We start from the raw sequence: 144179 nt of genomic DNA on the forward strand, positions 1-144179 counted from the left end.
AGCTATATGTGGGACACTATCTACAGGGGAGACTATATGTGGGGCATAGTCTACAGGGGAGGCTATATGTGGGACACTAAGCGGGGCTATATGTGGGGCACAATCTATAGGGGAGGCTATATGTGGGGCAGTATCTACATGGGAGGCTATATGTGGGGCACAATCTATAGGGGAGGCTATATGTTGGGCACTATCTACAGGGGAGGCTATATGTTGGGCACTATCTACAGGGGAGGCTATATGTGAGAGACTAAGGGAGGGCTATATGTGGGACACTATATACAGGGGGAGCAATATGTGAGGCACAAACTACAGGGGAGGCTATATGTGGGGAACAGTCTACAGGGGAGGCTATATGTGGGACTCTTAGGGGGGCTATATGTGGGGTACTATATACAGGGGGAGCTATAGGTGGGCACAATCTACAGGGGAGGCTAGATGTGGGGCAATATCTACAGGGGAGGCTATATGTGGGACACTATCTGGGGCACTATCTACAGGGAGGGCTATATGTGGGACACTATCCACAGTGGGGGCTATATGTGGGGCACTATATAAATGGGCACTATATGTGGGGCACAATTTACAGGGGAGGCTAGATGTGGGTCACTATCTACAGGGGGGGCTATATGTGGGGCACCATCTACAGATGGGGCTAATTGTATGGCACTGTATACAGGAGGCACTACATCTGGGGCACTATATACAGTGGGTGCTATATGTAGGGAGCTATCTAGAGGGACGCTATTTGTGGGGCATTATCTACAGGGGGCTCCATGGGGGCACTACCTACGGGGAGTACTGTGTGCGTGTGGGACACAGTGTATGGTGCTATTATAATCAGGGACTCAGTGTATGATGCTATTGTAATCAGGGACACAGTGTATGGTACTATTATAATCAGGGACAGAGTGTATGGTGCTATTACAATAAGGCACACAGTGTATCGTAGCAGAAACTGAAGAATCTGATCCAGTGCTGTTTAGTTAAAAGGAAGTAATATTCCAACTTTATTTCAGACAGTAGTAAAATCCATTAGGAGTAAGCGTGGTTGCCTCAGCAGTAAGCCTACGCATTTCAGACAGGTCACCTGTCCTTAGTCATGGCACATTGTGACCTGTCTGAAACGCGTAGGCTTATTGCTGAGGCAACCACCCTTACTCCTAGTGGACTTTACTTCTGTCTGAAATAAATATCAACTACGCGAAAGAAAGAGTTTGTAGCCAGACGTATGTATAAAGAATAAATATTTTCTTAACATATATTAACAAACAATTAAAAACGGAATTACTGAAAGGAAAAGACCCTAGTAAAAAAGGTTGGGAACAGTTACTGATGTTTTTTAAATATAAGATGAGTAGTAGCAATGCTGTCAACTAATCTGATCTCATAAAAGCTTTCATTATAAGAATTCCCCTTTAAAGTATACACAAGTCAATTTGATAGAGAGACTACCAAGTCTATGTTTAGCCTTAAAGTAATCAGGAGAAGAATTCTTAATAAAGTGCTAATGCAGTTGGTTAGCAGAGACAGATGGCAGCAGCTTACCCATAGTGAAGATAGTGATGCTCAGTGTTCGCTCCAACACATTAACCCCAATGCGCGTTTCGCTGTTAAGTTGCTTCCTCAGGGGGAGATGTGTATATGCAAGTGCCATGTCTAGCTGCCCTTTTATAGTGTGATGTATCTATACATAGGTGGCTTGAGAAAGGCTCGTATTGAGCTGAAACGTTGCACCGTGGAATAAAAGGATCTTCACTTTGAAAATTCGGTAGTGCTGTCTCCATTTCTTTTTTTTCTTTTTTGTATACATAGGTGGCAATGATTATCGGCGCATGCACCGTGACACGACCGGAAGCGAGGCTGCCCCACTTCCGCCCCCTGGCGCTGGAGCGCACATCCGGATTCCCGACGCGTAGCGGGAGTTCCGGACATTCGCAGTGCACCGAAGAGGACGGAGCGGAGACAGCGTCACACCAGCAGTTGACACAGGCATGCGCACTCATCGCATAGAAGAACTTCAAATATGTTAGTAGGATCGTGTGTATTTAAATGTAGTTAAGTTATATATGTATGCCGACGTGATGCCCCACTAGCGTGATAACAAAAAAAGAGGAATTTACGTGTGTATGTAGATCTAGTGCTAAAGGTGCAAATATAGAAAGGGAGAGAAATATCTCAGTCTCCCTAAAAAGTATATATACTATGAATGATTAATGTGAAAAATAAAAAATTTGAAAGTATAGATATGAAAAGTTAATACAAAATCTATATAAAAAAAGGTGAAACACATAGAAAGCTAAGAAACGAAGAGAGGTGATAAGACAATAGCAACCGCTATTGATAAACCGAGTGATAATAGTGCAAATTATGATATATCTGACCAAAACAAAAACAGATATAAAAAAATAATATATATAGATTCAAAATATACATAAGTAATACGTAGTGTTACTGTACAGTAAAAGATAATATATAATACAGACGTAACCTAATAAGAATACACATAGATGTAAATACACATGTATACATATAGTTGTAGTAATTTCTGTCTGAAATAAAGTTGGAATATTACTTCCTTTTAGCTAAACAGCACTGGATCAGATTCTTCAGTTTCTGCTGTGTTTCTACCGTGTGCCGCCACGTGGATCTGTACGCAGTCCAAATCTGGACATACATATCGGTGAGCTGGAAGAATCCTCCTATATTTTCTTATACAGTGTATCGTACTATTATAATCAGGGACACATTGTATGGTTCTATTATAATCAGGGACACAGTGTAATGTGCTATTATAATCAGGGATACAGTGTATGGTGTTATTCTAATCAGGGACACAGTGTATGGTGCTATTATAATTAGTGACACAGTGTATTGTGCTATTATAATCAGGAACATGGTGTATCGTGCTATTATAATCAGGGACATAGTGTAGGGTTCTATTATAATCAGGGACACAGTGTCTGGTGCTATTATAATCAGGGACACAGCGTACGGTGCTATTATAATTAGTGACACATTGTATGGTGCTATTATAATCAGGGACACAGTGTATGGTGCTATTATAATCAGGGACACAATTTATGGTGCTATTATAATTAGAGGTGCAGTGTATGGAACTATTATATTTAGGGCACAGTGTGTGGCACCATGAGAATTTTATCTTTGTTTATATGTGCAGAAATGTTTGAGTAGTGAGTAGCTGAAGACATCTGAGCGGCAAACTTCAGAAATGGGCTGTGGCCGAGTGAAATCATCATAGGGATCTGGACCAGATAGAGAAGAAAAGAGAAAAAGAACAAGTAAACCCTGAGATTGTTACCAGTGAGTCACCTAATATAAATGTGCTGAGCTATGTTCTGGTGCTGTATTTATGTACTGAGCTTGGTTCTGGTGCTGAATATATATATGTACTGAGCTTTGTTCTGGTAATGTATATATGTAATGAGCTTTGTTCTGGTGCTGTATATATGTACTGAGCTTTGTTCTGGTGTTGTATTTATGTGCTGAGCTTTGTTCTGGTGCTGTATATATGTACTGAGAATGGTTCTGGTGCTGTATTTATGTACTGAGCTTTGTTCTGGTGCAGTTTTTTATGTATGGAGCTTGGTTCTAGTGCTGTATATATGTATTGAGCTTGATTCTGGAGCTGTATATTTCAGAGCTTGGTTCTGGAGCTGTAATTGTATAGAATATTTTTATAATAACAAAATTGCAGGGCAATTGGAATTGATTTCAATACATTGTATATTTAATGGGAACCTGTCAAGTAGTTTTATCCCCTTGAACTGCCACCATGCAGTAATACATGACCTGACAATATTCCCAAACATTCCCCTGTATGTTGTTTTCAGATGCAGAAAAATCTATAAAATCGACTTAAAAAAACATTGACATAAAAAAAACAGCATACACTATAAGCTAATTACTCATTAAAGGGTCAAGAGGTGGTGCCGCTATCCTGAAGAACCATAAAGTCCTGCCTCCAAACCCACCATTCCATGTTTGATTGACATCCCTCTAGCTGATATACATCACTACCAGTCTCCTCCAACTTTCTCGGATGCGCCACTGCCTTGTACTACTTGGGCACGCACCGTGCAGTGAGGTGCACTCTGCCTGGCTGCACCGTGCATTCCTGTACAAGGCAATGTCACATCCGCAAGAGTTGGAGGAGGCTGCTAGTGATGTACAACAGCCAGGGGGATGTCAATCAAAATCTGGGGGGCACCATTTAAATTTTTGCCTCAGATAGCAGAAAAGCTAGAATCGGCCCTGCGGACAGTGGTGAACACAAACACCCACATTACAATAACTGCTGCCTCCTGTGTTTAAAACCACATCTTTCTGAGATGTATTGCTGTGTACGCTGCAATGACGGGAAGGAGCACTGCAGAAATTAAGTATAGAACTTGTTGGCCGAGCCACAGTTAATCAGCTCTAGACTTGTTTTCTGCACTGATGCCAAGCTCATTAGCGCACATTTCTGGCGCCACAGAGGAAAATGAGAATCAGTACATGCCCAGTCTGCATGTACAAATAAAACCTAATGCTGGTTGGCTGAGCATCAGCCAATCAGTGATGGGCTTGCTCTTTCTACCCCCTGAGCACAGCTTCAGTCCGGCTGCCGAGGAGAAGGAGACTCCAGCCCCTGCAAGGTATGTTGCTGATGGCTGTAGCGCCAGCAGTTTTTTTTCTTGATCTGCTTCAGCTTCATGTAAGCTGCAAGCAGCCTTCTACAATGAGGGGGGTAGGGGGGGAAATAAGTTTAAAAGACATGGGTGATGCACACAGAATTGGTTTGTGGGCGGAGGGGGTCAAAATACTGCAGAAAGGAGGAGCTATATGGTTAACTGGTTGCCGACACAGTATGCTCGTCCTGAGCAGCGAGCACTTCGCGCATTAGGACGAGCATACTCGTCCTGTGTGACAGCCGTCCCTGCGCGCGTCTGTGCGCGCGATCGAGAGCGGGGCAACGGCTGTAATACACAGCCACGACCCCGCTCTGACAGCGGAGAGGAGAGAAACATCTTCTCTCCGCTGTTAACCCTTTGAACGCCGCGATGAAAGCTGATCGCGGCGTTCAAAGAGAGGGGACTGCATATTGATCGCGTCACAGAAAATAACTGTGACGCGATCAAAGCCCACAACTCGTATTGCCAGACAGCCCAGGGTCCAGTGAAGGACCCCAGGGCTGTCTGAACATATTTCCTGTTGTTAGGGCATACTGAGGTATGCCCTAACAACTGCCTGTGTACGATCAGTAACAGGCTAATGTACTGGCATATAGATCTATGCCAGTACATTGCAGTTACAAAATAAAAATCAAAATGATAAATCCCTTTATGGGATTAAAAAAAAAAGTTGAATGAATGTAAAAAAAAAATAATGGTAAATAAATAAATAAAAAGTAAATAAAATACTCAGAAACACAAATTTTTTATAATAAATCAACTTTTTAAAATATAAGTCCCAAAAGATTAAATAATATAGACATATTTGGTATCACCACGACCGTAACAACCTGTACAACAAATGTATAACATTATTTATGATGATCGGTGTATGGTGTAAAAAAAAAATATTAAAACTGCTGCGCAACTGCTTTTTTTCTGCATTTTAATCTAATTAAAAATTTATAGAAATGAAACGATAATGTATTTGTACCAAAAAATGGTACGTGCATAAAGTACAACTCGTCCCGCAAAAAACAAAGTCTCATACTACTACGTCGTACAAAAAATAAAAGCGTTATGAGCGTCGAGATGCAAAGAGGGAAATGTTAAAAAAATTGCTCTGTCCTCAAGGCCAAAATTGTCCGTGTCCTTAAGGGGTTAAAAGGGTGAGCATCAGGTTAGGGTTAATTTGAGCCACAGATAGAAGGAGCTTTGTAAAAGGGGCGTGGATTCTTGGGCACATGAACGGGCCTAAAGGTGGAGATGATTTTGGTACTCAGATATAGATGCCTATGTACTGCCAGCATCCTTCATACCAGTGCCCAAGAATCACCAGTCTACAAAAGAAAGCAGGTAAATATAGCAATATGAGTGAAGTGTTGGATTGATTTTTGCAATGTGACTGGTTGATGTAGTGTTAACAGTGTATGTCAATTATATGAGTGAAATATGCAATTTGTGTGAGTTTTGTGTCTTCTTCTAATGTGTTAGTGGAATTTATATGTGTGTTGTTTTCAATGTGAGTGTGAGTGGTATGTGTGGTAGACGTCTAGTGTGTAAGTGTTATGTGAGGTATGTGTTTAGCATTTGTGTGGTGTGTGCCGTATGTGTCTAGTGTAAGTAGTGTGTGCGGTATGTGTCTAGTGTGTGTGGTACATGTCTAGTGTGTGAGTGGTATGTGTCTGGTATGTGAGTTGTGTGTGCAACATCTATGCCAGCTGTGGGTAGTGCGTGTTCAACATGTGTCCTTGGTGTGGGTAGACAACGTGCGGCATATGTCTTAGGCGATAGTGGCGAGAGTGGTGGATATATCCTAGGTGTGAGTGGTGTGCGTGCGCATGTGTCCTAGGTGTGAGTGGTGCATGTGCCGCATATGTCATAGGTTTGAGTGGGGGATGTGTACTAGATATAAGTGGTGTGCGTGCACATGTGTCTTTAGGTGTGCGTGGTGTGCTTGGTGTGCGTGCGTAAGAGATCATAAGTGTGATTGGTGTGCGTGCGCATGAGTCATACAGATGTAGCTGTCTTTACCTTGACTTTTTTAACGCATTAAATAAACAATGGCTAGATCTCTTATCTTGACTTTTTCAATGACTTTCCAATGGCTTTTGTTGCGTGATATCACACTGCAGCAAGTTATCAGAATCAAGTTAAAGATGGCTACATCTGTTGGTGTGAGTGGTGTGCATGCGCATGTGTCCTAGGTGTGAGTGGTGTGCGTGCGCATGTGTCCTAGGTGTGAGTGGTGTGCATGCGCATGTGTCCTAGGTGTGAGTGGTTTTCGTGCGCATGTGTCCTAGGTGTGAGTGCCACGAATTCAGCATGTGTCCAGCTTGTGGGTTGCATCTGTGCGTCATATGTCCAGCATGTGAGTGTGTGTGTGTATATGGCTAAATATAACATTTAAATCATACTATTTTGTTACAGTATGGTGATATTTTAGCATTGTATAATGGTATAATTTGTAATCTTTATACGTCAGTATTAGGCCGTGATCACGCAATCAGGATCTGATTAAGTCCCTGATCCCACACCTAAATCCCTTTTAAATCCACTAACATTCTGCATCCATTACAAGTGAATGGGTAATGTTTTATACTCCATTCACATGCAGCGGAATAAGTCTGCTTGAATTTTTTTCCAAAAAATCCTCTAGAATAATGAGCATGTACATTATTCTCGTGGAAAAGCAGTGGATTTTTTTGAGTTTGAGCTATCAGGAACTATTCCTCTTTTCATTTACACCTGTTTTAATAACTCTGTCCATGTCTTGTAGAGCTGAAAGGTGGTCCCATGTACTCCAGCTCAACACTGGCGGCTGCGTATGGCCTGCGGTGGGCCTCTGTGCTTAAAAATTCCAGGGCTGATTTTAAGTCCCAGTCCGGCCCTGGCTTCTTGTTTCTCTAATGGACAAACTGTAATTCAGCCTAGCAATTGTGCAATGTCTTATCACACTCCTAATCATGCTCATTATTTTCATGACTTCCTATTACGCAAGTATTTCATTACTACCTATTATTGTTGAAGCCCTGAAACTTTTTTCTTAGCACATCCCCAACTGATTATCTGAGCTTATTACTAATATTGCAGTTCATTTTCCTTAGTAAAATTACTGTACGATGTCTAGTGCAAAGACAACACAAATGTTAGCTCCACTCATTTAGAAATCAATTAAAAAGGGTTCCCTATATATAATGTGGATATGCACAATACATATATATATATATATATGTATATATATATATATATATATATATATATATATATGTATATATATATATATATATATATATGTGTGTGTACACAGTCTAGCAGCACAGGTAATGAAGATGGGTGCACGTCACAGGGACTTGACCGTTGCCCCCAACTCAATATACAATATCAGAAAAAGACAGCACTCCCAGTTAAGGTGAAAAAAATTAAGAGCTTTTATTAGCCTTGGTGCGACTTTTTGGCTCCACACACTAGAGCCTTTCCCAAGCAATGTTCAAACAGTACAGGTAGTGGTATATATAAGGCAGTGACATCAGCAACATTGTTAAAAAAAAAAAGTAGTATAGAAATAGTATAATGGGAATAAGGTATGTTACAGCATACATGTGACTATATGAAAATAAATGAAAATTGGAGCAGCACTGTGGCAGCATAAACCAGTACGACAGGTACTAGCCTTCAAAAAGAGTGACCTTTCCTTATATGATGTATATCCAAATGTGAACAGAGAATCAGCACTCAAGATAAATGAGAATTTATTCACCAAACATCCACCACTGCACCATTTCCCCTCCTCAATGAAGGCTTGAAAATGTCTTCATTGAGGAGGTGAAACGTTGCAGTGGTGGATGTTTGGTGAATAAATTCCCTTTTATCTTGAGTGCTGCTTCTCTCTTCTTTTTTTGGATATACATGTGACTATATGATAATAACAGTATATGTATCAATATATTAAAAGAATAAAGTGTCTAAGCATTATGCATTACAAGACATACATAAAACTGTACATAATAAGTTCATAATTAAACATATGTGACACCTGTATTATAAGTTTATGTATGAAAACCTTTTAGGATCCAGCTGGTGTGTATGTGTGCTCAATGGCTGTGAGCAGCATCTTCCGGTTTTTGTGCGAATGCACGGACATGCACATCAGCACTATGGCCTTATTCAATCCTTGTACATGCGCAATAACAATGCAGGGACGCTGCTCACAGCCATTGAGCACACATAGACACCAGCTAGATCCTAAAAGGCTTTTATACTTACACTTACCCGCCTTTGAATCTTCCCCAGTTCTCATATGTCCTTTTTACAATGTGGAGCCCAAAACTGAATTCGATATTCTAGATGTGGCCTTACAAGGGCTTTATAGAATGGTAATGATACAGTTGCATCTCTGTTTTTTTCCCTGTTGTTTATACACCCTAAAATCCTATTTGCTTTTGCAGCTGCTGCCTGACATTGAGTGCTGCTGCTTATCTTATTTGTTACAAGAAAACCCAGGTCCTTCTCTTGTTCCATTATCCCCAGTTTTATTCCATTTAATGTATATGAACTAATGCTATTATTGCGTCCTATGTGCATTACTTTACATTTATAAACATTAAATTAAATCTGCCATGTTTTTGCCCATGCTGCCAGCTTATCTAGGTCTTTCTGTAATATTTTAAAGTTAAGCTAAGTTTTATCCTGCAAAGTTTTGTATCGTCAGCAAAAACTGATACCTTGCTATCAATATCATCCACAAGGTCATTAATAAAGAGATTAAAAAGAATTGGGCCTAACACTAATCCTTGTGGTACCCCGCTGCTGACTTCAATCTTGTAATGCATAATGCTTAGACATTTTATTATTTCACTATATTGATACATATGCCGCTATTACCATATAGTCACTTGTATGCTGCAACATACCTTATTCACGTTATACTATTTCTATGTTATTTTTTTAACAATGGTCTTGAATGCTTCTGCTCACTGCCTTATATATACAACCACCTGTACATCGCTGAGAAAGGCTTTAGTGTGTGGAGCGAAAACATCAGACCAGGGCTAATTTTTTTCACCTTAACTGGGAGTGCTGTCTTTTTCTGATAATATATATATATATATATATATATATATATACATTCAAACAGAGAAAGCAGCAGCACTCAATCTCAATGAGAGAAGGCTTACATATGTGAACGGGTGCCAGCAAGCAGTCCAGATCCTAGGACTGTATCAATATTCAGAAGAAATAAATCTTGCAGCACTCCAACAGGATGAATGCAAAAACTGTGATTTATTCAAGCCAAAATACAGAGGTGCAACGTTTCAGTCCAACATTAGGACTTTTTTCAAGCATTGAAAAAAGTCCTAATGTTGGACTGAAACGTCGCACCGCTGTATGTTGGCTTGAATAAATCACAGTTTTTTCATTCATCCTGTTGGAGTGCTGCAAGATTTATTTCTTCTGAATATATATATTGTGAGGGTTTAGCATCAGGAGAAGTTGGTACAGCGGTTTCTTAGTAGCCAGAGACAGGGACACCGTGCATTAAAGTTCATAACAGGGCTTTGCCTGTGTTTTATTCTTGTCAAAGAAACAGCATCTTGTACAACAAGGCAAAATACAAAATAAATCCTGCTCGTCTGAGCACTAACTAAACAAGATATTATCTAACTATACCAAGTGCCTTCCTACCAGGCACTGGACACAAAGTAACACAGGTCTTTACTCACATAGAATACAGGCTACTCCAGACTTAGTAGTCTCCGGTCTGAGTCAGGGGTGAGACTGAAACACACTGTGTCTGCACCTTTTTATACACAGGCTGCAGGTGCAGCTAATTGAGCAGCAGCCTTGTCCTACAAACAGAGATGGACTAGGGATTGGGGAACCCGCCCTGCTCTTCCCCAATACAACTCCAGGCACTTTTTCCGGCTTTTCCTTAAGCCGAGATTAGAAAGCTAGAGATTTTGATTGCAAAAAATACTCATTCCCTGGAGCCTAGGATACATATGACAGGATTCTAGGGGAAATGTACCTTCCCTCAATGACTTTAGCTGTCACTGTCTCACATACCCTCTTCCTCTGTTCGAGCCCGTGGGATCGGACACATTTAGCTACAAGGCAGTGTGTCCTAGACAAAGCGTCAGCATTGCCCTGCAGTTTTCCTGCTCTGTGTTCCACAGTATATTTGAAGTTCTGCAAAGTAAGAAACCACCGTGTAACTCTTGAATTTCTCTCTTTAGCTTGACACATCCTCGTAAGAGGAGAGTGGTCTGTAACCAACCTAAACCGACGACCCAATAAATAATATCTCAGGGACTCAAGTGCCCACTTAATGGCCAAGCACTCACGTTCAACTATGCTATAGATTTTCTCAGCCGGGGTAAGCTTTCTGCTCAAATAGGTCACAGGATGTTCCTCACCACCCACCTCTTGTGACAGAACTGCTCCGAGCCCCACATCAGAAGCATCAGTTTGGACAACAAACTCCTTTTTGAAGTCAGGAGTGACTAAGACTGGTTGGTTACACAGGGCCAGTTTCAACTCCTGAAAGGCGCTTTCAGCCTTCGTGTCCCACTTGACCATGCCAGACTTACTTCCCTTGGTAAGATCTGTCAGGGGCGCTGCTGTGCTGGCAAAGTTTGAAATGAACCTGCGGTAATAACCTACAATTCCTAGGAAAGCTCTGACCTGCTTTTTGGTTGAGGGCTGGGGCCAGTTTTGGATAGCCTCAACTTTGTTGACCTGTGACTTTATCACCCCTCTCCCAATTATGTACCCCAGATACCGTGCTTCCTCCAAGCCTAAGGAACATTTCTTTGGGTTTGCTGTTAACCCCGCGGCTCTGAGGGAGTTTAGTACTGCTTGTACTTTTGGTAAGTGGCTTTCCCAGTCATCACTAAAGATTATAATGTCGTCCAGATATGCCGAAGCATACCGACCATGGGGTTTGAGGACTATGTCCATTAACCTTTGAAATGTCGCTGGAGCCCCATGTAGCCCAAATGGTAAACAAATATATTGAAACGGACCATCCGGGGTGATGAACGCAGTTTTCTCTTTGGCGCCCTCCGAGAGGGGTACTTGCCAATAGCCTTTGGTTAAATCAAGTGTTGAAAAATACCTTGAATGGCCCAGTCTCTCTATTAACTCGTCAACTCTTGGCATTGGGTATGCGTCAAACTTTGACATCTCATTTAACTTGCGGAAGTCGTTACAGAAACGTAATGACCCATCTGGTTTCTGAATCAATACAATGGGACTTGACCACTCACTTTTTGACTCTTCAATAATCCCAAGGTCTAGCATTTTCTTGACCTCCTCAGATATGGCTTGTCTGCGAGCTTCAGGGACTCTGTAGGGTTTCAAGTGGACCCGAACCTGAGGCTCGGTCACAATGTCATGTTTTATTATACTAGTCTGTCCTGGCAGTTCTGAAAACACGTCTGTGTTTCTCTGCACAAACTCTTTTGTCTCTTGTTTCTGTGGCTTTGCGAGGGATTCTGACACATACACATCTGGGTTAAGACTATAGGGGGTACTTACTGCCACGAGGGTCTCTCTTTCTTTCCATGGCTTAATTAAGTTTACATGGTATAAATACACTGTCTTCCTTTTACCTGGTTGGTAAACTTTATAATTTACATCCCCCACCTTTTCAATTATCTCATATTGCCCTTGCCATCTAGCAAGAAATTTGCTTTCTACGGTTGGCACTAAGACCAACACTCGATCACCAGAGTTAAAATTTCTAACTTTAGCAGTTCGGTTATACACCCTGCTCTGAGCATCCTGAGCTTGCTCCAAGTGTCCCTTAACTATCGGCATGACCGCAGCGATTCGGTCTTGCATCAACGTTACATGCTCAATTACACTCTTATAAGGTGTGGACTCTTGCTCCCAGGTTTCCTTGGCTATGTCCAGGAGACCACGGGGTTGTCTGCCGTATACAAGTTCAAAAGGAGAAAACCCTGTGGATGATTGAGGAACTTCACGTACAGCGAACGTCAAATAGGGCAGAAGACAGTCCCAATCCTTCCCATCCTTACTAACCACCTTCCTCAACATGCCTTTTAATGTCTTATTGAATCTTTCGACAAGACCATCAGTTTGAGGGTGATATATAGAGGTAATTCACTGTATTAAACAATACATATAATTGTGCTCCCACAATATAGGAAAATTAGTAGATTCACTGAAGTGATATATGAGTAAAATATAACTTTATTTTATAACTCTCTAAAAACAGGGGTACACTCACCACTGTGAAAAAGCCCCACCGTGTGTATTAAAAACATATTAAACAATAACTACCAAGTCCTGATTCAGTTGTGAACCCTCTATGACTCAGTATATTATAACAGATATCAATCCGGAATCAGCATTTAAACATGGGCATAACAGTAGTTTTGACCCTAAAACACACTAGAGCCCGCGATAACCGCACCGGAACTCCTAATGCTAAGGTATACAACAATGCCACTGTTCCCTATGCTAAAATTCCTCATTACACCCGACCCTACGCGTTTCTATACTTATCATCAGGGGTCTGTAGCTTGGTCACTCTGGCCAAGATGCCAGCGATATTAGTTCAACAGCAGATATTCTGCTGTACACCACGGAAGCATGCTCGCATAGATGTCAGGGGCATGCCTCATTACGGGACTCTGAGTTACTATAAACACCTAACTCTTCCCCCTGTCCTCGGCAGCGCTCTCCGAACCAGCCAATCACACTCACCCCCCAGAATTCGTGACGCCTGTCCATGTGACTCCCGGCTGTCAGCTGACATACCCGGAACCAACATCGACCGCATCAAACCGAACGCGCAGGCGCAGTGGAGGCCGCAGATGCATCGCCCATGCTGCACAAGAACTAACCATGATTCAGGAAGGAGTATAACGATATTGAGAATTTGGATAAGTATTGCGGATCAGCTCAAGCCCGCAACTGGACTACCATTGATAAAGCACCTTCCCTGTAAATACATATTGTATAGATTAATGAACGATGTAATGTCTCCCACACTTCAAAGTTTTTTGAAACACCTGCTAAAAAGGACGTTGCCTGTTAGCCCAGATGACAGAATGCAATTTGCTGTATAAAAACCTGACACAACAGCCATATATATCTGGCTGCCTTGAAAGGATAACAGACGATGAAAATGCATGTTTAAATAAAACAGGCATAATTTGTCTGCTCGTTTAAACCTTCTGGTTGTACACACGCCAATCTATAAATCCACTGGGCTTCTTTACGCAGAATGAGGTTGTCCCAGTCCCCTCCCCGTTTAGGAGGCCTTATGAGTTCAATTGCCTGAAATTGTAAACATTCTGCTCGACCCTGATGTTTTGCATGTACGTGTTTGGATATAGGAGTGTCTCTCGAATGAACAATATCTCCAACATGCTCTCTGATCCGGCGCCGAAACTGCCGCACCGTTTTGCCCACATAATTCAGTGGACATGGACATGTTATCAAGTAGACCACCCCTGCTGTTTTACAATTGACAAAATCACGAATATCGTACTCCACCTTCGTGGCAACACTTTTGAATTTGTTTCCTCTCTGGATGAAATCACAAGCTTTGCAAGTGCCACATCTATGTGTACCCGGTATCTGTCTGTCCAGCCATGTTCCTTTTTGTGTAATGGGGTCAAAACAACTCTGCATGACCCTATCCCTAATGTTTTTACCTCTACGGAACGTGACTGAAGGCCATTGTGTGATCTGATCTACCAAGACTGCATCAGTACTAAGAATACGCCAGTACCTTTTCAAAATTTGCATAATTTCACATTGTTTGGAATCATAAGTGCCTATGAGTCTCGTGACTCTTTCTTCTTTTCGTTTTCTAGGGACAAGAAGACTCTGCCTATCTGCATCTCTCGCTCCCTCCTAGGCCTTTCTGATTACTCCCATGGGGAAGCCTCTATCCTTCAATCTATTTGTGAGCTCCTGCTCCTGTCTCTCAAAATCGTCCATCGAGCTACAGTTCCGGCGTACTCTCATGAACTGGCCTTTGGGGATACCATGTTTGAGGGGATAAGGGTACCCCTGTTTTTAGAGAGTTATAAAATAAAGTTATATTTTACTCATATATCACTTCAGTGAATCTGATATATAGAGGTACGCAGGTGTTTAATTTTCAGCAGTTTACATAATTCCTTGGTGATTTTGGACATAAAGGGAGTTCCCTGATCGGTAAGGATTTCCTTAGGTAAACCAGTACGGGAAAACATGTAAAACAACTCTCTTGCAATGGCTTTTGAAGAGGAATTTTGCAAAGGGACTGTCTTTTAGAGGATTTGACTAAAGGGCCGACCAAATCCATGCCAATTCTTTCAAAAGGGATCCCAATGATAAGCAAAGGCACCAGCGGACTCCTAAAATATGGCATAGGAGCCGTTATCTGACACTCCGGGCAGGACTCGCAATACCTCTGAACTTCCGTATATACCCCCGGCCAGAAGAATCGTTGTAAGATACGCTCTCTGGTCTTTTCGCAACCTAGATGTCCACCCAGAACGTGTTTATGAGCCAGGTCCAACACCGTTCTACGATACGGTTGGGGTATCACCAGCTGTTCAATAACCTCCCCACGTATGTTATCTATCCGATACAGCAAATCCTGGTTAACCGCCATGTGTGGAAACACTTTATCAGCCCCTGAATGTTTAGGCACTCCATTTAATACCTTAGTATTTTCCCTGGTTTTTACCAATGTGGGATCGCTAAGTTGAGCAGTCCCAAAATTGTTACGTGATACATTTAACTCTGGTATATCAGAAATTTCCTCCTGCTCATCTGTTTCACCAGCAAAAACAGCCAGAGGAAATTTATCAGGCTCAGTGGCCACCCCTACTGCTGGCACCTCAGCATCCTCGTTAAAGGGTTCTGGGCTAATCACAGTGCACACATTAATACCATCATTAACATTTACAGTGGAGGTTACATCTTTCTTCCTCCACAAGTCCCAGAACACTGGGAAGTCTCTCCCCAGGATCACACTGTGCATCAGGGACTTGACCACACCCACTTCATGGCAAGCGGTTCAACAGGAAGTCTCTAGAGTGACCAAAGCGGTGGGGTATTCTTTAGTGTCCCCATGAATGCACAGGACCCCTATACTATGTCCTCTGAATGTTCCAGGGTCTATCAGGCTGGCATGCACCAGGGTAACCAGACTCCCAGAATCCAGCAAGGCACTTACAGTACACCCTTCCACTTTTACGACACACATTTGTTGTTCAGTCTCGTAAACCGTCTCAGCAGAACAAACAGGACGTGCAAACAAGGATATTCGCCTTGCTGCATCACACTCCATTGGCTCAGTAGTCAGGGGACAATTGGCAGCAATATGCCCAGGTCCATAACACCGCCAGCACTGTATGCGGCCCCGGTCCCCAACTTGAGACCCTGGTCTGGCCTTCAGTGTCTCTCTGGGATTTCTTCCCTCCGTCTGCTCCCCTTCTGAGCCACCTCCCTTAAAGACATTTCTCACCCCTCTAATAAATGGAACAGTCTTACCGGGTGCTCCGCACGATTTGCTGTTCCTGGGGTTAGAACATCCAGGCGGTACTTCTTGGAGTAGATCCTGAGTAGCTCTGTACCTTTCAATCAGGTTCACCAGCTGGTCCGCATCTGTAGGATCACCTTGACCGACCCAACGCTAAACCTTCGGTGGTAAGGAGCGGATGTATTTGTCAAGCACCACTCTCTCCATGATCTGCGCAGGGGTTGATTCCTCTGGCTGTAGCCATTTCCTTGCAAGATGGACAAGATCATACATTTGTGATCGGGCAGGTCCACAAAAGTCCAGTTGTGCACCCGTCGAGCACGCACATTCCTATAAACACCCAGACGGGCAAGGATCTCACCCTTCAGCTTGGAGTAATCCTTGGCATCCTGCTCATTGAGATCAAAGTACACCTTTTGCGGCTCTCCGGTTAGGAAAGGTGCCACCACTGCTGCCCACTGATCTGAAGATAACTTCTCTCGTTCTGCCACTCGCTCAAACACCATGAGATAGACCTCAACGTCGTCGGTGGGTGTCATCTTCTGTAGACATGTCTGTACCGCTGCACGAGTGGTTTGGCGCAAACCATGAGGCCCCGCTGACCTCTCCACTGAGGCCTGAATTTGGTCTTGCAAGTGGCGATTAATTTGTTCTTTTAAGGCCAGTCTGTGGGCTTCACCCAGCAGAATATTGGTTTCAGCCTGTGCACGCATGGCTTCTATATGCACCATTCGCTGAGTCGCGCTGGCTTCTTGCAGAGCTGTGCTTATCTTCCCCTGGTTGATATTAGCCTGAATCAGCTGTTTAAGTATTTCATCCATTTTAACAGTCTCTTTTTCTAGCCCTGTTGCCGCCTTCACCCAAGACATATGCTTCCAAGCACTCTCGGGGGGGGGGGGGGAAATTGTGTTGTTGCCCCTAGCAGCGATTTTTCGCTTGGAGCAGCAAAAGTCCTTTAAATAGGTGTATGTCTCTTTAAGACCTTGCCCGCATTCTCCACCATATTTGAGAGTTTAGCATCAGGAGAAGTTGGTAGAGCGGTTTCTTAGTAGCCAGAGACAGGGACATCGTGCATTAAAGTTCATAACAGGGCTTTGCCTGTGTTTTATTCTTGTCAAAGAAACAGCCTCTTGTACAACAAGGCAAAATACAAAATAAATCCTGCTCGTCTGAGCACTAACTAAACAAGATATTATCTAACTATACCAAGTGCCTTCCTACCAGGCACTGGACACAAAGTAACACAGGTCTTTACTCACATAGAATACAGGCTACTCCAGACTTAGTAGTCTCCGGTCTGAGTCAGGGGTGAGACTGACACACACTGTGTCTGCACCTTTTTATACACAGGCTGCAGGTGCAGCTAATTGAGCAGCAGCCTTGTCCTACAAACAGAGATGGACTAGGGATTGGGGAACCCGCCCTGCTCTTCCCCAATACAACCCCAGGCACTTTTTCCGGCCTTTCCTTAAGCCGAGATTGGAAAGCTAGAGCTTTCGATTGCAAAAAATACTCATTCCCTGGAGCCTAGGATACATATGACAGGATTCTAGGGGAAATGTACCTTCCCTCAATGACTTTACCTGTCACTGTCTCACAATATATATATATATGTATGTATTTTCATATATATATATATATACACACACATACATACATACATACATACATACATACATACATACATACTTGTTGGTCATTATAGCAACCTTATATTTAAATTCCAACAAGAAATACTTAAAAAATATTTCCTCTGACAACATTTTTTAATGTGTTGGGTAAACAAAGACTATTGGGAAGCCTATGCTCAACATAATTGATGAATCAATTTGAGAAGTTTTAGTTTAGACAGATAAACCTTATCCAAGTGCAATTAAAATAATGTGTAAACCATGGAGCTCTCTCCAAAATACAATGCCACCATAATCCAGCTGAATGTTGTCTGTTTATGGTAATTTTAGATGAGGGGGCACATTTGTTCTACTTGTTCATATATTACATTGAAAATTTAAGCGCTTATTTCCCCTCTGAAAAATGCATAGGAAATCAATACTTTCATTAACTGTAAGTCTCAATTTATGGTCCATGTCCTACAATGTCCCAGCTATAAATTACACATGTGAAGCACCAAGAGAAAACTTAGCACTCAATTTTTAGACTACGCTTTGAATACAGACAGTACTAAGCAAGCTTTTCTATTCTGTTCTTATTATGATAAATGGGGATTCATAGCTTTAAATTGATTAATAATCATTGATGAATATTAACTATTCTAAAAAAAAAAATTCTTTAAAATTTTTTACTAGACTCTTTTATTTGGTATTAAAAAGGATTAACAGTTGATTACCATAATAATATTAATAGTAATTTGTGAAAATAATTTGAATAATTCCCCTTGACAACATTTGATGTATAGGTATGTCATGGTCAGCAAGGGGTTCTGCAATTTGATGTAGAGTTACGGCAAGCTAATGCGCCATTAGCGGTGGGTGTCAGTTATATACTAACAATGGTTTCCTGGTTTGTCATGTACGGATGCCTAATAGGCTGCCTGTCAGTGTAAAGCTGACAGTTAAAATATCCTACATAGATAGTGTAGTGTTTTATAACAGCGACTAGAGGTTCAGGCCCTCAAATCCCCTAGTTGGACAAAAAAAGTAAAAAAAACTAAATTTATGTAGAAAAATAAAAAAATTAAGTTATAAATATGTCATTTATTATTAGCAAAAACATTAAAAACTCAAATAAACTACACATAATTGGTTTTGCTATGACCTGAACTTCACTCCTTAATATTGAAATTGCTACACCAAAAAGGAAAAGTTTTGGAATTGTGTTCCTATGTGTTCCTTATCTTACCAGAGTGTAATGTAACTAATGTCTGCGGGTCACTAAATGAAAGTCAGGTTTCATTAATTTCTAGTCTATTCTGTGTAATGGGTGCTGGCCGGGAGGGGAGCTGCAATACTTGGATATACTTTGTGTTTGTACGGCAGAAATACGCTAGCCGTACAGACTACCCCCTAGATTCTTGTCTGCAAAGGTTTGCTTCTGTTGAGCAATGTTTGTTCATAGATTTGTTCTGAGAGGTTATGAGTCAACTCAAATTGCTGAAGAGATATTCATATACATCGTACATGTATGGGAAATGTGTATTCTCTTACACTGGCTTGGGAAGGTATGCACTCAGGGATTAGTGGGTGGGAGTCTGAGTTATGACAGTCTAATATGTCTCAGTATTGAGAAATGGAGGGGTTACAGTTAATGTCCTGGAATGTTCGGGGAATGGGCGCTCCTCAAAAGCGACACGTGATATTTGCTGCTTTGAGACGACATCGACCTCATTTGATCTGCCTACAAGAAACGCACATGACACCTGATACTGTGAGAAGCTTGAGTAAGTCTTGGTTACAGTGGGTGGGGCATGCTTCCCACACTTCTTATTCTAGGGGGGTGGCTATCTTGGTGAATTCTGAACTCCGATGGAAACTGCTACAGTCTAACATAGACTCTAATGGGAGATACATCTTTTTGCACGCGGTTATTGATGACTGTCCCTATGTAATATTGGGGGTATACAGTCCTCCGCCAGCCTCATTGGAGATAATTCAAGAGGCCATGAGATTTGCGTCCTCATATCCGGGTTCCCGTGTTGTCATGATGGGGGATTTTAGCATGCTTATGGACCCTGGTATAGACCGTTTTCAGGGAAATATGGGGTGAGGCTCTGGGGGCCCGTCTCGGCTAGGCCTACTTATGCTAGAAATGGGGTTGATTGATCTGTGGAGAGCGACTCACAAAGGTGTTAGAGAGTTTACGTGTCACACACCACAACATAATGCGCTTTCCAGAAGATTATATTTTTGGTTCTCCCACTGTCTTTCATTAAGTAAAATCTATTACACACTTGTCGAGGGGGATTTCGGATCATAGCCCAGTGTTGCTGACACTAAAGAAGACACAGACGGGCAGAAGGGGGGTGGGTAAGATTCATCCCTTTTGGCTTCAGCTCGTCCAGCAAAATGATCGAATACCTGATCAATTGTCAATTTTTATAGAGGCTCGTGCTCAAATGGGGGATCGCTCACTGGTGTGGGATACACTCAAGGCCTATTTGAGGGGGTGTCTCCGGTCTTCCATATCATATGTTAAACGTGCATCGGCCCTTCAGGAGGAGAACTTAGCATGTAGGTGTTCGCAGGCAGAAGGGGCATTTGTCCTGGATCCCTCACCTCTTAATAGGAATGCGTGGTTAGACCTAGGTAGACAGTACTTACAGGTCTTGAAGGATAAAGCCTCACGTAGTTTATTTTTTAGCAAGCAATCGCATTTTGAGTTAGGTAATCAATCTGGTAAGATTCTTGCCCATGTAGTGAGAAATTGCTTTAGATCTCCTCCTGTGCTGGGTATAGTTGGCCCGACGATAGAATGTGCACATCCCCGGGGACATTCTTGAGCAATTCACACAATTTTATGATCAACTGTATTCTTCTCGGGTTGATTATGCGCTGGATGAGTTGGAGACGTATTTGGGTGGATTTGCTTTCCCTACCTTGACATCTGAACAAGTGGCAATGTTGGGCTTTATGCAGACGACATGGCATTATTCATGGGTAATCCTAATGCCACTCTTCCTAGGGCCATTTCCGTTATCAATGAATTCGGGAGGTTCTCTGGTTTATTGATTAACTGGCAAAAGTCGTATTTGATGCCTCTAAGGCGGGACAACTGTGGGTGGGGCACTGAGTTTTGTGGCTTAAGAGTAAACCCTGACTTCAAATACATGGGAATTATTATTGCTAGGAACAGTTCTCGGTCATATGAGCTGAATGTAGCACCCCTATAGACTTACCTTAGGAATAAGCTGCAGGTGTGGAAAAGTCTGCCGTTGTAGGTAGCAGGCCGTATCAATATAGTAAAGATGATTGTCTTACTCAAATTTTTGTATGATTTGGAACACATGGATTTGATAGTGCCTAAACACTTTTTCAAAATAGTGAACTCACTCTTTGCGCCGTTTGTGTGTGTGTGTGTGGGGGGGGGGGGAGATCTAAACTTAAACTTTCTACTCTTCAGAGACCTAAGGATGAGGCAGAGGCTGCATTGCCGGATGTATTTTTATATTATTTGGCTGGTTAGCTCCGGTATCTGGTATCTTGGGTTTCCCCCTCCCCCTGACGACTAATGCTGAGTGTCATTTGGCTCGTGTCCTGGGTTTGAAAATCCTATGGCCGGTATTGGAGCCGCATGACTTTACACCGCATTCCAAATTATTATGCAAATGTTATTTTTCGCTAATTTTCCTAAATAGTCGATGCAAATGACAGTCAGTATAATCTTCAAGCCATCAACCGTAGTATAATGGAGTATAATGCAAATTTTATTGAACAAATCTCCTAATGATAACAGATTTTTTTTTAGAATTAAAAAACTAAAAATGCACTCTTCCAAATTATTATGCACAACAGAGATCAAAACATTTCAAAGGTTGTAAAGATTACTAAAATGGTAATTTGTTGAATTTGCAGCATCAGGAGATCATATTTACAGAAATCAAAAGCTCTTTCAATAAAAAAAAAAATTAACAGGCCAAGTTACATGTTAACATAGGACCCCTTCTTTGATATCACCTTCACAATTCTTGCATCCATTGAATTTGTGAGTATTTGGACAGTTTCTGCTTGAATATCTTTGCAGGATGTCAGAATAGCCTCCCAGAGCTTCTGTTTTGATGTGAACTGCCTCCCACACTCATAGATATTTTGCTTGAGGATGCTCCAAAGATTTTCAATAGGGTTGAGGTCAGGGGAACATGGGGGCCACACCATGAGTTTCTCTCCTTTTATGCCTATAGCAGCCAATGACACAGATGTATTCTTTGCAGCATGAGATGGTGCATTGTCATGCATGAAGATAATTTTGCTACGGAAGGCACGGTTCTTCTTTTTGTACCACGGAAGAAAGTGGTCAGTCATAAACTCTACGTACTTTGCAGAGGTCATTTTCACACCGTCAGGCGTACCAGATCTCTCCCCTTGATTCCAGCTCAAAACATGACTCCGCCACCTCCTTGCTGACGTTGCAGCCTTGTTGGGACATGGTGGCCATTCACCAACCATCCACTACTCCATCCACGTGGACCATCCAGGATTGCGCGGCACTCATCATTAAACAACACGGTTTGAAAATTAGTCTTCATGTATTTCTGAGCCCACTGCAACCGTTTCTGCTTGTGAGCATTGTTTAGGGGTGGCCGAATAATAGCTTTATGCACACTTGCAAACCTCTGGAGGATCCTACACCTTGAGGTTTGCGGGACTCCAGAGGCACCAGCGGCTTCAAATACCTGTTTGCTGCTTTGCAATGGCATTTTAGCAGCTGCTCTCCTAATCATATTAATTTGTCTGGCAGAAACCTTCCTCATTATTCCTTTATCTGAACGAACCCGTCTGTGCTCTGAATCAGCCACAAATCTTTTCACAGTACGATGATCACGCTTAAGTTTTCTTGAAATATCCAATGTTTTCATACCTTGTCCAAGGTATTGCACTATTTCACGCTTTTCGGCAGCAGAGAGATCCTTTTTCTTTCCCATATTGCTTGAAACCTGTGGCCTGCTTAATAATGTGGAACGTCCTTCTTTTAAGTAGTTTTCCTTTGATTGGGCACACCTGGCAAACTAATTATCACAGGTGTCTGAGATTGATTACAATGATCCAAATTCCCCTTATACACAATACCATCCATGATTTTCATTGAAAAACGAATAATTAAATGTTTATGACACTTAAATCCAATGTGCATAATAATGTGGAACACGGTGTAGACACTGTTCTCTGTTACCCTTGCATAGATTGGCCAGACGTGTCTGGCAACAAGCTAAAAATTTACTGGGACTTGAGGGGGTGGTGGCGGAGAGTCCGATGTGGGATAATCCGAGTTTTTCTTATCTTTTTGGCTTATTAGGGAGGAGTTATTGGACCTCTAGAGATGTACATACCCTATCACAAATGCTTACAGTGGATAACTCTGTCATGTCAGTGAGTGAGATTCGAGCGGCTTTCAATATACCACCGGGGGATGAGATTTACTGTATACAGCTTCACCATGCTCTGACGGCGCAATTTCCACCGAACTCCACCGTCTTTTTTTAGCTATGACTTGGTGGCACATTTGGGTACCCATTCCACGAGTGGATTCGTATCTCAGATTTACTCCTCTTTATTGGAAGCTAAACTGCGACTTGAACCCCTAGCGGTTGAGGATAGATGGCGGGAAATTATTCCACAACTCACCGATGAGGATTGGAGGGAGGCTCAGAGGTCCCACTTGCTGGTTTCGCCTGCTGCTTATAATAAATTGGTACAACTATTTATCATCCATCAATGTTATTTAACGCACATAAGATTACATCGTATGGGACGGATGACATCCTCACAATGCCATAGGTGTGGGGCTGATAGGGCTGATTTTCTACATTTGATGTGGGGATGTCGGTGGATTTTCAGTTTTTGGGAGGAGGTAGTCGTATTATTAACAGCAGTCATGGGGAGGGCGGTACCTCGCAGGCCGGAGGTGTGTTTGAAGGATTGCTCTCCGAGGAGCAGTGGTCGGTGCATGAGAGGATCTTTCTTAGGGAGTCACTCTTTATGGCAAGGAAGGCGATGGCTATATGTTGGATGGCGGATAGGAAACCGACAGTGGCACAGTGGCGTAAACTGATTAATGACATTCTTCCTTTTGAAAAAGTGGTGTAAAAAGCATTGGGGAAGGCTGTCTAAATTTGACCTGATTTGGGGTGGTTGGTGCTCGTCGAATCTCACTCACTGTACGGTCCAAGGTTTGACTGATGCTTTGACACATGCTTGGGGTGGGATTGGGTAAGGGAAGCTGGTGGATAGTGCATATCCATGTGGTCTTGTTTATGAGATGTTTGGTTCCTATCTGAGTGCTATTGGAATGCAGGCATCTATATATTTTATTCAACTGCACAATGAATAATATTATTTGGATTTATATTTTATTTTGTATGCGATTAACCCCTTAATGACCAGCCTATTTTGGACCTTAACCCCTTAAGGACGCAGCCTAGTTTTTGGCCTTAAGGCTCAGAGCCCATTTTTGAAATCTGACATATTTCACTTTATGTGGTAATAATGTCGGAATGCTTAAACCTACCCAAGCGATTATGAGAATGTTTTCTCGTGACACATTGGGCTTCATGTTAGTGGTAAAATTTGGTCGATATATTCAGTGTTTATTGGTGAAAAATTGCAAAATTTAGAGAAACGTTTGAAAAAATGGAATTTTTCAGAATTTAAATGCATCTGCTTGTAAAACAGACGGTTATACCACCCAAAATAGTTACTAGTTCACATTTCCCATATGTCTACTTTAGATTGGCATCGTTTTTTGAACATTATTTTATTTTTCTTGGACGTTACAAGGCTTAGAACATAAACAGCAATTTCTCATATTTTTAAGAAAATTTCAAAAGGATTTTTTTTTAAGGTACCTCTTGAGTTCTGAAGTGGCTTTGTGGGGCCTATGTATTAGAAACCCCGATAAAACACCCCATTTTAAAAACTAGACCCCTCAAAGTATTCAAAACAGCATTTAGAAAGTTTTTTAACCCTTCAGGCATTTCACAGGAATTAAAGCAAAGTGGAGGTGAAATTTGCAAACTTCATTTTTCTTACTGAATTTCAATTTTATTCATTTTTTTTCTGTAACACAGAAGGTTTTACCAGAGAAACACTACTAAATATGTATTGTCCAGATTCTGCAGTTTTTAGAAATGTCCCACATGTGGCCCTACTGCGCTTGTGGACTAAAACACAAGCCCTAGAAGCAAAGAAGCACCTAGTGCATTTTAAGTCCTCTTTTTTATTAGAATATATTTTAGGCAGCATGCCAGGTTTGAAGAGGTGTTGAGGTGCCAAAACAGTAGGAATCCCCCAATAGTGACCCCATTTTGGAAACTACACCCCTCAAGGAATTCATTTATGGTTGTTGTTACCATTTTGACCGCACAGTTTTTTCACAGCACGTATTTGAATTGGGCTGTGAAATGAAAAAAATTTAATTTTTTCCAATAAAATGTCATTTGTGATCAAAATTTCTTATTTTCACAGGGAAAAAAATACCCCATTTTGTTGCCCAATTTGTCCTTAGTGTGGCAATACCCAATTTGTGGTGATAAACTGCCGTTTGGGCCCATGGGAGGGCTCAGAAGGAAAGGAGCGCTATATGTTGGTTGGAGTCCAGATTTTGCTGGATTGGTTTTCGGGTGCCATGTCGCATTTGCAGAGCCCCAGAGGTATCAAAGCAACGGAAAGCCATCAGAAGTGACCCCATTTTGGAAACTATACCCCTCAAGGAATTCATTTATGGGTAATGTGACCTTTTAGACCCCATAGTTTCTTCACAGAACTTATTTGAATTGGGCTGGGAATTAAAAAAATATATATTTTTTCCTATAATATGTCATTTTAGCTCAAAAATTCTTATTTTCACAAGAAATAAAATACTCCATTTTGTTGCCCAATTTGTCCTGAGTGCGGCAATACCCCATTTGTGGTGATAAACTGCCGTTTGGGCCCATGGGAGGGCTCAGAAGGAAAGGAGCGCTGTGTGTTCTTTGGAGTCCAGATTTTGCTGGATTGGTTTTCGGGTGCCATGTCGCATTTTCAGAGCCCCAGAGGTATCAAAGCAATAGAAACCAACCACAAATGACCCCATTTTGGAAACTACACCCCTCAAGGAATTCATTTATTTGTGTTGTGACCATTTTGACCCCATAGTTTTTTCACAGAACTTATTTGAATTGGGCTGGGAATGAAAACAAAATTATTTTTTTCAAATAATATATCGTTTTGGCTGAAAATTTCTTATTTTCACAAGAAACAAAATACCCCATTCTGTTGCGCAATTTGTTGAGTGCCGCAATACCCCATTTGTTGTGATAAACTGCCGTTTGGGCCCATGGGAGGGCTCAGAAGGAAAGGACCACGATTTGGCCTACTGGGGATTTTCTAGTGCGAAGTCATGTATGCAGAAGCAGCTGAGGTACCAGTACAGTTGAAACCCGCAAGAAGTGACCCCGTTTTAATAACTACACCCTTAAGGCATTCATCTAGAGGTGTAGTGAGCATTTTGACCAGAGACCTACACCCCATAAACTGTAATGTGGGTTCTCCCGGGTATGGCAATACCCTACATGTGGCTGTTATCAGCTGCCTGGACACACAGCAGGGCTCAGAGGGGAAAGACGAGGGGGGATAAGCTGTGCGGAGTGCATCAGGGTAAGTAAAATTGGGGTAAATTATAAACCAAGGGATGTATGATAAATTTTAAAACTGACTTTCATACAGAGCTCTGGTTATTCGGGACACGTGTCACATTGATATATTGTGTCATCCCTTATAGCAGACTTTGCACCTCTTTTGACTTTTTCCCTTCTTGCCAGTTTGGGGAACTTCTCCTGGAAAGTGTTGGAACCTTGGTACGATGCGTGTGGCCCCGCTTCCAGAAGTACTGGGTGCCCCCCCTTCTTGGTCCCTAAAGATTAGTTTCTTGATAATCACCTCTTGAAATTCCAGGAAAGTTCACGTCTGGCCTGCACATCGACGTAGCACGTACGCATTGTACAATGCCATCTGTATGATGTGCCCGGCCAGCTTCTTATACCACACCGCATGGCGCTGTAGGGCTTCAGGATTTGATCTGACAAGTCCACACCTCCCATGTACCTATTGTAGTCCAGGATGCAGTCTGGTTTGGGGGTGGCCTTTCCTTCATATAGCCTAAACCTGTAGGTAGACCCGGATGCACTCTCGCAGCTTATACATCTTCACGCCATACCTTGCCCTCTTACCCGGCAGGTACTCGCGGAATTGAACCCTCCCTTTAAAATGTACCAGGGACTCATCAATAGAAATACACTTCTCGGGGGTGAATGCTTGGGAAAACCGTGCACTGGAACAGTCTCCGTTTATACAAATGGTCAAAACTGGGGTCATCTCGGGGTGGGCACGGCTCATTATCAGTATAATGTAAGAAGCGAAGTATTTCCTCATTTATTTATTTTTTTAGGTTCCAGTTCAGTTCTGAAGTTGCTTTGAGGGGCCCATATATTAGAAACCCCTATCAAATACACCATTTTAGAAACTAGACCCCTCAAAGTATTCACAACAGCATTTAGAAAGTTTATGAACCCTTTAGGTGTTTCACAGAAATTTAGAGCAAAGTAGAGGTGAAATTTACATATTTTTTTTTGTCTGAAAATCCTATTTATACCATTTTTTTTATAACACAAAAGGATTTATCAGAGAAACGCAACTTAATACGTATTGCCCAGATTCTGCAGTTTTGAGAAATATCCCACATGTGGCCCTAGTGCGGTAATGGACTGAAGCACCGGCCTCCGAAGCAAAGGAGCACCTAGTGGATTTTGAGGCCTCTTTTTTATTAGGCACCATGTCCGGTTTGAAGAGGTCTTGTGGTGCCAAAACATTGGGAACCCCCCAAAAGTGACCCCAATTTGGAAACTAAACCCCTTGAGGAATGCATTGTAGTTTTCTTGGGGTGCATGCGGCTTTTTGATCAGTTTTTATTCTATTTTTAGGTGGCGTGGTGACTAATAAACAGCAATTCTACTATTGTTTTTTTATTCTTTTTTTTTTACTGCATGCACCGTGCGCTATAAATGACATATTCACTTTATTCTGTGGGGCGATACGATTACGGCGATACCAGATGTTTATAGTTTTTTTTTATGTCTTATGGCGTTTGCACAATAAAATACGTTTTGTAAACAATCATTTACTTTTTGTGTTGCCTTATTCTAAGAGCCATAACGTTTTTATTTTTCAATCAATAAAGCCGTGCGAGGACTTATTTTTTGCGTAACGAACTGTAGTTTCGATCAGTACCATTTTTTGGTACATGCGACTTTTTGATCTCTTTTTATTCCATTTTTTGGGAGGTGAAGTGACCAAACAATTCTGATTGTGGTTCGGTTTATTATTATTTTCCATTACGGCGTTCACCGTGCGGGATAAATAACGAAATAATTTTGTAGTTCAGGCCGTTACGGACGCGCCGATACCAATTATGTACAGTTTATTTGTTTGTTTATATATTTTTATTAATAATAAATGACTGATAAGGGAAAAAGGGGGATTTTTACTTTTAATACTTTTAAAACTTTTATTTTCTTATTTTTACACAACTTCTTTTAACTTTTTTTTTACTGTATTACTTTGTCCCACTAGGGGACTTGAGGGCAGGAGGCCCTGATCGCAATTCTAATACACATGCGTAGTGCAGTGTATTAGAACTGTCAGCTACTCACTGACAGCAAGCATAGTGGGTCCTGACGTTGTCAGGACCCACTAGGCTTCCGTCTATGGCATAGCCGGACGCCATTGTTTGGTGTCCGGTTGCCATAGTCACCATCGCCGGCCGCTATCGCGTAGCAGGCCGGCGATGGCAGCTTAACCCCTAAAAAGCCGCGATCTCTATAGAACGCGGCTTTTAAGGGGTTAATCAGCGGGGACACAGCGATCGTTCCCCGCTGTAGGAGCTGTGACAGCTGCTGAACAAGACAGCAGCTGTCACAGCTCCTGTATGTGTCGGGAGGATGGCCGAAACGGCCGTTACTCCCGAGACGTACTATTCCGTCATGGAGCGCGAACGATACAGCTGCCATGACGTAATAGTACGTCCAGGAGCGGGAAGGGGTTAATGACCAGGCCATTTTTTACGTTTTTCCATCGTCGGATTCCAAGAGCTATAACGTTTTTATTTTTGCGTCGACATAGCTATATAAGGTCTTGTTTTTTGCGGGACAAGTTGTACTTTTCAATAGCACCATTTTGGGGGACATATTATTTATTGATTAACTTTTATTAACTTTTATTTGGGGGGAAATAGAAAAAAAACGCCACTCTTTTTCGTGTCTTAAATCTACGCCGTTTACCGTGTGATATAAATAACACAATAACTTTATTCAGTGGGTTGTTACGATTGCAACGATACCAAATTTGTACAGTTTTTGTATGTTTTACTACTTTTACACAGAAAAACGCTTTTTTTTCAAAATTATTTGTTTTTGTGTCTCCATATTTGAAGAGGCGTAACACTTTCATTTTTTCGCCGATGCGGTTGTATGAGGGCTTTTTTTTTGCGGGAAGACTTGTAGTTTTTATTGGTACCATTTTTGAGTAGATGCAACTTTTTGATCACTTTTTATAACATTTTTTTAAAGTCAGGATTCATAGAAAGCAGCAATTTTTCCATAGTTTTTTATTACATTTTTTACGGCGTTCACCGTGCGGGTTAAATAATGTTATAGATTTATAGTCGGGGTCGTTACGGAAGCGGCAATACCAAATATGTGTAACTTTTTTACTTTATTTTGGTTTTATAATAGTAAAGCATTGTGTAAGGAGAAAAGCTGGGTTTGTCATTTTTTTTTACATTTTTTTTTTCATTATCTTTATTAAACTTTTTTTTTACTTTTTTACTAGTCCCACTAGGGGACTATAATATGCGATTATCTGATCGCTATTGTAATACACTGCAGTACTTTTGTATTGCAGTGTTTTACTGCCTGTCCGTTTAAAACGGACAGGCATCTGCTAGGTCATGCCTCCGGTCATGATCTAGCAGGCAGTCGCTCCAGGCAGACCTGGGGGCCTTTATTAGGCCCCCGGCTGCCATTAGAGACACAGACACTCGGCGATCGTATCGCCGGGTGTCGGTGGCGGAGAGAGGGAGCTCCCTCCCTCTCTCCAAAACCACTCAGATGCGGTGCTCGCTATTGCGCACCGCATCTGAGGGGTTAAACGGGTGAGATCGATACTAATATCTCTAGCAGCTGAGAGCAGGGAGATTTGACAGCTCCCTGCTCTGTAAACTTATTCCGATGCCGCGACGTAAAAAGTCTATGGCATCGGAATAAGGCCCGTTAGTGACCGACGTAGAAACACGATGGGCCGGTCACTAACGGGTTAAGTGGTCTGCGAACCACTGAAAGGCCAAGTGTGTTCATGTATGCTCGAGAGTTCTCACTTCTTACTGTATTTGGACAGCTGGATGTATACTGTTCTCCTGATGTATATGAAAGTTTGACTCTGTCAGGTTATTTTCAATAAAACGAGTTTAAAAAAAAAGTATGAGCGCCACGCACAGAAAAACACGCACTTACACACCTTTGCATGCTATCAATGAGGTTATTAATGGTTGTCTAAGCAATGGTATGCCACGCTGAATGCACTTGAGCACGCAAATCAACAAGGTTGACTGCTTTCAGCCAATATTCCCTCTAAGTCTTGGCCGCTCCTGAGCGGAGCAGTTAGGGAGGAGGGCAAGTCTCCATCAATGGTGGGGGATCTGATGACCAAAAATAATACCCCCAGTAAACGCTAATATAGCATGCTAAATAAGAGAATAAGTGAACATATTTTAAATTAGTTTAAATTACTTTTTGAAATACTGTAATATCACAAGTATACCAGTAAAATAGACAGTTATTAACAGCAATTATAGGCATCAATGAAAGAATCCCTCTCTTGCACCACTGTCCCTATAGATAGCGCCACACAGCCCCCTGTAGATAACATCACACACAGCCCCTGTAGATAGCGCCAAACACACAGCCCCCACTTAGGATAGTACCACACACAAACCTCTGTAGATAGCGCCACACACAGCCCCCCTGGAGATAGCACCACACACAGCCCCCCTGGAGATAGCACCACACACAGCCCCCCTGTAGATAGCGCCACACAAACCCCTTGCAGATAGCGCCACACACAGACCCCCTGTAAATAGCACCAACACAGACCCCCTGTAGATAGCACCACACAGACCTTCCACTCTTCTAAACAGTGCCACACTGCCCCCCTTATATATAGTGCCTCAGAGCCCCCCTTGTATATAGTGCCACACACCCCTTGTATATAGTGCCACACAGCCCCCTCTTGTATATAGTGTGTTACAGCCCCCCTTATATATAGTGCCACACAGCCCCTTGTATATAGTGCCACACAGCCCCCCTTGTATTTAGTGCCACACAGCCCTCTCCTTGTATATAGTGCCATACAGCCCCCTTGTATATAGTGCCACAGAGCCCCTTGTTTAGAGTGCCATACCCCCTTGTATATAGTGACACACAGCCCCCACTTGTACATAGTGCCATACTGCCCCTCCCCATTAATAGTGCCACACAACCCCCCCTTGTTTATAGTGCCACACAGTCCCCCTTGTATATAGTGCCACACAGACCCGCCCTCTCTTTTATACAGTGTCACACAGTATATAGTGCTACACAGCAATCCCCCCCAGGTATTATGCCACATAGGTCCCCAAAAAAATATTGTACTTACCTTGCCCGTTCCCGCAACGGGCGGAGCACTGCACAGGCTTGCAGGCAGGACGCTTGTGCAAACCATGGTGATGTAGTGACATCATCACACTGGCCTGAGCAGGGTGTCTTCCCAAAGCCTTATAGGCTGCAGCCCTAACGTGGCCTGCAGCCTATAGTATTCATTTGTATCTGCGTCCTGAGTATGCCGATACAAGTGAATGTGGCTGTCACTAGCACCTGTGCCCCCTCCGGTGCTAGCAACGCCACCGGGCCACCAGTATGATGATCCACCACTACATCTGCCCGCCATCCGTGATAGTGAGCAGGCTTTAACGTTTAGTGAGAAATCCAAAAATATACCTGATGTAAACAATAATAACACCAAGTAGGCACAAAAAAATAAAATATGTAAATCTTTATTATCCCATACGGGAAAAGTTACCCACAAAAATCATACATTTAAAATACAAAGAACTAAAAACACCCCAGATGTGAATGTGCCCAAGTCCCACGGAATTGACTATATGTTATGACAGAATGATAGCATGAGACATATCAGAAAAATAGCCAGTATTCCCTATACTCAATATTCAACTAGGACGGCAGGATATGAATCTATATAAATGCAGAAAGTACATCACTAGTCATTTACCTGGAGTGGACATATTGGAGAGACACACACCGATCTAAGGACCACCTCGACGCGCGTTTCGCTTCCTTCGTCAGGAGGTGAGGTATGCCTGATATTTCCCCTCTTAAATACACCTCCAAATGAGGTGATGTGCAGCGGCGCATAGCAGGCCACGCCAATCCCCAAGCGTCAGACCATCCGCGTCACGGCCGGAAGTTCGTACCTGGAAACCAGGACTCGTTCTCAGACCCAGAGACAACTTCCGGTCCGACGCCTGAGAGATCACGTGACCCGCATGCGCACCCATCAAGTACCCAACAGGTGAAGTAGGAGGCATACTGTCATAAGGGGAAAGTGTCCTAAGTCATTCCGATCCCTGGAACTATACTAATGCTATCTATAATGCACATACACATGAAGACAGAACCGGAAAATTATGACGAAATCATAAATACATTTAACATTATTAAGTCAATCAAACAGTTATTAAATAAATAAATTATTTAGATAAATAAACATGGCTGACCACAATTACCTTAATTATATATTGATTCACAACAAATATATAAAGAAAATATATAAATATGAATATATATAAAAATCACTTATGATGTATCGCACACATAATAATAAATGTGATATAATGCAACATCCAAATCCAACATAAATTGTCATGTGTATTCAACCCAAAAAATACATAATAATTAAGAGGACCGAAAAACGGACCAGACCCTAATATAAATAAAATATAAAGTGCACAATGGTAAGTAATTGGATTCATAGATGCTGATCCCAAACGAAACCCGCAACAGTAATTGTTCACGGGTACCGATCAGGATGAGCAGCATGGATCCAAAAATAAAGTGAAATTAACATACACTACATTATATACACATAATTCAATAATATATAATATATTTAAAGAATTAATAATATAATGATCAACACATATACATACCTATACATATATATCCCCCACAGTGATAACCGTCAATATTACATATACATATATATCAAATTCAGCAAAAAAATGTAATATAAATAAACCCATAAATTTATACAGAGTAATTATCAAAAAATTAATAAATAAATAAATATCCAATCAGTGTAGATACACATAAAAAACAAATTTAGTGTCAAAATGTATTCTGTGACAAAGTTTATTATTAAATAGTATACAAATATATTCCACATCTCATACATACATATAAATATACAATTAATATGACCACTCATACTTATATAAAATCATACACATATATACTTCATGCAGATACAGCCATGTATTATAATCAAGTCTTCGCCTCTTCCAGCTTATATGATCATCAGTGCTAGTCCATATATAGCAGTTTCATTCTCAGTATCACTCTCGACAAGGATCCATTATATAGACACTAACAGCAAAATTAAAAACAGCATTAGTCTTACATATAGTAATTTACAAAAAGGATGCAAAACTTTGTGATTCGTTCAAACCCCTAGGGGACATGGTGTCCAATGTGACAATCCATTTCATTTCCTTTCTCATTAGATTCTTCCCAATATCCCCCCCGCGGTTCCCAGGATAGATCCGGTCAATGCCCTTAACCTTCAAAAGTCTCCAATTGCTATCATGAAAATCTTTGAAGTGCCTTGCAAGAGGCTTACTCCTATCACCAAAAAGAGCATCATCGGGACCATTGTGTCTATATTGAATACCTTTAATGTCCCTAATGTGTTCCATTATCCGTATTTTTAGGTCCCTTGAGGTCATTCCAATATATATCTTGTTACAAGGACAACGTGCGTGGTAGATGACGTTCCTAGTATTGCAATTGATAAAGTGTACAATTTTATACACTTTAGTGCAATCTGAGCCGGAAAATGAATCAGTTCTCTCCATATTTTGACAGGCTCCACATCTACCACATGACACGTTGCCCCATTTGGGCCCCCTTGATCCGAATAGATACTTGTTAGATGTGGAGGGAACATAATGACTCCTAACCAATATGTCACGAAGGTTAGGACTACGCCGCGGTGTCATAGCCGGACCAGGGGTAATGATTCTAGACAGACGCTTATCGGTTTTTAGAATCGACCAATGTCTATTAAAAATCCCTCGCATGATATTCCATTGCTTATTATACCCTGATATGAATCTTACCACATTATCCGCATCTTTTCTTCCCTTCACTTGAGATTTAAGTAGGTCGGTTCTAGTCTTTGTTTTGGCATACTCATATTCACGTTTCACGTCTGATTCTTGATAGCCTCTATTGAGAAATCTGTTCATCAGATCCTTGGATCGATGCTCAAACCCATCTTCAGTGGAGCAAATCCTCCTAGCCCGAAGAAATTGTCCCCTAGGGATAGCCCTAATGATGTGTTTGGGGTGGGAGGAGTCAGCCGTTAAGTAAGAATTCACAGAAGTGTTTTTTCTAAAAATATCGGTGTAGAGCTTACCGTCAGCTTCCACCTTTATCCTTAGGTCCAAAAAATCTATTTCAGTCTTACTGTACTTGCTCACGAGTTTGATTCCCATATCATTGATGTTCAGATGGTTTAGAAATAGGTTGAGCTCATCTTCAGTCCCCTGCCAAATGAACAAGACATCATCGATAAAACGTCTCCATGATACCACTTGCCACTCATTATCATTTGCTGTCAAGGACCTTTCCCAAAATCCCATAAACAAATTTGCATAGGATGGGGCACAAGTTGCCCCCATCGCAGTGCCACGATTTTGTACGTAGAATTTGTCCTTAAAAACAAAGAAATTGTGTCTCAGTACATAATCTAGCAGTTCTAAAATGAGCTCAACCATTTCATGTGCCAGATTACCTGACTGTAGAAAAAACCTGCAAGCACACAAACCATGATCATGATGTATTGATGTATACAAGGACTCAACATCACTCGTGACCAAGTACATATCTGATTCCAATCTCAGGCTCTCAAAGGATACAAGAATATCGGTTGAATCCCGTATATACGATGGAAGGGTTTCCACATGGGGTCTAAGATAAAAATCAATAAATCTACATGTCATCTCACAGATCCCACCGATACCCAAAATAATCGGTCTGCCAGGAGGGCATGTTACATTTTTAAGTACCTTAGGCAAAAGGTAAAGTGTAGGTACTTTAGGTTCTTTAACAGTTAAACTCTCAAGAACCTCCCGTGTAATAATGCCCCTGTCCACTGCTTTCCTCAGAATAGTATTGAGTTTCGAACTAAATAGAGTCATTGGGTTGTGATCTAAAACCCTATAAGTATCTCTATCATCAAGTTGTCGCCCGACCTCTTTTTCGTACATATCACATGGCCACACCACGACATTTCCACCCTTATCCGCTGATTTAAATATGACAACTTTCATCTGTTTCAATTCCCTGAGTGCCTCCCTCTCACAAGGTGCCAAATTGTCACCAAAATTATTGGAGATAGATCTCAAATCCTCAGTTACCAATCTAACAAAAATTTCAACCTGCGGACAAAGGGAAAAGGGTGGAAATGTCGTGGATTTCTTACGGGCACATGGGGGAAGTTTAGATGTACTGATCGATTCAACAGAACCTTCCTCCCTTAATTCCTCCAATGCTCTAAGAGTCTCCCTTTCAGTATCATCACATGGTGTAAATTCACCCGTATTGGAAAAATATAGTTTAAGCATAAGTTTACGGGCAAAAAGATGTAAATCTTTAACCGCTTCGAAAAGATCAAAGTTAGCAGACGGTGAAAAGGTCAAACCTCTACTTAAGACAGAGATCTGTGCATCTGAGAGGTGGATACTAGATAAATTAATTACCTTTAATGTTTCCGTACTTTCGTTTGGTTCTCTCTGGGACCTCCATAATTTTTCTTTTTGTAATAATTTCGGGTATGCATTCGAGATCGATCTATTTCCTCTTGATTTATTGTGAGTGCAGAGTGAAATAAAAATTAGGATCTATGTTGGCGCTGCTGCGTGGTGTAGACAGGATGAGTTCCAAGAGCCAGGTAAACGTAAATTGATTTATTGCTATGCAACGCGTTTCAACGCCGAACTGGCGTTTTCATCAGGCATGAGGAGCACAAAAGAAAGGACATGTATTTATACAGAAAACAAGTCATCTGTATAAATACATGTCCTTTCTTTTGTGCTCCTCATGCCTGATGAAAACGCCAGTTCGGCGTTGAAACGCGTTGCATAGCAATAAATCAATTTACGTTTACCTGGCTCTTGGACCTCATCCTGTCTACACCACGCAGCAGCGCCAACATAGATCCTAATTTTTATTTCACTCTGCACTCATCATAATCAAGCGGTTACCTCGGCAACCGGCATCGGATCTGGCAGCAGCTAATTCGTGGATTTCTCCATTCTACTCCTCTAACCTCACGGTGAGCATTTATTATTTCTATTTCTCACCTACACCTTCTTTGATCCACACCAAGTGGCGCCGTGGCTTCTTGCCCTTTCTCCTCTTGATTTATTGAGGTTACACGTTTGTCTAAAAAACGTTCCCCTACATTGCTTCTGGTAGATGAGACCGAAGATGATCGCGATGAGGATACAGGCCTCCCTAATCTTTGCCATTTATAGGCAGTATTAGACTGGTAGTCTGCAAGATCTCTTTTGAATTTTCTAGCTTTATCAGCTTGAACCTCACTCTCCCACTTTTTGAAATCGTTATCCAGTTCACTTTCAAATTCTTTAAGTGATTTCTCACTCAATTCTTTCTTTAATTTGTCGTTTAATTCCTCAATTTCCACTTCAGTGACCTCCAAGGTCTTCTTATCTAGACCAATAAGAAGTTCCAGGAAATTCTTAGAGCAATTCTTACATGACTCCTCCCACTTACTCCTAAAGGTTGTATTATCAACCGGAAAGGAGGGTAACAATTGGACCCTTAAACCACGGGGAATAATATCCCATTGTAAATAATTCTCAAGAGAGGCTTTGTTCCACCACACTCGAGTTCTTTTTTTCAAAAGATATTTCAAAGACACTTTAATCTCCTTTACATCAGTATTTGCATCCTCATAGGGTAACTCAGTACCATCAAAAACATTAGCTAGTTGTGTGACCCATGTTCGGTCGCGTAATTTATAATCCATATAAGAATTTTTATCTGCTACAAAATACAAAAAATACGAAATTATCAACAGAATATGTACTTAGAGCATATATCAAACCATCAGGTATGACAAAGATAATCAGAAATCCAAAAATATACCTGATGTAAACAATAATTACACCAAGTAGGCACAAAAAAATAAAATATGTAAATCTTTATTATCCCATACGGGAAAAGTTACCCACAAAAATCATACATTTAAAATACAAAGAACTAAAAACACCCCAGATGGGAATGTGCCTCAAGTCCCACGGAAATGACTATATGTTATGACAGAATGATAGCATGAGACATATCAGAAAAATAGCCAGTATTCCCTATACTCAATATTCAACTAGGACGGCAGGATATGAATCTATATAAATGCAGAAAGTACATCACTAGTCATTTACCTGGAGTGGACATATTGGAGAGACACACACCGATCTAAGGACCAACTCGACGCGCGTTTCGCTTCCTTCATCAGGAGGTGAAGTATGCCTGATATTTCCCCTCTTAAATACACCTCCAAATGAGGTGATGTGCAGCGGCGCATAGCAGGCCACGCCAATCCCCAAGCGTCAGACCATCCGCGTCACGGCCGGAAGTTCGTACCTGGAAACCAGGACTCGTTCTCAGACCCAGAGACAACTTCCGGTCCGACGCCTGAGAGATCACGTGACCCGCATGCGCACCCATCAAGTACCCAACAGGTGAAGTAGGAGGCATACTGTCATAAGGGGAAAGTGTCCTTAGATCGGTGTGTGTCTCTCCAATATGTCCACTCCAGGTAAATGACTAGTGATGTACTTTCTGCATTTATATAGATTCATATCCTGCCGTCCTAGTTGAATATTGAGTATAGGGAATACTGGCTATTTTTCTGATATGTCTCATGCTATCATTCTGTCATAACATATAGTCATTTCCGTGGGACTTGAGGCACATTCCCATCTGGGGTGTTTTTAGTTCTTTGTATTTTAAATGTATGATTTTTGTGGGTAACTTTTCCCGTATGGGATAATAAAGATTTACATATTTTATTTTTTTGTGCCTACTTGGTGTTATTATTGTTTACATCAGGTATATTTTTGGATTTCTGATTATCTTTGTCATACCTGATGGTTTGATATATGCTCTAAGTACATATTCTGTTGATAATTTAACGTTTAGTGAGCAGGGGGACTGTAAAAGGTGCGCAGCAGCACAGCCGCGCACCTTATAGAGAACACTGCTGACAGCTCCTTGTGCAATTGTCGACCAATGTCATCCCAGATGCACTAAATGGGAGACAAGAGATGCTGCAGGCCATGGTAGCACGTTTAGGCCTCACAGGCTGCTCTGAGTAGCATGAGCAACATGTGGCCTAGCGTTGTCCTGTTGAAAAACAGCTTCTGGGAGACTTTGGAGAAATTCAATGTAACGCCGAGCTGTTAGTGTACCTGAAATGAAAACTATAGGGGTCCGATTACTGTACATTAAGCCACCCCACACCATAATCCTGGGAGTAGGACTGGTGTGACGTACCCTTGTTAAGGCCTCTTCATGGCGTTGCTCATGTGGTCTCCAGACCAATCTCAAGCTATCATTGCATCCGATACAAAATCGGGACTCATCGCTGAAGAGGATAGACCTCCATTCCAGACTCCATTGCCGTCTTGCTCTGCAGAATGATAGTCTTTGGGAGCGGTGGCGTGTGATCAATGGAACACCTGTAGTAGGACATTTGGCTCGTAGTCCAATGTCGTGCAAACGCCTTTGTGATGGAATGTGTCTACACTGGTTTCCGCCCTAGGCTTGGGATGTGACATCCAATTTCACTTGCAGTACAGAATGGATCACTATGCGCCATTCTTCTAATCAGACGATCCATTTGTGCAGAGGTTCACCTCCACGCACCTCCTGCTGTCATTCCCGTCTGTTGCTGTTCTCCCAACCTCCGGGACACACAATGTTGAATAGTGCTGACATCTCGGCCTAGGAGCCTAGCGATCTGCTGGAATGATAAATCAAGGTCTGTCAGTTCAAGGATTCTGTCCCTCTCAGTTTGCGACAAGTGGTGCTAACTGGCTTGTCGACGAATAGGAAGCATCGCAAAATCCTCCCACACCACTTGATCTGCTTTTTCTTGTTTTGTGTGGCTAAAATACTTTGCTTTCAATCTGGCTTTCTGACCTTTCCACATGCCACAGTTTGAAGCTAGGTGCTTGAAAATGTTATAATTTGCAGATCTTAGCGCACCTGCTATTATCTCGGTTTACATAACCTCACAGCTTGCCCTTCTTGGTGTTGAAATTTAATGTTGAGAAGTGTATAAAAATATTACGTTATTTATTCAGGAGGCTGATAGCTGTATAAAAAAAAAAAAAACTTAAAAATAATGCCAGAAGTGCTGTATTTTGGTCACTTTCAGGAAATGGAATAAAAATTGATTAAACAGTTGCATGAATCGAGCCAAAATGGTTAAATGACGTAAATAAAAACCACCACTCGTCCCACAAAAAACAAGCCCTCGCACAGGTCACAAAAAAACAAGTTATGGCTTTCAGAATATAGCTACATAAAAACATGATTTTTTTCAAAAGTATTTTTTTTGCGTAAAAGTAGTAAAACATAAAATAAAACTATATAACTTTGGTATTTTCATAACCATTGCGACCCGCAGAATGAAGTTAACATGTTATTTATACCACAAGGTGAAAGCTGTATTAAAAAAAGAATATGCAGAAATTGCTGTTCTTTGATCACCTTGCCTCCCAAAAAAGGAAATAAAAAGTGATCAAAAAGTCACATGTACAACAAAATGGAACCTTATACAGCTACGTCTATGAAAAAAACAATAAAGTTTTAATGTGTATATAGTATATAGTGCTACACAGCAATCCCCCCCAGGTATTATGCCACATAGGTCCCCAAAAAAATATTGTACTTACCTTGCCCGTTCCCGCAACGGGCGGAGCACTGCACAGGCTTGCAGGCAGGACGCTTGTGCAAACCATGGTGATGCAGTGACATCATCACACTGGCCTGAGCAGGGTGTCTTCCCAAAGCCTTATAGGCTGCAGCCCTAACGTGGCCTGCAGCCTATAGTATTCATTTGTATCTGCGTCCTGAGTATGCCGATACAAGTGAATGTGGCTGTCACTAGCACCTGGGCCCCCTCCGGTGCTAGCAACGCCACCGGGCCACCAGTATGATGATCCACCACTACATCTGCCCGCCGTCCGTGATAGTGAGCAGGCTTTAACGTTTAGTGAGCAGGGGGACTGTAAAAGGTGCGCGGCAGCACAGCCGCACACCTTATAGAGAACACTGCTGACAGCTCCTTGTGCAATTGTCGACCAATGTCATCCCAGATGCACTAAATGGGAGACAAGAGATGCTGCAGGCCATGGTAGCACGTTTAGGCCTCACAGGCTGCTCTGAGTAGCATGAGCAACATGTGGCCTTGCGTTGTCCTGTTGAAAAACAGCTTCTGGGAGACTTTGGAGAAATTCAATGTAACGCCGAGCTGTTAGTGTACCTGAAATGAAAACAATAGGGGTCCGGTTACTGTACATTATGCCACCCCACACCATAATCCTCGGAGTAGGACTGGTGTGACGTACCCTTGTTAAGGCCTCTTCATGGCGTTGCTCATGTGGTCTCCAGACCAATCTCAAGCTATCATTGCATCCGATACAAAAGCGGGACTCATCGCTGAAGAGGATAGACCTCCATTACAGACTCCATTGCCGTCTTGCTCTGCAGAATGATAGTCTTTGGAAGCGGTGGCGTGTGATCAATGGAACACCTGTAGTAGGACATTTGGCTCGTAGTCCAATGTCGTGCAAACGCCTTTGTGATGGAATGTGTCTACACTGGTTTCCGCCCTAGGCTTGGGATGTGACATCCAATTTCACTTGCAGTACAGAATGGATCACTATGCGCCATTCTTCTAATCAGACGATCCATTTGTGCAGAGGTTCACCTCCACGCACCTCCTGCTGTCATTCCCGTCTGTTGCTGTTCTCCCAACCTCCGGGACACACAATGTTGACTAGTGTTGACATCTCGGCCTAGGAGCCTAGCGATCTGCTGGAATGATAAATCAAGGTCTGTCAGTTCAAGGATTCTGTCCCTCTCAGTTTGCGACAAGTGGTGCTAACTGGCTTGTCGACGAATAGGAAGCATCGCAAAATCCTCCCACACCACTTGATCTGCTTTTTCTTGTTTTGTGTGGCTAAAATACTTTGCTTTCAATCTGGCTTTCTGACCTTTCCACATGCCACAGTTTGAAGCTAGGTGCTTGAAAATGTTATAATTTGCAGATCTTAGCGCACCTGCTATTATCTCGGTTTACATAACCTCACAGCTTGCCCTTCTTGGTGAAATTTAATGTTGAGAAGTGTATAAAAATATTACGTTATTTATTCAGGAGGCTGATAGCGGTATAAAAAAAAAAACAACTTAAAAATAATGCCAGAAGTGCTGTATTTTGGTCACTTTCAGGAAATGGAATAAAAATTGAATAAACAGTTGCATGAATCGAGCCAAAATGGTTAAATGACGTAAATAAAAACCACCACTCGTCCCACAAAAAACAAGCCCTCGCACAGGTCACAAAAAAACAAGTTATGGCTTTCAGAATATAGCTACATAAAAACATGTTTTTTTTCAAAAGTATTTTTTTTGCGTAAAAGTAGTAAAACATAAAATAAAACTATATAACTTTGGTATTTTCATAACCATTGCGACCCGCAAAATGAAGTTAACATGTTATTTATACCACAAGGTGAAAGCTGTATTAAAAAAAAGAATATGCAGAAATTGCTGTTCTTTGATCACCTTGCCTCCCAAAAAAGGAAATAAAAAGTGATCAAAAAGTCACATGTACAACAAAATGGAACCTTATACAGCTACGTCTATGAAAAAAACAATAAAGTTTTAATGTGCAGGCCAGATGGGAACATTTATTTGTTTCAAGTGGTTGTTATCAAAGCCCTAATATTTGGGAACCAGGAACAGGAGGGCCCAAACAAATCTGCTGGAAGTAGCCACTCACCTCTGGAATAGTGGGAGTAGTAGATATTACTATCTAATGCAGCCCTCTGCCCTCTCCCTTCATGTAGCATTTGTGGCTTGTCTGCGTCCTGCAGGGAATGGGTGTTTACCTGCCGATTTAGTAAGTATGGCCTTTTTTGTGTTTTCTCGATTATTACTGTGGCGGCACAAAGGACGCTCGTTACTCTGAAGTGTCGGCTGTAACATTAAGCCGACACCCGCATCGTATGGAGCGGATTCTCTCTGTGAGCCTGTTCTATACTTCCCCTGCCCGACTTTGGTGTATGGATAAGTCAAATGTCGGGAAGGAGTTAAAGAGAGGTTTTAACAATTTTTATTTGATGTGTTAAAGGCTATGTACACCTTTTAAAAACTACTTTGTGAGACACAGCCGCTTTGTATCATGTATACAGAGCAGCTGTATCTAGAACTAAAATCTGTATCCGTCAGGTCAGCGGGACTGACGGGTATAGTGACAGCGGGTCCTGCGTGTCCCTGACACGCATGACTCAAATAAGTCGAGTCGCTTCTCCCCTTATGTAAATCTACCCTCCCAAAGCAGACACTGAAACAGAGTTGGATTTTAATGGCCACAGCAGCCGTTTATTATTTAAATAACAATAACTTTAAATACCATAATTTTTGAATCCCCAAAAAAGGGGATACATCATAACAACAAATAACCCACTGCGACCCTATCAGGGTCATAACATTATAAACCAACCAGAATGACAGGGGCAAGTCCTTGAAGCCACCGATACTTAATTTTGGCCATCTGCCCACAAATACCTTACCCCCAGCCGTAACCCGGCCCAGGAGCACCAAATTACCTTTTTGCAGATGACCACCATATATATATAAATATATATAACCCAGCTTTCAAAAGGGGTAACACCCTAAGAAGCCGACAAATTGGGGGTGCATCCCGTGATGCATTCCCCCCCACCACTTTTTACGACCTACTTCAAGGACTCCCCCCCGCAGCTGCAATGACAAAATTTTACCTCCCCCAAAGACAAATGTCAATAAGCAAATAAACTTTGACGAGAAGAACCACCATCCGCAGCAACCTTTTGCCGCGGTCAACCGATCCACATCAGGGCGGGCGGGCGGGAACATGTTCCTGCTTCTGTGTCCTGGCGAAGAGAGGGAGAGCACAAACAGGAAACAGGTACATCCCCTTCAATCCCCACCCCTTCTCACTCAAGCCCTCCTGCTGTCCCCCCCCCCTTTCCTCTCATAGGCCAGCCAACTCTGTGTCCCTCCCATCTATTTTAGTCATGGAGGCCTTCCCTTATTCCTTTTTTCTTCTTTCAGTACGGCCTCTTCTTGACTCAAATAAGTCGAGTCGCTTCTCCCCTTATGTAAATCTACCCTCCCAAAGCAGACACTGAAACAGAGTTGGATTTTAATGGCCACAGCAGCCGTTTATATATTAAATAACAATAACTTTAAATACCATAATTTTTGAATCCCCAAAAAAGGGGATACATCATAACAACAAATAACCCACTGCGACCCTATCAGGGTCATAACATTATAAACCAACCAGAATGACAGGGGCAAGTCCTTGAAGCCACCGATACTTAATTTTGGCCATCTGCCCACAAATACCTTACCCCCAGCCGTAACCCGGCCCAGGAGCACCAAATTACCTTTTTGCAGATTTATATATATTTATATATATAAATATATATAACCCAGCTTTCAAAAGGGGTAACACCCTAAGAAGCCGACAAATTGGGGGTGCATCCCGTGATGCATTCCCCCCCACCACTTTTTACGACCTACTTCAAGGACTCCCCCCCGCCAAAGCGAAACAGGCCTTGACCACCTCACGCCTGCGAGCTCCTCCACACTCCCACCGCTCGCTCAATTCCATCGGTCAAAGCCAGACTCCACATATCCATCCCCACCTCATTGAGGTGCACACCGTCCTCTCTCCAGTAGCTGCCTGTCCCAGCCTCCAGATCCCAGTGGCGCACCGCAACCCCACCATTACGCGTCACGAAGCTCGATATGGCCCTATTAGCCTTAATGCGAGCCTTGTTAATTTTTCCCACAGAACGGGCCATCCGCCAGTTCTTCCTAGGGACTATCTCAGACCACACCGTCACCAATTTAGGATAAGTTGCCCATAAGCAGAGCAAATCATGCTTGACGTCCCGTACCAACTCCCGGAAAGGGCGTATACCCAAATCGTTGCCTCCCACATGCAACACCAGTACCTCCGGCGCCCTGTCAAGCAGTACAAAATTGTGAAACTCGGGCAATACCCTGTTCCATGTCATTCCCCGTATACCCATCCACCTCACAACCGCCGCGTCCCGCGGAATCCTAAGCTGTCGACCGTCCGGCCGTACATCCGCGCGAAGGGCACCCCAGTACACAAAAGAATGTCCCATAATCCACACCATGCATGAGTCACGGCCTGCAAAACAAATGAAGAACATACACGCACCACCTCTTGCTGCCGCGTACCATTAATACTCAGGCGGAAACGCACGCACCCGGAACATGCTATACATCAATATATCACAACATGTTCAAGCGCACATAGGAACGGAAACGCGCCGACTCCCAACGCCCTATCCGCTGCACGCCTGCATCATCTAAACCCCATCTCACCGCCTCCGTCGCTGCCCCTATGCGGAAAGAATGAGACGAGTATTGCTCTGCCTGCACCCCGCTAGCCACCAGACACTTTCTGAAAACCGAAATAAACTGATACCGCGACAGAAACGAGCCATCCTCGTGCCGCAGCAACGGCCCGTCTGAGAGATCTAAACCCGCCAAGTACTCCTTGACACACAACACTGGACAAACCGGATTCTTTGGGACCGCCAGCAAAACCACTCGACGTCCTGCCCCTCCTTGGTCCGTTTTGGACCTTCGCAACACTATCTCCACCCTGTCTTCATACAAATCGACATTATCCTGCAACAAGCCCCCCGCTCTCACCGAACTGGGGGAAACCAATTCCCCTACCCGAAAAGCTCCAAAAAAGGCTAACGCAAAAGCCAACCGGAAAAGCTTGCTCTCATACTCTGAACGACACACCTGCCGCACCACCACCTCCAGGGAACACAACAATTGAAATGACACGGGACGCCTCTTATCCCTCACCACTACACCCCGTCTCAGCCCTTTCAATGCCTGGCCCACCAAAAACCGCTTCGTGATATCTGCCAACCCCCGTAACTTACAACCGAAAGCAATGGCCGCCACGAAACGATTAACCTTAGCGACCGTGCAACCCCGGGCGAACGCATCCCCCAACCAAAACAGCAAGGCCACCATCCTATCATCATCCGAGCACACATCCCCCAAAGATCTCACCCACTCCTCCCATTGCCTCCATCCAGCCGCATACGACGACCACGTCGCACTGGCCAGTGAACGTTTAATCAATGCACCTGCCGCCTGGATACCAGCTCCCACAGATGACTGGGACAGTCCACCCCTGTTAACTCCGCGTCCGGGACCAGCTGCCGGAAACGATCCCACTGCGAGCGAGAAAGCGCGTCAGCAATACAATTCTCTACCCCGGGAACATGCACCGCCACCACCCATGCATTTAAACTCAAACAGGAAAGCACCAACTGACGCAACAAGCAAACCACTGGAGGGGACGACGCCGAAGTATTATTTATAGCCATCACCACCCCCAAATTGTCGCAATGAAAACGCACTTTTTTGTCCCGGAACCTGTCTCCCCAAATGGTGACCGCCACCACGATGGGAAACAGTTCGAGTAGGGCCAAGTTACGCGTCAGTCCCGCCTCCACCCATGCAACCGGCCATTTTCCCGCGCACCATTGACCTTTAAAGAACGCCCCGAACCCCACCGCCCCAGACGCATCAGTGAACAATTCCAAATCGAAGCTATCTAACGCCCGGGACATCCAAAGAGAGCGCCCATTATACTGTGCCAGAAAATGGAGCCAGACCTGTAAATCTTCCCTGTGCTCTGCAGCCAGACGAATGAAATGATGGGGTTCCCGAACCCCCGCCGTCGCCGCTGCCAACCGCCGACAAAAAACCCTGCCCATCGGCATGATGCGGCAAGCAAAATTCAACTTCCCCAATAAGGACTGTAATTCACGTAGCGTAATTTTCCTAATCCGACACGCTCGCTCCACTACCAACCGCAAATCCCCCAACTTATCCTCCGGCAATCTGCACTCCATTGCTACGGAGTCGATAGTAATTCCCAAAAAAACAAATGGTCGTCACCGGACCCTCAGTTTTTTCCACAGCCAAGGGTACACCAAACTCCCTTGACACCCAATTGACCGTCTCTAACAAATTTGCGCAAACCCCCGAACACGACGGGCCAACGCACAAGAAATCGTCGAGATAGTGAATAACTGATTCCACCCCCGCGACCTCCCTGACTACCCATTCCAAAAAAGAACTAAACACCTCAAAGTACGCGCACGACAACGAACAACCCATGGGAAGGCATCGATCAATGTAATAATCCCCTTCCCAATAACATCCCAACAACCTCTGGCTGTCCGGATGAACCGGCAACAAACGAAACGCCGCTTGAATATCAGTTTTTGCCATCAGAGCCCCTCTTCCGTAACCACGTACCAACGCTACCGCCGCATCAAACGACGTGTAGACCACAGAACAGAGATCCTGGTCAATGCCATCGTTAACCGACGCCCCCTTCGGGAAGGACAAATGCTGAATAAGCCGGAATTTGTTACCTTCTCGTTTTGGAACCACCCCTAACGGTGACACCACCAAACCTGGAACTGGGATCGTGCTAAAGGGGCCCGCCATTCTGCCCAGATCAATCTCCTTCCGGATTTTTTCCGAGACTACCCCCGCATGCTGATATGCCGACTTAAGGTTGCGCTGCGTGAAAGGGACCTCATGCAAAGGGGGCGGAATAACGAAACCGTAACCAAAACCTAAACTAATCAACCGCGCCCCCTCCTTATTGGGGTACCTACTTAGAAAGGGGGCCATCTTTATGAGTTTCACCGGAGTCTCCCCCATAACCAGACGCACCGCTGGCTCCCCCTTGTCGTTTACCCTTCTTAAAACATTTAGACGCTCCATGTGACTGCCCGCTGCAATGTGAACACGCATGCTTGAATTTACACGTCGCTCCAAATTTGCACTGCCCCTCATTGAACTGCCAACACGTCCCAAATTTTGAACCTGAGGCCTGACTACCCCCGCCGTCAGTTCCTGCTGCATTCCCGCTCCCGGGAAAGGACTGCCCCTGCTTATAAAGTGCCGTCACTTTCAACCATAAGGCTATGTCCTTATGGTCCCACCGTATATTCGGCCGCACCGCTTTCCTCTGCCGAAACTGCTCATCGTAACGAAGCCAGGCCTGGCCCCCATAAACCCGATGCGCCTCCCCCACCGCATCCAAATAACAAAACAAGCCGGAACAATTATCTGGCGCCTTTTCCCCAATAACGCTCGCCAAAATTGCAAAAGCCTGCAATCAATTGACGAACGTTTTTGGAATCAACCGGTACCGTCTCTTTTCTTCCTCATCCTTTTTTGTTTCATCCCGCTTCACCTTATCTAAATTAAACTTCTCCAGCGGAAGCAAGGAAAAAATCTCCACATACTCGTCCTTCCAAATCCTTTCCTTTACCTCCTGCTTTAAATGCGCCCCTAACGGGCCCTCATAACAAACATAAACCTCCCCGCGCGCACGATCATCAAGACGCACCCTATCAACCTCCTTTGGCGAGTCTGTTTGAACCGCCGCCGCCACTGCCACCGCTGCCCCGGCATTCAACCCCCCACCGTTTTGACGAACCGGAGCGCTTCCAACACTGCCCCCCCACACCGCGGCCGGCGCCACACCTGACGATTCTTGGGAAGGGGAACCACCTAGCCGCCCCACTAACACTTTTAAACATCCCACTAACTCCGCCAAACTATCCCCCGCACCCGCCTGTAGCGACGGGACCCCCGACTCCGCCGCGACGCCCACCGCCTCGACACCCTCTACACCGATACCCGACATCAATAAAGCTGGAAATGGTAACGTAGGTGTCAACTCACCAGGCTGCCCAGGGGCTGTGAACCCGTCAGCCGGACCCCCATGTCCATGTGGAGAGGCCCGCCGCTCACCGTCCTCCAATGCTCCGGACTCCCTCTGGCGCTGTCCGCATTGGCAATGTGTGCACGGGGAATTCCGATTTTCGTCTGAGTAAAGGGGGGGTGACATCGCATCATCCAATTGGCCGAGGTCCAGTTCATGCCTCATCCGTCCCGCTGAACCAGCTCCAAGCTGTTCCGTCCCTGGCACTCCAACCACCGACCTCATCCTGCGACCTCCGGTCGTTTCCACCTCGACGACACCATGAGCCGACCCTCTGGCTGGCACATCACCATGCAGGGTCGCCGTTGCCCTTCCGCCACGTGCTGAAGAAGGAGAGGATGTGACCGGAAGTGAAGGCCGCGTCCTCCTCGCCGCTGCCGCCGGGCGCTGCCGCGTTTTGGGATTCCTCCCAGGACCAGACGAAAGAGCAGCGGCAGGCCGCCCTGGGGTCTGGCCTGCAGGGTCCACTGATGGGCTCCTCTTGCGCCGCCGCGCCCGCGGGATGTCTTCAGGACTCAGCCTTGCGGGCGGGCGCGAGCGCCTCGTGCTGCGCGTCACGCCGGGAGTGCCAGCCCTGGCCTGAGTCATGGGGGAAACGGGCTCTCCTCTTCTCCTGCCCGACCCCCTGGTACGCCGGTCCTGTACCTCGGCCTGCTCCAGCAGCCCCGCGACCACCGGCATGACAGAGCGCTCCCCGCTTGCTCCAGCCGACTCTGCTCGCTCCTGGACCGGAGCGCCCGATTGTCCCTGCAGCAGCGTCGCTACTCGTGCTCCGAGCCATCCAGGACCCTGAGAGGCTGCCGCGGCCCGCAACAGCTCCATAGCCTCCTCATCAGACGCAGCAGGGGTAACAAACATGTTCCTGCTTCTGTGTCCTGGCGAAGAGAGGGAGAGCACAAACAGGAAACAGGTACATCCCCTTCAATCCCCACCCCTTCTCACTCAAGCCCTCCTGCTGTCCCCCCCCCCCTTTCCTCTCATAGGCCAGCCAACTCTGTGTCCCTCCCATCTATTTTAGTCATGGAGGCCTTCCCTTATTCCTTTTTTCTTCTTTCAGTACGGCCTCTTCTGGATCGAGCTGTTATTGATCACATCTAAGTTCATATACTACGGTTTTATATTTGAAAAAAAATTACTTATAAGATTGTTTGTTTTAAAGTTTTAATAACGTTCAAAGAAGAAAGGCGTTGTTTAGGCGTCTCACAAGGGAAAATGGGTTGGGGGGGTTGCATTGCATGTAAGGGAGTAGGAGGGGGCCCATTTTGTGTCCACAGCCCAGGGCCCATCGTACACTTAATCTGCCACTGGAGTGCACAAACAGTTTACTTCCACATATCATTTCCATACCTGAGAGAACCCGCTTAACAGTTTATGGGGTGTGTGTCTTCTGTGACCCAAGCTCGCAACAACATAATGGGCACTAAAATGGCATATCTGTGGTAAAATTGCAATTTTCACTTTGCACCATATGCTGCGCATTCATTTTTGAAAAACACATGTGGGGTCAAAATTCTCACTACACCCCTAGATTAAATACTTGAGGGATGTAGTTTTTGAAATCAGGTCACTTTTTGTGAGCTTCTTTTACTATTTGGCCTCTGAGCTTTTGCAATTGTGTGCCAATGCTGTGTAAATCACCAAATTAGACCTCAAATGCACATGGTGCTCTTTCAGTCCTGAGCCCTGTCGTATGTCAAGAAAAAAGATTAGGGTCATATGTAGGGTGTTTTTAAAACCAGGAAACACAGCCTAATATTTAGAGAATTTAAAGTGTTTGCCGTGAAGTGGCAAGTGGGCTTATACAGTTTGATCAAAATGTTTTCTAAGGCTGGGTTCACACGTGGCGGAATTTCACTTAAATTCCGCTGCGGACACTCCGCAGCGTTAATCCGCAGCGGAGCCGTTTGTCCATTGACTTCCACTTTAATTTAGCAGTGTTCGTTTAGACGATGCGTAAAATTCCGCTGCGGAGCATAGGCTGCGGAGCGGAATTTGGTGTCCGCAGCATGCTCTGTCTGTTGCGGAGCAGTGGCGGACTCATGGCGGAATTTCTCCATTGACTTCAATGGAGATTCTAATTTCCGCAATGAAGTCTACAGCTGTCATGCACATGTTATGTGTGCTGCGGATGCGTCTTGCTTTTTTAACTTGACATTTCTTCATTCTGGCTGGACCTATGTATTTCTAGGTCTACAGCCAGACTGAGGAAGTCAATGGGGCTCCCGTAATGACGGGAGCGTTGCTAGGAGACGTCAGTAAATAGTCACTGTCCAGGGTGCTGAAAGAGTTAAGCGATCGGCAGTAACTGTTTCTGCACCCGGGACAGTGACTACCGATCCCAATATACAGCAACCTGTAAAAAAATATAAGTTCATACTTACCGAGAACTCCCTGCTTCTGTCTCCAGTCCGGCCTCCCAGGAAGACGTTTCAGTCTAAGTGACGGCTGCAGCCAATCACAGGCCAAGCACAGGCTGCAGCGGTCACATGGACTGGCGTGTCATCCAGGGAGGTCGGGCTGGATGCCGAAAGAGGGACGCGTCACCAAGACAACGGCCGGTAAGTATGAAATTCGTTTACTTTCACTAGGGAAAGTGCTGTCCCTTCTCTCTATCCTGCACTGATAGGGAGAAGGGAAGCCCTTTTCCCGCAGTCCGCAGCAGCTAGTCCGCATCAATTTTCTGCACATTTTGGGCAGATCCGCCGCAGAATCTGCAACGCAGATTCTGTGCGGCATTGATGCGGACAGTTGCGGAGGAAATCCGCCACGTGTGGCCATGCCCTAAGAATCTCACGTTCGTACATATTATTTTGCTGAGCTGCAATAGATCAAGCATAGCAAGTGGATGTGCAGTCCAGGTTTTCTTTTCTCCATTGTGGATGTATATATAATCTGTCTCTTTGCTCTGGTACCAGCACTCCACCCCCATTTGGCCCAGATGTTTTTAATAGCAGGAAACTGCATGAAAAGTGTTCCTACCTAAATGTTATCAGTTGTCCCCTGAGACTACAAGGAAAGATGAGCTTTCTCCATCTGTTAACTTTTTTTCTGGTGTTGTGTGGTGATTTTTTTGTTGCTGCGGTGCTGTATCTGTGGGGGGACATGGTCCAGTGCCAGGGCCGGACTGGGACTTTAAATCAACCCTGGCATTTTTAAGCACACAGGCCCACCCACCGCAGGACATATGCAGTCGCCAGTGTTGGCTGGAATACATGGGATCACCTTTCAGCTCTACAAGACATGGGGAGAGTTCTTAACTCCTTCCCGCTTTGGCCAATTTTGACCTTCCTGACAGAGCCTCATTTTTCAAATCTGACATGTTTCCCTTTATGTTGTAATAACTTTGGAATGCTTTTACCTATCCAAGCAATTCTGAGATTGTTTTCTCGTGACACAATGGACTTTGTTGCTGTTAAAATGTGCTCAGTACATTTTAGTATTTAATTGTGAAAAACACTAAAATTTTGTGAAAAATTGCAAAAATTACAATTTTTCTAAATTTAAATGTATCTGCTTGTAAGTTAGGCAGCTATACCACACAAAATTTTTGCTAATTAACATCCCCCATTTGTCTACTTTAGATTGGCATTGTTTTTTGAACATCCTTTTATTTTTCTAGGACGTTACAAGGCTTAGGACTTTAGCAGCAATTTTCACGTTTTCAAAATACTATTTTTTCAGGAACCAGTTCAGTTGTGAAGTAGCTTTTAGGGTCTTATTTATTAGAAATCCCCAAAAAGTCAACCAATTTTAAAAACTTCACCCCTCAACGTATTCAAAACAGCATTTAGAAAGTTTCTTAACCCTTTAGAGGTTTCACAGGAATTACACCAATGTAGATGTGAAACTTACAAATTGCATTTTTGTTGTTGTTGCTGCAGGAATTCATTTTTATTCCAATTTTTTGTAACACAAAGTTTTACCAGAGAATCACAACCTAAGGCCTTATTCACACGAACGTGTATTACGTCTGTGCTATGCGCGTGGAAATCACGCGCGTCGCACGGACTTATGTAGGTCAATGGGGCCGTTCTGACAGGTCGTGATTTTCACACAGCATATGTCCGCTGCGTAAAACTCACGACATGTCCTATACTTGCCCGTGTTTTGCGCAGCACGCACCCATTGGGGTCAATGGGTGCGTGCAAATCGCGCTCGGCACACCGAAGAACTTCCGGGTGCCACGCGTGATTCGCACAACAGTAGTAAAAAGAATGAATGAAAACAAAAAAGCACCTCCTGCTTTTCGGTTTGTAAACATAAAAACAGAGTGTCATAATGATGCCAGCCGCGCGAAAATCACGCAGCCAAGCACCATATACAGATACCACGCAAAACGCAGCGTTTTTTTTTGTGCGTGCAAAACCGACACGTTCGTGTGAATAAGGCCTAATATTTATTGCCCAGGTTCTGCAGTTTTAGGAAATATCCCACATGTGGCCCTAGTGTACTACTGGACTGAAACACAGGCCTCAGAAACAAAGGAGCACCTAGTCGTTTTTAGGCCTCCTTTTTGTTAGAATATATTTTTGGCACCATGTCAGGTTTGAAGGGCTCTTGCGGTGCCAAAGCAGTGGAAATACCCCAAAAGTGACCCCATTTGGGAAACTAAACCCCTAAAGGAAATTATCTAGGCATATAATGAGCATTTTTAACCTACAGGTTTATTGCAGAAATTATTGGAAGTAGGCCATGAAAATGAAAATCTACATTCTTTCAAAAAAAATGTAGGTTTAGCTAATTCTTTCTCATTTCCACAAGGACTAAAGGAGAAAAAGCACTGCAACATTTGTAAAGCAGTTTCTCCCGAGTAAAACAATACCTCACATGTGGTCATAAACGGTTGTTTGGATACAGGGCAGGGCTTAGAAGGGAAAATGCGCCATTTGGCTTTTGGAGCTCAAATTTAGCAGGAATGGTTTGCGTCGGCCATGTTGCATTTGCAAAGCCTCTGAGGAACCAAAACAGTGGAAACGCCAACAAAGAAACACCATTTATGAAACTATACCCCTTGAGGAATTTATCTAGGGGTGTAGTGAGCATCTTGACCCCGCAGGTTTTTAATAGATTTTATTTGAATTGGGCAGTGAATATTAAAATACATTTTTTTTCAAATAAAACGTAGCTTTAGCACAACATTTTTCATTTTCTCAAAAAATAAAGGAGCAAATGCAGACCAACGTATGTAAAGCAATTTCTCCAAAGTATGGCAATACCCCATATGTGGTTATAAACTGCTTTTTGGGCACACGGCAGGGCTCAGAAGGGAAGGAGCGCTATTTCGCTTTTGGATTGCAGATTTTGCTGGATTGGTTTCTAGTCGCTATGTAGGATTTGCAAAGCTCCTGCGGGACCAAAACAGCGGAAACCGCCCAGAAGTGACATTATTTTGGAAACTACACCCCTCAAGTTATTTACCCAGGGCTGAAGTGAGCATGTTAACCCTGCGTGTGTTTTGCAGAAATTAGTGTGCACTCGATTATGCAGAGTGAAAATGTTTTTTTTTTCATAGATATGCCAATATATGGTGCCCAGCTTGTGCCACCATAACAAGACAGCTCTCTAATTATTATGCGTTGTTTCCTGGTTTTAGAATCACCCTACTTGGGGCACTAATCTTTTGCATGGACATTTGACAGGGCTCAGGAGTGAAAGAGTACCATGTGAAATTGAGGCCTAATTTAGCGACTTACACAGTATTGGTTCACAATTGCAGGGCTCTGATGTGAAATAATAAAAAGAAACCCCTGAGAAGTGACCCCATTTTGGAAACTGCACCCCTCAAGGCATTTATTAAGGGGTGTAGTGAGAATTTTAACCCCACAGGCCTTTTCCATAAATGAAAGCGCTGTGGATGGTGCAAAGTAAAAATTAAAATTTGTCCCCATATATGCCAACAATTGTTAAAAGGGTTCTCCCGAGTATGGCGGTGCCATATATGTGGAAGTAAACTGCTGTTTGGGCACACTGTAGGGTTCAGAAGGGAGGGAGTGCCATTTGGCTTTTGAAGCGTAGAATTTTCTTGGTAGTTGCTTTGTTTGGAGTTTTACTGGTATTTCAGTTTATAATGTGGGGGTACATGTAAGCAGGGCAGAGTACATCAGGTGCATAGTCAGGTGTTATATGGGTTCAAATAATCCATAATGTGTGTTAAGCTGTGGAGCAATCCGTTCTGCACAGGCCAGTGTCACACTGACAAATGGTGTCCTTTCTTATCCTCCTTTTGGTCTGCACTCGGCACCTTTGCAGTTTGGGGAATTTTGCTGGGTAGTGTTATCCTGGTATATTACGGGCACCCTCGCTTCCAGCAGATATGTTTGGGCACTGTTCTTCCTGGTTCCCTAATTTTAGGGCCCCGATAAATATCCTCTTGAAACAGAAGAAATGTGACTTTTTGATCACTTTTTATCCTATTTTTTGGGAGGCAAGGTAACAAAAAACAGCAATTCGGGCATAATTTTTTTTATACAGCGTTCACCATGCATTATAAATTACATGTTAACTTTATTCTGCAGGTCAGTATGATTCCAGCGATACCTAATTTATAGTAATTTTTTATGTTTTACAACTTTTTGCACAATAAAATTACTTTTGTAAAAAGAATGTATTTTTTTCTGTCGCCATGTTGTAAAAACCATTACTTTTTAATTTTTTAGTCGATTGTGCTGTATGGGGGCTTGTTTTTTGCAAGACGAGCTATGGTTTCTACAGGTGCAATTTTTGGATACATGAGACTTTTTGATCACTTCTTATTTCAATTTTTGTAGGGAAAGGTGACCAAAAAACAGAATTTCTGGTGTTGTTTTTTTTACGCTGTATACTGCATGGAATAAATAACATAATATTTTTATAGTTTAGGCCATTATGGTCACGGAAATACCAAATATGTATGTTTTTTTTTTTTTTTTCTTCAATAATAAAGGACTTGATAAGGAAAAAAAGGAAGACTTTTTTTTACACTTTTCTGTAATCCCTCTAGGAGACTTGAAGGTCCAATTGTCAGATTATTTTTCTAATATATTGCACTAACTATGTCGTGCAATGTATTCGATCTGTCAGTCATTCATTGACATCAAGCCGATTAGGCTTCGCCTCCTGGCGGGGCATAATTTGCTTCCGTAATGGCAAAGCAGGAGGCAGTCGTGCATTTGCAGGGCACAGCTGCCAATCTGGTGACAACCACAAAGATGCAGCGATCGCTTTAGATCGCTGCATCTAAGGGCTTAATGGCACGGATCGGAGCAAGCTTCGGTTCCTGCCATTACAGGTGAAAGTCAGCTGTAACATATAGCTAATATCCACCGCTGATGATGCCGGCTCATCTCCTGAGACGGCACCATCTTGCCGGTGGCTACGGAAACCTATTAGGCGACGGCTGAAAGTTTTCCATACTAGGCAGACCGGGAGGCCACTATTAGTTCTACGGTTGCCATTGTAGCCACCGACACCCCAGTGATTTCATTGCTGGGGTGTTGATGAGCTGCAAACACCTTGAAGGCAGCGATCGCTTTGACCGCTGCATTTAAGGGGTTAATGACGGGGATCAAAGCTAAGTTTGGTCCCCGCCATTACAGTAGGGTGTCAGCTGTAAGATGCAGCTGACATCCAGGGATGATGGCACCGACTCAACTTCTGAGCCGCTGCCATCCATTTGTTGTAAGTATACATCAGACAAATATCGGGAAGGGGTTAAAACAGGTGTAAATGAAAAGAGGAATAGTTCCTGAGAGCTCTAATGCCAACGAATCCACTCCTTTTCCAAAAAACTAATGAACATGCTCATTATTAAAACAGGATTTTTTTTTTGTGGAGTGGAAAAAAATTCAAGCTGACTTATTCCGCTGCATGTGAATGGTATATAAAATAGCCTATTCAATTATAATGGATGCAGAATATTAGTAGATTTGAAAGGGATTTAGGTGTGGAATCAGGGACTTAGTCCTAATCAAATCCTTATTGCATGATCATGGCTTAATACTGACGTATAAACATTGCAAATTATACCATTATACAATGCTAAAATATCACCATACTGTAATTAGATAGTATCATTTAATTTTTATATTGAGCCATATATATACACACACACACACACACACACACACACACACACACACACACACGCACACTCTCATGCTGGACACATAACGCACAGATGCAACCCACAAGCTGGACACATGCACATTTTTATTTTTTACTATTTAGGGGCACTATCTGCAGGGGGCACACGCTGCATCCGTGCCACTTACACCTAGGACACATGCGCACGCACACCACTCACACCTAGTACACATGCGCGCTCACACCACGTGCACCTAGTACACATGCACACTCACGCAAACTACTCACACCTAGGACACATACGCACACACACTACTCACACCTAGGACACATGCGCACACACCACTCACACCTAGGACACATGCACATCACTCACACTTATGACTCATGCGCACTCACACCACTTACACCTAGAACACATTCCCCACTCACACCTAGGATATAGATATATGCAGCACATGCACCACTCACACCTAGGATACATGTGCACGCACAACACTCACACCTTCACTCTCGCCACTCATACCTAAGACATATGCCGCATGTTGTCTTTCCACACCAAGGACACATGTTGAACACGCACTATTAACACCTGGCACAAATGCTGCACACACCACTCACACACTAAACACGTACCACACACTAGACACATGCCGCATACACTACTTACACTAGACACACACCACACAAATGCTAAACACATATCTCACATAACACTTACACACTAGACCCTTACCACACATACCACTCACACTCACATTAAAAACAACACGCACACAAATGCCACTAATACATTAGAAGAAGGCATAAAACTCACACATATTGCATATTTCACTCATACAAATGATATACACTGTTAACACTACATCAACCAGTCACACTACAAAAATTAATTCAACACTTCACTGACATTGCTAAATTTACCTGCTTTCTTTTGTAGACTGCTGAGTCTTGGGCATCTTTACCTGAGATGCCCCCTCCATGTGCACACAAAACCACGCCCCTTTTACAAAGCTCCTCCCATCTGTGGCTCAAATTAACCATAACTTGATGCTCAAACTTTTAACCCTATAGCTCCTCCTCTCTACAGTATCTGGACATCCCCACAAGCAGGTTACTTGCAGATACTGTGTGCATCACCCATGTCCTTTACGCTCCCTTATGCCCCCCTACCCCCTTCATTGTAGAAGGCTGCTTGCAGCTTACATGAAGCTGAAGCAGATCAAGAAAAAACCTGCTGGCGCTACAGCCATCAGCAACATACCTCGCAGGGGCTGGAGTCTCCTTCTCCTCGGCAGCCGGAATGAAGCTGTGCTCAGGGGGCAGTAGAAAGAGCAATCCCATCACTGATTGGCTGATGCTCAGCCAACCAGCTTTAAGTTTGATTTGTACATGCAAACTGGGCATGTACTATTTCTTCTTTTCCTCTGTGGCGCCAGAAATGTGCGCTAATGAGCTTGGCATCAGTGCAGAAAACAAGTCTAGAGCTGATTAGCTGTGGCTTGGCCAACAAAACACTATACTTCATTTCTGCAGTGCTCCTTCCCATCATTGCAGAGTACTCAGCAATAAATCTTGGAAAGATGTGGTTTTAAATACCAGGAGGCAGCAGTTATTGTAATGTTAGTGCTTGTGTTCACCACTGTCTGCAGGGCCACTTCTAGCTTTTCTGCTGCCTGAGGCTAAAATTGAAAATTGTGCCTCCCCATATTTTGATTGACATCCCCCTGGCTGTTGTACATCACTAGCAGCCTCCTCCAACTCTTGCGGATGCACCATTACCTTGTGCGAGCATGTGTGGTGCAGCCAGGCAGATTACACCTCGCTGCACGGTGCATTCCCAAGTATTACAAGGCAATGGCGCGTCCGAGAAAGTTTATCAACCAGGGAGATAGATGTCAATTATTCATGGAAAGTTTGGTTTAGAGGCAGGACTATGTGACTCTTCAGGATAGCGGCACTGCCCTATGACCCTTTAATGAGTAATTAGCATATAGTGTGCGCCGTTTTAAAAGTTGATTTTATAGGTTTTTCTGCATCTGAAAACAACATACAAGGGAATGTTTGGAAATATTGTCAGGTCATGTATTACTGCATGTTGGTGGTTCAAGGGGTTAAAACTACCTGACAGGTTCCCATTAAATATACAATGAATTGAAAACAATTCCATTCGCCCTGCAATTTTGTTATTATAAACATATTCTATATAATTACAGCTCCAGTACCAAGCTCTGACACATACGGCTCCAGAACCTAGCTCAATACATATATTGCCAACTACCAAGACCTTCACTAACCCTGTTGACGGTAAGTCATTTGCTATCAAATAATTCATTAATTGCCAGAGCAGTGGAGTCGTGTATGCTATACGATGCCCCTGTCCAAAATTATACATAGGCAAAACTATGCAGCATTTGAAAAGACGGATTTCCAAACATATCAGTACAATCAACAATAATGAAGACACTCCACTATCTAGACATATCAGATCCACACATAATGGGAACACCAAAAATTTCCAAATCTGGGGGGTCACCCAATTATAACTGGGCCCCAGAGCTGGTAATCTTGACAAGAAACTCCTTCAGGAGGAAGCTCGGTGGATCCACAGGTTGTGCTCCTTGAGCCCTTATGGTCTCAATGAGGGCTTCACATATGCTGCCTTCCTTTGACTCAAGGGGGCATTTACCTTTGATCCCATTCTTGGGTCTCTATCAATATTGACCACCGTTGCTTATCTATTTCTTCTGATTATCGCTCACCTGTGATCTAAAATATATATACATGTGAGTACCACTCCAGGATACGACCAATCACATGGTGTTTTATATCTACAGCCCTAGTTGTATACCTAGGATATAAAAACCCCTTTCTTCCAGTCTTGTCTCATCATTTTTTTTACCTTTCCCCCATTTTCCCTAATCTCCACCCAATCATTAACCTAATTGTGATATGATTTAATCTCTATCTGACTCATCCATAGGGTGCTATCCAGGTTTAGTCTTCCTGGCATTTCATATCAGCACCCTATTATTTTTCTGGTAGTATATTCACAAATTTTATTCATTTGTACCACTGAATCCTTCCAGTATATCTCTAAGTGTTGTAACGTGCGCAGTGATCCTGTTTCTGCGCCCAGCATTCTGGATCTCTAGTTCCTTAATTCTATAACAATTTCACTGTGCCACACACCTTTTCGTCGTTTTTATAGACGTTATTTGTCATCATTTCCCTTGTCCCACAATACTCTTTTACACTCACACCGATAGTATATTGGTATCTTTCACATTGGTTTATCTGTCCCGTATTTTGGAATTCCTCTTTTTATTTTCTCATTTTTATTCTTCTAAGTGATATCACATGCGCAGTGTGGGTTTTTCCGCACTTATTGTTTCAGTAATCATTAGCAAACCTAACACATAGACGTTCCCTTTCCAGGTTTTGTTTTTATTTTATTCCACTTACCTTACTGAACTCTTCTCCCAATATTCTAAGTGCAGTGACATGCACACTTCTCGTCCTCTCGCACTTCTTGTTTCTGGTTACACTTGAATGCCTTGTGCGCAGGCGTGCTTGCTTCGGTTTCTGATAGGTGGAGTTTATCGGCCATTTTGATTGGTCCTACGACCTGTCTGTCCCAGAGATGAGGGCTGTTTTGCTTTGCCTCGTTCCATTGGGTCCCTGTGGACCGACGCCCACTGTCATGGCGGCCCGAGGTCTTAAGAAGGGTGGATTAGTAACACGCCGTCAGTAGCCCTATTTGAACCCATGAGGATGCTACGTTTGTAGCGAAACATGTTGGGGGGGGGGGCTTCTCTCTATGTTTTAACCACCATGCCTTACTGACAGTCAGTTACAGTTACCACCTGATTAAAGAATTACAGCGCACTGCAGGCACTGTTCAAATACATACATACTATACTGCACTGACTGATGCATCTTAGGCATGCAAATTTCTCACTGCCAGTGAGCATTGGCTAACTTTTAACAAGTGTGATATTTTGTTTTGGTCTATTCACTTAGCTATTTAACCCCTTAAGGACGCAGCCTAGTTTGGGCCTTAAGGCTCAGAGCCCATTTTTCAAATCTGACATATTTCACTTTATGTGGTAATAACGTCGGAATGCTTAAACCTATCCAAGCGATTCTGAGATTGTTTTCTCGTGACACTTTGGGCTTCATGTTCGTGGTAAAATTTGGTCGATATATTCAGTGTTTATTGGTGAAAAATTGCAAAATTTAGAGAAAATTTTGAAAAAATTGCATTTTTCAGAATTTAAATGCATCTGCTTGTAAAACAGACGGTTATACCACCCAAAATAGTTACTAGTTCACATTTCCCATATGTCTACTTTAGATTGGCATCGTTTTTTTAACATTCTTTTATTTTTCTTGGACGTTACAAGGCTTAGAACATAAACAGCAATTTCTCATATTTTTAAGAAAATTTCAAAAGCCTTTTTTTTAAGGTACCTCTTGAGTTCTGAAGTGGCTTTGAGGGGCCTATGTATTAGAAACCCCCATAAAACACCCCATTTTAAAAACTAGACCCCTCAAAGTATTCAAAACAGCATTTAGAAAGTTTTTTAACCCTTCAGGCATTTCACAGGAATTAAAGCAATGTGGAGGTGAAATTTGCAAATTTCATTTTTCTTGCTGAATTTCAATATTATTCCATTTTTTTCTGTAACACAGAAGATTTTACCAGAGAAATACTACTAAATATGTATTGTCCAGATTCTGCAGTTTTTAGAAATGTCCCACATGTGGCTCTAGTGCGCTCGTGGAATAAAACACAAGCCTCAGAAACAAAGGAGCACCTAGTGCATTTTGAGGCCTCTTTTTTATTAGAATATATTTTAGGCAGCATGCCAGGTTTGAAGAGGTGTTGAGGTATGAAAGCAATGGAAACCCACCAGAAGTGACCCCATTTTGGAAACTAGACCCCTCAAGGAATTCATTTATGGTTGTTGTTATCATTTTGACCACACCGTTTTTTCACAGCACCTATTTGAATTGGGCTGTGAAATTAAAAAAATGATATTTTTTCCATTAAGATGTAATTTTTGTTCAAAATTTCTTATTTTCACAAGGAATAAAACACCCCATTTTGTTGCCCAATTTGTCCTTAGTGCGGCAATACCCCATTTGTGGTGATAAACTGCCGTTTGGGCCCATGGGAGGACTCAGAAGGAAAGGAGCGCTATGTGTTTGTTGGAGTCCAGATTTTGCTGGATTGGTTTTCGGGTTCCATGTCGCATTTGCAGAGCCCCAGAGGTATGAAAGCAATGGAAACCCACCAGAAGTGACCCCATTTTGGAAACTAGACCCCTCAAGGAATTCATTTATGGTTGTTGTTATCATTTTGACCACACCGTTTTTTCACAGCACCTATTTGAATTGGGCTGTGAATTAAAAAAATGATATTTTTTTCCATTAAGATGTAATTTTTGTTCAAAATTTCTTATTTTCACAAGGAATAAAACACCCCATTTTGTTGCCCAATTTGTCCTGAGTGCGGCAATACCCCATTTGTGGTGATAAACTGATGTTTGGGCCCATGGCAGGACTCAGAAGGAAAGGACCACCATTTGGCCTACTGGAGCTTTTCTTGTGCTAAGTCATGTAGGCAGAAGCCCCTGAGGTACCAGTACAGTTAAAACCCCCGAGAAGTGACCCCATTTTAAAAACTACACCCCTTAAGACATTCATCTAGTGGTGTAGTGAGCATTTTGACCCCACAGTTATTGTGTAAAAGGTAATGCGCAGCAGATGGTGCAAAGTGAGATTTGCAATTTCCTATGCATATATGCCATTTCAGTGTCTGATATATTGTGCCCAGCATGTGCCACTGGAGACATACACCCCATAAATTGTAATGTGGGTTCTCCCGGGTACGGCAATACCCTACATGTGGCTGTTATTAGCTGACTGGGCACACGACAGGGCTCAGAAGGGAAGGACCACCATTTAGCCTACTGGAGCTTTTCTGGTGCTAAGTCATGTAGGCAGAACCCCTGAGGTACCAGTACAGTTGAAACCCCCGAGAAGTGACCCCATTTTAAAAACTACACCCCTTAAGACATTCATCTAGTGGTGTAGTGAGCATTTTGACCCCACAGTTATTGTGTAAAAGGTAATGCGCAGCAGATGGTGCAAAGTGAGATTTGCAATTTCCTATGCATATATGCCATTTCAGTGTCTGATATATTGTGCCCAGCATGTGCCACTGGAGACATACACCCCATAAATTGTAATGTGGGTTCTCCCGGGTACGGCAATACCCTACATGTGGCTGTTATTAGCTGCCTGGGCACACGACAGGGCTCAGAAGGGAAGGACCACCATTTAGCCTACTGGAGCTTTTCTGGTGCTAAGTCATGTAGGCAGAACCCCTGAGGTACCAGTACAGTTGAAACCCCCGAGAAGTGACCCCATTTTAAAAACTACACCCCTTAAGACATTCATCTAGTGGTGTAGTGAGCATTTTGACCCCACAGTTATTGTGTAAAAGGTAATGCGCAGCAGATGGTGCAAAGTGAGATTTGCAATTTCCTATGCATATATGCCATTTCAGTGTCTGATATATTGTGCCCAGCATGTGCCACTGGAGACATACACCCCATAAATTGTAATGTGGGTTCTCCCGGGTACGGCAATACCCTACATGTGGCTGTTATTAGCTGCCTGGGCACACGACAGGGCTCAGAAGGGAAGGACCACCATTTAGCCTACTGGAGCTTTTCTGGTGCTAAGTCATGTAGGCAGAACCCCTGAGGTACCAGTACAGTTGAAACCCCCGAGAAGTGACCCCATTTTAAAAACTACACCCCTTAAGACATTCATCTAGTGGTGTAGTGAGCATTTTGACCCCACAGTTATTGTGTAAAAGGTAATGCGCAGCAGATGGTGCAAAGTGAGATTTGCAATTTCCTATGCATATATGCCATTTCAGTGTCTGATATATTGTGCCCAGCATGTGCCACTGGAGACATACACCCCATAAATTGTAATGTGGGTTCTCCCGGGTACGGCAATACCCTACATGTGGCTGTTATTAGCTGCCTGGGCACACGACAGGGCTCAGAAGGGAAGGACCACCATTTAGCCTACTGGAGCTTTTCTGGTGCTAAGTCATGTAGGCAGAACCCCTGAGGTACCAGTACAGTTGAAACCCCCGAGAAGTGACCCCATTTTAAAAACTACACCCCTTAAGACATTCATCTAGTGGTGTAGTGAGCATTTTGACCCCACAGTTATTGTGTAAAAGGTAATGCGCAGCAGATGGTGCAAAGTGAGATTTGCAATTTCCTATGCATATATGCCATTTCAGTGTCTGATATATTGTGCCCAGCATGTGCCACTGGAGACATACACCCCATAAATTGTAATGTGGGTTCTCCCGGGTACGGCAATACCCTACATGTGGCTGTTATTAGCTGCCTGGGCACACGACAGGGCTCAGAAGGGAAGGACCACCATTTAGCCTACTGGAGCTTTTCTGGTGCTAAGTCATGTAGGCAGAACCCCTGAGGTACCAGTACAGTTGAAACCCCCGAGAAGTGACCCCATTTTAAAAACTACACCCCTTAAGACATTCATCTAGTGGTGTAGTGAGCATTTTGACCCCACAGTTATTGTGTAAAAGGTAATGCGCAGCAGATGGTGCAAAGTGAGATTTGCAATTTCCTATGCATATATGCCATTTCAGTGTCTGATATATTGTGCCCAGCATGTGCCACTGGAGACATACACCCCATAAATTGTAATGTGGGTTCTCCCGGGTACGGCAATACCCTACATGTGGCTGTTATTAGCTGCCTGGGCACACGACAGGGCTCAGAAGGGAAGGACCACCATTTAGCCTACTGGAGCTTTTCTGGTGCTAAGTCATGTAGGCAGAACCCCTGAGGTACCAGTACAGTTGAAACCCCCGAGAAGTGACCCCATTTTAAAAACTACACCCCTTAAGACATTCATCTAGAGTGTAGTGAGCATTTTGACCCAACAGTTATTGTGTAAAAGGTAATGCGCAGTAGATGGTGCAAAGTGAGATTTGCAATTTCCTATACATATATGCCATTTCAGTGTCCGATATATTGTGCCCAGCATGTGCCACCGGAGACATACACCCCATAAATTGTAATGTGGGTTCTCCCGGGTACGGCAATACCCTACATGTGGCTGTTATTTGCTGCTTGGGCACATGGCAGGGCTCAAAAGGGAAAGATGAGGGGGATAAGCTGTGCGGAGTGCATCAGGGTAAATTAAAAATCAAGGGATGTATGGTAAATTTTAAAACAATCTTTCATACAGAGCCCTGGTTTTTCGGGACACGTGTCGCATTGGTATGTTGTGTCCTTCCTTATCCCCCTCTTATAGCACACTTTGCACCTCTTTTGACTTTTTCCCTTCTTGCCAGTTTGGGGAACTTCTCCTGGAAAGTGTTGCCCTGGTACGATGCGTGTGGCCTCGCTTCCAGAAGTACTGGGTGCCCCTCCTTCCTGGTCGCCAAAAATTAGGTTCTTTATAACCACCTCTTGAAATTCCAGGAAAGTTCCCCTCTGGCCTGCACATCGACGTAGCACGTACGCATTGTACAATGCCATCTGTATGATGTGCACGGCCAGCTTCTTATACCACACCCTCGATTTCCGCGTAGCGCTGTAGGGCTTCAGGACTTGATCTGACAAGTCCACCCCTCCCATGTACCTATTGTAGTCCAGGATGCAATCTGGTTTGGGGGTCTCTGTACTGGTACCTCGTACAGGTACATGGGTACTGGTGTGGCCATGTATTGTTGTCAATACAAGGACATCTCTCTTGTCCTTGTACTTGACACACAATATGTTGCTACTAGAATGTGCCCTGCTCTCACCCCTTCTGAGTGTTTGCCCAAGCAGTGTTTTAGGGAGGCCTCTAAGATTTTTTCTAGCAGTGCCGCATGCCGCAGTCCTTCTGGAAGCGAGGCACTTGAAGAGCGGGACGCTGGTATAAAAATTATCCAGGTAGAGGTGGTAACCCTGGTCCAGCAGTGGGTGCACCAAATCCCACACAATTTTTGCGTTAATTCCCAGTAAGGGGGGGCATTCTGGGGGCTGAATACTGCTGTCCTTCCCTTCATATATCCTGAATTTATATGTATACCCTGATGCACTCTCGCACAGCTTATACAACTTCACGCCATACCTTGCCCTCTTACTTGGCAGGTATTGGCGGAATTGAAGCCTCCCTTTAAAATGTACCAGGGACTCATCAATGGAAATACACTTCTCGGGGGTGTATGCTTGGGCAAACCGGGCACTGAAATGGTCTAATAGGGGTCTCAGTTTATATAAACGGTCAAAACTGGGGTCATCTCGGGGTGGGCACTGCTCATTATCGGCATAATGTAGGAAGCGAAGTATTGCCTCATAACGCATCCTGGACATGGCCATACGGTACATCGGGGTGTGGTATAGGATGTCCGTGCTCCAGTAGGTCCTAATGGATGGCTTTTTTAGAAGCCCCATGTTCAAGAGCAGTCCCCAGAACTTGCCCAACTCTGCTGCGTTTACAGGAGTCCACCTCTGGGATTGGGCATAAAATGAGTTGGGGTTCTTGGTGATATACTGTTGGGCATATAAATTAGTCTGGGTGACCATTAGCTCTATAAAGTTATCAGTGAAGAAGAACTTGAAAAAGTCCATCTCACTGAACCCTGCCGTGTTAAATTTGATGCCTGGGCTGCCCGTGTACTCAGGGATTTGGGGTTCATAATGGTCTGGTGTGGGCGTCCAAATGGGGTCACTTCGCTCAGGGGTATCACTTGTTGTGGGGTCACTTCTCTCAGGGATTTCTACTATGGTGGTGGTCCTGGGGCGTCTCCTAGGGGGTCCCTCCTCTTCATCGCTGGATGAGGAGGTAGACAAATAAAAAAGTGTATCGCCATCCGACGAGTCTGTGTCGGAGGCCAGAAATGCATACGCCTCTTCAGCAGTAAATGTCCGTTGGGACATGCTTGTTGTGCGAAGACAAAATTTATATACTGCAAAAAAATAAATCCCTAACTGGGAGCAATAGGATAGCACAACTAGCACAAATGTGTGTTTTGTTTTTAGAGAGCAAGTGGACTTCCCTGACACTAAAGCTAACTAGGGCGAGGGTTCCTAACACTAAACCTAACTAAATTTTATGTGGACTTCCCTAACGCTAAACCTAACTACGGCGACGATTCCCTGACACTAAACCTATCTAGATTATTTCAAGCTTCCCTGACACTAAACCTAACTACGGTGACGGGTGCCTGACACTAAACCTATCTAATTATTCCGAGCTTCCCTGACGCTAAACCTAACTACGGTGATGGATCCCTAACGCTAAGCCTATCTACGGTGACCGATTCCTGACGCTAAATTCCCTGACACTATACCTAACTACGCTTTTTGACGGTTCCCTGACACTAACTAACCCTAATACTAAACTAACCAGTTAAATTTTCAAAATTGGCTAAACTAACTATTTTTTTTTGTTTCTTTTTTTTCTTTTTATATTTTTTTTTTTGTTTTATGTTTTATATAGAAAAAAATGAAAAAAAAATCCCCAGGGACCAAGAAATGTGGTCCTGAAGACTGAAAAGTGGTCAGTGATAGGAGATCACTGACCAAAAAACGTGGGTAGAACTCAAAGAGGAAGGGAACAGGAGTGGGTAGTGGATGGGGTGGTGGGAAGCAAAAAAAACGTTGTTTTAGAAACTTTTTTTCACTTTTTTTCACTTCTTTTCTCTCTGACTCTCTGCTCACAACCGATCTCAACGCCTCGCTAACTCCAACAGGGCGTTCAGGGCGGTTGCAGCAGGATGTGAGGTCAGAGAGAGGAAGTGACGAGAATGATCGCTGCTATTGGCTAGTTACTCACTGACTAGCCAATAGCGGCGATCGGCGAGGCGGGACCATAGTAAATGGTCCCGGCCCATTATGCTGTGATAGCATGCTGTCAGAAACAGCAGCTATCACAGCTCAGGAACGCCGGGCTCGAGCACTGCTGTGCTGAATGAGACCGATCGCTGCTATTGGCTAGTTACTCACTGACTAGCCAATAGCGGCGATCGGCGAGGCGGGACCATAGTAAATGGTCCCGTCCCATTATGCCGTGATAGCCTGCTGTCAGAAACAGCAGCTATCACAGCGCATGAACGCGCCGGGCGCGCGCACCGCTGTTCTAACTGCAAGACGTACTATTACGGCATGGAGCGCGAACGATAGAGCTGCCATGACGTAATAGTACGTCAAGGAGCGGGAAGGGGCTAATACTAAACTAACCAGTTAAATTTTCAAAATTGGCTAAACTAACTATTTTTTTTTGTTTCTTTTTTTTCTTTTTATATTTTTTTTTTTGTTTTATGTTTTATATAGAAAAAAATGAAAAAAAAATCCCCAGGGACCAAGAAATGTGGTCCTGAAGACTGAAAAGTGGTCAGTGATAGGAGATCACTGACCAAAAAACGTGGGTAGAACTCAAAGAGGAAGGGAACAGGAGTGGGTAGTGGATGGGGTGGTGGGAAGCAAAAAAAACGTTGTTTTAGAAACTTTTTTTCACTTTTTTTCACTTCTTTTCTCTCTGACTCTCTGCTCACAACCGATCTCAACGCCTCGCTAACTCCAACAGGGCGTTCAGGGCGGTTGCAGCAGGATGTGAGGTCAGAGAGAGGAAGTGACGAGAATGATCGCTGCTATTGGCTAGTTACTCACTGACTAGCCAATAGCGGCGATCGGCGAGGCGGGACCATAGTAAATGGTCCCGGCCCATTATGCTGTGATAGCATGCTGTCAGAAACAGCAGCTATCACAGCTCAGGAACGCCGGGCTCGAGCACTGCTGTGCTGAATGAGACCGATCGCTGCTATTGGCTAGTTACTCACTGACTAGCCAATAGCGGCGATCGGCGAGGCGGGACCATAGTAAATGGTCCCGTCCCATTATGCCGTGATAGCCTGCTGTCAGAAACAGCAGCTATCACAGCGCATGAACGCGCCGGGCGCGCGCACCGCTGTTCTAACTGCAAGACGTACTATTACGGCATGGAGCGCGAACGATAGAGCTGCCATGACGTAATAGTACGTCAAGGAGCGGGAAGGGGCTAATACTAAACTAACCAGTTAAATTTTCAAAATTGGCTAAACTAACTATTTTTTTTTGTTTCTTTTTATTCTTTTTATATTTTTTTTTTTGTTTTATGTTTTATATAGAAAAAAATGAAAAAAAAATCCCCAGGGACCAAGAAATGTGGTCCTGAAGACTGAAAAGTGGTCAGTGATAGGAGATCACTGACCAAAAAACGTGGGTAGAACTCAAAGAGGAAGGGAACAGGAGTGGGTAGTGGATGGGGTGGTGGGAAGCAAAAAAAACGTTGTTTTAGAAACTTTTTTTCACTTTTTTTCACTTCTTTTCTCTCTGACTCTCTGCTCACAACCGATCTCAACGCCTCGCTAACTCCAACAGGGCGTTCAGGGCGGTTGCAGCAGGATGTGAGGTCAGAGAGAGGAAGTGACGAGAATGATCGCTGCTATTGGCTAGTTACTCACTGACTAGCCAATAGCGGCGATCGGCGAGGCGGGACCATAGTAAATGGTCCCGGCCCATTATGCTGTGATAGCATGCTGTCAGAAACAGCAGCTATCACAGCTCAGGAACGCCGGGCTCGAGCACTGCTGTGCTGAATGAGACCGATCGCTGCTATTGGCTAGTTACTCACTGACTAGCCAATAGCGGCGATCGGCGAGGCGGGACCATAGTAAATGGTCCCGTCCCATTATGCCGTGATAGCCTGCTGTCAGAAACAGCAGCTATCACAGCGCATGAACGCGCCGGGCGCGCGCACCGCTGTTCTAACTGCAAGACGTACTATTACGGCATGGAGCGCGAACGATAGAGCTGCCATGACGTAATAGTACGTCAAGGAGCGGGAAGGGGCTAATACTAAACTAACCAGTTAAATTTTCAAAATTGGCTAAACTAACTATTTTTTTTTGTTTCTTTTTTTTCTTTTTATATTTTTTTTTTTGTTTTATGTTTTATATAGAAAAAAATGAAAAAAAAATCCCCAGGGACCAAGAAATGTGGTCCTGAAGACTGAAAAGTGGTCAGTGATAGGAGATCACTGACCAAAAAACGTGGGTAGAACTCAAAGAGGAAGGGAACAGGAGTGGGTAGTGGATGGGGTGGTGGGAAGCAAAAAAAACGTTGTTTTAGAAACTTTTTTTCACTTCTTTTCTCTCTGACTCTCTGCTCACAACCGATCTCAACGCCTCGCTAACTCCAACAGGGCGTTCAGGGCGGTTGCAGCAGGATGTGAGGTCAGAGAGAGGAAGTGACGAGAATGATCGCTGCTATTGGCTAGTTACTCACTGACTAGCCAATAGCGGCGATCGGCGAGGCGGGACCATAGTAAATGGTCCCGGCCCATTATGCTGTGATAGCATGCTGTCAGAAACAGCAGCTATCACAGCTCAGGAACGCCGGGCTCGAGCACTGCTGTGCTGAATGAGACCGATCGCTGCTATTGGCTAGTTACTCACTGACTAGCCAATAGCGGCGATCGGCGAGGCGGGACCATAGTAAATGGTCCCGTCCCATTATGCCGTGATAGCCTGCTGTCAGAAACAGCAGCTATCACAGCGCATGAACGCGCCGGGCGCGCGCACCGCTGTTCTAACTGCAAGACGTACTATTACGGCATGGAGCGCGAACGATAGAGCTGCCATGACGTAATAGTACGTCAAGGAGCGTGAAGGGGTTAATTATATCCAATAAAAGTTATATTTTATTTTATTTCTTACTTTCATAGCTCGCTGGAAACAAGGCATTTTTTTGCTTAACCGCAAATTAGTTAACTTTGATAGTATAACGCCTGCCAGCCAGCAGGGTCTCTTTTTGTTTAGATACAATACATATATACAGCCCCAGAACCAAGCTCAGCACATATAGACAGCCCCAGAACCAAGCTCAGTACATAAATACAACACCAGAACCAAGCTCAGTAAATATATATATATATATATATATATATATATAGCACCAGAACCAAACTCGGTACATATATACAGCTCCAGAACCAAGCTCATTACATATAACCAGTACCAGAACCAAGCTCAGTACATATATACAGTCCAGAACAAAGGTAAGTATGTTTATGCAGCACCAGAATCAAGCTCAGTACATAAATATAACACAAGAACCAAGCTAATTTCTTAAATACAGCATCAGAACCAAGCTCAGCACATATATACAGCACCAGAACAAAGCTTAGCAAATAAATAAAACACCAGAACCAAGCTCCGTACATATATACAACACCAGAACCAACATCAGTACATATATATAGCACCTGACCAAGCTTAGTATTTTTCATATATACAGCTCCAGTACCAAGCTCAGTACGTCCATACAGCACCAGCACAAATACAGCTCAATTTAGTGCAACCGCTGTCGTATAGGTTTGTACGGCGTAAAACTACAGCTCCCAGTATAAACTGAACCATGGTAAGGATATGCTGGGAGTTGCTATTTCCCAAAAAATCATACCACCAATCATCTCACTGTAGATCATACAGTGACCACAGTACTGATTAAAGGCAGAATAAACATTTATATTAGGTGACTCACCAGTGACTATCTAGTTTTTCTCTTTTCTTCTGCATCCGGTCCAGGCCTCTATGACGACTTCTCCCGGCCACATCCAATTTCTGCTGTTTGCCGCTCAGATGTCTTCAGCTACTCACTATTCAAACATTTCTGCACCTATAAACAAAGATAAAATTCTCATGGTGCAACACACTGTACCCCTAAATATAATAGTTCCATACACTGCACCTCTAATTATAATAGCACCATACACTGTCCCTGATTATACTAGCACCATACACTGTGTCCCTGATTATAATAGCACCATACACTGTGTCCCACACACACAGTGCTCCCTGTAGATAGTGCCCCCATGGAGCCCCCTGTATATAGTGCCCCTCATAGAGCCCCCTGTATATAGTGCCCAACATATACCACCCCTGTAGATTGTGTCACACATATAGCCTCTCCTGTAGATTGTGCCCCTCATATAGCCTCCCCTGTAGATAGTGTCCCAGAAATAGCCTCCCCTGTATATAGTGCCCCACATATAGATCCTCCTGTAGACTGCACCCCACATATAGCCCCCCTGTAGATAATGCCACTCACACTTTTTGTTGGAAAAAAAACAACAACTTTACATACTCACCTTGATCCCGTTCCCACACCGTCCTGTATCAGTGCAGGCCTGCTGGGGCTGAACAACAGCGCTGATTGGCAGGGCAGAATGACTAAACTGGTGCGATGACATCTTTGCGCCGCTAGCATCATTGAAAGACGCTGATTGGCGGGACAAGTCATTCTGCCCTGCCATTCAGTATCTTTGTAAGGCACTGAACTGTCAGGCACAGAACTTGCCCGGCCTTAAAGACCCAGATACAATTAGTGCAGGAGGGGGAGGCGGCAGGTGGTTTAGTGGCTCCCTCCGACACTGATTGTTTGGGCGGCCCACTGTTCACCGGCCCATCTGGCATTTTCCAGAACTGACAGATGGCCAGCCAGGCCCCGTCCAGAGCCAAGGTAGTTTATACTGGCAGCATTGGTGCTACTGGTCTCCTGTGTTGCTCCCTCTGTAGGTGTTTTGTTGCAGAGTCATTGGTTGCCATGGGATATTACACTTGGTAGAGTAGAGACCCACTTAAAAGATGTTGCCATGAAGTGGCAAGTGGGCTTATACAGTTTCATCAACATTTTATTTTGCTGAGGCGCAATAGATCAAGTATAGCAAGTGGATGTGCGGTCCAGGTTTTCTTTTCTCTCTTGTGGATTTATATATAGTCTGTCTTTTTTTGGTATCAGCACTCCATCCCAATTTGGCCCAGGTGTTTTTAATAGCAGGAAACTGCATAAAAAGCGTTTGTTTTCTTTTCTCCCTTGTGGATGACAAATATTTAGACAGCTGTCTTTCCAGTGGCAAAAGCTGGGCATATCATAATGGGCAATGAAATGACATACAATATCTGTGGAAAAAGTCATTTTTCCCTTTGCCAAATCTGCTCCGCATTCATTTCAGGAAAACACTTGTGGGGTCAAAATGCTCGCTACAACCTTTAAATATGTATATATTTGTCTAAAATTTCAAACATCTACTGTTGGAGGGCACAGGTTTGGGGGTATGAAAGGATAAAACACAAAAATACCTTATGCCAGATTTCCCTACAATGCCTATTTTTCATGGGTTACCAAAAATACACAAGAACATTTTTCCACGCCCAGTATGCCCCATCATATCAGGTATTGGGTCTACCAATGAGAGACTCTGTAACGTCTATGGCCGCGGCCCGTTGTTCTGACTTACCCCTCGACGGCCGCGGCCATGGGCATTTGAGTTCCCTGCAGCTTCATCCCCCTGTGAGGCACCGACACTTCCTGGTATCGAGATGTTCTCACGGAGTCGCGCACCCGCGCGTGCATGGTCTTAAAGGGCCAGTGCGCGCATAATTGCAGGAAGTCTGTAATCAAGCCCAGAATGCTACTGGACTATAAAAAGGGCTCTGCCCTCTTGTTCTTTGCCTGAGCGTTGTTTGTTACCCAAAGTTTGTCTTGCAAATAGTCTCCTAGTGTCTTCCATTTTCAAATTGTTCCCTGTACCCTGTATCCCGTTCTGTCTGGGTCAAGTGCCATGCTGAGCTGTTGTCGTGTTGTGCTGTATTCCATGCCTGTTCTGCCACTCCTCGCCTGACGTCTGCCTGCTGCCTGGTCCCAGCTGAGCCTGCCTTGCTACTGTCTGAGTTGCCACAGGTACCCTTTCTGGACTATAGACCCTGTACTATACCCGTTTGGCCGGCCAGCTGCCGTTCCGCTATGGGGTACGGCCCAGTGGGTCCACACCCCGCATCTTGACAGTACGCTCAGGCCATGGACCCTGCTGATCAATTCAAGGGCATGTCACCCTCCCAAGCCATGCAGGCGGACCTGCAGGATCTCCGAGCAAGACAGGGTCAACTTCTTGTGGCAGTGGACTCCATGACAAAGCAGCTAGCGATGCTAGCTGTTTCCCTTCCTGCTCCTATATAAGCTCCTCTATTTGACCCTCCTGCTACACCTCCTGGGAGTTCCGGTTCGGATCCTCAGTTCACGCTGCTATTACCTTCTCAGTTCCATGGAGATGCAAGTATGTGCAGGGGTTTTCTGAACCAATGCCATATTCATTTACCCTGCACGCCCGAGTATTTCCGTTGGACGGAACCAAGATCGCCTTCATCGTGTCTCTACTTGCCGGCAAGGCCCTGGCATGGGCGAACCCAATCTGGGAATGTCAGGGACCCGAGACCCAAGACTTCCAGGGGTTCGTGTGGTTATTCCGTACTGTTTTCGAGGAGCCAGGACGAGTCTCGTCGGCAGCCACTGCTATCTTTAACCTTCGCCAGGAGGACACCTCCGTGGGCAAATACACCATCCAGTTCCGGAACCTGGCAGGAGAACTGTCCTGGAACAATGAGGCCTTGGCAGCATCCTTCTGGCATGGTCTATCGCCCGAGATCAAGGACGAACTTGCTGCTCGAGATCTACCACCTGCCTTGGACGCCCTGATTCTGCTTGCTACTCAGGAGGACATAAGGCTCGGAGAGATCTCATGAGGTTCGACAGGAGAGATGGCTTCCTAAACTCGCGCCCAACTTCCAGCAACCCCCTCTTGCCGCCTTCTACAACTTTGTCCGAGGTTCCGATGTAGCTGGATCAGTTAAGATTGTCCGTTCAAGAGAAACAGTGAAGGTGCACCTCTGGACTCTGTTTATATTGCGGCCTGGCTGGCCATGTCGTGCATCTGTGTCCTCAGAAGCCAAAAAACCCCAATGTCTAGGTTTGGTTGGAGAAACAACCCTGGGCGCTGCTGCATTTAATCGAGAATTCTCCTCCAAACTGTTCATTCCCGTAACCATCATTGCTGGCGAGAAGCCCCATCCAGTCCCTACCTACCTGGACTCTGGCTCTGCAGCCAATTTCATCTGCCAAGACCTTGTGGATCTTCTTCAGTTTCCCACTGTCCTGCTGGAAACGCCGTTGATTGTTGCCTCTGTAGATGGACTGCCATTGTCTGACCCAGTTTTGTCTGTGACCAAGCCATTGAGACTTAAAGTCGGAGCTCTTCACTCTGAGCTCATCTCCCTGTTTGTCCTGCCCAAGACCGTCAACTCCGTGCTGCTGGGTTTGCATTTGCTCAGTTTGCACGCCCCAGTCCTGGATTGGAACACTGGAGAGGTTCTCCAGTGTGGTCCTAAGTGTCTCGACCGCTGTCTGGGTCATATCCATCCACCGCAGTCTCCTCCACATCAGTCATTGGCAGGGTTGCCTTCTTGTTACTCTATGTTCTCTGATGTCTTCAATAAGAAGGAAGCAGAGACCTTGTCGCCACATGGAGCATATGATTGTCCGATCGACTTGGTTCCTGATTCGTTCCCTCCTCACGATAGCGTGTACCCTCTCTCCTTGCCTGAGACCCAGTCTGTCTGCCTACATTAAGGAGAATCTGGAGAGGGGCTTCATTCCTAAATCCTCAGCCCCGGCCGGAGCTGGGTTTTTCTTTGTCAAGAAGAAAGATGGATCCCTCCAACCATGCATTGACTAAAAAGGCCTCAACCAGATCACGGTGAAGAACAGGATTTTACGAATTTATACCCATTGGGAATTAAATTTAGTGATAAACCTAACATTCTGATCAAACATTTGTTTTTGTTTCGGCTTACTCACCAACAGTCCCTCCCGAGAAGAATATTTGGCTCTCAAGTACCCCCGTCTAATATCTCTCTTGTTTTATCCACGATTGCGAAACCGTACTGACATATCAGATGCTTGATGTTCGAAGCTGCTTAAATTGGAGCAGATACGCCGGGCCCTTAAATTGGCCTGTTGGTATGGCCTTCTTGACTTTCGGGTAATGGAATGAAGAGGCATGGAGTAGTGCATTGGTCACGGTTTCTTTCCTAAAAATGTCTGTGGAGACAACACCATCATAATCCTTAGAGATCAAAACATCCAAAAATTCCACAGATGACCTACTATATTTCCACATAAGTCTGATGTTCACGTCATTAATATTAAGAGAAGACAAAAAAGACTTGTTCCGTGGAGCCCTGCCAAATAAACAGAATATTGTCTATGTATCTTGACCATTGGAGCACGGCGTCATGAACAGAGACATTTTGGACTAACTCTCTCTCCCACAGTCCCAGGAACAGGTTGGCATAGGAGGGAGCACATGTCACCCCATTGCCGTGCCCTGGAGCTGCAGGAAGAACCAGTCCTTAAATGTGAAAGTAATGTGTAAGGGAAAAATCCAAAAGGGAAAGTCAATGAGGTCAGAATCGTAGTTGGTCATACGTAAAAAATATTTAGATGCCCGTACCCCATGGTCATGATAGATAGATGTGTTCAGGGACTCCACGTCACATGTGACTAAAAGCATATCATCATCAAGATGTAAACCATCAAGACATCCCAACACATCAGTTGTATCTTTAATAAATGATGGTAAAGATTCCACACATTTCTGGAGAAAAAAAAATCAACAAATCTGCAGATGTTTCCGCAGAGGCCACCGATGCCTGAGACAATTGGACTGCCTGTGGGATTGGTGGAATTCTTGTGGCCCTTAGGTAACAAATATAAGGTCGGTACAATTGGGAAATCAACTACCAAACCCTCTCTAAGTTTAGAACTGACTATCCGCTCATCCCAGCTCTTTGTAGTAAACTGTCAAGTTCTATTTTAAAAGGCAGAGTGGGATCACAAGATAAACGGCGATAACAGTGTGACATATTCAACTGCCAAAAAGCCTCACCTTCATACATCTGTGCTGGCAAGATCACAACATTACCCCCCCCCCCCTTATCTACAGATTTTATAACAATCTCTTTAAGATCACAAAGCTGTTTAATAGACCGAAAAAGGGGGGAAATGTTGAGAGCGGCGACACAGATGCGTGGGTAATTTGGGATCAGTATCCACATCTTGTTCGTCCAAAAGAGACACAAGAGCGTCAAAAGCCTGTCTCTCATCAGGTGAATAATCAGAATTAGAGTAATCAAGCCTGCTGAAATGTTTCTTGAACAGAAGTTTACGAGGAATTAACGCAAGGTCTTTAATGGTAGTAAACAGGTCAATTTTACCTGTAGGTGAAAAAGACAGACCCTTTTGTAATACTTCAACCTGTGGGAGTGTGAGAACATGTGTAGATAAATTTATTACCTTTAAATTCTCACGTTTCTCCTGTTTTTCTCTCTACTGAGGATGTTCTTAGATTGTAAATGGGGTCTCCATCTCCGGAGGCCTGAGGTCTGTCTAAAAAAAACACATTTCTCCTCAGAAATTAGAGATGTCGAAGATGAAGAGCGTGAAAAAAAAGCGAATTCTGTCTCTTAGTGTTCCACCGATAAATTTTATTAGATTGGAAATCACCTAAGTCACGCTGGAATTTCCTGGTCTTCATATCCTGTATAGTCTTTTCCCACCTAACAAGATCTTCCTCTAAGGACTTATCAAAAGTCACAAAATCTTCTTTAACCCCCTCCCGCTCCTGGACGTACTATTAGGTCATGGTAACCATAGCGTTCGCGCTCCATGACCTAATAGTACGTCTCGGGAGTAACGGCCGTTTCAGCCGTCCTCCCGACACATACAGGAGCTGTGACAGCTCCTGTCTTGTACAGCAGCTGTCACAGCTCCTACAGCGGGGGCCGATTGCTGTGTCCCCGCTGATTAACCCCTTAAAAGTCGCGTTCAAAAGAGATTGCGGCTTTTTAGGGGTTAAGCTAACATCTCCGGCCTGCTACACGATAGCGGCCGGCGATGGTGACTATGGCATCCGGACACCAAACAATGGCGTCCGGCTATGCCATAGATGGAAGCCTAGTGGGTCCTGACAAAGTCAGGACCCACTATGCTTGCTGTCAGTGAGTAGCTGACAGCTCTAATACACTTCACTACGCATGTAGTGCAGTGTATTAAAATAACAATCAGGGCCTCCTGCGCTCAAGTCCCCTAGTGGGACAAAGTAATAAAGTGAAAAAAAAGTTTAAAAAAGATGTGTAAAAATAAGAAAATAAAAGTTTTAAAGGTAATAAAAGTAAAAATCCCCCTTTTTCCCTTATCAATCCTTTATTATTAATAAAAATAGATAAATAAACAAACATAATTGGTATTGCCGCGTCCGTAACGGCCTGAACTACAAATTGATTTTGTTATTTATCCTGCACGGTGAACGCCGTAAAAGAAAATAATAATAAACCGTACCAGAATCAAAATTGTTTGGTCACTTCACCTCCCAAAAAATGGAATAAAAAAAGGTCAAAAAGTCGCATGTATCTAAAAATGGTAATGATTGAAACTACAGTTCGTTATGCAAAAAATAAGTTCTCGCACGGCTTTCTTGACGGAAAAATAAAAAAGTTCTGGCTCTTAGAATATGGTAACACAAAACTTAAATGATTTGCCATACGACATAAAAAAAACTATAAACATCTGGTATCACCGTAATCGTATCACCCCGCAGAATAAAGTGAATATGTCATTTATAGCGCACGGTGAACGCTGTAAAAAAAATAGACTACAAAAACAATAGTAAAATTGCTATTTTTTTGTCAACACGCCATTTAAAAATAGATTAAAAACTGATCAAAAATGCACCCCATGAAAACTGCAATGAATTCCTCAAGGTGTCTAGTTTCAAAAATGGGGTCACTTTTGGGGGGTTTCCACTGTTTTGGCACCACAAGACCACTTCAAACCGGACATGGTGCCTAATAAAAAAGAGGGCTCAAAATCCTCTAGGTGCCTCTTTGCTTTGGAGGCCGATGCTTCAGTCCATTAGCGCACTAGGGCCACATGTGGGATATTTCTCAAAACTGCAGAATCTGGGCAATAAGTATTAAGTTGCATTTCTCTGGTAAAACCTTTTGTGTTATAGAAAAAAATGGTATACAAAGGATTTTCTGACAAAAATAAATATGTAAATTTCACCTCTGCTTTGCTCTAAATTCCTGTGAAACACCTAAAGAGTTCATAAACTTTCTAAATGTTGTTGTGAATACTTTGAGGGGTCTAGTTTCTAAAATTGGGTGTTTGATGGGGGTGTCTAATATATAGGCCCCTCAAAGCAACTTCAGAACTAAACTGGAACCTAAAAAAAAATAAAAATGAGGCAATACTTCGCTTCTCCTAATGAGCATTGCGTACTCTAAGACGACCCCAGTTTTGACCGTTTGTATAAACGGAGACCCCTATTAGACAGTTTCAGTGCCCGGTTTTCCCAAGCATACACCCCCGAGAATTGATGAGTCCTTGGTACATTTTGAGGTTTCAATTCCGCCAGTACCTGCCAGGTAGGAGGGCAAGGTATGGCGTGAAGATGTATAAGCTGTGCGAGAGTGCATCAGGGTATACCTACAAATTTGGAATATATGAAGGGAAGGACACCAGTGCTCAGCCCCCAGAATGCCCCCCCTTTACTGGGAGTTAATGCAAAAATTGTGTGGGATTTGGTGCACCCACTGCTGGACCAGAGTTACCAACTCTACCTGGATAATTTTTATACCAGCGTCCCGCTCTTCAAGTGCCTCGCTTCCAGAAGTCCTGCGGCATGCGGCACTGCTAGAAGAAATCTGAGAGACCTCTTTAGGACTCTGCTTGGGCAAACACTCAGAAAGGATGAGAACAGGGCACATTCTAGCGGCAACATATTGTGTGTCAAGTACAAGACAAGAGAGATGCCACACCAGTACCCATGTACCTGTACGAGGTACCAGTACAGAGACCCCCAAACCAGACTACATCCTGGACTACAATAGGTACATGGGAGGGGTGGACTTGTCAGATCAAGTCCTGAAGCACTGCAGCGCCATGCGGTGTGGTATAAGAAGCTGGCCGTGCACATCATACAGATGGCATTGTACAATGTGTACGTGCTACGTCGATGTGCAGGCCAGACGGGAACTATCCAGGAATTTGAAGTGGTGGTTATCAAGAAACTAATTTTTAGGGACCAAGAAGGGGGGGGGGGCGCTCATCGTACCAGGGCAACACTTTCCAGGAGAAGTTCACCAAACTGGCAAGAAAGCAAAAAGTCAAAAGTGGTACAAAGTCTGCTATAAGAGGGGGATAAGGAAGGACACAATATATCAATGTGACACGTGTCCCGAAAAACTAAGGCTCCGTATGAAAGAGTGCTTCAAAATGTATCATACATCCCTTGATTTTTAATCTACTCAAGTTTTACTTACCCTGATGCACTCCACACATCTTATCCCCCTCATCCTTCCCTTCTGAACCCAGACGTGTGCCCAGGCAGCTGATAACAGCCACATTTAGGGTATTGCCGTACCCGTGAGAACCCACATTACAGTTTATGGGGTGTATGTCCCGGTAAAAATGCTCACTACACCTCTAAATGAATGCCTTAAGGGGTGTCGTTTTTAAAAGGGGGTCACTTCTCAGTGGTTTCAACTGTACTGGTACCTCAGGGGCTTCTGCATACAAGACTTCGCACCAGAAAATCCCCAGTAGGCCAAATGCTGGTCCTTTCCTTCTGAGCCCTCCCATGGGCCCAAACGTCAGTTTATCAGCACAAATTGGGCATTGCCGCACTCAGGACAAATTGGGCAACAAAATGGGGTATTTTATTTCTTGTGAAAATAAGATATTTTGAGCTAAAACTACATATTGGAAAAAATATATATTTTTTTAAATTCCCAGCCCAATTCAAATAAGTTCTGTGAAGAAACTATGGGGTCTAAATGGTCACATTACCCATAAATGAATTCCTTGAGGGGTGTAGTTTCCAAAATGGGGTCACTTCTGGTGGGTTTCCATTGCTTTGATACCTCTGGGGCTCTGCAAATGCGACATGGCACCCGAAATCCAATCCAGCAAAATCTGCACTCCAAAGAACACACAGCGCTGCTTCCCTTCTGAGGCCTCCCATGGGCCCAAACGGCAGTTTATCGCCAAAAATAGGGTATTGCTGCACTCAGGAGAAATTGGGCAACAATATTGGGTTTCTTGTTCCCTGTGAAAATAAGAATTTTTTATCAAAAATGACATCTTATTGAAAAAAATGTCATTTTTTTAATTTCACAGCCCAATTCAAATACGTGCTGTGTAAAAACTATGGGGTCAAAATGGTAACAACAACCATAAATTAATTCCTTGAGGGGTGTAGTTTCCGAAATAGGGTCACTTTTGTGGGATCCCTACTGTTTTGGCACCAACACCTCTTCAAACCTGGCATGCTGCATAAAATATATTCTAATAAAAAAGAGGCTTCAAAATGTACTAGGTCCTTCTTTGCTTCTGTGGCTTGTGTTTTAGTCCACGAGCACGCTAGTGCCACAAGTGGGACATTTATAAAAACTGAAGAATCTGGGCAATACATATTTAGTAGTGTTTCTCTAGTAAAGCCTTCTGTCTTACAGAAAAAAAATGAATACTATTGAAATTCAGCAAGAAAAATTAAATTTGCAAATTTCACCTCTACTTTGTTTTAATTTCTGTGAAATGCCTAAAGGGTTAAATAAACATTCTAAATGCTGTGTTGGATACTTTGAGGGGTCTATTTTTCAAAATGTGGTGTTTTATGGGGGTTTCTAATACATAGGCCCCTCAAAGCCACTTCGGAACTGAACAGGTACCTTAGAAAAAAAAGGCTTTTGACATTTTCTTAAAAATATGAGAAATTACTGTTTATGTTCTAAGCCTTGTAACGTCCAAGAAAAATAAAAGAATGTTCAAAAAATGACGCCAATCTAAAGTAGACATATGGGAAATGTGAACTAGTAACTATTTTGGGTGGTATAACCGTCTGTTTTACAAGCAGATGCATTTAAATTCTGAAAAATGCTATTTTTTATAAATTTTGCAATTTTTCACCAATAAACATTGAATATATCGTCCAAATTTTACGACTAACATAAAGCCCAATGTGTCACGAGAAAAAAATCTCAGAATCGCTTGGATCGGTTTAAGCATTCCGACGTTATTACCACATAAAGTGAAATATGTCAGATTTGAAAAATGGGCTCTGAGCCTTAAGGCCAAAACAAGGCTGCGTCCTTAAGGGGTTAATGAAGAAACTTGGGATGCTCCTTGCACTGGGCGCTCTGGTGTGAATGGTTCACTGATTCCACTGATTCACACCAGAGCGCCCGGTGCAAGGAGCATTTTTTTTCCCAAGTTTCTTCATTCTACAAAACCACGAGAAAGAGGCTCCAGCGTTGGAGACACCAATCGCGGGTCTGCTCCAGAGGCTAGCACAGTGTAAACGAGACCAAAGGTGAAAAACACCTGACGAGCAGCAAAGTTAAGTTGTGCTGACGATCTTGCACAACTCAATCAGGTGAGTCTTACTATATTCACCCCTTGATCAATTATCTATATTGACCATACGATATCACCTTAGAGGAACGCCGTCTCTCTCTTTTTGTTTTTTTTTAATCAAAGATCTTCTTTTAGTCAGGGCTTGTTGAATTTTATCTTTAACCCCTTCCCTCTTTGGCCACTTTTGACCTTCCTGACAGAGCCTCATTTTTCAAATCTGACATGTTTCACTTTATGTGGTAATAACTCCGGAATGCTTTTACCTATCCAAGCGATTCTGAGATTGTTTTCTCGTGACACATTGGACTTTATGTTACTGGCAAAATTTGCCCGATACATTCAGTATTTATTGTGAAAAACACCAAAATTTAGCGAAAAATTGCAAAAATTAACATTTTTCTCAATTTAAATGCATCTGCTTGTAAGACAGGCAGTTATACAACACAAAAATGTTGCTAACTAACATCCCCCATATGTCTACTTTAGATTGGCATCGTTTTTTGATCATCATTTTATTTTTCTATGACATCACAAGGCTTAGAACTTTAGCAGCAATTTCTCACATTTTCAAGAAAATTTCAAAATGCTATTTTTACAGGGGCCAGTTCAGTTGTGAAGTGGCTTTGAGGTCCTTAGATATTAGAAACCCCCAATAAGTCACCCCATTTTAAAAACTGCACCCATCAAAGTATTCAAAACAGCATTTAGAAAGTTTCTTAACCCTTTAGACATTGCGCAGGAATTAAGGCAAAGTAGAGGTGAAATTTACAAAGTTCATTATTTTTTTCCAGAAATTCATTTTGAATCCATTTTTTTTGTACCACAGAAGGTTTTACCCAAGAAATGCAACTCAATATTTATTGCCCAGGTTCTGCAGTTTTAGGAAATATCCCACATGTGGCCGTAGCGTGCTACTGGACTGAAGCACCGGCCTCAGAAGCAAAGGAGCACCTAGTGGATTTTGGGCCTCCTTTTTATTAGAATATATTTTAGGCACCATGTCAGCTTTGAACAGGTCTAGTGGAACTAAAACAGTGGAAACCCCCCAAAAGTGACCCCATTTGGGAAACTACACCCCTCGAAGAATTTATCTAGGGGTGTAGCAAGCATTTTGACCGGCCAGTTTTTTTGCAAAAATTTTTGGAACTAGGCCATGAAAATGAAAATCTACATTTTTTCAAATAAAATGTAGGTTTAGCTAATTTTTTTTCATTTCCAAAAGAACTAAAGTAGAAAAAGCACCACAGCATTTGTAGAGCAATTTCTCCCGAGTAAAACAGTACCCCACATGTGGTAATAAACGGTTGTTTGGACACACGGCAGGGCTTAGAATGGAAAGTGCGCCATTTGGCTCTTGGAGCTCAAATTTAGCAGAAATGGTTTGCGGAGGCCATGTCACATTTGCAAAGCCCCTGAGGTGACAAAACAGTGGAAACCCCCAACAAGTGACCCCATTTTGGAAACTATACCCCTCGAGGAATTTATCTAGGGGTGTAGCAAGCATTTTGACCGGCCAGTTTTTTTGCAAAAATTTTTGGAACTAGGTCATGAAAATGATAATCTACATTTTTTCAAATAAAATGTAGGTTTAGCTAATTTTTTTTCATTTCCAAGAGAACTAAAGTAGAAAAAGCACCACAACATTTGTAGAGCAATTTCTCCCGAGTAAAACAATACCCCACATGTGGTAATAAACAGTTGTTTGGACACACGGCAGGGCTTAGAAGGGAAAGAGCGCCATTTGGCTCTTGGAGCTCAAATTTAGCAGGAATGGTTTGCGGAGGCCATGTCGCATTTGCAAAGCCCCAGAGGTGACAAAACAGTGGAAACCCCCAACAAGTGACCCCATTTTGGAAACTATACCCTTTGAGGAAATTATCTAGGGTATAGTGAGCATTTTGACCCCACAGGTTTTTTGCAGAAATTTTTGCAAGTAGGCTGTGAAAATGAAAATCTACATTTTTTCAAATAAAATGTAGGTTTAGCTAATTTTTTTTCATTTCCACAAGGACTAAAGGAGAAAAAGCACCATAAAATTTGTAAAGAAATTTCTCCCGAGTAAAACAATGCCCCACATGTGGTAATAAACGGCTGTTTGGACACACGGCTTGGCTGAGAAGGGAAAGTGCGCCATTTGGCTTTTGGAACTCAAATTTAGCAGGAATGGTTTGCTGAGGCCATGTCGCATTTGCAAAGCTCCTGAGGGGACAAAACAGTGGAAACCCCCAACAAGTGACCCCATTTTGGAAACTACACCCCATGAGGGAATTATCTAGGGGTAGAGTGAGCAGTTTTACCCCACAGGTTTTTTACAGAACTTATTGTAACTAGGCCGTAAAAATGAAAATCTACATTTTTTCAAAGAAAATGTAGGTTTAGGTATTTTTTTTTCATTTCCACAAGGACTGAAGGAGAAAAAGCACCACAACATTTGTAAAGCAACTTCTCCCGAGTAAAATAATACCCCACATGTGGTCACAAACATCTGTTTGGACACACGGTAGGGCTCAGAATGGAAGGAGCACCATTTGGATTTTGGAATGGTTTCTGGGTGTCATGTCATATTTGCTGAGCCCCTGTAGTACTAGTACAGTGGAAACACCCCAAAAGTGACACCATTTGGGAGGAATCATCTAGGGGTATAGTGAAAATTTTGATCCCAAAGGTTTTTTGCTGAATTAATTAGAATTAAGCCATGAAAATGAAAAATATTTTTTTTTTCCAACAAGATGTAGTTTTAGATACACATTTTTCATTTTTACAAGGAATAGAGAAGAAAAAGCACCCCAACATTTGTAAAGTAATTTCTCCCGAGTACGGTAACAGCCCATATGTGGTTATAATCGACTGTTTACATATATGGGAGCATTCAGAAGAAAAGGAGCGGTATTTATCTTTTGGAGCGTAGATTTTGCTGGAATGGGTTGCGGATGCCATGTTGCATTTGCAAAACCCCTGATGTACCAAACAAAAGTGACCCCGTTTTAGAAACTACACCCCTAAAGGCATTTATCAAGGGATGTAGTGACAATTTAGACTCCACAGGTGTTTTTCAGAAATGAATACGCAGTGGATGGTGCAAAGTGAAAATTGCAATTTCTCCACTGATCTGCCCATTCACCGCACAAGATGTTGTGCCCCTAGAGAATCTTACCCCATAAATTGTTAAGCGGGTTCTCCCGGGCATGGTAATGCCTTACTTGTGGCCATAAATTGCTGTTTGGGCACACTGTAGGGCTAAGAAGGGAAAGACCGCCATTTTGAGCATGGATTTTGCTTGGTAATAGTTCTGTTTGGGGTTTTGCTGGTATTTCAGCTTATAATGTGGTGGCATATGTAATCTGTGCGGAGAACATCAGGGGTATATGTAATCTGTGCGGAGAACATCAGGGTATATGTAAGCTGGGCGGAGTACATCAGGGTATATGTAAACTATGCGGAATACATCAGGGTATATGTAATCTGGGCGGAGTGCATCAGGGTATATGTAATCTGTGCGGAGTCCATCAGGGGATATGTAAGCTGTGCGGAGTACATCAGGGCATATGTAAGCTGTGAGGAGTACATCAGGGCATATGTAAGCTGGGCGGAGTACATAAGGGTATATGTAAGCTGGGCGGAGTACATCAGGGTATATGTAAGCTGGGCGGAGTACATCAGGGTATATGTAAGCTGGGCGGAGTACATCAGGGTATGTGTAATCTGTGAGGAGTACATCAGGGTATATGTAAGCTGGGCGGAGTACATCAGGGTATGTGTAATCTGTGCGGAGTATATCAGGGGTATATGTAATCTGTGCGGAGTACATCAGGGCATAATAGGAGGGTATAATCATGGGGTAAATAATACAATTATCCATAGATGTGTGTTACGCTGTGAAGCAATCCGTTATGCGCAGGCCGGTGTCACACTGATAAACGGTTTTCTTTCTTATCCCTCCTTTGTAACGCTCTGCACCTTTTGGGGACTTTTTCTCCTTCGTAGTTTGGGAAATATTACTGGGAAAGTTTTGCGCTGATATAATACGGGCGCCCTCGCTTCCAGCGGATGTGCTATGTCCCTGCCCTTTCCTAGTTCCTAAATACTAGGGCCCTGAAACTGAAGGAATGTTCCCCTCCGACCTGCGCATTGAGATGTTTTTTCATCACCGCATTACTAGTGCCGTAACTTTTTTATTTTTCAGTTGATTGAGCGGTGTGCGGGCTTGTTTTTTGCGAGACGGGCTGTAGATTTTATTGGTACCATTTTAGAACACATACGACTTTTTGATCACTTTTTATTTCATTTTTTGGTAAAGGAAATTACCAAAAACAAGCAATTCTGGAATAGTTTTTTATTGTTTTTTTTTCTCTGCATCCACAGTGCGCCCTAGATTACATGTTAGCTTTATTCTGCGGGTCGATACGATTACGGCGATACCAAATTTATATAGTTTTTTTTATGTATTGCGGCTTTTGCACAATAAAATCACTTTTTTTATAAAATCATTTGTTTTCTCTGTCGACATATTCTAAGACCCATAACTTTATTATTTTTGCGTGCACAAAGCGGTGTCAGGGATTATTTTTTGCGGCACGGATTGGCGTTTTTTATTAGTACTATTTTGGAGTAAATGTGACTTTTTGATCACTTTTTATAGCATTTTTTGGAAGGAGATGTGACCTAAAAACAAAGATTCTGGCGCTGTTTTTCATGTTTTTTTTTACCGCGTTCACCGTTCGGGATAAATTACATAATAGTTTTGTAGTTTGGGTCGTTACGGACGCGGCGATACCAATTATGTATAGTTTTTTTTATTTTTACGGTTTTTCCCATAATAAAATACTTACTATGGGAAAAAAGTCAGTTTAGCTTTATTTTTATTTGAAATGTGTGTGTTTTTATTGTTTTACCACATTTTTATTTACTTTTTTTTACTTTTTTTACTTGTCCCACTAGGGGACATGAGGGCCTGATGCCCCGATCGCTACTCTAATACACTGCACTACATACGTAGTGCAGTGTATTAGCGCTGTCAGTTATTCACTGACAGCAAGCCTATGAGGACTCGCCGCAGGCGGGTCCTCATCGGCTCCCGTACAAGGCAGACTCGGACGCCATTTTCTGGCGTCCGATTGCCACAGCAACCCAGCGATTGCATCACTGGGTTGCCGATCGGGTGAAAACCTATCAGATGCTGCGCTCTATTGAGCGCAGCATCTGACGGGTTAATCTGCCGGATCGGAGAGTAGCTCCGGTCCTGGCAGTTACAGGAGGGTGCCAGCTGTATAATACAGCTGTCCCCCCGCAGTGATAGTGCCGGCTCTGCTTCTGAGCCCGCACCATCACTGCGCCGTATATATACGGCGCTTTGCGGGAACCACCTCCCGACAGCGCCGTATATATACGGCATATGTCGGGAAGGGGTTAAGTAGATTAATCTCCTTTTCCAAAGATTCCAATTTTTTACGATCAGCTCCAACAAAGTACGAGAACATCTGGTAAGAGTTTCCTCCCATTTAAAAACAAAAGTAGGATTCTCCTCCTCCAAAGTGGGAAAGACCTGTAAGCGCAACCCTCTGCAGCATTATTCCACCACACCTTTGTACATTTTTCAAGTAGTGCACGAAATTTAAGCTTCAAACCCTTAATGTCACTATTCTCTGTAACCCCCGCTAATCGCTCTCCAAATATGGATTCAAGATGTGTGATCCAGTCTTTATCTCGTTTTCTAAAGTCCATGTATCCAGAGGTAATATCTGTGAACACAGACACAAATACTTGTAAGAGCTAAACACAAGAAATGGTTATAAACCATACCCATAGAAATCACAAAATATGCATTCAATATATAGCACGGTGCAGTTTCGGAAGACAATAATTAAAAAAGAAAAAAAGAAAAATACATATTTTAAGAGTGCCTTGTTTGTTTTGGAAAATATTTTTTTTATTTATACTTTTTGACGATACGTGTCAGTTATATTTTCTCATATTCATATTTGGCTACTATGTCCACTTTGTTTTTTTGTTGCTCTACGTGTTAGTGGGGACTCCCTTGTTCTTCTGTCTTGTGATTGCTTTTTAGGTTTACAACTATCTACAGATGGCTCAGCGGTTGAATCCTCGTCAAGCCAGGTGGTCGTTCTTCTTTGCTTGGTTCCGGTTCGAACTCCACTGCCGACAATAATGTGAGGGTCGATGCCTTGTCTAGGTCATTTGAAACCGAGGACACTGTGGAGTCCCCACAGAATATTATTGATCCTTTCTGCATTTTCTCTGTGAACCCTCTGCAAGTTAGAGACCTTCCTCCAGGAAGGACTTTTGTATGTCTGGCAGAGGAAGAATCCTTCACTGGGGTCACAGTTCCAAGCTGGCAGGTCACGAGGGTGCTCGTAATACCCAAGATCTAATCACCCGTCAGTTCTGGTGGCCCACGCTGGCCAAAGAAGTCATGGACTTTTTCTCCTCATGTACGGTATGCCTAGCAAATAAAGTTGCCCACTCCAGACCAGCTGGTCTGCTCCAACCACTGCCTGTGCCTGTTGCTCCCTGGCAGGATGTTGCAATGGACTTTGTCATGGATCTCCCTCTCTCTGTGGGTTGCAGTGTGATCTGGGTGGTGGTGGATCAATATTTTAAAATGGCTCATTTTGTTCCCTTGACTGGTCTGCCTTCTGCTGCACAATTGGCCGACCTCTTCATTCAACACATCTTCCGTCTGCACGGCTTGCCTATGCATATTGTCTCGGATCGAGGGGTCTAGTTCACCTCAAAGTTTTGGAGAGCAATCTGCGGTCTCCTCGGTATAAAGTTGGACTTCTGTTTGGCCTATCATCCCCAATCCAATGGGCAAGTTGAGAGGGTTGCTTTGTTTCCAGACGGCAGGATGACTGGGTGCAGCTGCTCCTGTGGGCAGAGTTCTCCTATAATAACCACACTAGTGAGTGCACCACTTCCAGTCTGTTCTTCATCCTCTACGGCCAACACCCTCATATACCTCTTTCTGTCTCTACTTTGTCCCAAGTGCCTACAGCTGATTCTACCTCCAGGGACTTTCTGCAAATATGGCAACAGACTCGATCTTCTATTCTGCTGGCGGGGGACCGCATGAAGAGAAAGGCAGATACTAGAAGACGGGATCCTCCTCAGTTTCTTCCAGGTATAAAGGTCTGGTTGTCTTCAAAGAATATCCGGCTGAGGGTGCCGTCCTGCACATTTGCTCCTAGCTTCCTCGGACCCTTCGAGATCCTGCTACAGATTAACCCGGTGTTTTACAAGCTGCGGCTGCCTCCTACCCTCAAGATCCCTAACTCCTTCCATGTCTCCTTGCTGAAGCCTGTGACTCCTAGTTCCGCAGTGGCTCCTGGCGGCTCGTCAGGGACTTTCGAAGTAATGGAGATTCTGGCCACCAAGAAGGTAGGAGGAAGGATGTTTTATTTGGTGCTTTATTTGGTGAATTGGAGGGGATTCGGTCCAGAAGAGAGGTCTTGGGAGCCAGAGGAGAACATCGATGCCCCTGTCCTCGTGAGAAAGTTTCTCTCCTGCTCTGGTCCCAAGAAGAGGGGGCGTAAGACGGGGATACTGTAACATCTATGGTCGTGGCCTGTCGTTCTGGCTTACTCTCCGACAGCGGCGGCCATGGACATGTGAGTTCCCTGCAGCGTCTTCCCCCTGTGAGGCGCCAGGAACTTACTGGTATTGAGACTGTCTCCTGGAGGGCGCGCTCGCTCGCGCGTGCACAGTCTTAAAGGGCCAGTGCGCGCATAATTGCAGGAGGTCTGCTAATGCTACTAAAAAGGGCTTGTTTGACTGAGTGTTGTTTGTTACCCAAAGTTTGCCTGGCAAATGGTCTCCTAGTGTCTTCCAGTTTCCAAGTGTTCCCTGTTCCTGTATTCTGTATCCCGTGCTGTCCTGGTCAAGTGCCGTGCTGAGCTGTTGTCATGTTGTACTGTATTCCACGCCTGTTCTGCCACTCCACGATTGATGTCTGCCTGCTGCCTGTTCCCAGCCGAGCCTGTCTTGCTACTGTCCGAGTTGCCACAGGTTCCCTTTCTGGACTATAGACTCTGTACTATACCTGTTTGGCCAGCTGCCGTTCCGCTACGTGGTAAGGCCCAGTGGATCCACACCCCGCAACGTGACAGACTCAATTCCTGGGTTGATAATTTTCTACAACCTTTAGGAAAACCTGGCTTTTTGAGAGATAGTAAAGAGGTCCTCAAATCTTTTCATAATTTAAGTGGTCGAACGATTTTTCCTCGGTCACATTTGATGTGGTGGGTTTATACTCATGCATTCTCCACCACATGGCAGTACAGACAATAACATTTAATTTGAAAAAGTACAGTACATATAAACATGTAACACAAGAATTCATTATAATGTTGGTACAATATTTATTGTCACACAATTTCTTCAGTTTTGATGGTTTATTCTTTATACAAACTGAAGGTACTCCTATAGTTTCTAAATTCTCCCCTTCGTTAGCCAATTTATACATGTCTTGGTGGGAAGAAAAATGTATCTTCTTTGAACTTAATCCATATGGTGAGGCCATTGTGTGGTATGGTCGCTACATTGATGACTAATTATTTGTGTGGGGCAAAGATGTGGCGTCCATACCACGGTTTGTAGACCTCATCAATCAGAATAGTTTCAATTTAAAATTCACTTTTACTATGTCTACTGTGCAAACTCCCTTCTTCAATATACTTCTAATTGGCGATGTTCAAAAATAATATGTTTCCACTTCGATGTACCGTAAACCTACTGCTGGCAATACTATTTTGGATGCATCTAGTTGTCACCCTTGTCACACCATTAAGTCAATACCGCAAGGGGAATTTGTTAGAGCTAGAAGAGCTTGTTCAAATAATAATAATAATACTCTCTCTATACAATGTCAGGATATGGAAAGGAGACTAACAAAAAGAGGCTATAAAATGGATGTTGAATTGGGGAGCTAGTTACATTAAACATAGAACTCAAGTTTATTTCCTAAAAGAAAAAACTCAGGAAAGCTTTCCTCCAGTCTCGTCCCCTATAGTCTTTTCCATAACTCAATGCTCTAATTATAAGGATAGTGTTAATATTCCCAAAAAATATTTACCTACATTACACTATGATACAATTTTAACACCAATTATTGACCAAGGCTGCAGATATGTAGCCAAAAGGGGGAAAACTTTGGGTGATACTCTTACCCCTCGACATTTTGCCTCGAACATCAATAATATAATTTGGTTCTCTCTGAATTTTTTTTTTAAATATGGGGGCAGTAGATGTAATGTGTGCAAATACAGTATTAAAACAACAGTTCATGTCCCCAAATGCATTAGTTATAAAATCTATGCGTTTATGAATTGTGATACGCTACATGTAGTTTATGCCATCAAGTGCACTTTGTGCAATCTGACCTACATAGGATGTACAATTAGAAAATTAAAAACCTGCATAGCGGAACATATATCAGACATAAACAAAAATTCTTCTGATAATAAAGTGTTTTGCAACACCAGTGGTGAGAAACATGGTAGCTTAGTGACATATGCTATGATTAAGAACACTGTTGTTCGAAACGCATAAGAGTCTACACGCCTAACCTATGCTCTCTGGATTTTAACTTGATGTACGAATGAAACGTAATATTTTTTATGAACGTGCTGAAGGAAATTGTTTCATGTTTTCCACTCTATGGACTTCAAAATAGTTTGTCAGCAGTGCTAGAGGCAGACTCCTTTCCAACACAATCCCAAAAACACAATTCAAATGTTGAAAACCCTAACCCAGTAAATATGCAGCTCGGGGCAAATCCAGGCCAGGTGTACAAGGTCCATCTAGGACATGAAGAAGAGGAGTAGTAACCTATGTGAAATAAGAAGTTGAAAAACTAGCATATATTGGGAAAACTGATGTGCCATATTCAGGGATATAATTTTAACCCCTTAACGACCTATGCCCCCGTCTACAGCGACCTGTTTTGGCATCGCTGAAGAAGAGGAATCTAACAAGTTGTCGTTTTTCATAGCACCATTTATTGTGCCATATAATGTACTAGGAAATGGGAAAAAAAATATTTGTGGGGTAGAAAATGAAAAAAACAGTGATTCCTCCATTGTTTTTTGTGCTTTGTTTTTTTTTTTGGAATTCACTGTGCAATTAAAACAACATGTTAAATTTCTTCTTTGGGTAAATACGATTACGGCGATACCAAATACATATATAGTATTTTTTCTATATTTTACTTCTTTTACAAGTAAAAACCTACGTTTAAAAAATAAAATTTGTTTTTTGTTGCCAAATTCTGAGAGCCATATCTTTTTTTATTTTTCCGTTAATTAAGTGGTATGAGGAATTATATTTTGTGGGATAAGCTGTAGTTTTTAATGATACCATTTTGGGATACATGCAACGTTTTGATCACTTTTTATTTCATGTTTTGTGGGAGATGAGGTGACCAAAAAAGAGCGATTCTGGCGTTTACATATTTATTTATTTTTACGGCGCATACCGTGTGAGTTAAACAATGATATATTGTAATAGTTCAGACTTACACGGATGCGTCAATACCAATTATATTTATTTTTATTTTATTTTTTTTTACTATGCTCTAGGGGGAAAATGGGAAAAGGTTTTTTTTTAACTTTTAATATATATATATTTTTTTTTACATAAAAAAACTTTATTTTACTAATTTTTACTTTTTTTTTATTAGTCCCCCTAGGGGACTTCAACCAGCGATCGTTCAATCGCTTGCACTATATACTACAATACTATATATTTCAGTATATCGTGATTCTGACAGGCTTCTATTCAGCCCTGCCGGAGGCAGCACTTAATAGGAGTACAAAGATGGCAGACCTGTGGGCCTTCATTAGGGCCCCAGGCAGCCATAGCAACCATTGCCACCCTGCGATTGCATTGCGGCGGCGCGATGAGCTGTTAGAGGGGGTCGCCCCCACTTTCTAATGGCATTTAATGAGTTAAACGAGCAGGATCGCGCTCCAGCACAATCCCGCTAGTTTCTCTGTAGTGTCGGCTGTAACATACATCCGACACCCGCATCGTATGGAGTGGGTTCACCCCGTGAGCCCGTTCCATACTTCTCCTACCCGACTTTGGCGTATGGATATGTTAAATGTCGGGAAGGGGTTAAAGATGCCTCCTGAATGCAGCTGGGATAAACCCCCCCCAGTTTTTTTACCAATTGATCGCCGTGGTCTATGACCATGGCATGATCAAAGAGGACTCCCCTCTTCAATTGCTTCCCCGGAAATCCGGTGATGTGATCGGAGACTGAGGAAGCCTCTGCAGTCAGCCCTGGGGACCTAGAAAGGACCCCAAGGCTGTCTGTTCAGTTTGCCTGCTGTTAGGGCACACTATATGTTGACCTAACAGAAGACTGTGTCATAGTGATACATTGTAATGTATTAGCATGCAGGGGTATGCTAATACATTGTAAGCAAAAAATAAAGTTGTAAATAAAGTTATCCCTTGATGGGATTAAAAAAATATCACAAAAAAATAAAAGACTAAAAAAAAGACCAAAAAAAGTCATTATTTAGCAAAAAATAAATTTTATTGCCAAAAATTACATCAATTAATTCTTCAGGTTATTATGGTCATGTGGATACATAATATGTGCAGGATTTGTGTTTTAAACAGGTTATTTAGAATGAAACACAAATGGAATAAAAAAAGTATTTAAAAAAAAAAAACAATCCTGAAAATTGCTTTTTCATTTATTCACGCAGCAAAAATAAATTCGATAACTTACACAGTAAAATTTTTTTACACCCAGGAAAAAAAAAAAATTGTCCCACATAAAACAAAGTCTCATCAAAAAATAAAAAATTATGGCTGCTGAAAGGCAGAGACGCAAAAACGAAAAAATGTTGCTGGTCTTTAAGGCTTTTTCAGGCTGGGTCAATAAGTGATTAATCCCCTTGAGAATAGTCCCCCAGTGTAAATTTACTTTATTACCTATTCCCTGCTTCCATTTAGCTTCAATTTTATCCATAGTGGAAGCATGTGAAAAGTGAAATAGAATGTGTTTATAGATTTTTTTTAATAATTCCTTTCCTATAATTCCCATAAGTGTTTTAACTGATAATATTGAAAATAAAAATGTGAAGGAATTCTGAAGACCTCATGGAATTACTTAAAATCCTTTAATTACCCATTGTGTACTAAATGTGAGATTAAAGTAATTCCCCTATTCTCTCAAAACGTATTACCGGGAAATTTTTGAATTGTGGAATTGAAGTCAGCCCAGTTTGGCAAATGTTCCAAAAAAGAGTCACACCCTAATTTCCATTTAGTTTCACTCCAAAATCTGTTGTATAAATTATACACCCTAAAGCTAGGAGAAAGTCTTTGCAAATATCCAGATTTCAAAAGTTGGTTCGCATCTATATTAGTAGATTCAGTCCCATTCAAAATTGACCTATTTCCAGCAGTCCCACTTTACAAGTTATTGAAGCTGGCTAGCAAGAAAATAATCATAAAATTTGGGTAAATCAAACCCTCCTTCTGCCAATGGAAGACTAATTTGCAAGTATCTACAGTAGTCTGCACTTATTTTCCCTGACAGATCAATTCATTTACTATGCATTCTAATGAAGAAAATATTTTTTTTTTATAGCCAAACTGGCGAATTCCCACAAATATGAAGAAATATAATTTTGACTAAAGCAGTACAAGCAGCTCTTAACAGAGGTAAGCACTTCCATGATTCAACAATTTTTCTTAAAATCTCCAAGGAATGAAAGGACATTGAGATTTACAAAATCACTAATGTTTCTAGAAAATGAAATACACAAATATTGAAAGTGTTCCACCTTCAGGAGCCCTGCACAATCGTGAGCACCATCCTCATTGCCTAACAGAAGGAGGGTTGACTTAGTCCAATTTATTTCAATACCAGAATAATCCCTCGAATTCATAATATACAGCGACGACATGCTCCACATCCCCAGCATTGCTGTGATACAGGAGCATGTTGTCCGCCTAAAGGGAGATTTTCTCCTCCCCCTTGAATTTAAAGCCCCTTATTAGAGGATCAGCCCTGATTTTAAGATTAAGAGCTAAAGATTCTATCAAAAGTATAAAATAAAAAGGGGGAAAGAAGGCCTCCCTGCCGTGTTTCTCAGCACAGTTGAAAAAAAAAGGTAACACAATTTAAGCCGCTGTGCCCTGGGCTGATGGTAGAGGAGTCTTATCGATGAAATAAACAAGTCCCCAAAGCCAACTTTAGACAATATTTCCTACAAGAACTTCCATTTAAAGTAAAGCCGAATTAGGAAAAGCTCTGGCATTCTGAATATTAGTGAAAACGACGTACAGTGAAGGAAATAAGTATTTGATCCCTTGCTGATTTTGTAAGTTTGACCACTGTCAAAGTCATGAACAGTCTAGAATTTTTAGGCTAGGTTAATTTTACCAGTGAGAGATAGATTATATTAAAAAAAAAAAAAAGAAAATCACATTGTCACAATTATATATATTTATTTGCATTGTGCACAGAGAAATAAGTATTTGATCCCCTACCAACCATTAAGAGTTCAGCCTCCTCCAGACCAGTTACACGCTCCAAATCAACTTGGTGCCTGCATTAAAGACAGCTGTCTTAAATGGTCACCTGCATAAAAGACTCCTGTCCACAGACTCAATTAATCAGTCTGACTCTAACCTCTACAACATGGGCAAGACCAAAGATCTTTCTAAGGATGTCAGGGACAAGATCATAGACCTGCACAAGGCTGGAATGGGCTACAAAACCATAAGTAAGACGCTGGGTGAGAAGGAGACAACTGTTGGTGCAATAGTAAGAAAATGGAAGACATACAAAATGACTGTCAATCGACATCGATCTGGGGCTCCATGCAAAATCTCACCTCGTGGGGTATCCTTGATCCTGAGGAAGGTGAGAGCTCAGCCGAAAAATACACGGGGGAACTTGTTAATGATCTCAAGGCAGCTGGGACCACAGTCACCAAGAAAACCATTGGTAACACATTATGCCGTAATGGATTAAAATCCTGCAGTGCCCGCAAGGTCCCCCTGCTCAAGAAGGCACATGTACAGGCCCATCTGAAGTTTGCAAATGAACATCTGGATGATTCTGAGAGTGATTGGGAGAAGGTGCTGTGGTCAGATGAGACTAAAATTGAGCTCTTTGGCATTAACTCAACTCGCCGTGTTTGGAGGAAGAGAAATGCTGCCTATGACCCAAAAAACACCATCCCCACTGTCAAGCATGGAGGTGGAAACATTATGTTTTGGGGGTGTTTCTCTGCTAAGGGCACAGGACTACTTCACAGCATCAATGGGAGAATGGATGGAGCCATGTGCCGTAAAATCCTGAGTGACAACCTCCTTCCCTCCACCAGGACATTAAAAATGGCTCGTGGCTGGGTCTTCCAGCACGACAATGACCCGAAACATACAGCCAAGGCAACAAAGGAGTGGCTCAAAAAGAAGCACATTAAGGTCAAGGAGTGGCCTAGCCAGTCTCCAGACCTTAATCCCATCGAAAACTTATGGAGGGAGCTGAAGATCCGAGTTGCCAAGCGACAGCCTCGAAATCTTAATGATTTACAGATGATCTGCAAAGAGGAGTGGGCCAAAATTCCATCTAACATGTGTGCAAATCTCATCATCAACTACAAAAAACGTCTGACTGCTGTGCTTGCCAACAAGGGTTTTGCCACCAAGTATTAAGTCTTGTTTGCCAAAGGGATCAAATACTTATTTCTCTGTGCACAATGCAAATAAATATTTATAATTGTGAAAATTTGATTTTCTTTTTTTTTTTTAATGTAATCTATCTCTGATAAAATTAACCTAGCCTCAAAATTCTAGACTGTTCATGTCTTTGACAGTGGGCAAACTTACAAAATCAGCAAGGGATCAAATACTTATTTCCTTCACTGTATGTTATAGGAAAAATATTTACCTGGGATGAAACCCCTTTTGATACGTGGTCAACAATATTTTTAATAACGGGTATGAATCTATTATACAAGACATTAGCAAGGAGTTTAATATCCGAGTTAAAGGGGTTGTCCCAAGTTGACTCAAATTTCTTTTTTTATACATTCTAAGCAGGAAATGAATTTTAAAACATTTGGTGTTAAAAAAAAATTAAAATTCATTTCCTAAGTGCCTTTTTTTTACACTTGATAACTCAGCAAGTGCTGGTTATCTTTTCTAAAAAGGGGCGTAGGCGGCTCGATGTCAATCAAGCCGCTCCGCTCTGCAGTGTGCGCGCTCCCGATGTTGCTAGATACTGTAGTTCTAGCAACATCGGGAGAATGTTCGTCTCAAGCGGGCATGGTAAGCCCGATTGAGACGAACTTACCGTGAATGTACTGTACACTACACTACACTACATTCACCCCGTTTCGGCAAGCCACTTTTCCCTCCCCCACCCTGTCACTACATTTTTGTACCCGCTGCATCGGTGCTGCATCAGCACCCGGCGAACAACTAAAAATATATAAAATAAAATAATAATCACCTAAGACGTTCTAACGGCGCTCTGAACGGTCCCGTCACTTGCCATCTTCCTTCTTCTTGGCGCCGCTCGCATTCATAGTAACAATGCGTTGTGGCGCAGATGACGTAATCATATCAGGCCCACGTGATTACTTCATCTGCGCCCACCGCTCTGTTATTGTGAATGGGAGAAGAAAAGTGACGGGACCGTTCAGCTCTTCGTGGGAACGTCTTAGGTGAGTTTATTTTTGTATGTATGTTGTTATGTATGTTGGTATGTATGTATGTATGTGTGTATGTATGTATATGTTTTCTTGTATGTATGTTGTCATGTTTGTATGTGTATATGTGCATGTATGTGTATATGTGCATGTATGTTTGCATGTATGTATGTTTTCATGTATGTATGTTTGCATGTATGTATGTTTGCTTGTATGTATGTTTGCTTGTATGTATGTTTGCTTGTATGTATGTTTGCATATTTGTATGTGTATATGTGCATGTATGTGTATATGTGCATGTATTTTTGCTTGTATGTATGTTTGCTTGTATGTATGTATGTATGCTTGCTTGTATGTTTGCATGTATGTATGTTTGCTTGTATGTTTGCTTGTATGTATGTTTGCTTGTATGTATGTTTGCTTGTATGTATGTTTGCTTGTATGTATGTTTGCTTGTAGGTATGTATGTTTGCTTGTATGTATGTATGTATGTATGTATGTTTGCATGTATGTATGTTTGCATATATGTATGTTTGCTTGTATGTATGTTTGCTTGTATGTATGTTTGCATGTATGTATGTTTGCATATACGTATGTTTGCTTGTATGTATGTTTGCATGTATGTATGTATGTTTGCATGTTTGTATGTGTATATGTGCATGTATGTGTATATGTGCATGTATGTTTGCTTGTATGTATGTTTGCTTGTATGTATGTATGTATGTATGCTTGCTTGCTTGTATGTATGTATGTTTGCATGTATGTATGTTTGCTTGTATGTTTGCTTGTATGTATGTTTGCTTGTATGTATGTTTGCTTGTATGTATGTTTGTATGTGCATGTATGTGTATATGTGCATGTATGTTTGCATGTATGTATGTTTTCATGTATGTATGTTTTCATGTATGTATGTTTGCATGTATGTATGTTTTCTTGTATGTATGTTTTCTTGTATGTATGTTGTCATGTTTGTGTTTTCATGTATGTGTTTTCATGTATGTATGTTGTCATGTTTGTATGTGTATATGTGCATGTATGTTTGCATGTATGTATGTTTTCATGTATGTATGTATGTTGTCATGTTTGTATGTGTGTATGTTTTCATGTATGTGTTTTCATGTAGGTATGTTTGCATGTATGTATGTTTGTATGTATGTTTTCATGTATGTATGTTGTCATGTTTGTATGTGTATACGTGCATGTATGTTTGCATGTATGTATGTATGTTTGTTTGTATATATGTCTGTATGGCCATGTATGATACTGTCTGCTGGCACCCTGTATCTAAGCCAACTTTGCCGCAGGCTTCTATACATGGTATAACAGTCAGTATCACACATGAAAGTGAAAGTAAGCCTACGACATGTTTTATTTCATTTTTTTTTATATATTTTTGATTTTTTACAGGTTTGGTGTTTGGACTACGTCGGTTTCGAGGACTACTTAGATGACGCTTTTTTTTTCATCAATAAAATGGTTAATGAGGGTTGTGTTGGGGGTGCTTTATTTCAATAAAATATTTTATCTATATCTTTGTCTTTTCTTTTCAAGTTTTATTACTATCACTTTAGTAATGGCCGCTGTCTGAGTGACAAGGTCCATTACTAAGGGGAGGCTTAGTGTTAGCCGGTACAGAGGCTAACACTAAACACCATTATTACCCCGGTACCCACCACCACCAGGGGTGCCGGGAAGAGCTGGGTACGATCCAGTACCCGACAATCTGTTGTGATGGTCGGGTACTGGGGCGGCCGCAGGCTGGTATTATGAGGCTGGGAAGGGCCAAAAACAGTGGACCTTCCCACCCTTGTAATGCTAGGCTGCTGCTGCTGTGTTGTATCTGGCTGGTTATAAAAATGGGGGGGACCCCACGTCATTTTTTTTTATTATTTATTTATTATTTTTATTAAAATGACATGGGGTTCCACCCAATTTATCATAACCAGCCACATACAACACAGTGTTATTAGCCTGGGAATGTACTAAACCAGTGGCCCCTCCCACCCGTGTAATGTCAGGCTGCTGCGGCCTTGTATATGGCTGGTTATTAAAAATGTGGGGGACCCAACGTCTATTGTTAAATTTTACAAAAAAACGACGTGGGGGTCCCCCCCATTTTTAGAACCAGCCCGATACAACACAGCAGCAGCAGCCTAGCATTACAAGGGTGGGAAGGTCCACTGTTTTTGGCCCTTCCCAGCCTCATAATACCAGCCTACGGCCGCCCCAGTACCCGACCATCACAACAGATGGTCGTGTACTGGATCGTACCAAGCTCTTCCCGGCACCCCTGGTGGTGGTGGTGGGTACCGGGGTAATAATGGGTGGTTAGTGCTAGCCTCTGCACCGGCTAACACTAAGTACCGCCTTAATAATGGATGCTGTCAATCAGCCAACTGCCATTATCTAGGCACTAATAAAGTTTGAAAAAAAAACACAAAGACAATTTTTTTTTATTGAAATAAGAAATCCCCAACAAAACCCTCGTTAACCATTTTATTAAAATGTGAAAAAACGTAGATCTACGCAGTAGTCCAACGAATCGAAAGACGTAGTCCAATCGGTACATCAAAATCTGCAACAACATTAAAAAAAAGTTAGCAATGTGAACAATACCGATACTTATACTCACCTACACACACACAAACAACCACACACAAACATATACACAAACACATATAAACACACACCCATATATTACACAAACACACACATAAACACATATACACACACACATATACACACACACACATATACACACACACATATACACAAACACATGTACACAAACACACCCATATATACACAAACATATATACACACACACACATATATACACAAACACACACACATATACACAAACACACACGTATACAAAAACACACACAAACATATACACACAAACCTATACACATATGCACAAACACACCCATATATACACAAACACACACACACACACATATACACACACACATATGCATACATATACACATATGCACAAACACACCCATATATACACAAACACACACATATACACACACATATACATATACAAAAACACACAAACATATACACACAAACATATGCACAAACACACCCACATACACAAACACACACACACATAAACACACACACAAACATATACACAAACACACATATACACACAAACATATACACAAACACATGTACACAAACAAACCCACATATACACAAACATATACATATATACACAAACACACCCATATATACACACACACACATATACACAAACACACCCATATATACACAAACACACACACATAAACACACCAAAAAAGCACACACACATATACACACAAACATATACACACAAACATATGTACACAAACACACCCATATATACACAAACACATACACAAACCCACACATATACAAAAACACACACACACACAAACATATACACAAACACACCCATATATACACACACACAAATATACACAAACACAAAAATATACACAAACATATACACACAAATACACCCATATATACACTCACACATAAACACACACACATATACACAAACACACCCATATATACACAAACACAGACACACACACACACACACACACACACTTACCTTTAGCGGAGCGCAGACTTCTCGCGACGGGTGCCTTCCACTTCATCTCCTTGCATCTCCTGCGCATGCGCCGAGATGCGCGTTCATGAGTAAATGACATCCTCTGCTCCGGACGCAGAGGATGTCATTACGCATGCGCGGCCACCGCTAAAGGTAAATAGCGGTGGCCGGGAACCTAGGCAACGAGCAGGATACAAAGAGGGACCGACCGCAACTTCAATCAACGATATCAAGAAAACGACATCGCTGGACGACGGACAGGTAATTAGAATTCTTCTTATTTTTACATGGGGGAGCTAACTAGCACCATTTATCAACTTGGGACAACCCCTTTAAGTAACGAAATAGGGTATTAAGAATTAATTTAAAAAATGGGGTTTTGTTTTATAACCACAATTTGGGCTACAGACATAGAACAGGGCACACTACCACTAGCTAGAGTAGAGTTAAATACTTTTAAGAGTTCTTCCTACAAATACTCCCGATAATACCGCAAATGTTATGCCATCTGGGCCTGGAGATTTATTTAAAGGAGTCTTTTATAACCTCCGCAAGTTCCTCTTTTGTAAGGGGGGAATCCAGCCTATCAGCGTGCTTCCTAGTTATTGAAGGGAATTCAAAAAAAATCTAAATAATCATTAATCTGCTCTTATGAAAAAACTGTTTTGAATGAATATAATTCCTATAGAAATCTAGGAACTCCATAGCAATGTCATTAGGATCACTGTATATTGTTTCTGGTTTGCCTTTAAGTGCAGAAATTGCAGAGTTTTTCTTATATCTAAGTTGCCCTCCTACAAAAATGTATTTTTACTTTTGTTAAAGTTGTGTTGGCCGCTTTATAATATAAGCTATTGTTATATTGCCAGGAAAGTCTATTATGATCCCATGTGTGATCTATAAATTTCATCACAGTAATCAATTTACTTTTGAACTCTGCTACAGAAGCTGTCCTCCTTTTCTTGGTCAGCATCAACTTCTGAAAAAAAAAATGCCTCTAATAAGGATTTTGAAAGAATCTCAGACTGGGGAGGAGGAGTCATTGTTAACCAATAAAAAGTGCTGAATAGTGTTATCCATGGATTCCTCCCATATCATGGAGCTAAGCAGGTATGAGGGGATGAAAAAAGACCTTGCCAGATTGGGCCAATACCACAAAATTGGAGAATGATCTGACAGTCTCTAGCTCCATAATGATTATTTTTAACACGGCTCATCATGTAATCATAATAATAATAATAATTATTATTATTTAGGGGTATTGGAGTAACAGGAGTTTTTTGGGATTAAGTGTCTAACATGCATCTAGCCATCAAGATTATTAATAAAATTGGAAAATTGTGTGTTGTTGGTATTATGCACAAACCCTAACCTCGTAAATCTGTCTCAACTGTCATGTAAGACAGCATTAAATTAATTATCCATAATGATCAGAAGTGGACATTTGCTATTTGCAATTACATAATTTGCTATTTTTTCAAAAGGGAAGGGAGGGGGAATAAAAAGTGAAATTAGAATACACATCAGCCCTTCAAAATTGCCATGGAGAGCCACAAATCTCCCACACTCCTCGACCAGGATGAACATTGTGACAGATAATATATCATGTGTATAGATACTCACATCTCTAGAAAATGAGGAGTAAACCGAGTGATAACTAAGACACGAGTGTGTCCGATTTGCACATGCAAAAAATGCTGCGTTATACGCGTTTGTGTGTCTGTTGTTTATGCGCATAGGTCATGCGTATGTCACGCGTTTTATAATCACGTAAAAAATGGAAGGCAGACTTTTTGGTCACAATTTTGGTCCCAACCCTCTGGGAACACCCACAGGAAGGTCACATGTTCGGGAAAAGCAATTTTCTACTGCTGTTACAGTGTACAGAGCATTGTCTAATTCCTGTGCTTGGTTTGTTTAGATTTGGACAATTTTTTTTCCGTTAAAACATGGATTCCAAAGCTATGGACCATGTTCTTATGATTTGGCTTATCTCGTGCATATATGGAAAGCTATGCCAGATGGTTGAGGAAGAACCTATAAGGAAAAGGAGGCTTTGGATTCATCCCATCGTCTCCCAACCTGCTCCAAAGGGGACTTCCACACCCTTTATGAGGACCTGCGGCTGCATCCGGCAAAACATCATTCCTTCTGTCGGATGTCAGTCACAACATTTGACCGTCTGCTGGAGGATCTGCGTTCCAGACTAACTTACCGAAACACGAACATGCGACACAGCATTTAATCAGAGGATAGGCTAAGCATCACCCTAAGGTAAGAATACATACTGTCTGATTTGTTGATAACCTCACAGAGCATAGTTTGTGTAATTCATTTATTTCTTGGTTTTTTTTTCTTCAGATTCCTTGCCGCTGGAAATTAGTTTGCGTCCTTTCATTTCGAATTCCCATTGGGGACGTCGACAATTTGGGGAATTATCAGGTCTGCCTGTGATCTCATCTGGCGTAAACTGAAAGACACCATTATGCTTCAATCCACAACAGAACAGTGGATGAGTATATGAGTTCATGGACAATGCACAATTTCCTAATTGTATTGGGGGCTGGATGGGAAACATATCCGTGTGAAGAAGCCGCCACACTCAGAGTCCCGATTCTACAATTACAAACAGTGTTTCTCGGTAGTGCTGTTGGCCGTGGCTGACAGTCAATACCGGTTTGTAATTTAGACATCGGTTCCTATGGTAGCACTGCAAATTCTGGCATCTTTAGGGCTTCCAGAATGGGTCAGCAGCTTCTAAACAACCAACTATCCCTCCCTGAACAGTGCCTACTGCCTGGATCTTCAGGTCCCCCCGGCACCATTTGTGATAGTGGTAGATGAGGCGTTTGGACTCTGCAAAGATGTTATGTGACCCTTTCTTAGACATGGATCGGATGACCGGAGGCGCATTTACAATTATCGGCTTACCAGGGCTCGACGGTATGTGGAGTGTGCCTTCGGTGTTTTGACTAATTAATGGAGGGTCTTCAAATTTATAATCTAAAGGAATGCAGACAATGTAACCACATAATCAAAGCCTGTGTCATCCTTCACAACTTTACCCGGATGTACGATTCCTCAGGTGATGATGACATGGAACATCACATGGCCATTGAAGCATTGACATGGACGAAACACCACATGGAAGACCCGGAACATCTGGACTCAAAATCCGGGAAATATATGCAGATTATATTGTCAGCCCTGAGGGAGCAGTGCCTTGGCAGCAGGACTCTATCCTCTAGAGATGCTGTGTGATCCTCTGTGTTTAGTTAAATTTAGTTAGTTACAATAATACATAGAAAAATAGAAAAAAGTGATTACAAAGGTTCACTCACCGCGTTTCCACTGCGTTAGTCTATGCATTAGTTGATTGCACATCTTGAATGAATGAATGAGTAAATGAATGAACTCCATGTGCTCGAAAATATCCCAAGCAGAATCCTGAATCGACAGCAGGTATACAAGGCAATGGAGAAAGACAAAAATGGTGTATCCGGCACTCTGGTAAAAAACTCGGCTTTATTTGGTCATTTTAAAAAACAGAACAATTAAAATGAAAATTCCGGGACCACGCTTACGCGTTTCAAACCTCTGGGGTTCTTAATCATAGCTTAGTTACCCAGTTCTAGGTTCACATATTTATACCCTATATCCCAAGTCAGGTGATATCCTGTGAGTTGGGTAAAAAATTTACTGAATTATGTAATGACATCAGTGTAGCATTTCTTTATTAAGTATATTAATATGAATTTGCTATTGAAAGTTTGTTATTTATTGTAGAGGTGTTTTATTTTTTTAACTTATTGTAAGATACTGACAATAATTTAGACGTGATTTGAGAACCAGCTTTCCTGATTGATCCTAGACTAACTCAGGTGTGTTAACTTTGTGATGTCACGTAGGGAGAGGGAAGACCGCATAAGTTGTGATAAAGTTTAACAGTTCTTTAATGTACGACCGTGCTTATTATTACATTGAAAAATATTGTGATGGTAAAATTCCAAATTTGTTACAGCCGAAAATTCACCAATGTGTATAGCTTAAAATGTTCGTAAGGGCTATAAGCAAATTACTTGCTGGTTCTAGTATCTAGCCCATGGTGCTGAAGAACAGCACAGTGAAAATTTTCAAAATAAAATGTTGTGTGGTTCTGAAAAACCGCTCCTGTATTGTAACGTGTGTATGTTTGGAATACAAACTGTAATGTTCGTGGCTGCGGGCTGTCAGCTCCAGCCTCACGCTGACAGCCGCAGCCACGAGTCGGCAAGCGCTGGCCCCAGCCTCCTCCTCAGGAGACACCAGCGCTTGCATCCACTCACCTCCGCCGGAGCCCGCAGGGTGCGCGCGCACGCTCGTCCCCGCTCTTAAAGGGGCAGCGCGCGCACTGGACATCTTGAACGACCTTTGACCCGTGAGTACCCTGGGCTATAAGAGGGGTCCAGCCCCCTAGTTCGATGCCTGAGCGTTGTTAGTTTTCCCAGTCTGTCTTGCAAATGGTCCCTTAGTGTTTCCCGTTCCTGTTGTTACCCGTACCTTGTTCCCCGTTCCTGTTTCCCGTGCTTTGCCCTAGTATCAAGTCGTGCCACGTCCTGTGTCATCTGCCACGTCCTGTGTCATCTGCCACGTCCGGAGGAATCTGCCACGACCGGAGGAATCCGCCACGTCCGGAGGAATCCACCACGTCCTGTGTTATCTGCCACATCCGGAGGAATCCGCCACGTCTGGCGCAACTTGCGGCTCCTGTTTCATCCGCCACGTTTGGCGCCATCTGCTGCACCCATCTCATCTGTGCCAGAGCTGCGGCCACCATCTGGACTATTCAGGTACCCTTGTGCGGGACATTGTATTTCTGGGGTGTCCTGTTGTTTGGCCAGCTGCCTCCTCGCTGCGGCGGTACGGCCTAGTGGGTCCACTAACCCGCTTCGTGACAGTACGCTCAGGCCATGGACCCCGCTGGTCAACCTGAGACATTGACTACACAAGCCATGCTGGCTGAGATGGAGGATCTACAGTCACGACAAGACCAGCTCCTCCTGTCGGTGAACGCCATAGCCCATCGGCTGCTTGCTCCGTCCACAGTCATCACCGCACCCATTCCTGCGGTTCCGCCTGCTACACTTCCTGTCTGTACCGGTACCAATCCCCTGTGTTTCTTGCCGCTACCTCCACGCTATGACGGAGATCCGAGGTCCTGCAGGGGATTTTTGAATCAGTGCCTGATCCATTTCAGACTACATGCCAGGTCCTTCTGCTCGGATGACGTCCGGATCGCCTTTATCATCTCTCTTCTTACCGGCAAAGCCCTGGCATGGGCCAATCCTCTGTGGGAACATCAGGGACCAGAGACCCGGGACTGGCAGTGCTTCTTACGGACCTTCCGCTCGATCTTTGAGGAACCTGGGAGAGTTTCTTCGGCTGCTGCATCCTTGCTGACCCTACACCAGGGAGACCTCTCCGTGGGCGAGTATGCCATTCAGTTCCGTATCCTGGCTGCTGAATTGACCTGGAACAACGAGGCTTTGGTGGCTACATTCTGGCAGGGACTGTCTTCAGGGATCAAGGACGAGCTGGCTGCTCGCGATCTGCCATCTACCCTGGACGATCTTATCCTACTCTCCTCCCGTGTCGACATGAGGATCCGGGAACGTTCCCAAGAGGTTCTCCGGGGGAGAGAACGTCCCAGGCTGGATTCTGCTGTCCCGCAATCCTCCTCAGTCGTCCCACCAGAGTACCCGATGTAGAGTAATTATGTTAAATTGTCTACCCAGGAGAAACAACGCAGATGCACTTCTGGACTTTGTTTGTATTGCGGCCATGGAGGCCATATTGTGCGTCTGTGCCCCCAGAGGCCGGAGAGACCCCATTGCCTAGGATTGGTTGGAGAGACAACACTAGGTGGAACAGAATATAACAGAGGATTCGCTTCCAAACTGACTATTCCTGTGACCCTGGTATCCGGCGACAGGACGCATCAAGTCTCTGCCTATCTTGACTCTGGCTCTGCTGCAAATGTCATCCAGAAAGAGCTTGTGGATCATCTTCAGCTGCCCACAGTTCCCCTGGAGACATCTTTGGCTGTGGCCTCAGTTAACCCCTTCCCGCTCCTTGACGTACTATTACGTCATGGCAGCTGTATCGTTCGCGCTCCATGCCGTAATAGTACGTCTCGGGAGTAACGGCCGTTTCGGCCGTCCTCCCGACACATACAGGAGCTGTGACGCTGCTGTCTTGTTCAGCAGCTGTCACAGCTCCTACAGCGGGGACCGATCGCTGTGTCCCCGCTGATTAACCCCTTAAAAGCCGCGTTCTATAGAGATCGCGGCTTTTTAGGGGTTAAGCTGCCATCGCCGGCCTGCTACGCGATAGCGGCCGGCGATGGTGACTATGGCAACCGGACACCAAACAATGGCGTCCGGCTATGCCATAGACGGAAGCCTAGTGGGTCCTGACAACGTCAGGACCCACTATGCTTGCTGTCAGTGAGTAGCTGACAGTTCTAATACACTGCACTACGCATGTAGTGCAGTGTATTAGAATAGCGATCAGAGCCTCCTGCCCTCATGTCCCCTAGTGGGACAAAGTAATAAAGTGAAAAAAAAGTTAAAAAAAGATGTGTAAAAATTAGAAAATAAAAGATTTAAAAGTAATAAAAGTAAAAATCCCCCCTTTTCCCTTATCAGTCCTTTATTATTAATAAAAATATATAAACAAACAAATAAACTATACATAATTGGTATCGCCGCGTCCGTAACGGCCTGAACTACAAAATTATTTCATTATTTATCCCGCACGGTGAACGCCGTAAAATAAAATAATAATAAACCGAACCACAATCACAATTCTTTGGTCACTTCACCTCCCAAAAAATGGAATAAAAAGAGATCAAAAAGTCGCATGTACCTAAAAATGGTACTGATCAAAACTACAGTTCGTTACGCAAAAAATAAGTCCTCGCACGGCTTTATTGATTGAAAAATAAAAACATTATGGCTCTTAGAATAAGGTAACACAAAAAGTGAATGATTGTTTACAAAACTTATTTTATTGTGCAAACGCCATAAGACATAAAAAAAAACTATAAACATCTGGTATCGCCGTAATCGTATCGCCCCGCAGAATAAAGTGAATATGTCATTTATAGCGCACGGTGAACGCTGTAAAAAAAAACGAAAAAAAAACAATAGTAGAATTGCTGTTTTTTAGTCACCACGCCACCTAAAAATAGAATAAAAACTGATCAAAAAGCCGCATGCACCCCAAGAAAACTACAATGAATTCCTCAAGGGGTCTAGTTTCCAAATTGGGGTCACTTTTGGGGGGTTCCCAATGTTTTGGCACCACAAGACCTCTTCAAACCGGACATGGTGCCTAATAAAAAAGAGGCCTCAAAATCCACTAGGTGCTCCTTTGCTTCGGAGGCCGGTGCTTCAGTCCATTACCGCCCAAGGGCCACATGTGGGATATTTCTCTAAACTGCAGAATCTGGGCAATACGTATTAAGTTGCGTTTCTCTGATAAATCCTTTTGTGTTATAAAAAAAATGGTATAAAGAGGATTTTCTGACAAAAAAAAAATGTAAATTTCACCTCTACTTTGCTCTAAATTTTTGTGAAACACCTAAAGGGTTCATAAACTTTCTACATGCTGTTGTGAATACTTTGAGGGGTCTAGTTTCTAAAATGGGGTATTTGATAGGGGTTTCTAATATATGGGCCCCTCAAAGCAACTTCAGAACTGAACTGGAACCTAAAAAAATAAAATTAATGAGGCAATACTTCGCTTCTTACATTATACTGATAATAAGACGTGCCCACCCCGAGATTACCCCAGTTTTGACCGTTTGTCTAAACGGAGAACCCTATTAGACCGTTCCAGTGCCCGGTTTTCCCAAGCATACACCCCCGAGAAGTGTATTTCTATTGATGAGTCCCTGGTACATTTTAAAGGGAGGGTTCAATTCCGCGAGTACCTGCCGGGTAAGAGGGCAAGGTATGGCGTGAAGATGTCTAAGCTGTGAGAGTGCATCAGGGTATACCTACAGGTTTAGGATATATGAAGGAAAGGCCACCCCCAAACCAGACTGCATCCTGGACTACAATAGGTACATGGGAGTGATGGACTTGTAAGATCAAGCCCTGAAGCCCTACAGCGCCATGCGGTGTGGTATAAGAAGCTGGCCGGGCACATCATACAGATGGCTTTGTACAATGCGTACATGCTACGTCGATGTGCAGGCCAGACGGGAACTTTCCTGGAATTTCAAGAGGTGATTATCAAGAACCTAATCTTTAGGGACCAAGAAGGGGGGGCACCCAGTACTTCTGGAAGCGAGCCCACACGCATCGTACCAGGGCAACACTTTCCAGGGGAAGTTCCCCAAACTGGCAAGAAGGGAAAAAGTCAAAAGAGGTGCAAAGTCTGCTATAAGAGGGGGATAAGGGAGGACACAATATATCAATGTGACACGTGTCCCGAATAACCAGAGCTCTGTATGAAAGTGTTTTAAAATTTATCATACATCCCTTGGTTTATAATTTACCCCAATTTTACTTACCCTGATGCACTCCGCACAGCTTATCCCCCCTCGTCTTTCCCCTCTGGGCCCTGCTGTGTGTCCAGGCAGCTGATAACAGCCACATGTAGGGTATTGCCATACCCGGGAGAACCCACATTACAGTTTATGGGGTGTAGGTCTCCGGTCAAAATGGCCACTACACCTCTAGATGAATGCCTTAAGGGTGTCGTTTTTAAAACGGGGTCACTTCTTGCGGGTTTCAACTGTACTGGTACCTCAGGGGCTTCTGCATACATGACTTCGCACTAGAAAATCCCGAGTAGGCCAAATGGTGGTCCTTTCCTTCTGAGCCCTCTCATGGGCCCAAACGGCAGTTTATCACAACAAATGGGGTATTGCGGCACTCAGAACAAATTGCGCAACAGAATGGGGTATTTTGTTTCTTGTGAAAATAAGAAATTTTCAGCCAAAACTACATATTATTTGACAAAAATAATTTTGTTTTCATTCCCAGCCCAATTCAAATAAGTTCTGTGAAGAAACTATGGGGTCTAAATGGTCACATTACCCATAAATGAATTCCTTGAGGGGTGTAGTTTCCAAAATGGGGTCACTTCTGGTGGGTTTCCATTGCTTTGATACCTCTGGGGCTCTGCAAATGTGACATGGCACCCGAAAACCAATCCAACAAAATCTGTACTCCAAAGAACACACAGCGCTCCTTCCCTTCTGAGCCCTCCCATGGGCCCAAACGGCAGTTTATCACCACAAATGGGGTATTGCCGCACTCAGGACAAATTGGGCAACAAAATTGAGTATTTTATTTCTTGTGAAAATAAGAATTTTTGAGCTAAAATGACATATTATTGGAAAAAATATATTTTTTTTAAATTCCCAGCCCAATTCAAATAAGTTCTGTGAAGAAACTATGGGGTCTAAATGGTCACATTACCCATAAATGAATTCCTTGAGGGGTGTAGTTTCCAAAATGGGGTCACTTCTGGTGGGTTTCCATTGCTTTGATACCTCTGGGGCTCTGCAAATGCGACATGGCACACGAAAACCAAACCAGCAAAATCTGTACTCCAAAGAACACACAGCGCTCCTTCCCTTCTGAGGCCTCCCATGGGCCCAAACGGCAGTTTATTGCCACAAATGGGGTATTGATGCACTCAGGAGAAATTGGGCAACAAAATTGAGTATTTTGTTCCCTGTGAAAATAAGAAATTTTGGTAAAAAATTACATCTTATTGGAAAAAATGACATTTTTTTTATGTCACAGCCCAATTGAAATAGGTGCTGTGAAAAAACTGTGCGGTCAAAATGCTAACAACAACCATAAATGAATTCCTTGAGGGGTGTAGTTTCCAAAATGGGGTCACTTTTGGTGGGTTTCCATTGCTTTGATACCTCTGAGGCTCTGCAAATGCGACATGGCACCCGAAAACCAATCCAACAAAATCTGGACTCCAACAAACATATAGCGCTCCTTTCCTTCTGAGCCCTCCCATGGGCCCAAACGGCAGTTTATCACCACAAATGGGGTACTGCCCCACTAAGGACAAATTGGGCAACAAAATGGGGTATTTTGTTCCCTGTGAAAATAAGAAATTTTGATCACAAATGACATTTTATTTGAAAAAATGAAATTTTTTTCATTTCAGAGCCCAATTCAAATACGTGCTGTGAAAAAAATGTGCGGTCAAAATGGTAACAACAACCCTAAATGAATTCCTTGAGGGGTGTAGTTTACAAAATGGGGTCACTATTGGGGGATTCCTACTGTTTTGACACCTCAACACCTCTTCAAACCTGGCATGCTGCCTAAAATATATTCTAATAAAAAAGAGGACTCAAAATGCACTAGGTGCTTCTTTGCTTCTAGGGCTTGTGTTTTAGTCCACGAGCGCAGTAGGGCCACATGTGGGACATTTCTAAAAACGGCAGAATCTGGACAATACATATTTAGCATATATATGAGAAAGAAAGAGTCATAAGCTATATATAAAGTACAAAATACAATTTTATTTGATATAATTGACATAAATGATTTTAATAAAAAACATGGCGAGGTTTCTAAAAAGAAGAGATATGCCTGTGGGTCACATTTGGAGAGTATATACGACCATGGGTACATTAGTATAATAGACAATGAATGACACGAGAGCATACAGGCATATATTGCTCAAATGCACCGTTAGCAATTTAACCAGCACTGTTGATATTAAAGGGAAAAAGGACAACATAAAGTCTATGTCAAAGGTAAATGTGCCGTATGAGGAAATCCCTACTACTGGTACAAAGTGCCATTCAATCTAAAAAGTCCAAGGACTTATAGTAATAGCTGCACTCAATGTGCAGAGTATACACCATATGCATGGCTACTACTCTGGAATCACCGGATAGAGCTAGGAAGCATACACTCACCCATGGTTGAAAGAAAGTAAGATCGTGATCCACAGACAGTGAAAGGCCACCCCAACGCGCGTTTCGCTGTATCAGCTTCCTCAGGGGGTCTGAACTAAACTATATCCTGTCCACCCTTTTATATTGTCCCACGGCCCGGATTGCAGAAGAGAGAAGAGAAGTTCCGGGTGTCAGTCCACATCAGAGGTCCACGGCGCATGCGCGGGATTGTTGCATGGACCACGAGAACTCGGTCACCAGTCATCACGCCCCGACTGCGCATGCGCGTCTCCAAAGACGCGTCTCCATGGAGATCGCGCAAACGCAGAGGGGCGTATAGAGGAGAGGGGACCGAGTCGCGCGTCCAGCATCCCTGCTCATGCGCAACCCCAAAGATGTGGTCTGTGTTTGAGTAGGCAGATCTATCTTTAGATGGATGGCACCTGTCCCCAGAAAAAAACCCCGAGATGAACCTGAAGCGGCACAATCAAGGGATTGACTATAGACATCATGGTAAATATTTAGTCATTAGATGATATACATATACTTTAAAACAAAGAGAGTACTAACAAAGACTCAATATGTGTATGCTGTTGCGTAAAAGGAGAACAAATAATATAGATTAAATGGTGAAGAATATATATTAAATAATAAATATTTATAATATAATATTACAATATAAGACCGAGACTAATGCTCGGATATAAAAATATCAAAAGTGGGTAAAGAAAAAGGCGGGGGGGAAAGGAAGGGAAAAGAGGAAAGAAAGAAGGAAAAGGTAAAGGGGGAGGGGGGGGGAGAGGGGAAATGAGAGGTGGTGAACGAGGATGCACAAAAAAGATGAAATCAATCCATAGGAAATCTGTTAATAACTTGTGCTGATAAAATATATATATAACAGTACACAAATTATACTGATTAGTGCAGTGAAAAAGTGCTGAACCGTGTAAAATATATAATCACAAAAATATTTGTAGATAAAATTATATATACACCAAAATTTACCAAGGGTCTCAGAAAGGGGGGAATGACGAAAAATAGATAACATCCCAGCCATCTTACTTTACAATATAGTAGAAATATAATGTTGGGACATATTATTCATTTCATATTCAGGTAACTGTTGTTCATCAGTTGAATAGTCATGTTTCAAATTGTTCCAGTATGGATCGTGGTCATCAAACACGAGAAGATCCTCATAAAAGAACTACGACCGGATCTAAATCTAGAGGTGGGAACAAAAGGTTAGTAACATTTTCCAGGTGGATCAGGTATATACTAACGCATAAAATCGCCTAAAAAACGCAAAAGATTGCAGTGAATGGGTATATTCTATAAAAAGGGAGAAAAGCTCAAATTTTCATTTAGACCAGATGGGGTCATAGTACCGAGGGTAATAATCCATCTGCACTCTTTTTGTGCAAGGATTTTAATCGCATTACCCCCTCTGACACCACAATGTACCGTGTCTATACCTCGCACCAGAAACGTTTTAGGATCGCATCTATGATGTAGTTTAAAGTGTTTAGGTATCGTCTTTAGTAATGACACGTCACTGATTTGTTCTGCAGCCTTGATATCCCTCACATGCTCACGAACACGAATCCTGAGTTGTCTGGAAGTAAGGCCAATGTATACTTTAGAACAGCCACATGTTGCGTAGTACACAACATGGGTCGTGCTGCATGATATGTAATGCAGGATATTGAATTGGCGTCCGTTTTTGACAGAAGTAAAGGGATTTGTCCTTATTATGTTGGCGCATGCCAAACACTTGCCGCAGGGGTAGCAGCCTTGAATCGGGCCTCGTGAGGAGAAGGGGTTGAGTTGTAAGGGTACGTAATGACTTTTAACAAGTATGTCTCTCAGGTTTCTATTTCTTCTGGCCGTCATCTGGGGATTACTTTGTAGAGCCCTAGAGATAACAGGTTCTGTATGCAAAATCGGCCAATGTTTTTCTAAAATTGATCTCATTGTTTGCCACTGGTTGTTAAAAGTGGAGATAAATCTAATTTTGTTATCCGTCTGATCTTTCTTTTTTATACCGATCGGATGTAAGAGAGTCTTCCGTTCTGTTTTTTTGGCTCGATTATACCCCTGTTTGATACTCCTTTGACTGTATCCCCTGGCTTGGAATCTTTCTTTCAGATCTTGTGCTTGTTTTTTGAATTTTTCCTCAGAGGAGCAGATCCGCTTCATTCTCAGGAACTGACCAACTGGGACAGCCATTGTAGTGGAATGTGGGTGCGCTGAAGAACGGAAGACTCTCTTACATCCGATCGGTATAAAAAAGAAAGATCAGACGGATAACAAAATTAGATTTATCTCCACTTTTAACAACCAGTGGCAAACAATGAGATCAATTTTAGAAAAACATTGGCCGATTTTGCATACAGAACCTGTTATCTCTAGGGCTCTACAAAGTAATCCCCAGATGACGGCCAGAAGAAATAGAAACCTGAGAGACATACTTGTTAAAAGTCATTACGTACCCTTACAACTCAACCCCTTCTCCTCACGAGGCCCGATTCAAGGCTGCTACCCCTGCGGCAAGTGTGTGGCATGCGCCAACATAATAAGGACAAATCCCTTTACTTCTGTCAAAAACGGACGCCAATTCAATATCCTGCATTACATATCATGCAGCACGACCCATGTTGTGTACTACGCAACATGTGGCTGTTCTAAAGTATACATTGGCCTTACTTCCAGACAACTCAGGATTCGTGTTCGTGAGCATGTGAGGGATATCAAGGCTGCAGAACAAATCAGTGACGTGTCATTACTAAAGACGATACCTAAACACTTTAAACTACATCATAGATGCGATCCTAAAACGTTTCTGGTGCGAGGTATAGACACGGTACATTGTGGTGTCAGAGGGGGTAATGCGATTAAAATCCTTGCACAAAAAGAGTGCAGATGGATTATTACCCTCGGTACTATGACCCCATCTGGTCTAAATGAAAATTTGAGCTTTTCTCCCTTTTTATAGAATATACCCATTCACTGCAATCTTTTGCGTTTTTTAGGCGATTTTATGCGTTAGTATATACCTGATCCTGATGTTAAAATGTTACTAACCTTTTGTTCCCACCTCTAGATTTAGATCCGGTCGTAGTTCTTTTATGAGGATCTTCTCGTGTTTGATGACCACGATCCATACTGGAACAATTTGAAACATGACTATTCAACTGATGAACAACAGTTACCTGAATATGAAATGAATAATATGTCCCAACATTATATTTCTACTATATTGTAAAGTAAGATGGCTGGGATGTTATCTATTTTTCGTCATTCCCCCCTTTCTGAGACCCTTGGTAAATTTTGGTGTATATATAATTTTATCTACAAATATTTTTGTGATTATATATTTTACACGGTTCAGCACTTTTTCACTGCACTAATCAGTATAATTTGTGTACTGTTATATATATATTTTATCAGCACAAGTTATTAACAGATTTCCTATGGATTGATTTCATCTTTTTTGTGCATCCTCGTTCACCACCTCTCATTTCCCCTCTCCCCCCCCTCCCCCTTTACCTTTTCCTTCTTTCTTTCCTCTTTTCCCTTCCTTTCCCCCCCGCCTTTTTCTTTACCCACTTTTGATATTTTTATATCCGAGCATTAGTCTCGGTCTTATATTGTAATATTATATTATAAATATTTATTATTTAATATATATTCTTCACCATTTAATCTATATTATTTGTTCTCCTTTTACGCAACAGCATACACATATTGAGTCTTTGTTAGTACTCTCTTTGTTTTAAAGTATATGTATATCATCTAATGACTAAATATTTACCATGATGTCTATAGTCAATCCCTTGATTGTGCCGCTTCAGGTTCATCTCGGGGTTTTTTTCTGGGGACAGGTGCCATCCATCTAAAGATAGATCTGCCTACTCAAACACAGACCACATCTTTGGGGTTGCGCATGAGCAGGGATGCTGGACGCGCGACTCGGTCCCCTCTCCTCTATACGCCCCTCTGCGTTTGCGCGATCTCCATGGAGACGCGTCTTTGGAGACGCGCATGCGCAGTCGGGGCGTGATGACTGGTGACCGAGTTCTCGTGGTCCATGCAACAATCCCGCGCATGCGCCGTGGACCTCTGATGTGGACTGACACCCGGAACTTCTCTTCTCTCTTCTGCAATCCGGGCCGTGGGACAATATAAAAGGGTGGACAGGATATAGTTTAGTTCAGACCCCCTGAGGAAGCTGATACAGCGAAACGCGCGTTGGGGTGGCCTTTCACTGTCTGTGGATCACGATCTTACTTTCTTTCAACCATGGGTGAGTGTATGCTTCCTAGCTCTATCCGGTGATTCCGGAGTAGTAGCCATGCATATGGTGTATACTCTGCACATTGAGTGCAGCTATTACTATAAGTCCTTGGACTTTTTAGATTGAATGGCACTTTGTACCAGTAGTAGGGATTTCCTCATACGGCACATTTACCTTTGACATAGACTTTATGTTGTCCTTTTTCCCTTTAATATCAACAGTGCTGGTTAAATTGCTAACGGTGCATTTGAGCAATATATGCCTGTATGCTCTCGTGTCATTCATTGTCTATTATACTAATGTACCCATGGTCGTATATACTCTCCAAATGTGACCCACAGGCATATCTCTTCTTTTTAGAAACCTCGCCATGTTTTTTATTAAAATCATTTATGTCAATTATATCAAATAAAATTGTATTTTGTACTTTATATATAGCTTATGACTCTTTCTTTCTCATATATATGCTAAATATGTATTGTCCAGATTCTGCCGTTTTTAGAAATGTCCCACATGTGGCCCTACTGCGCTCGTGGACTAAAACACAAGCCCTAGAAGCAAAGAAGCACCTAGTGCATTTTGAGTCCTCTTTTTTATTAGAATATATTTTAGGCAGCATGCCAGGTTTGAAGAGGTGTTGAGGTGTCAAAACAGTAGGAATCCCCCAATAGTGACCCCATTTTGTAAACTACACCCCTCAAGGAATTCATTTAGGGTTGTTGTTACCATTTTGACCGCACATTTTTTTCACAGCACGTATTTGAATTGGGCTCTGAAATGAAAAAAATTTCATTTTTTCAAATAAAATGTCATTTGTGATCAAAATTTCTTATTTTCACAGGGAACAAAATACCCCATTTTGTTGCCCAATTTGTCCTTAGTGTGGCAGTACCCCATTTGTGGTGATAAACTGCCGTTTGGGCCCATGGGAGGGCTCAGAAGGAAAGGAGCGCTATATGTTTGTTGGAGTCCAGATTTTGTTGGATTGGTTTTCGGGTGCCATGTCGCATTTGCAGAGCCTCAGAGGTATCAAAGCAATGGAAACCCACCAAAAGTGACCCCATTTTGGGGTGTTTTATCAGGGTTTCTAATACATAGGCCCCACAAAGCCACTTCAGAACTCAAGAGGTACCTTAAAAAAAAGGCTTTTGAAATTTTCTTAAAAATATGAGAAATTGCTGTTTATGTTCTAAGCCTTGTAACGTCCAAGAAAAATAAAAGAATGTTCAAAAAACGATGCCAATCTAAAGTAGACATATGGGAAATGTGAACTAGTAACTATTTGGGGTGGTTTAACCGTCTGTTTTACAAGCAGATGCATTTAAATTCTGAAAAATGCAATTTTTTCAAAATTTTCTCTAAATTTTGCAATTTTTCACCAATAAACACTGAATATATCGACCAAATTTTACCACGAACATGAAGCCCAATGTGTCACGAGAAAACAATCTCAGAATCGCTTGGGTAGGTTTAAGCATTCCGACGTTATTACCACATAAAGTGAAATATGTCAGATTTGAAAAATGGGCTCTGAGCCTTAAGGCCAAAACTAGGCTGCGTCCTTAAGGGGTTAATGGACTGCCTCTGCCTGATCCCATTATCTCTAAAACCAAGCCGTTGAAGCTCCAGGTTGGAGTACTTCACTCTGAATTTATTTAGTTCCTTGTTTTGCCCAAGGCCATCAATCCTGTTCTGCTGGGCCTGCCTTGGCTTCGACTTCATGCCCCAGTCCTGGACTGGAATTCTGGAGAGGTTCTCCAATGGGGCTCCAAGTGCCATGGTCGTTGTCTGTTGCAGATCCATCCTGTCAAGCCTTCTCTGCCTCAGTCGCTGTCGGGACTGCCTCCCCATTTTGCTCAGTATGCAGATGTTTTCAGCAAAAAGGAGGCTGAGACGCTGCCTCCACATCGCACCTATGACTGCCCCATTGAACTGGTTCCTAATGCCTCTCTTCCCCGTGGACAGGTATATCCTCTCTCCTTGCCTGAGTCTCTATCCATGTCGGCCTATATAAAGGAGAATCTGGAGAGGGGTTTTATACGAAAATCTTCCTCCCCGGCCGGGGCTGGATTATTTTTCGTTAAAAAGAAGGATGATTCCTTCATCCCTGCATTGACTACAGGGGCCTCAACCTGATCACAGTCAAGAACAAATACCCGTTGCAACTCATCTCTGAGCTATTTGATCGCATACGAGGGGCCAAAAATTTTTCTAAGCTAGACCTGCGTGGGGCTTACAATCTAGTCCGGATTCGCCGGGGTGACGAATGGAAGACGGCATTTAACACCCGGAACGGGCACTACGAATACCTGGTGATGCCCTTCGGAATATGTAACGCTCCAGCAGTGTTTCAGGAGTTTGTTAACAACATCTTCCGAGATCTACTCTATGTCTGTGTTGTTGTTTATCTCGATGATATTTTGATTTTCTCCCCAGATCAGACGACTCATCAGAGGCATGTTCGCCAGATTCTACTACGATTGAGGGAGAATCATTCATACACCAAGCTGGAGAAGTGCGTCTTTGAGAAGAGTTCTCTGCCCTTCCTGGGCTACATCATCTCGGATCAAGGCCTCAAGATGAATCCTGAGAAAGTGAAGGCTGTCCTGGAGTGGCCACGTCCCCAAGGCTTAAGGGCCATACAGCGGTTCCTGGGATTCGCCAATTTCTACCGGCAGTTTATTCCTAACTTCTCTTCTCTGACGTCTCCCATCTCGACCCTTACCAAGAAGGGTGTGAACGCCAAAGTGTGGACTCCAGAGGCAGAGTCTGCATTTAATAGCCTGAAGAGTGCCTTCACTTCAGCCTCGATCCTCCATCATCCTGACGTATCTCGGCAGTTCTCACTGGAAGTGGACGCTTCCTCTGTCGGTGCAGGTGCACTTCTGTTCCAGAGGAGCTCCAAAGGAAAGGCTGTAGTATGTGGCTACTACTCTAGACTGTTTTATTCTGCTGAGCGCAATTACTCCATTGGAGATCGGGAGTTGCTGGCCATCAAATTGGCTCTGGAGGAGTGGAGACATCTTCTGGAGGGCGCTGCTCCCCCCATCCTGATCTTCACCGACCACAAGAACCTCACTTGCCTTCAGTCCGCTCAAAGACTTAATCCTCGTCAAGCCAGGTGGTCGCTGTTCTTCACCCGTTTTCTGTTTGCACTCCACTACCGTCCCGCGGACAAGAATGTGAGGGCAGATGCCCTGTCCAGATCGTTTGAGACGGAAGACATGGTGGAGTCCCTCCAGACCATCATAGACCCGTCCTGCATCGTCACTGCTAATCCTCTGCAGGTTAGAGACATCCATCCTGGGAGGACTTTTGTTCGGTTGGCGGACAGGAGAAGAATTCTCCGCTGGGGACATAGTTCTAAACTTGCTGGGCACGCCGGTGTCCGTAAAACCCGAGACCTGATTGCTCGTCACTTTTGGTGGTCCACGCTACATAAGGATGTTCTGGACTTTGTCTCTTCTTGCACGGTGTGTGCCTCTAACAAAGTGACTCACAGCAAGCCTGCCGGCCTGCTTCAACCTCTGCCTGTACCCAATGCCCCCTGGCAGAACATTGCGATGGACTTCGTCACAGACCTTCCCCCCTCAGCAGGATGTAACACTGTCTGGGTGGTGGTGGACCGGTTCTCTAAGATGGCTCATTTTATCCCGCTGACTGGCCTACCTTCTGCTCCTCGTCTGGCAAGTCTCTTCATCCAGCACATCTTCCGCTTGCATGGCTTGCCTCTTCACATTGTGTCCGACCGGGGGGTTCAGTTTACCTCTAAGTTCTGGAGAGCCCTCTGTAAACTCCTGGATGTGAGATTGGACTTTTCCTCTGCCTATCACCCCCAGTCCAATGGGCAAGTTGAGAGGATCAACCAGATCATGGAAAATTATCTCCGCCATTTCATCTCTTCACAGCACGATAACTGGGTACAGCTTCTACCATGGGCCAAATTTTCTTACAACAACCACACAAGTGAGTCCACCACTTCCTCTCCGTTTCACATCGTCTACAGTCAACATCCCAGAGTCCCTCTTCCTGTGTCGACTTCATCCCAGGTTCCCACTGCTGACTCTGCATATGGGGACTTCCTGCAAATCTGGCAACAGACCCGGTCCTCTATTTTGCTGGCAGTAGATCGCATGAAGCGAAAGGCAGATACTAAGAGAAGAGAGCCGCCTCAGTATCTTCCGGGGACTAAAGTCTGGCTGTCCTCTCGGAACATTCGCTTGAAGATGCCCTCATACAAGTTCGCTCCCAGGTTCCTTGGACCATTCGAGGTCCTGCAGCAGATCAACCCTGTCGCCTACAAGCTTCGGCTGCCTCCTACCCTCAGGATTCCCAACTCCTTCCACGTCTCCCTCCTGAAGCCTGTGATCCTAAACCGCTATTCCAAGACTCCCAGCCCTGCGGTTGCTCCCATCGGCTCCTCGGACATCTTTGAGGTAAAGGAGATCTTGGACACCAAGAGAGTGAGAGGAAAGACCTTGTATTTGGTGGATTGGAGGGGGTTTGGTCCCGAAGAGAGGTCCTGGGAGCCAGAGGAGACCTCAATGCCCCTACTCTTCTAAAGAAGTTTCTCTCTCGCCCCGGTCCCAAGAAGAGGGGGCGTAAGAGGGGGGATACTGTAATGTCCATGTCTGCGGGCTGTCAGCTCCAGCCTCCCGCTGACAGCCGCAGCCACGAGTCGGCAAGCATTGGCCCCAGCCTCCTCCTCAGGAGACGCCAGCGCTTGCATCCACTCACCTCCGCCGGAGCCCGCAGCGGACATCTTGAACAACCTTTGACCCGTGAGTACCCTGGGCTATAAGAGGGGTCCAGCCCCCTAGTTCGATGCCTGAGCGTTTAGTTTTCCCAGTCTGTCTTGCAAATGGTCCCTTAGTGTTTCCCTTTCCTGTTGTTACCCGTACCTTGTTCCCCGTTCCTGTTTCCCGTGCTTTGCCCTAGTATCAAGTCGTGCCACGTCCTGTGTCATCTGCCACATCCAGAGGAATCTGCCACGTCCTGTGTCATCTGCCACGTCCGGAGGAATCTGCCAAGTCCTGTGTCATCTGCCACGTCCGGAGGAATCTGCCACGTCCGGAGGAATCTGTCACGTCCGGAGGAATCCACCACGTCCTCTTTTATCTGCCACATCCGGAGGAATCCGCCACGTCTGGCGCAACTTGCGGCTCCTGTGTCATCCGCCACGTTTGGCGCCATCTGCTGCACCCATCTCATCTGTGCCAGAGCTGCGGCCACCATCTGGACTATTCAGGTACCCTTGTGCGGGACATTGTATTTCTGGGGTGTCCTGTTGTTTGGCCAGCTGCCTCCCCGCTGCGGCGGTACGGCCTAGTGGGTCCACTAACCCGCTTCGTGACACAAACGTAGTGGGGAAACATATATTGATGTAATCTTAAAGGGAACCAATGTTAAAAATTTTGTTATCTCTATTGTCTCACTCGAAAAAAGTTAGTTTGTGTGGAAAATACATAACATTACAATGTTTTAGAACCTCGTTGGTATAATAACTCAAATTCCCATTAAAATATAGACAGAAAAAATTGTACAGCTTGTGCTTGTAGATAATTATTCATATCATAGGCATTTTATAAACAATCTTAGGTTGTTTCTATTTTGTTCTTTGTTATGTCACCAGATTATAACTTAATTCTCACCCCTTGGATGTTGAAGAAGTGTAATTCAATAGATATACATAAGGTCAGTTCTGTAATTCATTCCTCTTGGAAACCGCGTATCTAGCGTTAAAATCCATAGTGCTTCCCTATTATAATCTCTTTCCAATCTACATACTCTCAATGTGCTAATATCTCGTTGGTGAATCTCTATAAAGTGCTTTGCCACTCCTGACACGTTAAATTTTTTTAGGGTTTCTTAAATCAGCCGGATGTTCAGCTACTCTTTTTTTGAGAGCTCTAATGGTACATCCTACAGTCTGTAGATTATATTTTTCACAGGATAAAGCATATACTATATGAGTGGTATTACAATTTATGAATGTTTTTATGGGAAAGAGTGTTTTACAGACTGAAGAAATTAAATTGGTACTGTTAGACATGATGCCGCACATGGCACATCTTATGCAACCGCAATTATATAAGCCGGTGCAAGTTAACCATGTGCTTTTATTATATGTGGTCTTTGGAAAAAGGCTAGGTGAAATGCGATTCCCTATCGTGGTGGAATTTCTTGCCACAAAATTGCAGGTATAATCCTTATCCAATATGGGAAGATAACGCTTTATAATGGCCACTATTTCCCAATAATCACTACTAAAGGGGTCGAATAGGTTAAAATTTTTAGCAAATTTGTCATTTAGATGCATATATTTTTGTTCTGGATATAAATATTCAAATCTAGATTTGGCATTTGCAATATCTTTCACTCGATTGAGCTTTTGTTTGAAATAACCTCATGCTTTTATTCTGGTGTCAATAGTGTTGCATTCAGTCAAAAAGGCATGGTGTTGGGTACATATTTTCTTGGCACGTACATATTCTCCAATAGGTAAGTTGTCAATTACATGCTTAGGGTGTGCACTATCTGCGTGCAGGACCGAATTCTCTGCTGTTGGTTTACGATAAAGGACACTGAAAACACATGACTTGGAAGAATCTCCTGTCAGTGTGATGTCCAAGAAAGAAATCATTACATGGTCTGTGTTATAGGTGAATACTAAATTATTGTCATTAATGTTCACATATTCTGAAAATTTGTGTACAGATGTATGGGAACCAGAATCTCGTCTATATAGCGACCATAATAATAGATATTTTTAGCATATGGGTTTGAGTTATTATAAATATAGTATTCCTCCCACCAGGAGACGTAGATGTTAGCTAGGGAGGGCAAAAATGTTGCTCCTATTGAACAGCCTAGACATTGTAAATAGAAAATGTTATCAAACAAAAAATAATTTGTGCTTTAACCCCTTGAGGACCAAGCAAATTTTGGCCTTGAGGACCAGACCCATTTTTTTCAAATCTGACGTGTCACTTTATGTGGTAATAACTTGGGAATGCTTTTACCTATCCAAACGATTCTGAGATTGTTTTCTCGTGACACATTATACTTTAAGTTAGTGGTAAAATTTTGTCGATACATTCAGTATTTTATTGTGAAAAACACCAAAATTTAGCGGAAAACTGCAAAAATTAGGATTTTTCTAAATTTAAACGTATCTGCTTGTAAAACATATAGTTAAACCACACAAAATAGTTACTAGTTAACATTTTCCATATGTCTACTTTATGTTTTTGAATGCCCTTTTATTTTTCTAGGACGTTACAAGGCTTAGAACTTTAGCAGCAATTTCCCACTTTTTCAAGAAAACGTCGAAAGGCTATTTTTACAGGTACCAGTTCAGTTCTGAAGTGTCTTTGAGGGGCCTATATATATTAAACCCCCATAAAACACCCCATTTTAAACTGTACCACAGAACAGTTTACCCAAGAAATGCAACTCAATATTTATTGTCCAGATTCTGCAGTTTTTATCAATATCCAACATGTGGCCCTAGTGTGCTACTGGACTGAAACACAGGCCTCCGAAGCAAAGAAGCACCTAGTGAATTTTGGGGCCTCTTTTTTTTTTTAGAATATATTTTAGACACCATGTCAGGTTTGAAGAGGTCTTGTGGTGCCAAAACAGTGGAAACCCCCCAAAAGTGACCCCATTTTGGAAACTGTACCCCTCAAGGAATGTTTCTAGGGGTGTAGTTATCATTTTGATCCTACAGTTTGTTTGCTAAATTTATTTGAATTAGTCTGTAAAAATGTAAAAAAAAAATCTGAAAAAACATACTTTTCAAACTTTTACAAGGAATAAAGGTGAAAAAGCATCCCAACATTTGTAAAACAATTTCTCCTGATTACGTCAATACCCCATATCTTGTCATAATCTGCTGTTTAGACCCACAGCAGGGCTCAGAAGCGAAGGAGCACCATTTGGATTTTGGAGCACAGATTTTGCTGGAATGGTTTTCGGTGGCATGTTACGCTTGCAATGCACTGGAGGGACCAAAACAGTGGAAACCCCCAAAAAGGGACCCCATTTTGGAAACTATACCCCTTAAGGAATTTTTCGAGGGGTATAATTAGCATTTTTACCCCATAGGTTTTTTGCTGAATTTATTGAAATTAGTCTGTGAAGATAAAAATCTACCTTTTTTCTGAAAAAACATAGAATTTTCACATTTTTACAGTTTGAGCACATGGCAGGGCTCAGAGCATAAGGAGCATCATTTGGCTTTTGGAGCACGGAGTTTGCTGGAATGGTTTTCAGGTGCCATGTTGCATTTGAAGAGCCCCTGAGGTATTAGTACAGTAGAAACCCCCAAGAAGTGACCCCATTTTGGAAACTACACCCCTTGGGGTGTAGTGAGCATTTGGATTCTACAGGTATTTCATAGAAGTCATAAACATTGGGCCGTGAAAATGAAAAATTGCATTTTTTCCAATAAAACGTCGAGTAAGCCCAAAACTTTTCATTCATACAAGGGGCAATAGGAGAAAGAGCACTGCTCAATTTGTTACCCATTTTCTCTTGATTACAGCAATACCCCATATGTGGTTGTAAACTGCTACATGGGCACATGGCAAGGGTCAGAAAGGAAAGAGCACCATTTGGTTTTTGATCACAGATTCTGCTGGAATATTTTTCAGGCATCATATTGTGTTTTCAGAGCCCATGAGATACCAATATAGAGGAAACTCCCAAGACGTGACCCAATTAAAAAAACTACACCACTCAAGGTATTCATTCAGTATAGTGAGATAATTTGACTTTTCAGATTAGGAATTAAAACAAAATTGGTAGAATTATATTTTTTATTTATTTTACAAACGTGTGAGTTTGATGAAACATTTTGTGAATGTATCAAGCACCAATGGGGAAAAAAAGAACTAACAATTAATTCAGTTTTTTTTCCTGTGTTCATTGATACCCTATATGTCACCTTTTTGTATTGTACAGGCACATGGTGGGGCCTGGAAGTGAAGGTGTACCATGAGGCTCTTCAAGGCCTATTTTTTGCTTGGGTGATTTTGGGCCACCATGGTGGTATTCATCTAGGGTTATAATGATTTTGTGTTTTGTTTTATATATCCAATTGGTGCACAAGTCGACAATTTTTAAATGAAGGTGACATAAAATTTAAGATGAAGTTTATATGGACATCCTGAAAATGGCAAAAGGCATGAAAAAAATTAGTAATCCATTGACGATTGGTAAATTCTGAATCATTCTTTCATGCAAATCCCTGGTTTGGAGGGTTAAGTGCTGCATTGATATATTGTGTCCTTTCGGATACCCCTCTTCGAACACACGAGACATTGTTTTTGTGGCTGGCTCTTTTTTTCCGTTGGGGTTACTTCACTTGGGAAGTGCTGGCCAGGGACAGTTCTACTTGCCTCACTTCCTGAAGCCCTTCCTCTTGGTCTTTAAAAATTAATTTTTCAATAACTTTTTCAAGGTACTCGAGGTACCTAGAACGATTGCCAGCACTTCGGTACAAAATAAAAGAACTGATGAGGGCCATTTCAATTAAATATACTGACAGTTTTTTGTACCATACTTTTGTCTTTCGCATGGCAGAGTATGGCTTCATTCATTCATCTCCCAAATCCTCCCCTCCCATATGTTTGTTGTAGGCCTGTATGCATACAGGCTTTGAAACAGTGGTGCTTGTTCCACGCACTGAATCTGGGTTTGTAGTGTTGTCGTGGATTGTGGAGAGCATGAAGACCTCCTTTTTTTGTCCCTGAATTTTACCAGGAGCACATTTTCATCATATCGTGCCCTGGTTTTACCAACTGCCAGTTTTTCAGCAAGAAAAGGCTTTGGAAGGTTTTTTAGATTCCTGCGAGCAGTGCCACAGGCTAGTGTTTTCCTTTCAACAAGGCACTTAAAAGGTGGAACTTTAGTGTAGAAATTGTCGAGGTATAGGTGGTACCCCTTATCCATCAGAGGATGCAGCAGGTGCCACACTATTTTACCACTTGTGCCAAGAACTGGGGGGCACTCTGGGGGACTAATCTGTGTGTCTTTCCCCTCGTACAGGAGTGTGTGTATCCAGACTGGCTCTCGGCCAGTTTATATATTTTTATGCCATATCTGGCTCTCTTGTTTGGCAAATATTGATGGAAATGAAGCCTTCCCTTGAAATGGACTAATGATTCGTCAATGGCTATGTTTTTTTCAGGAACATAAACTTCTGCAAAAAAACAAATTAAAATATGCGATGATGGGTCTAATTTTGAACAGCCTATCAAAATTTGAATGATCCGGGGGTGGGCACTGCTCATTGTCAGCAAAATGTAAAAACTTTAAAAGGGCCTCAAAACGTTTTTGAGGCATCACAGCACGGGATACAGGTGTATCATACAACATATCTGTGGACCAATACAATTTTATGGTTGGCTTTTTTATTTGGCCCATGTGGAGCAAGAGCCCCCAGAAGGTTGGATTGGTTGGATGCCAAGCTTGGGTTCTGGCATAATGGGATGTCAGATTTTTGGCTAAGAATTTTTGTGCATATAAATTTGTTTGCACAACCATTAGGTTAACTAAAGTATCCGAAAAAAAACATTTAAAAAAGTAAATTTCCTGAAAGTCAGTTGGATTTATTTTTATGCCAGGGGCAGAAGTAAACTCAGGAATATCAGGTGTGTAAGAGGTAGGCGGTAGCCATATGGGGTCACTGGAGCTGGGGTCACTTGTGCTGGGCTCATTCGGATCACTAGTCCTGCTTCGTTTCTGAGGGGGTTCCTCATCATCAGTGGAGGAGGATAACAAAAACTCAGAATCACCCTCACTGGCGCTTTCCGTATCTGAACATAAAATGGCATATGCCTCCTCCACGCTAAATAGACGAGACATTATGGTTGTGTAATAACGCTTCACTAACCCTGACGTGCAAAACTAAATTCCTGAATTAGTATTGGCAAGGAAACTGTGACGTGCAAAAGTATCACACAAAATTACTACTAAATTATTAAGCTAACCTAAATTACTAAAACTTTTTTTTTGTATTTTTTTTTTTATGAATGTAAAACAAAGAAAAAAAAAAGAACCCCACAAAACTACTACTTAAATATATGGTAGTAGTCGACGAGGTTGAACTAGTGCTGTTGGGCACTAAAGGGTGGGCAGTAAACGATGCTGATGGGCACTAATGGGTGCTGGCAGACACTATAGCGTCACTAAAGTGTGGGCAGTAATGGGTCCTGGTGGACACTAAAAGGTGCTGGTGGACTATAGCAGTACTAAAGGATGGGCAGTAAAGGGTGCTGGTGGACACTAATGGGTGCTGGCAGATACTATAGCGTCACTAAGGGGTGGGCAGAAAAAGGTGCTGGTGGACGATAAAAGGTGCGGATAGGCTCTATAGCAGCACTAAAGGATGGGCAGTAAAGAGGGCTGATGGGCCTTAAAGGGGGCTTATATACTGATGGGCACTAAAGAAAATTATTATATATATTTGATTGTTACTACTGAGGGCTGATGGGCACTATAATGAGCAGATAGTGAGCACTAAAGGGGGCTGGTGGGCACTAAAGATGGCAGGTGGGCACTAAAGAGGAATGGTGGGCACTAAAGATGGCAGGTGGGCACTAAAGAGGGATGGTGGGCACTAAAGAGCACTAAAGATTATTCTATATATTCTTTTGTTTGTACTGAGGGCTGATGGGAACTATAAAGGGCAGATGGGCACTAAATATGCTAAAAATATATTACTAGGAACGCTATATCTTTCCCTCTCCGATCTCCTCACAGTTCTCACAGGAATTAGGAGATCAGAGACGGTGACAGGAGCTTTCTCCTGTTTCCTACTTCATAGATGGCTGTCATTGGTCAGTCTCTAAAGACTGACCAATCACAGCCATCGCCGGCATGGGGGCATGCAGATCTGCAGATCTGTCCCCAGTCCGGCAACAGAGGCGGTCAGCTATCAATGACAGCTGCCGCCATTTCGTTATCACTATGTGATTTCACATAGTGACCGTTTATTCCTGCTCCGCAATAGTACGGCGCAGGTCCGCTTCAATGAGTGGCGTGTGCCGTACTATTGCGGAGCAGGTATGCAACAGGCTAAAAGGTAACTTGTGACATCAACAATGTATTCCTTTAATTCCTCTTTGTAGCTAGTGTATTGATTTAATTGATTGCTAAGAGCTAAGATGGCGTTATCATGAGGGATCGAGAATACAGAGCCTTGATGTCACAAGTCACCCAGCTGAAGTTCGTGTTCCATTTTAAGTTATCCATTATTTTGAGTATTTCTGTACTGTCCTATTATGACTTGGGAATCTTTTGACAAGAGGTTGTAATTTACTGTCCAACCACTCTCCTAGTCTTTCATTTAATGAACCGATACTTGAGACTATAGGTCTTAAAGGGGGGGGGGGTTGTCTTTCTGTACTTTGGGGAGGGCGTGAAAAATAGTAATGATGGGGAAATCCCTGATAAGTTATTTGACTTCCTTTTCAGTTAAGACTCTTAGATTTAAACCTTCTTATAGAATATCATTTAGTTGTTTCTTGAAAATATTAGTCGGGCCTACGTGTAATTTCCTGTGTGTGTGTGTGTGTGTGTGTGTGTGTGTGTGTGTCATTAAATAGTGTCATCACTTATTTTTTATATAGACTAGAATCTAGAACGACCACAGAACCACCCTTGTCTGAACTTTTGATAGCGATATTAGCAAATTCACCTAATTCCTTTAATGCTATGTTCCCCCTTTAGTAAGGATAGGAACAATTTTATTTTTACTTTTGTATAGGGATTTAAGAGCTTCCTCAACTACTGATTGGAAATCATCCATTTCACTTGATCTGGAAGATAATGGGTAAAAAGAAGGATTAGACAAAAAATTGGTATTACTGGGAGAGCATAAAAGTCCAATAGAGTTTGAATTCTCCATAAGTAAAGAGTGGAGGTACATGATAGTAATTTGTTCCTCAAAATGGAAATTCTCAAATTCATTATCTTGTGGAGGGCTTGTAACGGGTGAGGAACTTACTTCCTGGGAATCATTCTCCTCTTTATTCAAAAAATGTTTTTTTACTGTAAACATTCGTACAAATTTATTCACGTCCAGGAGTGTAGGAGCATTGAGGTTCTCCTCTGGCCCCTAGGACATCTCTTCTGTACCAAACCCCCTCCAATCCACCAAATAAAAAGTACTTCCTCCCACTTTTTTGGGGTCCAAAATCTCCTTAACCTCGAATGTATCTGATGAATCTCTGGGGGCAACTGCAGGACTAGGAGAATAGGGTGAGCTGCGCCCTCCAGTAGATATCTCTACTCCTCCAGAGCCAACTTGATGGCCAGTAACTCCCGATCCCCAATCGAGTAGTTGCGCTCTGCGGAAGAGAAAAGTTTAGAATAATAGCCACATACCACTGCCTTGCCTTTGGGACCTCTCTGGAACAGAAGTGCGCCTGCACCAACCGAGGAGGCGGCCACCTCCAACGAAAATTGTCGAGACACATCAGAATGATGGAGGGTAGAGGCTGACTTGAAGGTACTCTTCAAGCTATTAAATGCTGATTCTGCCTCTGGAGTCCACACCTTGGCGTTCATGGCCTTTTTTGGTAAGAATAGAGATGGGCGCTGTCAGTGGGGGAATTTGGGATGAACTCTGGTAGATGTTGGCGAATCCCAAAAAGCGCTGTATGGAGCTTAAGCCTTGAGAGCGTGGCCATTCCAGGACGGACTTTACCTTCTCAGGATCCACCTTGAGGCCTTGATCCGAGATGATGTAGCCCGGGAAGGGTAGAAAATTTCTCCCAAACACACAAATTGGCATATGAGCGATTCTCCCTTAATCACAGCAGAACTTGACGGACGTGTCTTTGATGAGTCGTCGAGTCTGGAGAACAGATCAAGATGTCATCGAGGTAGACCACGACACAGACATAGAGGAGATCTCGGAAGATGTCATTAGCAAACTCTTGGAAGACAGCAAGAGCGTTACACAGGCCAAAGGGCATTACCAGGAATTCCTAGTGCCCGTCTCGAGTGTTATGTGCCATCTTCCATTTGCCACCCTGGCGTATCCGGATTAAGTTGTAAGCCCACCGTAGGTCTAGCATGGAAAAAATCTTGGCTCCTCTTATGCGGTCAAACAGTTCAGAGATTAGTGGCTATGGATAGAGATCCGTCTTTCTTTTTAACAAAGAAGAACCCAGCCACTGCTTGGGAGGACGACTTTTGTATAAAACCCCTCTCCAAATTCTCCTGGATCAGGATCCAAAGTAAAGTCCTGACCGGTCCCTTCACTAATCTAACATCGAAAAGTACCAAAATGCCACCAATATGTAATAACTCAAATATAGAGATTTTCAGGAGACTAGTAGAGAAAGATCTAAGGGCTCTTGAAGGCCAGGAACCCAGACATAGAAATATGACAAGAGAGGAATCCAGAACTCTCAATAATCTATCGGGAAATAAAAAAATATTGATAAAACCTTCTGACAAAGGGGGTAACGTAGTGGTGATGGACACGGGCCACTATATAGATATGTGCAACACAATTCTCTTTGACTCAGCAACATATCATCGAAAACAAGGCAACCCTTTGGAAATATTTATGGGAGAACTGAGGATAATTTTGGAGAGGGCATTACAGAATGACCTCATTAATAAAATGGAACACCAATTTCTATCCCCAGAAAATCCCAAAGTGGCAACTTTTTATACAATCCCGAAGATAAACAAAGGGACTAACCCCTCAAGGGGAGACCTATAATCTCTGGGATTGACAGCCTAAACCAGAACATAGGAATATACATTGATAGAATATTGTGCCCATTTGTGCTGAGTCTCCCTTCATACATTAGAGACACTACAGATCTACTTCTAAAACTAGAGGGCATAGTCATGGATAATAACATGCTTTTTGCCTCAATTGATGTTGAAGCATTATACAGCTCAATTCAGCACCAGTTCGGATTGGAATCTGTCACCCACTTTTTGAAAATGATAGGAAACCATCTTATTGCACATAATGCATTTGTTATGGAATTATTGGAGTTCAACTTGACCAAAAATGTATTTCTGTTCAACCAGCTCAGGGGCACTGCTATGGGGAGCCCATGTGCCCCCTCATATGCGAACCTGTTCCTGGGCTGGTGGCTGGCGAATATAGTCTTTGCAGATACCAATAGGAAATGGCATGAATCAATAGGCTTATGGCTGAGATTCATTGATGATATTTTCATCCTATGGATAGGTAACCAAAAAGAATTCCAGGACTTTTGTTTGTGACTTAAATGCTAACCAAATAGGACTTAGATTCACCTCAGAGAGTAATAGAGATAACCTGGACTTCTTGGATGTGAGAATCTCCAGGTGGGGATAAAGGTAGGATTATAACTGCTGTATTCAGAAATTCTACCGCAACAAACAGTCTCCTGAGGTGGGAGAGCTCCCACCTATATGCCCTAAAAAGGGTATACCCAAGGGACAAATACCTTCTCCTCAGGAGGAACTGTTCCAACATGAACAGAGGGGATACCCCAAGTGAATCTTGAAATAAGCATTTAACAATGCAGTAGGAATTAAAAGATGTGACCTTCTGATACACAATAAAGCAAAAGAACAGAAAGACAACATGATGTGCATCATAGGGACATATGATGGTTCTCACATAGAAGTAAGGGAAATAATTAACAAGCACTGGGGATTACTAATGGAAGATGAAGATCTTAGACAGGCTATAGGTGAGAGACCCCAAATCACATTCAGAAGAAGCAAAAGCCTGAAGGATAAACTAGTGCGAAGCCACTATGTAGATGAACCCTCTGAAACATGCTGGCTCAACAGTAGACCCCTGGGGACCTTTAGATGCGGTAGATGTCTCGCCTATGAAGCAGTTAAGATATCTAGGGCATTTACTAGTGCGACGACAGACATTGGATACCTGAATAAACAATTTATTAATTGTAAATCTAGAGGGGTGATATATTTAGCTAAATGTACGTGCCCTAAAGATTATGTGGGGAAGACTAAAAGAGAGTTCAGGAGACGCATCAGGGATCATTATAATGATATCATAAACAAGAGACACTACGATATCAAGACACATATGGTCGGCACATGGGGGAGACCCCAAATCCATCAGATTCCAGGGTATACAACATTATTGAACCTAGCCCTAGAGGCAGCAACTGGGATAAATTATTATTACAGACAGAGTCGAGATGGATATACAAGATGAGATCGGTTTCGGTATCTGAATGAAAATGTGAATTTTGCAAGTTTCCTATAAGGATTGGGTTTTCTGATATAACTAGGAGTCAACTTGGCCTAGACAATAGCTAACATTGGAATGATGGGAAATGACTGATTGACTATAGCTTCCCTCACCTTTGATCAGAATAGCCGTAAGGACTGCAAAAGATGTGATCTGACCTGAGATATGAAACATAATAATGTGACAATGGGACATCTGATCACCTGTGCAATACTCTCTACTCTGAGTATACATGGATGTTGTCCTGTTATATATATATATATATGTATCCACATGTGTACATGTAGATATGACAAACATGAATAATTATGTACATGTAGATATGATAATTATGACTAATGAATTCAGTCTAGTGTAGACGATGGTCAAACTGACTACAGACTGATTCTGATGTATCCTGATCCCTGGAGGGAGAAGGAGCACGACAAGTCCAAGCTCTGGAATTAGTCTCTCTGTATATGTATGGGATGCATTATCAGGAATTTCCTTTGTAGCGTAAGATGTGTATAATAGATCTGGGATAGACATCTCCAATAATATAAGAGCCATCCTATTTGAACCTGCAAGTTTAAAAGTAACTGAGCACAATGTTCTGGACGACAAGCACTGATAAACAAAGCTAGAGGCCAATAGGGTTGATGCAAAAACACCCCCATACTGAGGTTGACATAATCGGTCCAATGATGAAGTTAGAAACACGGAGGGTGATGACGATGATGAAGCTTTCCGCTGATTGGCAGTTTCACAGCCGAGCCTCCAGACGGGGAGGGTCCAACTGACACATAATGCATGTGAGAGCAAGACGCTCGCTGCCACTGCCAAACACTAGGAATTTAGACATCAGTTTTCCAGACGTCTCCCTGAGGAGCCAGGTAGGGTGAAACACATAGGAGTAGGAGTTATATCGAATGAAATGTAACTGTTAGATATCAGGGACGTTTTCCAGTTCACAATTTATTGGGTGAGTCTGAATGCAGACATGACCTCAATACCTCACAAAGAGCTAGGCTACGCATATTGAGGGGAGGGGAAGGATGCAATAAACGATCCTCGTATAAGACTCTGACTATACTCTGAACAAAAATCTTAACAAAAGGAACCAATACCTTATATCTAATTGACACATATGTTATGTACAGTGAAGGAAATAAGTATTTGATCCCTTGCTGATTTTGTAAGTTTGCCTACTGTCAAAGACATGAACAGTCTAGAATTTTTAGGCTAGGTTAATTTTACCAGTGAGAGATAGATTATATAAAAAAAAAAACTGAAAATCACATAGTCAAAATTATATATATTTATTTGCATTTTGCACTGAGATATAAGTATTTGATCCCCTACCAACCATTAAGAGTTCAGCCTCCTCCAGACCAGTTACACGCTCCACATCAACTTGGTGCCTGCATTAAAGACAGCTGTCTTAAATGGTCACCTGTATAAAAGACTCCTGTCCACAGACTCAATTAATCAGTCTGACTCTAACCTCTACAACATGGGCAAGACCAAAGATCTTTCTAAGGATGTCAGGGACAAGATCATAGTCCTGCACAAGGCTGGAATGGGCTACAAAACCATAAGTAAGACGCTGGGTGAGAAGGAGACAACTGTTGGTGCAATAGTAAGAAAATGGAAGACATACAAAATGACTGTCAATCGACATCGATCTGGGGCTCCATGCAAAATCTCACCTCGTGGGGTATCCTTGATCCTGAGGAAGGTGAGAGCTCAGCCGAAAACTACATGGGGGGAACTTGTTAATGATCTCAAGGCAGCTGGGACCACAGTCACCAAGAAAACCATTGGTAACACATTACGCCATAATGAATTAAAATCCTGCAGTGGCCGCAAGGTCCCCCTGCTCAAGAAGGCACATGTACAGGCCCGTCTGAAGTTTGCAAATGAACATCTGGATGATTCTGAGAGTGATTGGGAGAAGGTGCTGTGGTCAGATGAGACTAAAATTGAGCTCTTTGGCAGTAACTCAACTCGCCGTGTTTGGAGGAAGAGAAATGCTGCCTATGACCCAAAGAACACCATCCCCACTGTCAAGCATGCAGGTGGAAACATTATGTTTTGGGGGTGTTTCTCTGCTAAGGGCACAGGACTACTTCACCGCATCAATGGGAGAATGGATGGAGCCATGTACCGTCAAATCCTGAGTGACAACCTCCTTCCCTCCACCAGGACATTAAAAATGGCTCGTGACTGGGTCTTCCAGCACGACAATGACCTGAAACATACAGCCAAGGCAACAAAGGAGTGGCTCAAAAAGAAGCACATTAAGGTCATGGAGTGGCCTAGCCAGTCTCCAGACCTTAATCCCATCGAAAACTTATGCAGGGACCTGAATATCCGAGTTGCCAAGCGACAGCCTCGAAATCTTAATGATTTACAGATGATCTGCAAAGAGGAGTGGGCCAAAATTCCATCTAACATGTGTGCAAACCTCATCATCAACTACAAAAAATGTCTGACTGCTGTGCTTGCCAACAAGGGTTTTGCCACCAAGTATTAAGTCTTGTTTGCCAAAGGGATCAAATACTTATTTCTCTGTGCACAATGCAAATAAATATATATAATTTTGACAATGTGTTTTTCAGTTTTTTTTTTAAATATAATCTATCTCTCACTGGTAAAATTAACCTAGCCTAAAAATTCTAGACTGTTCATGTCTTTGACAGTGGGCAAACTTACAAAATCAGCAAGGGATCAAATACTTATTTCCTTCACTGTATGTCAGTATATGTCCTCTGTAAGTAAATGTGTGATGTTCCACGTTTTAACAGCTTAATAAAAGCTAAGTTTTATATTTACTCCTTCTGTACTTTTATAATAGTGTGTCTGGGGAGCTCAATATGTGGGGAAAACTAGTCAACTTCTTCACTGCAGACTCAATAAACATAGGTTTAAAGAGGCTCTGTCACCAGATTTTGCAACCCCTATCTGCTATTGCAGCAGATAGGCGCTGCAATGTAGATTACAGTAACGTTTTTATTTTTAAAAAACGAGCATTTTTGGCCAAGTTATGACCATTTTTGTAGTTATGCAAATGAGGCTTGCAAAAGTCCAAGTAGGTGTGTTTAAAAGTAAAAGTCCAAGTGGGCGTGTATTATGTGCGTACATCGGGCGTTTTTAATACTTTTACTAGCTGGGCGCTCTGAAGAGAAGTATCATCCACTTCTCTTCAGAACGCCCAGCTTCTGACAGTGCAGATCTGTGACGTCACTCACAGGTCCTGCATCGTGTCGGCCACATCGGCACCAGAGGCTACAGTTGATTCTGCAGCAGCATCAGCGTTTGCAGGTAAGTCGATCTTACCTGCAAACGCTGATGCTGCTGCAGAATCAACTGTAGCCTCTGGTGCCGATGTGGCCGTCACGATGCAGGACCTGTGAGTGACGTCACAGATCTGCACTGTCAGAAGCTGGGCGTTCTGAAGAGAAGAGGATGTTACTTCTCTTCAGAGCGCCCAGCTAGTAAAAGTATTAAAAACGCCCCGATGTACGCACATAATACACGCCCACTTGGATTTTTACTTTTAAACACACCCACTTGGACTTTTGCAAGCCTCATTTGCATAACTACAAAAATGGTCATAACTTGGCCAAAAATGCTCGTTTTTTAAAAATAAAAACGTTACTGTAATCTACATTGCAGCGCCTATCTGCTGCAATAGCAGATAGGGGTTGCAAAATCTGGTGACAGAGCCTCTTTAACTGTAACAAAAAATTACTCATGCACAGTGTCTCAAAACATTGCACATTTAAGCATAATGGGGATTTTGGGTGTTTTAAAATAACCCCAATTGACCAAATAGATGCACACCTTCCCAATAGGTTCAACTCTTTGTGAAAAAAAGAGAAATCTATTGGACCTACACATTAGATACCTTGGTGCCCCTTGGGTTAAACAAATTGATTGAAATTATCATCTAGCGTATCCAACAGTTTCCCTATGAACAGTTACCCTCCTTTCTTATGTCTACCTCATATTGATATATATCTAGCACCTACAATAGTCTCTTTATGATCTGGAACCCGTGACCCCAATAGGTATACTTACTTACCAATCTAAAGATTATCATTGAATTTACCAATAGAATGGCTATCCATCCAGAATGAATAGCAATCCACACCACATAAACTTACCTCCACTCCTTCTCTTCGCTTTTCCTTATTCTTGAACCCACAAAGCTTCCGTGGTCCCAGCAAGCGTCAGGTTACCCTAGTTAAGCAACAGACTACATTTCATGACAGTAGCTCCCTTAAAAGAGCACTCACCAACCCTCGATAACTCCACCGTAGCCTCCAACTCCCAGGCAACAGACCACTACCATTTCCTGTGGCCGGACCATGCAGCCTGCAACAGGCCAGTTTCTACAGTTTATACACAGGTTTGATTTTTTTTTAAATGTGCTACGCCAGTTATCAACTCTGCCTATTTTATAATTTTATTAACACTGAAATGCCATGACACATCCAAACACCTCTGCATGACTCATCCATGACTCATCCAAACACCTCAGCCCGACTCATCCATGACTCATCCAAACACCTCTGCATGACTCATCCATGACTCATGCAAACACCTCTGCATGACTCATCCATGACTCATCCAAACACCTCTGCATGACACATCCATGACTCATCCAAACACCGCTACATGACACATCCAAAGACCCCTGCACGACTCATCCATGACTCATGCAAACACCTCTGCATGACTCATTCAAACACCACTGCATGACACATCCATGTCACATCCAAATACCTCTACATGACACATCCATGACTCATCCAAACACTACTGCATGACACATCCATGACACATCCAAAGACCTCTGCATGACACATCCATGACTCATGCAAACACCTCTGCATGACTCATCCATGACTCATCCAAACACCGCTACATGACACATCCATGACACATCCAAAGACCTCTGCATGACACATCCATGACTCTTGCAAACACCTCTGCATGACACATCCACAGGGGCAGATTATAATGAGGGCAATATGGGCAAGTGCCCGGGGCCCGAGCCTGGAAGGGGGCCCAGTTCGCCCTGGTTCTCCCTTACCGGCTGTTAAAATTTCAGCCGGTTCAGAGAACCGGAGTGAAGCGGGAGCTCTCACCCAACCAGTGGCGTAGCTACAGGGGCCGCACTACACAGTAAAAAGTTACTATAGTAACGGGAGCCGCGGGCCTGTTACTATAGTAACTACAGTTCTTACCTTTCTGTTTCCGGTGCGCAGCGCAAGACTTCAGCACCATCCTGTATTTCAGAGACAGGACATCCGCCGCGGCTGAGGAGCAGGGTAAGTTTCATATCCCTGTCTGTTTAAAGCTGTTTGGCGGGGTCCGACTCCCAGGACACCCGCCAATCACCTCTTTTGAAGGGGACGCAGCGCTCGTACGAGAGCTGGTGCTTCACCTTCATTCCGGTCACTTGCTCACATTGTGAATCCATGTCGGCGATTCACAGTGTGAGCGAGTAAGTGAAATGAAGGGGAAGCAGCTGTTGTAATAGCTCTGCGGCCCCTTCAAAACAGGTGAGTGGCGGGGATCCTGGGAGACGGACCCCAAGCCATCAGCTATTGATGGCTTATCCTGAGGATAGGCCATCAATGTTTAGGGACTGGACAATCCCTTTTAAGCCTACGATGTTGCAGGCTTAGAGGGCCCATGAGACAGGATCACAGATTGTGTGATGCTGTCTGCTGGGCCCTGTATCTAAGCCAATCACATGGTAGGCTTAGATACATGGCCCATGTGTGATCCTGTCTGATGGGCCCTGTATCTAAGCATCTTACGTAAGCACATGGTAGGCTTAGATACATGGCCCATATGTGACCCTGTCTGATGGGCCCTGTATATAAGCCTACCACATGTACTGTATAAGATTACTGTCTGCTGGACCCTGTATCTTGACAGACAGTATCACACATGGGCCCTGTACCTAAGCCTACCACATGTGTTACTAATCAATTTTGTTGTGTTTGTGTTTTTTTACAGGTTCGGTCGTTGGACTACGTCGGATTTGAGGACTACTTTGATGACAGCGTTTTTATTATCAATAAAATGGTTAATGAGGGTTGGCTGGGTGGTTTTTATTTCAATAAAATATTTTTTCTATGTCTTTGTTTGTTTTTTAAACTTTATTATTATCGCCTTAGTAATGGACGCCGGCTGATTGATAGCGTTCATTACTAAGGCCGAGGCTTAGTGTTAGCCGATACAAAGGCTAACACTAACCCCCATTTTTACCCCGGTACCCACCGCCACCAGGGGTGTCGGGAAAAGCCGGGTATGATCCAGTACCTGACCATCTGTAGTGATGGTCGGGCAATGGGGCGGCCGTAAGCTGGTATTATTAGGCTGGGAAAGGCCAAAAACTGTGGCCCTTCCCCCCCTGGTAATGTTAACCTGCTGCTGCTTTCTTGTATCTGGCTGGTTATGAAAAATGGGGGGCACTACAGATGGTCAGGTACTGGTTCGTACCCGGCTCTTCCCAGTACCACTGGTGGTGGTGGGTACCGGGTTAATGGGGGTTAGTGTTAGCCTCTCTGCCTGCTAACATTAAGCCTCGCCTTAGTAATGGATGTTGTCAATCAGCCAGCAGCTATTAATAAGGCGGTAATAATAAAGTTTAAAAAAATACAAGGACATAGAAAAAACATTTTATTGAAATAAAAAAACACAACCCTCATTAACCATTTTATTGAGAATAAAAAAACGCTACCATTGAAGTAGTCCTCAAATCCGACGTAGTCCAACAACCGAACCTGTAAAATAACACAAACACACAAAAGTAATTAGTAACACATAAAAAAGCAAAACAATTCTTATACTTACCTTTTCTGGGTCCAACGCTGGAACCGCAATGTCAGCGAGCTGGTCCATATATCTAATCCTATCATGTGTGATACTGTCTGTTGAGCTACTGTATCTAATCCTATAATGTGTGATACTGTCTGTTGAGCTACTGTATCTAATCCTATCATGTGTGATACTGTGCTGAGCCACTGTATCTAATCCTATCCATAGTTTGTAGGGTCGTAGTGCAATAGATATGCTGTCTCCTATACACACACACACACACACATATTCAGGAGTACAGTGTATAGTACTATTATATTCAGGGGCGCAGTGTATAGTACTATTATATTCAAGAGCGCAGTGTATACAGTGTAATACATCCCCAGAACCAATGTACTGAGCTTGGTTCTGGGGATGTATATATGTACTGAGCTTGGTTCTGGGGATGTATATATGTACTGAGCTTTGTTCTAGTGCTGTATATATGTACTGAGCTTGGTTCTGGTGCTGTATTTATGTACTGAGCTTGCTTCTGGGGCTGTGTTTATGTACTGAGCTTGGTTCTAGTGATGTATATATGTACTGAGCTTTGTTCTGGTGTTGTATATATGTACTGAGCTTGTTTCTAGTGCTGTATATATGTACTGTGCTTGGTTCTGGTGTTGTATATATGTACTGAGCTTGGTTCTGGGGATGTATTTATGTATTGAGCTTGGTTCAGGGTCTGTATATATTTACCTTCTCTTAAGGTAAAAGTATATGTTACATCTACTTTTACCTTAAGGGAAGGTAAATATATACAGTAAAAACTAAATCCCAAAAACCATGAAGGAATCTTAGTTTTTTTCCAATTCACCCATTATATGGTACTTTACATGGTGCCAAAAAAACCTATAACTCCTCCCGCAAAAAAAAATCTTTCACACACCCCTCGATCGACGTAAAAATAAAAAAGTTATAAAGCTCCTGACCACTTCAGTGTCTCAAAGTATTTTGCTTTCTTTCTTCTATATGGCTCATTCTGCTTTTACAGCTAAATTAAAACCATGCCAGGTCTGTGGCAGCCTAAACAGAAATCTGCAAATATATATACAGGGTCTTCGGAATTCGCGGGGGGCCCAGACCTGAAAAAGTGCCCGGGGCCCATGGTACACTTAATCCACCCCTGAACATCCATGACTCATCCAAACACCTCTACATGACTCCACCATGACTCATCCAAAAACCTCTGCACGACTCATCCACAACTCATCCAAACACCTCTGGATGACACATCCTTGACTTATGTAAACACCTAAACACTGTTAATATATCAGTTGATATACTGAATTGGATGAATGTAGAGATGGTCCAAGCTAAATTAAATAAAATAAATGTGCACAAGGCCCCGGGACCAGATGGGTTACACCCTAGAATTCTTAAAGAGCTTAGTTCAGTTATTTCTGTCCCCCTTTTCATAATATTCAGAGAATCTCTAGTGACTGGTATAGTGCCAAGGGACTGGTGCAGCGCAAATGTGGTGCCTATTTTCAAAAAGGGCTCTAGGTCTTCCCCAGGTAATTATAGATCAGTAAGCTTAACATCCATCGTGGGGAAAATGTTTGAGGGGCTATTGAGGGACTATATACAGTATTATGTGACAAAAATAGTATTATAAGTGACAGCCAGCACGGTTTTACTAAGGACAGAAGTTGTCAAACTAACCTAATCTGTTTTTATGAAGAGGTGAGCAGAAGTCTAGACAGAGGGGCCGCTGTGGATTTAGTGTTTTTGGACTTTGCAAAGGCATTTGACACTGTCCCCCATAGACGCCTAATGGGTAAATTAAGGACTATAGGTTTAGAAAATATAGTTTGTAATTGGATTGAGAATTGGCTCATGGACCGTATCCAGAGAGTTGTGGTCAATGATTCCTTCTCTGAATGGTCACCGGTTATAAGTGGTGTACCCCAGGGTTCAGTGCTGGGACCACTATTATTCAACTTATTTATTAATGATATAGAGGATGGGATTAATAGCACTATTTCTATTTTTGCAGATGACACCAAGCTATGTAATATAGTTCAGTCTATGGAAGATGTTCATGAATTGCAGGCCGATTTAAACAAACTAAGTGTTTGGGCGTCCACTTGGCAGATGAAGTTTAATGTAGATAAATGTAAAGTTATGCATCTGGGTACCAACAACCTGCATGCATCATATGTTCTAGGGGGAGCTACACTGGCGGATTCACTTGTTGAGAAGGATCTGGGTGTACTTGTAAATCATAAACTCAATAACAGCATGCAGTGTCAATCAGCTGCTTCAAAGGCCAGCAGGATATTGTCGTGTATTAAAAGAGGCATGGACTCGCGGGACAGGGATGTAATATTACCACTTTACAAAGCATTAGTGAGGCCTCATCTAGAATATGCAGTTCAGTTCTGGGCTCCAGTTCATAGAAAGGATGCCCTGGAGTTGGAAAAAAATACAAAGAAGAGCAACGAAGCTAATTAGGGGCATGGAGAATTTAAGTTATGAGGAAAGATTGAAAGAATTAAACCTATTTAGCCTTGAAAAAAGACGACTAAGGGGGGACATGATTAACTTATATAAATATATTAATGGCATATACAAAAAATATGGTGAAATCCTGTTCCTTGTAAAACCCCCTCAAAAAACAAGGGGGCACTCCCTCCGTCTGGAGAAAAAAAGGTTCAAGCTGCAGAGGCGACAAGGCTTCTTTACCGTGAGAACTGTGAATCTATGGAATAGCCTACCGCAGGAGTTGGTCACAACAGGGACAGTAGATGGCTTTAAAAAAGGGTTAGATAATTTCCTAGAACAAAAAAATATTAACTGCTATGTGTAGAAATTTTTCCTTCCCTTTTCCCTTCCCTTGGTTGAACTTGATGGACATGTGTCTTTTTTCAGCCGTACTAACTATGTAACTATGTAACTATGTAACCTCTGCATGACACATCCATGACTCATCCAAACACCTCTGCATGATACATCCATGACTTATGCAAACACCTCTGCATGACTCATCCATGTAGGGGGTTTGTAGCACATCAGCAGCCCCCATGCAATTGTGGGGGCTGCTGCTGCTTGTCATGGCACCCGGGGGCCAGACAACGGCCTTCGGGTCTACCATGTACGGAAGCCTATGTGGACCAGCCTCTGGCTGGTCCTCGTACGCTGTCAGAGTGACTGTGTGAAGGATGGAGTGGACAGAAGTTAATGTTTATAATAATTTTCTTTCTTTAATAAAATATAGACTATAGAGTTGTGTACATAATTGTGATGAAGCAATAGTAATAGGATTAGATAAGTATACGTGGCAAGATGGCCCCTGAACAGGGACTACGCACTAATAAAATAACAAGTCACTTCCTGGTATGAACGAACTATGAACTAGGAAGACATATCTAAAGGACCAGATAAGGGTGAACCTATCCATGGATGACACAAGTATCAAGAGGCTTACAGTGATACGTGCTTTTATAAAAGTGTGATAACATGTACCCACCCCCAGGAGAAAGGGGATATATAGAACAAATGTGTCTAATAAATAAGTCAGCGACGCCTGATGCTGAGTGAGGAGCTTTGTACCAGACTCTGTGTGGTGTGATTCCTTTCGTACGAACTCAGCGTATTATCCCTGCCGGTTGAGACTGATTAGTACCCGAACATTTTGGCGCCCAACGTGGGGCCACACTCGAGGGATAAGCCGTGTCCGTGATCTACGACCCCCAGACGCCTCAACATCGAATCACCAGCCACGCTCCCAGGAAGTCTGATCAGCTTCAAATAAAACACGGTAAGGTTAAGTTCATGTTTATGAATATTGGCTCTTATCCGTGTGGGAGAGTGAGCAGGTGATAAGATACCGAGGTATTTGGAGTCGATCCCGGCCACACTCTCAGCGACAGAGAGTTAACCCGCTGTGTGGTTCCAAGAATCATAGTATAGATAGTCGCGTCTCGCCGGCATAGGTGATAAGTATAAGTGTGATAATTTAATTGGTCGCAGGGTATAGGTTGATACCATTAAGACGACAGGTGTAAGTGTAATAATTTAATTGGTCGCAGGGTATAGGTTGATACCATTAAGACGACAGGTGTAAGTGTAATAATTTAATTGGTCGCAGGGTATAGGTTGATACCATTAAGACGACAGGTGTAAGTGTAATAATTTAATTTAATTGGTCGCAGGGTATAGTTTGATACCATTAAGACGACAGAGACAGACAGTCAGTTATAATTGTGTTTAAAAAAAAAAAAAAAAAAAATATAAAAAAAAATTGTGTTTTGTGTTCAGAAACATCGAGAATAAGGTTTCATTCTCAGGACGGTGTTAAATATAGAACAGTATGTTTAATGTGTTTAAAAAAAAAAAAAAGAGACAGGCAAGAAGAATGTAGAAAATAGTAAGAAAGTTATGCACATATGTGGCATATTTATAGATGGAAGAATGGGCTGCAGCTCTTAGGGAAAACAAGGGAAGATTAAGTGACGAAGGAAAGTTAGATGAAGCATTAGCTTGGCAAAGAACAGCCATAGCCATAACTAAAGACAAGTTTACTGAGCAAGAAATACGAGACAGAAAGGGTAAAATCATCAGATATGTGTATTACAAAGTACGTGTCCAGCCACCGCCCTATAATGGCGACGGTGGAATTCTAACTTCGTGGGAGTGTCCCAGTTGTGGTTAACAGAAC

General features: G+C 42.8%; 1 long non-coding RNA gene across 1 annotated transcript; it reads left to right on the forward strand.

Moving 5' to 3' along the window:
* The first annotated feature begins 4608 nt into the window (after window positions 1-4608).
* LOC142656391 (uncharacterized) lies at window positions 4609-105287 on the forward strand. The gene is made up of 6 exons (XR_012849669.1): window positions 4609-4658; window positions 58676-58766; window positions 94491-94564; window positions 102128-102292; window positions 103104-103456; window positions 103544-105287. It is a non-coding gene; the product is annotated as an uncharacterized LOC142656391 (long non-coding RNA).
* Window positions 105288-144179: the final 38892 nt, after the last annotated feature.

The sequence above is a fragment of the Rhinoderma darwinii genome, chromosome 6, assembly GCF_050947455.1.
Source record: "Rhinoderma darwinii isolate aRhiDar2 chromosome 6, aRhiDar2.hap1, whole genome shotgun sequence".
Classification (NCBI taxonomy): Eukaryota; Metazoa; Chordata; class Amphibia; order Anura; family Rhinodermatidae; genus Rhinoderma; species Rhinoderma darwinii.